This window comes from Vigna angularis, chromosome 7 (genome assembly GCF_016808095.1).
Source record: "Vigna angularis cultivar LongXiaoDou No.4 chromosome 7, ASM1680809v1, whole genome shotgun sequence".
Classification (NCBI taxonomy): Eukaryota; Viridiplantae; Streptophyta; class Magnoliopsida; order Fabales; family Fabaceae; genus Vigna; species Vigna angularis.
In genome coordinates, this window is record NC_068976.1 from 21,225,530 (window position 1) to 21,353,685 (window position 128,156).

The 128,156-nt window shown below is 34.5% G+C and overlaps 11 protein-coding genes, 2 long non-coding RNA genes and 1 pseudogene across 32 annotated transcripts; 4 read left to right on the forward strand and 10 right to left on the reverse strand.

Moving 5' to 3' along the window:
* Window positions 1-34,298: 34,298 nt before the first annotated feature.
* LOC108338488 (polyamine oxidase 2) lies at window positions 34,299-38,709 on the forward strand. The gene is made up of 10 exons (XM_052880415.1): window positions 34,299-34,625; window positions 35,273-35,388; window positions 35,989-36,077; window positions 36,179-36,292; window positions 36,443-36,530; window positions 36,693-36,778; window positions 36,868-36,970; window positions 37,408-37,505; window positions 37,598-38,027; window positions 38,219-38,709. Exons 1-10 carry the CDS (start codon window positions 34,586-34,588, stop codon window positions 38,522-38,524), a joined length of 1,470 nt encoding a protein of 489 aa, XP_052736375.1. The 5' UTR covers window positions 34,299-34,585; the 3' UTR covers window positions 38,525-38,709.
* A 1,436-nt stretch (window positions 38,710-40,145) lies between these two features.
* On the reverse strand, window positions 40,146-43,340 carry LOC108337201 (protein DETOXIFICATION 41). Of its 2 annotated transcripts, XM_017573673.2 has the most exons (8): window positions 42,958-43,340; window positions 42,189-42,733; window positions 41,495-41,581; window positions 41,308-41,364; window positions 40,991-41,229; window positions 40,781-40,899; window positions 40,597-40,683; window positions 40,146-40,491 (listed from the first exon to the last, which is right to left on the reverse strand). In XM_017573673.2, the coding sequence occupies exons 1-8, from the start codon at window positions 43,282-43,284 to the stop codon at window positions 40,417-40,419; spliced, it is 1,536 nt and encodes a 511-aa protein (XP_017429162.1). In that variant the 5' UTR covers window positions 43,285-43,340; the 3' UTR covers window positions 40,146-40,416. The 2 variants fall into 2 exon arrangements, with proteins under 2 accessions (XP_017429162.1, XP_052736306.1); XM_052880346.1 differs by having other exon boundaries at window positions 40,991-41,364.
* Window positions 43,341-44,733: 1,393 nt separating this feature from the next.
* Window positions 44,734-51,742, reverse strand: LOC108338228 (uncharacterized). Its single transcript, XM_017574987.2, has 8 exons — window positions 51,514-51,742; window positions 51,320-51,425; window positions 49,206-51,178; window positions 47,366-48,696; window positions 47,065-47,195; window positions 46,211-46,956; window positions 45,768-45,880; window positions 44,734-45,273 (listed from the first exon to the last, which is right to left on the reverse strand). The coding sequence occupies exons 1-8, from the start codon at window positions 51,577-51,579 to the stop codon at window positions 44,988-44,990; spliced, it is 4,752 nt and encodes a 1,583-aa protein (XP_017430476.1). The 5' UTR covers window positions 51,580-51,742; the 3' UTR covers window positions 44,734-44,987.
* Window positions 51,743-52,659: 917 nt separating this feature from the next.
* On the forward strand, window positions 52,660-55,430 carry LOC108337224 (pentatricopeptide repeat-containing protein At5g16860). Its single transcript, XM_017573704.2, has one exon. The coding sequence runs from the start codon at window positions 52,716-52,718 to the stop codon at window positions 55,275-55,277; it is 2,562 nt and encodes an 853-aa protein (XP_017429193.1). The 5' UTR covers window positions 52,660-52,715; the 3' UTR covers window positions 55,278-55,430.
* Window positions 55,431-57,809: 2,379 nt separating this feature from the next.
* On the reverse strand, window positions 57,810-62,118 carry LOC108337773 (putative pentatricopeptide repeat-containing protein At1g74580). The gene is made up of 3 exons (XM_017574363.2): window positions 59,588-62,118; window positions 59,298-59,481; window positions 57,810-58,034 (listed from the first exon to the last, which is right to left on the reverse strand). The coding sequence occupies exon 1, from the start codon at window positions 61,967-61,969 to the stop codon at window positions 59,663-59,665; it is 2,307 nt and encodes a 768-aa protein (XP_017429852.1). The 5' UTR covers window positions 61,970-62,118; the 3' UTR covers window positions 57,810-58,034; window positions 59,298-59,481; window positions 59,588-59,662.
* A 4,522-nt stretch (window positions 62,119-66,640) lies between these two features.
* On the reverse strand, window positions 66,641-71,297 carry LOC108337774 (pentatricopeptide repeat-containing protein At5g64320, mitochondrial). 6 transcript variants are annotated; one of them, XM_052880803.1, is made up of 5 exons: window positions 68,631-71,297; window positions 68,026-68,199; window positions 67,821-67,910; window positions 67,632-67,688; window positions 66,641-66,893 (listed from the first exon to the last, which is right to left on the reverse strand). In XM_052880803.1, exon 1 carries the CDS (start codon window positions 71,132-71,134, stop codon window positions 68,945-68,947), a length of 2,190 nt encoding a protein of 729 aa, XP_052736763.1. In that variant the 5' UTR covers window positions 71,135-71,297; the 3' UTR covers window positions 66,641-66,893; window positions 67,632-67,688; window positions 67,821-67,910; window positions 68,026-68,199; window positions 68,631-68,944. The 6 variants fall into 6 exon arrangements, with proteins under 6 accessions (XP_052736763.1, XP_052736761.1, XP_017429857.1 ...); XM_052880801.1 differs by having other exon boundaries at window positions 67,632-67,707; XM_017574368.2 differs by having other exon boundaries at window positions 68,022-68,199.
* Window positions 71,298-72,330: 1,033 nt separating this feature from the next.
* On the reverse strand, window positions 72,331-80,507 carry LOC108337772 (auxin response factor 6). 5 transcript variants are annotated; one of them, XM_017574362.2, is made up of 14 exons: window positions 79,875-80,507; window positions 79,161-79,273; window positions 78,235-78,333; window positions 78,078-78,134; window positions 77,843-78,001; window positions 77,673-77,757; window positions 76,937-77,027; window positions 76,423-76,587; window positions 76,224-76,346; window positions 75,218-75,293; window positions 74,932-75,079; window positions 73,666-74,648; window positions 73,128-73,324; window positions 72,331-72,769 (listed from the first exon to the last, which is right to left on the reverse strand). In XM_017574362.2, exons 1-14 carry the CDS (start codon window positions 79,918-79,920, stop codon window positions 72,568-72,570), a joined length of 2,544 nt encoding a protein of 847 aa, XP_017429851.1. In that variant the 5' UTR covers window positions 79,921-80,507; the 3' UTR covers window positions 72,331-72,567. The 5 variants fall into 5 exon arrangements, with proteins under 5 accessions (XP_017429851.1, XP_017429847.1, XP_052736286.1 ...); XM_017574358.2 differs by having other exon boundaries at window positions 73,666-74,792; window positions 79,875-80,506; XM_052880326.1 differs by lacking the exon at window positions 79,875-80,507 and adding an exon at window positions 79,499-79,528 and having other exon boundaries at window positions 73,666-74,792.
* A 15,848-nt stretch (window positions 80,508-96,355) lies between these two features.
* LOC108337856 (non-specific lipid-transfer protein A) lies at window positions 96,356-96,944 on the reverse strand. Its single transcript, XM_017574458.2, has 2 exons — window positions 96,562-96,944; window positions 96,356-96,481 (listed from the first exon to the last, which is right to left on the reverse strand). Exons 1-2 carry the CDS (start codon window positions 96,894-96,896, stop codon window positions 96,472-96,474), a joined length of 345 nt encoding a protein of 114 aa, XP_017429947.1. The 5' UTR covers window positions 96,897-96,944; the 3' UTR covers window positions 96,356-96,471.
* Window positions 96,945-99,480: 2,536 nt separating this feature from the next.
* Window positions 99,481-99,834, reverse strand: LOC108336522 (non-specific lipid-transfer protein A). The gene has a single exon (XM_052880685.1). It carries the CDS (start codon window positions 99,832-99,834, stop codon window positions 99,481-99,483), a length of 354 nt encoding a protein of 117 aa, XP_052736645.1.
* A 2,345-nt stretch (window positions 99,835-102,179) lies between these two features.
* LOC108337809 (uncharacterized) lies at window positions 102,180-104,330 on the reverse strand. The gene is made up of 3 exons (XR_001832940.2): window positions 104,047-104,330; window positions 103,425-103,492; window positions 102,180-102,961 (listed from the first exon to the last, which is right to left on the reverse strand). It is a non-coding gene; the product is annotated as an uncharacterized LOC108337809 (long non-coding RNA).
* A 2,229-nt stretch (window positions 104,331-106,559) lies between these two features.
* Window positions 106,560-107,212, reverse strand: LOC108337752 (non-specific lipid-transfer protein A). Its single transcript, XM_017574335.2, has 2 exons — window positions 106,816-107,212; window positions 106,560-106,720 (listed from the first exon to the last, which is right to left on the reverse strand). Exons 1-2 carry the CDS (start codon window positions 107,163-107,165, stop codon window positions 106,711-106,713), a joined length of 360 nt encoding a protein of 119 aa, XP_017429824.1. The 5' UTR covers window positions 107,166-107,212; the 3' UTR covers window positions 106,560-106,710.
* A 762-nt stretch (window positions 107,213-107,974) lies between these two features.
* Window positions 107,975-111,326, forward strand: LOC108336198 (uncharacterized). 10 transcript variants are annotated; one of them, XR_008250671.1, is made up of 9 exons: window positions 107,975-108,315; window positions 108,688-109,166; window positions 109,249-109,286; window positions 109,592-109,673; window positions 109,747-109,866; window positions 110,017-110,060; window positions 110,169-110,289; window positions 110,841-110,949; window positions 111,070-111,326. It is a non-coding gene; the product is annotated as an uncharacterized LOC108336198 (long non-coding RNA). The 10 variants fall into 10 exon arrangements; XR_008250668.1 differs by having other exon boundaries at window positions 110,189-110,289; XR_008250672.1 differs by having other exon boundaries at window positions 110,189-110,278.
* A 3,911-nt stretch (window positions 111,327-115,237) lies between these two features.
* On the reverse strand, window positions 115,238-115,893 carry LOC108337781 (non-specific lipid-transfer protein A). Its single transcript, XM_017574374.2, has 2 exons — window positions 115,493-115,893; window positions 115,238-115,397 (listed from the first exon to the last, which is right to left on the reverse strand). The coding sequence occupies exons 1-2, from the start codon at window positions 115,840-115,842 to the stop codon at window positions 115,388-115,390; spliced, it is 360 nt and encodes a 119-aa protein (XP_017429863.2). The 5' UTR covers window positions 115,843-115,893; the 3' UTR covers window positions 115,238-115,387.
* A 9,425-nt stretch (window positions 115,894-125,318) lies between these two features.
* Window positions 125,319-128,156, forward strand: part of LOC108336523 (inositol polyphosphate multikinase beta-like) — a 3,294-nt pseudogene continuing 456 nt past the window's right edge.

Sequence of the window (128,156 nt, forward strand, 5' to 3'; positions counted from 1 at the left end):
TTTTCAAGAGTCGTTTTTATGGTTTATTTTTACTAAAGCTTTTGGTAAATTTTAATTACACTGTTGTTTTGTCTTCCGCATATTTACTGTTCTATGTTTTAATTTCCAACACTGCGTAATTTTTCCATTGTCTATTTTTACCGTCTTTTACCGTTCAGTTTTTACCGTCGTTAAAATTTATTTCAACGTTTTTAATTTTGCTTTATTTAATTTCCAGTCCAGTTATTTCTCCATAACCAAAAATACCATCAAAACCCCCCCATTACGTGTTTAATCTGAAACTGAACCACAAATTGGTCCTTGAGAGACGACCTAGGAGTCACTTCCTAGTCTATACTGCATAATTATTAATTGCATATCAAATTTGTATGACGGGTCGCGACAACCCGCATCAAATTTTGGCGCCGTTGCCGAGGACCAATGACGGTTTGGTTTTAGATTCTTGTTGTGTAAATTTTTGTTTTGTTAATATGTGTGTTTTGTGTTTTGTATTCTTGTAGGCGACAACGACACCTTCAGCAAATTTTGGCGGCGTTGTCACTTCAGTCCAGGTTCTTGTTTTAGATTTTTACTGTTTTTGTTTTATTACGTGGTTGTAATATATGTTTATTCTTTTATATTTTTATTGTGTTGTGTTTTGTATTATATCTGTTAATTAAAAAAATATTTAATAAAAAAAAATCTTAAAAAAAAAAAGTTTTTAATTTTGTTCTGTCTTGTTTATGTCTGAATCATGTTTAATTGTGTTGTGTTTTATTTTGTGTTGTGATGTGATGTTCTGTATGTGTGTTGCATGTGCTTTATCTGTTAAATAAAAAAATTTAAAAAAAAATTTTATTATGTTCTGTCTTTTGTGTGCGTGTAACATGTATAAATGTGTTGTGATTTATTTCTTTTGTAATTTTTAGTATTTAGTTTTTATTTGTTTTATTTTTATTTTTCTATGTCTACCTATTCTGGCTATGTGAATACTGCTTATTCTGCCAATTTTTCTAATTATGATTCTGCTACTGCTTGGTACAATGATTATTATTCTGCTGATTTCTATGATGAGAACAATATGTCTCATCCTCAAACTTCTCAGAGCTCCCTTTGGGAGCCGATACCACTTATTGAGGATGGTGATCATTTAGTCCTCACCACTGAACTGATAAATTTGCTGCCCCATTTTCGTGGACTTGCGAATGAATGCCCACATACGCATTTGGAGAACTTCTATGAAATTTGCTGTTTTATGAAACCTCCAAATGTTCCAGATGATCACATTTTCTTGAAAGCATTTCCGCATTCATTACAAGGAGCAGCTAAGGATTGGAAAAACTCTCTTCCTCTAGGATCCGTTACCAATTGGGGATATCTTGAGCATCAATTTCTGAGCAACTTCTCCCTTGTGCAGTATGGTTACAACAACAATCCTGGATGGAATGACACGAGTTTGGGATGGTACGATGCTCCACAGAAATATCAGGAAGCACCATCTCAGGATACTTTTATCCCTCCGCCAATCCCGCAATACGAGAGTCAGCAGTATGATGCTCCTACTCAAATAACTCCTCAGCCTTCTACTTCTGAACCTGCAATGAAGGAGTTATTGGAGCAGAGAACCATGCAGAGCATTCAGTTTAAGCGAGAAATCATGGAGCTGCAACAAAAGACACAAGCTATCATTGAGAGTTCGAATGATCAGATCGGGCAGATGGCCACTCTTGCACCTGAGGAGAATGCTGAATATTTTGAGGATCAGGCAGATACAAGCAGCTATTTCGAACCAGGTAGACCACTTTCATTTTCCACCAACATACCTCAATTTGATTGCTTTGATGATTATGCTATTGAGAGGTATGTTGATAATTATATTGTTGCTGAGCATGATTTTAATTTTCCCTCTATGCATGATGAGAATAATTTTGTGTTATCAGATCCAAATATTTGTTCTCCATGCACTCAACATGAATCTGAACCTGTTATAGATATTGTTTCTACATTTGAAACGGATTCATGTTATGAGGTTGTATCTAAGGCTCAGTATGATGAATTGGGATTGGGTGTTATACCTCTGCATGATATTTCTGTGGAACCATTTTGCACTAACCATATTGCAGGAGGTACATATAAATTTGATCAGCATGCACCCACGCTGGAAGACAAAGGTGCCAGTACATACAACAATTTGAAGATCAAAAGGCACCTACTGAATCTGCTCAGAAACAATATTTGCTGCTTAGATCCGGCGGTGGAGGATATTTCCCTGCTTGATCAGATTTGGAGGATGAAGCAGTTCGTCCTCAACAATTTCATGCTGGATCCTGAAGAGAAGAACATCTCCATACAAATCCAAAATTGGCAACTGCCACCCTGACCAGGGGAGTTTTCTTTTTCTTTCTTCCCCGTTTTCCTACTTTTATTGCATTTGTCCTTTATCTGTTTAGTGTTTTAATTGATGATCTTATGCTTAGAACACGTTTAGGACATTGTAGTTTAAGTGTGGGCTGGGGAGATTCTGCATTTTGTTATGTTTGTTTTTCTATTTTTTTTTTCTTTCTTAGTTTTCAAATTGTTATCCTTAAAAAAAAAACAAAAATTCAAAAAATTGTTTTGCGTATTCCATGATTTTATTTCGACCCTCAATTTCTTATTATTTCATACCAAATTCATTAAAAAAATTTTCACATCAGATTTCAATTTTCCTTATTTCCCTTCACTGTAAATATAATTTCTTCGGTCTTTCATACAGATAATTAATTGAGAATTTTGTTTAGACTAAGAAAGATATCATTCATAAAAGCAAAATTACAGTATAGGTGAATGGAAATTGAACAGATCTGAAATTGAAATTACAGTAGATATATATGAAATTAAAGTTGTCCGGGGGTCGATCATTTCTGATCGTTAATATTACAAGCCAAATAAAAAAAAAGAAAAAAAAACATAAAAAAATAAATGTTCATATTACAGACCTTATTCTGGCCACACTCGGCCAACAAAAACATAATAAATAATAAAAAAAAAACATAAAGCATTAAAATGGAAAGGTGTTGCTGGGTGGAGATCTTAGGGTAAGCTCCGTCGAAGGAGCTCTGGTGCAGAATGTAAGGGGCCTAGGCGGAGGGATTTGTCGTTCATCTCTGTCGTCGTCGATGATGATCGGGACTGGGAACAAATCCAGCAGCCTTGGTGCCCTCATTACCACCCAGCCATATTCTTTCAACAAACAAAAAAAAATCTTGTTAATAATAATTGAAAAAAAAATTTCAATAAATTGAGATCTGATGAGAGTTCTTACCGTACATGTACAGCGGCAGTTGTGAAAAGAGAGTGTCAGTGGGGTCCATCTCTGCTTGCCAGCGCCTGACCCGATTGTCGTGGTTGTTGTTGTGACTTTGGCAAGTGTACCAAATCGTTCAAGTAATAAAACCGGTAAGACTGGATATCGTTTCCCAAGAGACTCGTGTCCTAGACAATCGTATAATCTCTAACTAATTTAGACTAAAGAATGATTCCATGTTTTTGGGATTTTTATGCAATTAAATTAAAGATAACACCTAAATGGTAAAAGTGATCTTTGATTATGCAAACACTTGGAAATGGAAAGATTAGAAATGATATGAATGATATTGTTGGGGGATGATTTCACCTACTTCACTCTTATGTAGAGAAAATCACTTCCTCTTCATTAATTAGCCAATGTCAATCTTCTAATTTACTCAAACCCAATCCCTTGGTAGAGAGAGCCTAGACTTACTTCTTAAACTCCAATCCCTTGGAAAACCTAACAAGTTCATCCGCTTTAAGAATTGAGATTCAAGACAACCAAAGGTCCTAGTTCTATCCCTAGATACAATTTCCTTTAGGTGTTTAATCCAGTTCTAGATTCACCCAATATTTCCCAATATCAAGCAAACCCTAAAATCATAATATGGTTGAATTACTCATACAAGCTTTAAGTAGAGGAATTAAACACTAACAATCAATGAAAGAGGCATATAATCATTCAAAACAACTGTAATTACATAAGAGATCTGTGGTTACATCAATCCCCAACAAGAATGAAACTAGCTCTCCATGAATGGAGAGCTTGAGCTTACAACAATGGTGGAAATGGAAGAAGGAGGAGGACCCAAGGATGAAGAAGGGCTGTTCCCACAACTCCTAGCTCGCCTCTGGACGCTCCAATTGAGAGAAACCATGTCTGGGATGCCAAAGATATCAAAGCCCTTCTAATTTGGGGTTAAATAAACCCAATCTGCCAAATCAGCAGCAGGCGCGCTTGAGACCGCGCTCCAGCGCGCGAAAATAGGAAAAAGGGCGCTCCAGCGCCCTTTTATAGGGGGCGCTCCAGCTAGCTCCACTCCTGGTGCAGAGCCCGCTCCAGCGCCCATGGAAAAAGGGCGCTCCAGCTAACTTTTTCCAGATTCTGGTTCTTCATATTTTTGTTGTTTTTGCTGTTTTCTTGTTTTCTCTGGTTCCAACACTCTTCATTTGATGCAGAGACTTCTTCCAACTAATTAACTTGTATAAATAAAGGGGTTAATGATTAATTTATCTAATTAAAGCTTAAGATGAAACCACTTCTTAAACTAAATGAAAACTAGGATTTACAAGGTAAAAAGGATGAGAAAGAGTTGATATTTTCTCTAATTCAATACTGAATTCATAGTAAAATATGCCACTATCAACTCCCCCAAACTTAGAACCTTGCTTGTCCTCAAGCAAAAGGTATCTGACTGTCAAACAAAACATACTTCAAAGATTACAGCTGGATTCATACTACATTGCTTAACTTGAAACAACTAGAAATGTGTATCATGTTAGTTTTCCACTATGATGCTCACAACATAATCAATCAATCAAATGCCATAGTTTATAAGAGATCAACAGTCATGGCAGGATGCTTTACTAAATTATGTAGAACCAATCCTCACTTAAGATGGTGTTTCACTCTAATGCACTGGTGTATAAGGATGTGTGTCTATCACTCTACTATCAAATTGTCACACAAATCAACTTTGCCATTTGTTTCAACCAAATTAAACACATTCACAAGTAAGTCAACATCACAAGGACTTTCATTGGCTTGTATTGTGGCTGGGCTAAGAAGGAACATGGTTTTTCTGGATAACAAAGCACCTTGAGCTAAGAGATCAAATAATTAAAATCATGAATAAAAGTTCTCTTTTGCTTCACTTAGATTACCACCAATGTCGAACTTACACCCAACTGTTTTTCATTCAGTTCTTTTCCTTCTCTCTTTTTCTTTCTTCCTTTTTGTTACTTTTTTATCTTTCAAATTTTTCTCAATTCATCCTTTCATAACAACTCCCCCAAACTTAAACCATTCTCCTGCAGTACAAATGATTTCTCCATTTAGCTCAAGGTAAGGAAAATAGGGAAATTTCATTTGGGCTTTAAGGTTCAAAAAGAGTCATTTATCAATCAAGGTCGAAAGGTTTTGAATTGGTTTCTTTTGGCAATATGTGGAAGAAGTAGGGGAGCAAGATGGCCTTGATCATGTGCAACTAACAAGAAAATGGTTTATATCAGAGAAACTCAGGCAAAGTCAATTGTGATCAAATATGATAGCATTCACAAGAAAATTCTAAGGCACAACATCTCACAAGGTCAACTCGAGGTTCCACAATAACATCAAGCAACTGCCATGAATAATGATCTCAGTTAAGCATATAGCATTCTCAGACTTTTTCATGAAGGAAGCAATACAATTTGAACTAAATTGATCCATCTCAAGCATCATTTCATATCAAACCATAAGCATTATGAATCAGCATAAGTCTAACAAGCCAGATAACAAAAACAACTTAACTAAAATTGAAAAACAAAAGCTAACTAGCAACCAAAGTAAAAGAAAGCTAAAAAAAAAAAAAAAAAAAAGGTCCTGTGACTCATGATTTGTAGCTCATTGTCAAACTCCTTCATTTTCTGCACCACCTCCCCCAATAAATTGGGTTGGTCCCCAAGCCATGCTACTTGGGTCGCATATTCCTCTGTTGACATCTCTACTTTGTGGCGGCGTTTGTTTTTATTCTCTTGGAGTTGGATGAAGAAGTCATTTCTGCACAAAAGATTGAAAATAAAGTTTGCAAATGTGAGCTCACAATGTATGTATTTGTAACAAACAATCATTAGATCACATGATCATGAGTTCACAAGGTCAAACGCATACTAAATATGCAAGAAAAATCACAAAACACAGCCTGGAGCATGAAAAATTTGAAGCAGAAGAGAAAAATAGAGTTGCTGAAAAATCTGGTCTGGTTGGAAAAAGTTAGCTGGAGCGCCCCTAAGCAGAGGGCGCTGGAGCGCCATACCAGATTGCAGATTTGCAGAATTTCATAACTACACCTACGATTTTTGGAATTTGGCACTTCTTGATGCTCAATTCAGCCCAGATTAACATGTTTTCACTATACAAACTTGATCAACTCCATAAGGATTGAAATTGAGTGCAAGAATGCCAATTTAGGTGCACACTTCCAAAGCTTTCTAATTCTACAACTCAAGGCTTCAAATTTTACACTTTAAACATACCTAAACTCAACATAACCATTCAGAACATACTCAATCACACTAGAACACATAAAAACAGATTGAACAATTCTAAAACACATCAATACACAATAAAACTCAACATTACACTAGTTAACCATTAACAACACATAAACTACAATTGAAACTAACATGCTCTAAAATAACCAAATCAAATCAAAACATTCTAAAGCAAATTCAAACAATCAAAACACACTCAAATAACAAAATCACACATAGAGAAAGGGTTAGAAAGCTGGGTTGCCTCCCAGTAAGCGCTTGTTTAACGTCATTAGCTTGACACCATTAAGCTCAAGTTTGATTTTTGATGTTGGAATGCTTCTTCTTGTCATGACACCAACATCCTCTCAGCAATTTCCTAGTCACCAACTTCACTCTTCTAGAATATGGAGCCTCTATCTCAAGCACTCCATTTATCTTTATGTTCTTGATGACCCATAACCTATTCTTGAATCTCACTGGTTTGCCAGGTTTGGGCTCATCGCTTTCCATCACAGGGTTTTGGTGAGCTAGTTTCTCTTCCTTATCTTCTTCGTCTCCCTTCACTTTTGGAGAGAAGCAATTAAGGCTCCTCTTGACCAACTTGGCAGCTTGCTCTGTTAGACTAGTAACTAATAGAAGTTCATCTGTAGCTTTAAGACTAGTCTCTTTGTATTGATTTTGCTGCTCAACTCCAAAGACGTTGAAAGTCACCTCCTCATCTTGGTCTTTCAATTTCACTATTCCTTCTTCCACATGAATGACAACCTTGGCTGTCTTCATGAAAGGTCTTCCAAGGATGAGTGGTATATCTGCAGATTCCTCCATGTCCATAACTACAAAATCCACCGGGAATTGGAGTTTATCTATTTTGACCACCACATCTTCCACTACACCATATGGGTACTTGATGGATCTATCTGCCAGTTGCAACATCATTCTTGTAGGTTTGACTTCAACACCACCAATCTTATTGAGCATGGATAAAGGTATCAGATTGATGCTAGCTCCCAAGTCAACGAGAGCTCTACCTATATCATGATTTCCAATTGTGCATGGAATGGTGAAACTCCCCGGATCTTTAAATTTGGGAGGAAGGGTTTTCTGCATGATGGCACTACAATTCCCTTGCACTTCAATTGTTTCCTCATCTAAATACTTATTCTTCTTGTTGAGGATTTGCTTCATGTACTTTGCGTAGGCAGGAATTAATTGTAGTGCTTCGGTCAATGGCATGGTAATCTCAAGTTGATCAAATATTTGCTTAAACCAAGCCAATTGTTTCTCCTTCCCTTCAGTAGATGGGATTTTTAGGTAAGGAAGGTGTTTCACAATCTCTTTCTCTTTTTGATTTTTCTCTTTTTCTTTCTTTTTATTCTCTTCTTCTCTTCCAACCATGTCTTCTTCTTCTTCATTTTCTTTCTGATCTTCTTCTTCTGGCTTTTCTTTTTCTTCTTCTTTTCTTCCAACCTCTTTCCCACTTCTTGTGAATATTACATTACAATCTTCCTTGGGGTTGACTTGCGTATTTGCAGTAAATTGTCCACCCTGTTGGTTTGCTAATTGCTTGGCCAATTGACCAACTTGCACTTCCAGATTCTTTATAGATGCATCAGTATTTTTCTGGTTTTGGATGGACTGTTGTATGAACATTTGCAAGGTATCTTCTAGCTTTGAAGTCCGATCATTTTGAGGTTGATAATGTTGAGCAGGTTGATACGGATTTTTACTGCTAGAAGCTTCTTGATATTGTTTCCACCCTTGATTGGAAGAATTAGGGAAATGATTGTTGAAGAAGTGTTGCCGTCCTTGATTTCCCATATAATTGACTTCTTCAGGTTGGGATGTACTAGGACTTTGACAATGGCCGTTGGGGTGGTTATCTCCACAGAAATCACATCTCATTACTTGATGATGTGGTTGAGGTTGAGCTTGCATTGCTTGCATCTGCTGAGGTAGTTTGGCCATATGTTGAGTTAGGAGTTCCATCTGTTGGGCCAGAATCTTATTTTGTGCAAGTAAAGCATCCTGGGCACTCAGTTCATACACTCCTCTCCTCTGTGCTGGATTTCTCCCATGTTGGCTCCGCATGTCAGTGGAAGCCATATTTTCAATCACCGCAATGGCTTCATCAGCAGTTTTAAATAGTACTGAACCACCAAAAGATGCGTCTAGTATCATCTTAGTATGAGGTTGCAAACCATTACAGAAAGTTTGCACTTGCATTTCTAGACTGAATCCATGGCTGGGACACTTTCTCAGTAAGGATTTAAATCTTTCCCAGGTTTCACAAAGTGGTTCATCTACACCTTGTACGAAGGTAGCAATGGAAGCCTTCACCTCTGTGCTCTTTGATGGTGGAAAGAAGCGTGCTAGAAATTTGTATTCTACATCCTCCCAGCTCGTAAGACTTTGATTAGGCTGTGACTGGAGCCAAGCCTTTGCTTTGCCATTCAGTGAGAATGGAAAGAGTCTCATGTACAATGCTTCTTCATCCTCCCCTTACCCATAGTGCCACACAACTCATAAAAGGTGACCAAGTGCGCATGAGGGTCTTCATTGTCCAGGCCAGAGAATTGGTTTGAACTGATGAGCTGGAGTAGAGCAGGCTTCATTTCTGCCAGCTTGTCACTCATAGTGGGTCTCACAATGCTTGAGAAATTCCTCGGGCTTGTGTAGGTTATTGAGTCCCCTATGGTTCTCCTTGGAGGTGGTCCTGCGCCAGCCATCCCGTTCACAGAAGAAGAATCAAAAGATTCTATGATTTGATTGTTGAAAGAAGTTGAGGATTCAAGAGCGGCTTGTGCTGCTAGAGCTTTTCGTTTCCTAGTGTCACTATTGTTCCTTCTAGCTGCTTTCTCAATCTCAAGATCCGCAAGGAGTGGTTCAGATGACACAGTCCTCCTTGTACGGATGTTTCCCTGCATACACTAGAATCACCCAAGCTCGAAGCACAATTTAGCTCAAAAAAATATATAAATGATAAATACAATAAACAGAAAGTTATACACAAAAGATAAAGTCTAAATCGGTTAAAGGTCACACAAAAGTCTAGTTTAACACGGGTCCCCGGCAGCGGCGCCAAAAACTTGTTGTGACTTTGGCAAGTGTACCAAATCGTTCAAGTAATAAAACCGGTAAGACCGGATATCGTTTCCCAAGAGACTCGTGTCCTAGACAATCGTATAATCTCTAACTAATTTAGACTAAAGAATGATTCCATGTTTTTGGGATTTTTATGCAATTAAATTAAAGATAACACCTAAATGGTAAAAGTGATCTTTGATTATGCAAACACTTGGAAATGGAAAGATTAGAAATGATATGAATGATATTGTTGGGGGATGATTTCACCTACTTCACTCTTATGTAGAGAAAATCACTTCCTCTTCATTAATTAGCCAATGTCAATCTTCTAATTTACTCAAACCCAATCCCTTGGTAGAGAGAGCCTAGACTTACTTCTTAAACTCCAATCCCTTGGAAAACCTAACAAGTTCATCCGCTTTAAGAATTGAGATTCAAGACAACCAAAGGTCCTAGTTCTATCCCTAGATACAATTTCCTTTAGGTGTTTAATCCAGTTCTAGATTCACCCAATATTTCCCAATATCAAGCAAACCCTAAAATCATAATATGGTTGAATTACTCATACAAGCTTTAAGTAGAGGAATTAAACACTAACAATCAATGAAAGAGGCATATAATCATTCAAAACAACTGTAATTACATAAGAGATCCGTGGTTACATCAATCCCCAACAAGAATGAAACTAGCTCTCCATGAATGGAGAGCTTGAGCTTACAACAATGGTGGAAATGGAAGAAGGAGGAGGACCCAAGGATGAAGAAGGGCTGTTCCCACAGCTCCTAGCTCGCCTCTGGACGCTCCAATTGAGAGAAACCGTGTCTGGGATGCCAAAGATATCAAAGCCCTTCTAATTTGGGGTTAAATAAACCCAATCTGCCAAATCAGCAGCAGGCGTGCTTGAGACCGCGCTCCAGCGCGCGAAAATAGGAAAAAGGGCGCTCCAGCGCCCTTTTATAGGGGGCGCTCCAGCTAGCTCCAGTCCTGGTGCAGAGCCCGCTCCAGCGCCCATGGAAAAAGGGCGCTCCAGCTAACTTTTTCCAGATTCTGGTTCTTCATATTTTTGCTGTTTTTGCTGTTTTCTTGTTTTCTCTGGTTCCAGCACTCTTCATTTGATGCAAAGACTTCTTCCAACTAATTAACTTGTATAAATAAAGGGGTTAATGATTAATTTATCTAATTAAAGCTTAAGATGAAACCACTTCTTAAACTAAATGAAAACTAGGATTTACAAGGTAAAAAGGATGAGAAAGAGTTGATATTTTCTCTAATTCAATACTGAATTCATAGTAAAATATGCCACTATCAGTTGTTGAACCAGCAGTGCACGTTGTATTCGCTGGCATCTCCGAAGGTCCTTAGTCGAGACGTGATCTCGACGACTTGCGCTCGGCTTGGATGAGTGACCCCATAATTGAAGATGTTGGTCATCATCTTGACCTGATCATCTGTTGGACGCCACCGCTGACTCGTGTATCTCTCGATTTCCATCTCACTCATCATTCCTCTCGATAAATTCTAAATAAAAAAAATATAAAAATAAAAAGAACAAAAACATAAAAAAGAAAAAAAAAACAAAACATAAAAATAAAATAAAAAAAACATAAAAAAAAGCATAAAAAAAATTTGATTCTTAGTTGAGTGTTTTCTTTATTTGTTCTTGTTTCCTTTAAGATTTATTTGTCCTGTCTGTCTTTGATGTTTTTGGGTCTGGTCTCAGATCTGTTTCACGGTCCTTGCAAAGGGGTCCTAAACGGATCTACGTCCAGTTGTCCTTGTCCATGTCATTCATGTTATTAAGTTTCTGTGTTTTAGTTTTTAAGTGGGGTACGTGGCGTTGTTCTACCCGATTGTCTCTGCCATACCTTCAAACGAAGGGAGATTAACGTCTGGTTTCCAGCCGATATACCCCTTAAGTTTTAAGACAATTGTGTTTTATGTGTTTTAAGTGTTTTATGTTTAGAAAAAAATTGAAAAGGAGAAGAAGGAAAGCAGGAAGGCATAACAGCAGAATAAGCAGAATGAAAGGAAAGAAGAAAAATGAAGCAAAGAGACGGCAGGAAAAGTAAAGCAAGCAGAAAGAAAAAGGGATCCAGGTGTAGAGGACTTACCTGGAGTAGTAGGGCTTGCAGAGGCTCCTCGAAGTTCTCAGACTCTTCAGAAGGCGCGGTGGCAGAGGCTCCGCGCAGACTCCAGATGCTCAGAAGAGAGAGGAGGAGAGAGGAGTAGAGAAGAGAGAGGAGCAGTGAGAAGACAGGAGCAGAGAGAGAGTGGGAAGTCAGGAAATGCCACTCAGGCGCTGAGATTGGCCTATTTATAGGCAAATTGTTTCCACTGTAGCAACAGTTCCGGTCGTTGCCACCGAGACTGTTGTCACAGTACCAGTATCCTTTTTCAGAAAAAAAATAATAAAATAAAATAAAAAATTTAGTAATAAAAATTAATTAGCATCTACTGATGGGTGCTAGGTGATTTCGACATCTGCTGATGGCTGTCACTGATAACATCTACTGATGGATGTTACTTAAAATTTCTTCCTATTTCCTAATTTTTTATTGCACTTGTCTATATTATTTGACTGCTCTGAAATTGATAATCTGATGATTGTAACACACTGAGGACATTGTGTTATTTAAGTGTGGTCTACTGGGGAGAAATTCTGATTTTTCTGTTAGTTTCTATTAGTATGTATTTTGTGTGTGAAATTTTTTGTTTTGGTGTGCTAAATTTTTTCTGTTTTAAGTTGTTTTAGTGTGTCTTGAGTACAATAAATTTTACATTTTTCTCTTGATTTCTGGATGATGTCTAAGTTGTAGATTTTTGCTTCACTTACTTAATATTTATAGTTTGTAATCCTTGCTTTTCTCTGCCTGGAAAGATGATTATGTGTTTGAGAGGTTGATTTGATTATGACGAACACCCTGTGTGAGATTTGAGCCACTTTATTTTCTTTCTTGTGTGATATGTATCTTGAATGCTTGCACATATGCCTTGGCTTGATTCTTTTTGATATACTTGATTAATATGCATGTTCAGACGTGATAAAGGCATTTTTGTTCTTGAACCTCCCTAGCAAAATAAGCCTACCTTGTTATTATCCATTGATAACCCCTTTTGAGCCTATATTGTCCCAATTTCTTTGTTTTGAAGCTCATACACTAGCCCTAAGTGAAAAAAACCATAATTACCTTAACCTTAGGGAATTTTGGAGCTTTAGAAGTGTTTTGTGAACAAGTGTGGTCTCCTTGGGGATTCTAGTAAATTGGCGAGTTGGTTCCTCTTCGTGTTTCATTTTTGTAAATATGTTGTGTATTTTGTCTCTTACAATTGAGTTCAAAAAAAAAAACCAAAAAAAAAACTAAAAAAAGAAAACTGAAAAAAAAAATAAAAAATAAAAATAATTTTGTGAATAATGGAGTCGAGAAGAGGATTGAATTAGAGGTTTGGGCGTAATTTCACTGTATTTTCACTTGTTCCCCATAGCTCCTCTATTTTCTTCTGAGTTGTAACTACTTATCCATATTTTATCCTCCCCTGTCCTTAGCTCCATTACAACCCAGAAAAGACCTTTTGATCTGAACATGCATATGTTTTAAGTATTGATAATTAGAGACTTGCCAAGTCTGCTTGTGTTTGCTTTCTTGAGTGCATTGAGTGACATTGATTTACCTTAAACACTTGAGAGAAACACTATAAGTGCATCTGTGAGGTTTTTTTATTTTTAAATAACCTCTTAAGCTTATTAATTATTTTGCTACGTATTGAATTGCTTGGATAATTTCTATAAGTATATGCTTTTCTTGATTACGTGTTGGACATTTTCTATTTCTTTTATCGGTCTAGAATTCTTGAGAACTGTGTAAATTCTGTTTCTTTTCTTGTGAGTTTTTATTTTTCTGTCTGCTGAGTTTTCTGTCACCCTCCCTAAATATCCTTTGAACTATTCCCTAATTTGCGTCTTAATTTTGCCCAGGAGTGCAAAAGACTAAGTGTGGTCTATTTTGATGAATCATTATTTACTTCACTTCACTTAGTTTATTGTACTAGAATTAATCGGGGAATTGTGCTTAATTGTCCAGTATTTTTCTATTTTTCTTAATTGTGTTTAATTCGATCAGAAATTCTTATTTTAATTAATTTGAATTATCTGAGTTGATTATTTGCATTAATAATTGCAGGGAAATATTGGAAATATTTTGGGACAATATGTTGAAGAGAAGCACAAAGAATGAAGTGTTGTTACATTTATTAATTTGGAAAAGGAGCTTCATGGTAACAAATACTTCACGGCCACCAAGCACATAGTAGAATTGAAATGAAATAATGGAGGTGGCCACACTTATTGAGAACTCACGGCCATCACCTTCTTTTGGAAGAAATACATGTTGGTATGCTAATTTATTTTGTGGCCTTGGTGACAAATTTAACAAACAAATGGAGAGTCTTCTTTCTTTTAGTGGGAGACAACATAATAAAAGGTAGGGGCCACTTGTTGAAGGAAGGCTACATGGAGCACATCACACGGCCAAAGTCACACTTCATGTTACATGTTATATTTTATTGAATTGAAAGATGAAGCTTGATTAAAAACAGGGACACCACTTCACGGTTTTCACTCTAAGAAGGCATTTGGCAAGTCAAAAAGGGGCCACTACATGGAGAAGCTCACGTCCAATTTGGCCAGCATCATCTTTTCATCACATTCTTTCTTGGCTGCAACGTGAGAAAACAACCTCAAGGACCCTATGCTCTCTTATTATTTGGAAGATGTCATGCGGTTTTGAAGAAAGGTGTTTATACACTTTTGAAAGTGAATTCTATCACCGTGAGTGGAATGGTTTTGTTCTTTCTTTTAAATGGCTTGCAGTAGGTTACGCACGGCCCCATGGAAAATTAATTTGCACAACATCCAGCATAGCACATGGAGGCTTGGAGAAAATAAAAATGGAGAATGGTTGAGCTGCAGCTACCGAGAGGGAGAGCTGGGACGTGTGCATAAATCAACGTTGCAGCAAGATCTTCATTTGGGAGAAGAAGTAGTTGGTCCACCATGCCACACCTTTCTTTGGTGGAAGAAGAAGCAAAATATGCAGGAGCAGCACCAATCCGCGCCCTCCACCAACAAGCAACTCCAACATCTCACGGTGGTCCAGCAGTGATGCATATCCAACAAGCCTTGGAGCTTCATGATGGAAGAGAATGTTTGGGAGAGCTGCTGGAACGTTTTGAAACAGCACTTAGGTTTCACGGTGGTTGCTGGAAATGAAAGAGAAGGAGCCCACCACAAACTCAATCTCCAACAGCAGAAGAAGCCGTCAGCAAAGAGTGCTTCTCTGGAATGTCCATAGAATTGAAGAAGAAGACAAGACTAAGGGGGCCCAACCTTATTCATGTTTTACAACGTCAAGAGGAAATTCAGGAAATTTGTTGGGAGATAACAACACGGGAAAACTGTTGACGGGAGTAAGACAAAATTATTGGGCTAATAAAAGGGGTAGAGCAGCAGAAGGAAGGTCACGGCCTTGGAGGCCTGGAAGAAGCTCACGACTCTTTCTCTTCCAGTAGCCTTCTCGGTTTTCATTTTCACAGTGCACAAATGTTGTAGAATTTTATTTCTGAAGGGTATGGTTCAGTAGAGGTTTTTATAGTTTGCTATTTCATTTTCATCTGTACCAAACGTTTTATTTCAAGTGTTGAATCTTCGGTGAATTCCTTTTTCGATTACGTGTTTTTATTTTATCTGTTATATTTTACTGTTTAGTATTTTCTGCACCGTTAAATTCTGTCATTGTGTTTTACTGGTCATGGTATTTTCAAGAGTCGTTTTTATGGTTTATTTTTACTAAAGCTTTTGGTAAATTTTAATTACACTGTTGTTTTGTCTTCCGCATATTTACTGTTCTATGTTTTAATTTCCAACACTGCGTAATTTTTCCATTGTCTATTTTTACCGTCTTTTACCGTTCAGTTTTTACCGTCGTTAAAATTTATTTCAACGTTTTTAATTTTGCTTTATTTAATTTCCAGTCCAGTTATTTCTCCATAACCAAAAATACCATCAAAACCCCCCCATTACGTGTTTAATCTGAAACTGAACCACAAATTGGTCCTTGAGAGACGACCTAGGAGTCACTTCCTAGTCTATACTGCATAATTATTAATTGCACATCAAATTTGTATGACGGGTCGCGACAACCCGCATCAAATTTTGGCGTCGTTGCCGAGGACCAATGACGGTTTGGTTTTAGATTCTTGTTGTGTAAATTTTTGTTTTGTTAATATGTGTGTTTTGTGTTTTGTATTCTTGTAGGCGACAACGACACCTTCAGCAAATTTTGGCGGCGTTGTCACTTCAGTCCAGGTTCTTGTTTTAGATTTTTACTGTTTTTGTTTTATTACGTGGTTGTAATATATGTTTATTCTTTTATATTTTTATTGTGTTGTGTTTTGTATTATATCTGTTAATTAAAAAATTATTTAATAAAAAAAAATCTTAAAAAAAAAAAGTTTTTAATTTTGTTCTGTCTTGTTTGTGTCTGAATCATGTTTAATTGTGTTGTGTTTTATTTTGTGTTGTGATGTGATGTTCTGTATGTGTGTTGCATGTGCTTTATCTGTTAAATAAAAAAATTTAAAAAAAAAATTTATTATGTTCTGTCTTTTGTGTGCGTGTAACATGTATAAATGTGTTGTGATTTATTTCTTTTGTAATTTTTAGTATTTAGTTTTTATTTGTTTTATTTTTATTTTTCTATGTCTACCTATTCTGGCTATGTGAATACTGCTTATTCTGCCAATTTTTCTAATTATGATTCTGCTACTGCTTGGTACAATGATTATTATTCTACTGATTTCTATGATGAGAACAATATGTCTCATCCTCAAACTTCTCAGAGCTCCCTTTGGGAGTCGATACCACTTACTGAGGATGGTGATCATTTAGTCCTCACCACTGAACTGATAAATTTGCTGCCCCATTTTCGTGGACTTGCGAATGAATGCCCACATACGCATTTGGAGAACTTCTATGAAATTTGCTGTTTTATGAAACATCCAAATGTTCCAGATGATCACATTTTCTTGAAAGCATTTCCGCATTCATTACAAGGAGCAGCTAAGGATTGGAAAAACTCTCTTCCTCTAGGATCCGTTACCAATTGGGGATATCTTGAGCATCAATTTCTGAGCAACTTCTCCCTTGTGCAGTATGGTTACAACAACAATCCTGGATGGAATGACACGAGTTTGGGATGGTACGATGCTCCACAGAAATATCAGGAAGCACCATCTCAGGATACTTTTATCCCTCCGCCAATCCCGCAATACGAGAGTCAGCAGTATGATGCTCCTACTCAAATAGCTCCTCAGCCTTCTACTTCTGAACCTGCAATGAAGGAGTTATTGGAGCAGAGAACCATGCAGAGCATTCAGTTTAAGCGAGAAATCATGGAGCTGCAACAAAAGACACAAGCTATCATTGAGAGTTCGAATGATCAGATCGGGCAGATGGCCACTCTTGCACCTGAGGAGAATGCTGAATATTTTGAGGATCAGGCAGATACAAGCAGCTATTTCGAACCAGGTAGACCACTTTCATTTTCCACAAACATACCTCAATTTGATTGCTTTGATGATTATGCTATTGAGAGGTATGTTGATAATTATATTGTTGCTGAGCATGATTTTAATTTTCCCTCTATGCATGATGAGAATAATTTTGTGTTATCAGATCCAAATATTTGTTCTCCATGCACTCAACATGAATCTGAACCTGTTATAGATATTGTTTCTACATTTGAAACGGATTCATGTTATGAGGTTGTATCTAAGGCTCAGTATGATGAATTGGAATTGGGATTGGGTGACCGATCAGTAGAACTGAGTGGTCGCCCACCCAGGTTGACATCCTTGGCCGACCACCCTTCTAACCGGACGTCCCGATCGACCCTCACTAGGTCGACTACACGGTTAAGTACTAATGACACATTAAAGCCCTTAATGAATATTAAGGTATGATTGGGCCGTTATCAGGCCCACAAAAGGTAAAAGCCCATTACGATCAGTATAAATAAAGGTTCTAGGTATGATTTTTGGACAGATTGCTTACAATGCAATATACACATGCATTACGGACCACTTGGTCATGTTACTGACTTAAGCGTCAGAGTGCCTTTGACAGGTACCCGACCGCCCGACTTGGAGAACTAGGAGATAACGAATACTACAAGCAAGATTCGAAGATGAGAGAGCCCGTCCGGCCCTTCCCAGCGTGTCCAGCCCTAAACCGGAGGTAATCGTCCGCCCTCCTTCTAGTGCCAGCAACGTCTGCCCGGTCTTCGACAAACTCTTGAGTGTTTTAACAGGATCAGACCAGATCCGACCGAAACATTTGGCGCCCACCGTGGGGCCGAGTGGGTATTCCCCATTGTAAACACAGGGAACCAATGAGCAATGAGGGGCACCTTAAAAGAATGTCAACTTCCACCGTTCAACCCTTTGCACTCGGCTTCATGATAACGGTAATTTTTACCATTATCTTTGAACCAATTCTTGTACCAAATCTACCCTTTTTAAGCTTGAAACATGTTTAATCCTCCCTTTTCATCTAAGTTTGCGAATAAGTCTAGCTTAAGCGTTACATGCAAGTTTTCATCATTAATTCCTCAAATTTGTAGGCGAATTGCAAGCTGTTAGAGAAGTACTGTATTCACCAAGAATGGGAGCAAGAAAAGGATTCAAAAGCAGGATCTGATGGAGCAGGAAAGGAAGTTCACGCCTAAAAGCCCAAGAAGAAGGAAGCAGGATACAATTTCTGCGCAAGCCTCGCGCCTGGGCGCGACCAAAAGGGCGCTTGGGCGCGACCATATGCGCGAGCTTCGCGCCTGGGCGCGACTGAGAAGGGGCGCCCGGGCGCGACCATCTGCTGACATGGAACCCTAGATCTATTTAAAGCATTCTGTAACTGAGGGTGTATCATCTTGGCGGCTGAAGCTTGGAACACCATTTTCGAACCTAAGGGAGCTGGTTTTGGGCAGTGGAAACTCTCCATCCTTCCTCCTTGGATCCCCATTCTTCCATTTTTCTCCATTGTAAGCTCAAGTTCTCCATGACTATGGAGAACTAATTTCCATTTGTTGGGGAATGATGTAGTTACGAAACTTTCATGTAAATGCACTTGAGTTTAATGAATTTAAGCTTCTTTCAACTGATTGTGAGTGTTTAATTTCCTTCTCTTAAAGCTTGTTGTGACTTGATCAACCATAACATGATTCTAAGATTTGCTTGATATTGGAAAGTATTGTGTGGATCTTGAACTGGAATTAACACCTAAGGGAGATTGTATCTAGGAATGGAGCTTGATGCTTTAGTTGTCTTAAACCTCTAATCGTAATGCAGATGAACTTTCTAGGTTACCAAGGAATTGGGACTGAAAGAAGTGAGTCTAGGCTTTTTCTACCAAGGAATTGGGTCTAAGTATAATAGGAAGGCTGACAAACGCAATTAATTGATGAAGTAGTGATGTGCATTTGCATGATAGCGTAGTAATTACAATCATTCTCCAACATCTCATCCATATTGTTTCATTATTCATTAACCATTTTCAATCTTTTAGCCTCTAAGACGTTCATTTTATCACATATATTTGAATTGGAATTTTATTACACTTGAATCCTATCAAAATGATGTATTCTTAGTCTAAGTTAGTTAACTTTTTATACGGTTTTAAAGTATTACACGAGTCTCTTGGGAAACGATATCCGGTCTTACCGGTTTTATTACTTTGAACGATTTGGTACACTTGCCAAAGAGTTAACAAGTTTTTGGCGCCGTTGCCGGGGACTCGGTGTTAGTACTTTACTGTTGTGTAATTCTTAACCAACTTAGGCTTTATTCTTTTTATTCTTTTTACTGTGAATAAATTTGTTTTAGTGATCTTAAAGTTAATCTTGTGCTCTAGTATTGTTGTTTCTAGTGAATGCAGAGAAAAATTCGTACTAGAAGCACACCATCACTTGAACCTCTTCTATTGGATCCTGAAGTGGAAAAGACAGCAAGAAGAAACAATAGCCAAAGAAGGAGAGAAAACAGAACTTCGATAAACATTTCTCCCGCACCTGTAATCTCTGAGCAACCAAACTCTTCCACAGCTAATCAGGAAATGGGGGATATGGGTGATGATATGAATGGCAATGGTGATAGACAAGCAAGGCGCACCTTGGAAGACTACTCTACTTTTGCAGGACCGCTCCACTTTAATAGTATTGCTCGACCACGGGTAAATGCTGTGAACATGGAAATGAAGCCTGCTCTCATCCATCTGGTGCAGAGTAATCAATTCAATGGCCTGTCACACGAGAATCCTTATAATCATTTAGCAACTTTCTTGGAAATTTGCAACACTGTAAAGATCCATCAAGTGCCAGATGAGGCAATAAGGCTCAGTTTATTTCCATTCTCCTTGGGAGGTAATGCGAAGATGTGGCTGAATTCTTTCCCTGAAAATAGCTTCACTACGTGGGAAGATGTTGTGGCAAAATTCCTCAACAAATTCTTTCCACAGTCCAAGGTTAACAAAGGGAAACAGGAGATTTCATCTTTTCAGCAGGATGTCAATGAGACTCTGAGTCAAGCCTGGGACAGATTCAAAGGGCTACTGAGAAAGACACCCACTCATGGGTTTGATGAACCTACCGTTCTCAACATGTTTTTGGGAGGATTGAGATCCCAAACCAAATTGATGTTGGATGCCTCAGCTGGGGGAAATATCCGTTGGAAGACACCAGAAGAAGCTCATGAGCTAATAGAAAACATGGCTGCAAATGACAGTGAATTGCAGAATGAAAGGGCTCAGCAAAAGGGCGTGTTTCAACTACAATCTCAGGATGCTCTATTAGCCCAAAACAAGATAATGACCCAACAGCTTGAAGCGCTCATGAACAAACTCTCTCAGTTGCCAAAAGAACTCCAGAATGTTTCACAAGCCCAACATCAAGGGTGTGAATTGTGTGGTGGAGAACATGCTAATGGTCATTGTGCTATGCAGGTCAATACCCAAGAAGATGTGAACTATATGGGTAATCAAAACCGTAACAATCAATATAATCAAGGATGGAGACCGCACCCAAGCATGGGCCAAGGACAAGCTGGACCTTCAAACAGACCACCTCAACAACAATACCAACCACACCCCTCTCTATCAGATAGGACCTCTAAGTTGGAGGACACTCTTCAACAATTCATGCAAGTATCCATCTCCAACCACAAAAGCACGGAAGCATCCATAAGGAATTTGGAGATACAAGTTGGCCAACTGGCCAAGAAGCTAGAAGAAAAACCTGATAAGAGTTTTGGAGCTATTACTGAAACCAACCCAAAGGAGGAGTGCAAGGCAATCACTACAAGAAGTGGTAAGTTGTTAGTGAGTGGAGAGAAAAAGAATTCAGAAGAGAGTGATGAAAGAAAAGATGAAAATGAGACGAAGAGTGAGAATAGAAAAGAAGAAGAGAATGAGAGAAAAGAAGATGAGAATAGTGTTAGTGGAGAGAAAGAAAAAGAAGAGAAGGATGAAAGAAGAAAAAGAAAAGAAAAAGAAGTTGAGAGGCCCCTTCCCTATCCACAAATATACACAAGAAAGGATAAAGAAAAGCAGTTTGGACGGTTCATGGATATCTTCAAGCAATTGGAGATAAAAATACCATTCTCAGAAGCATTACAACAAATGCCGGCCTATGCAAAATTCATGAAGGAACTCCTCACTAAAAAGAGGAAATACATTGAGGAAGAGACCATTGAAGTTCAAGGTAACTGCAGTGCCATTATCCAGAAGCTCCTCCCTCCTAAATTCAAGGATCCTGGTAGCTTTACCATTCCCTGCACTATAGGTAAGCTAGCTATTGGAAAAGCTTTGATCGATTTGGGTGCAAGCATCAATTTGATGCCTTTCTCTTTATTTGAGAAAATTGGAGAGCTTGAACTCAAACCTACTCGGATGAGTCTACAATTGGCAGACAGATCCATCAAGTATCCACTTGGTGTAGTGGAGGATGTTCTTGTACGAGTAGATAAATTTGTGTTTCCAGTGGATTTCGTTATCATGGAAATGGAGGCGGATGTGGAGGTACCACTCATCCTTGGAAGGCCATTCATGAAGACGGCAAGAGTACTCATCGATGTGGATGATGGTAAGCTCAAGGTGAGGGTGGAAGATGAAGAGGTGAATTTCAATGTTTTTGAAGCAATGTCTCACCCCAGTGACGAGGGAGCTTGCTTTCAAGTTGATGTGCTTGACGAAGCCTGCGTAACGGTAGAAAGGGAGATACATGTGTCTTCCCCGCTGATAAAAACACTCATAGATGCACGTGAATCTCTCAATGAAGAAGAAGAGAAAATGATTGAAGAACGTTTAACAGATTTGGATGTGCTGAAGGAGATCCCATCTAATGAAGTACAGATCGAAGATATAAAGACTGATGTCATGATGGAAGAGAAGAAGCTTGAACTAAAAATTTTACCCTCTCACTTAAAGTATGTTTTTCTAGATGAGGGTAACAACAAGCCGGTGATTATCAGCAGCTCCTTATCATCTGCTGAAGAGAAAAAGTTGATCGAAGTGTTGAAAAGAAACAAAGGAGCTGTAGGATGGTCTATCTCTGATTTAAAGGGGATAAGTCCAACCTATTGCATGCACCGTATTTTTATGGAAGATGATTTTAAACCAGCAACTCAACCTCAAAGAAGGCTAAATCCAGTCATGAAAGAGGAGGTGAGAAAAGAGGTTCTCAAGCTTCTTGAGGCAGGGATCATTTATCCTATCTCTGATAGCACATGGGTAAGTCCTGTGCAAGTGGTCCCGAAGAAGGGCGGCATGACAGTTATATGTAATGAGAAAAATGAGCTTATACCTACACGAACTGTCACTGGTTGGAGAATGTGCATTGACTACCGGAAGTTGAATAAGGCCACAAGAAAAGACCATTTTCCACTCCCCTTTATGTATCAAATGCTGGAGAGATTAGCAGGGCAAGCTTTCTACTGCTTTTTGGACGGTTATTCTGGCTATAATCAAATAGCTGTAGATCCAAAAGATCAAGAAAAGACCGCATTCACGTGCCCCTTCGGTATATTCGCTTATAGAAAGATGCCTTTTGGGCTTTGCAATGCCCCTGCCACCTTTCAAAGATGCATGCAAGCTATATTCTCCGATCTTGTGGAGAAATGTATAGAAGTCTTCATGGACGACTTCTCAGTGTTTGGAAGCTCATTTGACTTATGTCTGGCTAATTTAGAAACGGTGTTGAAGAGATGCATCCAAACCAACCTCATTCTTAACTGGGAGAAATGTCACTTCATGGTAACAGAAGGGATTGTTTTGGGGCATAAAATTTCTTCCAAAGGAATTGAAGTGGACATAGCTAAAGTGGAAGTCATTGAAAAGCTTCCACCACCAACTAATGTGAAAGGAATTCGAAGCTTTCTTGGGCATGCTGGCTTTTATAGAAGATTCATTCAAGATTTCTCTAAGATTGCTAAGCCCTTAAGCAACCTCCTTGTAAAAGATACACCATTTGAACTGAATGAGGAATGCTTGAAGGCATTTGAAGCATTGAAAGCCAAGCTAATTTCCGCTCCGGTGATCATATCTCCTGATTGGAACAAAGATTTTGAATTAATGTGTGATGCTAGTGATTATGCTATTGGTGCAGTGCTTGGACAGAGAAGAGAGAAAGTGTTCCACACAATCTACTATGCAAGCAAGGTCTTAAATGGAGCTCAACTAAAGTATGCAACCACGGAAAAGGAGTTTCTTGCCATAGTGTATGCATTAGAGAAATTCAGACCCTATCTCATAGGTTCAAAGGTGATTATCTACACTGACCATGCTGCTATCAAGTATTTGCTTACCAAGCCTGATTCCAAACCAAGATTGATAAGATGGGTTCTTATGTTACAAGAATTTGATTTGGAGATCAGAGATAAGAAAGGAAGTGAAAATGTCATTGCTGATCATCTCTCAAGACTTGTCAATAATGAAGTTACAACTAAAGAAAGAGAAATCCGTGAAGAGTTTTATGATGAGAATTTGATGATGGTCCAACAAAGGCCCTGGTTTGCTGACATAGCTAATTTCAAAGCTGCGGGGATCCTTCCAGATGATCTTTCATGGCAACAAAAGAAGAAATTCTTAAATGATGCTAAGCAGTTTGTTTGGGATGACCCCTATTTATTCAAACTAGGAGCTGACAATCTCTTGAGGCGGTGTGTTACTGAAGAAGAATCAGCAGGAATCTTGTGGCATTGCCATAATTCACCCTATGGAGGACACTTCAATGGTGAAAGAACAGCTGCCAAAGTCCTCCAATCTGGATTTTACTGGCCTACTATATTCAAGGATGCTTATGCCCAAGCCAAGCGTTGTGATAAATGTCAAAGAGTGGGCACTATCTCAAGAAGGCATGAAATGCCACTACAAAGCATCCTGGAAGTTGAGGTTTTTGATTGCTGGGGTATTGACTTTGTCGGTCCCCTACCTTCATCTTATACTAATGAGTATATTCTGGTTGCAGTAGATTATGTTAGCAAATGGGTGGAAGCAGTAGCATGCCAAAAGAATGATGCAACCACTGTGATTAAATTCTTGAGGAAAAACATATTTTCAAGATTTGGGGTACCAAGAATTCTTATCAGCGACGGAGGATCACATTTCTGCAACTATCAGCTTGAAAAGGTACTAAAAAACTATGAGGTGAAACATAAAGTTGCTTCCCCATATCATCCTCAAACCAATGGGCAAGCGGAAGTATCAAACAGAGAAATCAAGAGGATTCTAGAGAAAACTGTTTCTTCTTCCAGGAAAGATTGGTCATTAAAACTGGATGATGCTCTGTGGGCCTACAGGACTGCAATGAAAACACCTGTTGGGATGACTCCCTTTCAACTAGTCTATGGCAAATCTTGTCATTTACCGGTGGAGATGGAGCACAAAGCTTATTGGGCCCTGAAGTTCTTGAACTTTGATTCTACCTTATCTGCAGAAAAGAGGAAGTTACAATTACAGGAGTTGGAGGAAATGAGATTGACAGCTTATGATAACTCCAAGAATTACAAAGAGAAGGTTAAGTTGTATCATGACAAAAAGCTCTTAAAGAGAGAGTTTCAACCTGGCCAACAAGTTTTACTCTTCAATTCCAGATTCAAGATTCTGCAAGGCAAATTGAAATCAAAGTGGTCTGGACCGTTCATCATAAAGGAGGTAAAGCCTCATGGGGCTATTGAGTTGGTTAACCCTGCAGCAGATGATCCAAACAAAAGTTGGGTGGTAAATGGACAGAGGCTGAAACAGTACCTAGGCGGTGAGATTCAGCGTCTCACAACAATCATTCACCTCTCAGACCCATGAGCATCAGTGTGTCAAGCTAATGACGTTAAACAAGCGCTTACTGGGAGGCAACCCAGCTTTCTAACCTTCTTTCAGTGATTTTTTTTTGTTATTTGTGTGTTGTTGATTGTTATTTGTGTTTTAGCACTTGTTAAAATTTTGTCTGTAAGGAAGTTGTTACTGTTTTGTGTAGCTTGAGTTGTGAATGGTGTGATTGTGTTGTACCTTGTTTTTTTTTTAATTGCTTGTTTTGGAGAATGTTGAAAATTTGTGAAATTGAACACCTTCAAATTGATTCTTCAAGTGAATTTCCCTTATTGAAGATTTAAGCAAACGTGTTTGATAAAAAGAAGGTGTTCTGGGGTGTTTTGAGAGCTAGAGAATGCAAAAATCAGAAAATGGTACTGTGAGTTGAGCCATTCTGCAGTCTGCTGAAATTCTGCAGAATTCACGCCCAAGCCCCCCTGACCAGGCGCGCCCAGGCGCGAGACGTCAGCGTGCTGGTCGCGCCCGGGCGCGAGAAAAGGGGCGCCCGGGCGCGACATGTGCAGGCCCAATTTTTTCTGATTTTAAGTGCACAGGTCTGATGTCCCTCATTTTCAAACCCTAATTTCCAGCCCTCTCTCTCTCGTGCCTACTCTCTCCAAAACCCCAAAACCACCATACCCTTCCATCTAAACCACACAAACTACCACCAATCAACAACATTCCCACTCACCATTGTGAACTCTCTCACTTAGTAAACCTATTCCCAGCTCAACCCATCCACTCAACTTTATCACTTCCATTGTGAACTCTCACACCCACTCATTCTCATCTCCAAAAATCTGTTTTCTTTGGGTAATCAAGGTCAAGCTCTCAACTCTCTCAAGATCCCCAAATTCAAATTCAAATTCAATTCTCCAAATCAAGTAGGTTTTGCTTTCGTTTGCTTCTTTTGAAATTCCTTTGCTTTCTTGTGTTGATTGTTGTTTGAATTAGACTAGGATTATACAATTGAACTGCTTGAATGCATGATTGATGATTGAAAAACTGAAAAAAAACCACCACCATTGAGTTCTGCACTCTGCAGAAACTCGCGCCCAGGCGCCCCTTGCAGGTCGCGCCTGGGCGCGACTGGTTCGGCCAATATTGGCCCATGCATTGATCTTCTGATGTTTTTCCAATTTTCTCTGTTTAATCTCTGTTTAGACTGCTTTGATTTTGTCCTTGTTGTTCATTTGAATTGCTTGTATGTTGGTTTGCTATCTAAAAAGTCCAAAACCCACAAAAATAGGTAAATAAAGAAGGCAAAATTCTGCAGAATTTTTCTGCAGAAGTCGCGCCCGGGCGCCCCTAGCAGGTCGCGCCTGGGCGCGACTGGTTCGGCCAGAATTTGCCAATTGTTGAGCTTTTCATGCGTTTTGTTTATTTTTGTCTTTTGATTTCCTTGTGATTGTTTGTGATTGAGTGTCTTAATTGTTTGTGTATGCTCTTGAGCCATGAATGCACACCCTTTGCACAAACGTTAAATCTCACTTTGATTTTTCTATGTCTCCTCCTCACAATTACAATGCTTGCATGTTTGTGCAGAAATGGCCTCTGTTTCAGGATCCAAAAGAATCAAAACCATAGCAACAAAGAGGCAGAAGCAAAAGAAGCACTCAAAACCTCAAACCTTCCTCTCTCAGAGACACAAGAAAAATTTTGAGGAGTCTCAAAACAGACGGCTCCTTATGGAAAGAGTAGTAGAACAGCTACCTCGGGAGGAACCACAATTTGCCCAAGAGGTGTGGCGTCGACATTGGAGCAATCTTATCTCATTCCCTGAACCGGCTAATATTGATGTAGTCCGGGAATTCTATGCCAATGCTCGCAGCTATTTAGACGAACCACAACCGTTCACAAGTTATGTGCGAGGGAGGCCTGTAGCTTTTGATGCAAATACCATCAACTCTTTCTTGAACACTCAGTGGCCAGGGGGAAATTCAACATGTCATTACTCAGACGCAAACAGATCAAATTTTGCAGGGATAGACTATGAGGAGGTTGAGAGGACCTTGTGCCTCCCCAGAGGACACTTTCATAGAAACAGACAGGGACAACCATTGCATATCAAGCGTTCCTTTCTTACACCTCTCTCCAAATATTGGATGGCATTCATTCATGCCAACATATCTCCGTGCTCCCATATGTCTGACCTCAATGTAAGTAGAGCACTCCTCCTTTTCCTTATATTGCAGGGTAAGCCAATCAATGTGGGAAACATTATTGCACACGAGATCAATGACTGTGCCAATACTGCCCTGAGCAACACTCCACTAGGTCACCCATCTCTGATCACTCACCTATGTGAGATTGCTGGGGTTGATACTTCACTGCCTCCATTTGAGAAACCAAGGAAAACCATTGATCGATCCTATTACCTGCAATACTGCTTAATTGATGAGGACGGTCAGAACATCCCTGCACCCCAGCCACCACGAAGGCATAGGAGAAATCAGCCTGACCCACCTGCACAGCCTGAAGAAGACGGCCCACAAAACCCCTTCAATATGGCCGACCTCAATGCTAAGCTGGAAGCACTACACAGGATGGGCCTTGCTCACGCAGACATGATGCGTCAGGTCTACGCCTCCTCTCACCCAGGTTTCATGACTTCTGAGGAGTATGCTGCAAGAGTAGCTTGGCCTGGGGACCAGACCTCTACTGATGGGGGAGCTGGAACATCTTCTGGAGCTCAAGCAATGGAAGAATCTGAAGAGGAAGATGAGGAGGAACAATCTGAAGAGGAAGAGGAGGAGGAGCAATCTGAAGAAGAAGTGGAGGACACTGAGAGTGATTCTTGAGGAGACAGATGAGACAATGAGACGGGCAACTTTTATCTCTTTCATAAACAATTACTACTTTCATGCTTTAAATTCCGTAGTTAATTTTATTTCAGCACTCATACTTTTGAACTTGGTTGAATGAACATGTTGATGAAAATGTTTCGAACTTGACTTGATTAGAAATCGCTTGTGTTTGCTTTTACTCTGTGAGACTTTGAAATTAGGCTCGAGTTGGGTAGTTTCTTTTCACTGTGGTTACGATCGACTGAATGAATTTCATGCGCTGTTCTTCTTGTGATTAATATGCATGGCATTGTGTTTGAAAACAAATTTGGAACCCTAAGTAACCTAGTGAGATTTTGTGCTCCAGAATGATTGTTGAATGATATCACCTTAGAAGCATAATTGAGTTTTGCCTGATTTTCTCTGAAGTGGATCATTTACTTGTTCAATACACATGATCAAGGTTGTCTTGTTCTCCCTTTGTTGTCTTAAGTTCTTGAACCCAAAGCCTATTGTAACCTTTTGTAGTCCATCCATGAACCTTAAAAAGCAATCCAAAAACAATTTGTAATCCCTCTACCTTAAGCTAATATGAGCATTCAAGTGGGGTACAGGAAAATGGTTCAAGTTTGGGGTATTTGAGGTGACATGTGAATTGACATTAAGGGTCAAAAAAAAAAAAAAAAAAAAAAAAAAAAAAAAAAAAAAAAAACCAAAGCTCCTTCTTAACCTAACCCTTGTAAAGCCTTGAATGTTCTTGTATCTCAATTTTATAGGTAAGTGTGTTCATTGTAAGGGAAATGAAAGGCAAAGTTCAATTGTGTGATGTTTGAGTGAGAGACACACCTCCCCATACATCTATGAGATTGAGTGAAACAGTTTCTTTTCAGAGAAAGGGTTCCATGTTAGTTAAGAAAATACTTTTGTCATGTGTGTTAGTCCCTCATAGAACATAGCTGTTGTTTAAATTCTGTAAGTTTGTGAGTACCACCAGTGAAAGTTTCACCTCTTGTGACAAAAATCTAGTCAACATGATGAGCAAGCATGATTGAATTTTATTCTTGTTTAGTGATGAAGCTTTAGAGTTGTTTGTTTGTTCAAACCAGTTCATTTGTTGGTTTTTTCTGCTTGAGGACAAGCAAGATTTCAAGTTTGGGGTTGTGATAACGGTAATTTTTACCATTATCTTTGAACCAATTCTTGTACCAAATCTACCCTTTTTAAGCTTGAAACATGTTTAATCCTCCCTTTTCATCTAAGTTTGCGAATAAGTCTAGCTTAAGCGTTACATGCAAGTTTTCATCATTAATTCCTCAAATTTGTAGGCGAATTGCAAGCTGTTAGAGAAGTACTGTATTCACCAAGAATGGGAGCAAGAAAAGGATTCAAAAGCAGGATCTGATGGAGCAGGAAAGGAAGTTCACGCCTAAAAGCCCAAGAAGAAGGAAGCAGGATACAATTTCTGCGCAAGCCTCGCGCCTGGGCGCGACCAAAAGGGCGCTTGGGCGCGACCATATGCGCGAGCTCCGCGCCCAGGCGCGACCAAGAGGGCGCCCGGGCGCGACCATCTGCGCGAGCTCCGCGCCTGGGCGCGAGAAAGAGGGCGCCCGGGCGCGACCTTCTGCGAAAGCTTCGCGCCTGGGCGCGACTGAGAAGGGGCGCCCGGGCGCGAACTCTGCTGACATGGAACCCTAGATCTATTTAAAGCATTCTGTAACTGAGGGTGTATCATCTTGGCGGCTGAAGCTTGGAACACCATTTTCGAACCTAAGGGAGCTGGTTTTGGGTAGTGGAAACTCTCCATCCTTCCTCCTTGGATCCCCATTCTTCCATTTTTCTCCATTGTAAGCTCAAGTTCTCCATGACTATGGAGAACTAATTTCCATTTGTTGGGGAATGATGTAGTTACGAAACTTTCATGTAAATGCACTTGAGTTTAATGAATTTAAGCTTCTTTCAACTGATTGTGAGTGTTTAATTTCCTTCTCTTAAAGCTTGTTGTGACTTGATCAACCATAACATGATTCTAAGATTTGCTTGATATTGGAAAGTATTGTGTGGATCTTGAACTGGAATTAACACCTAAGGGAGATTGTATCTAGGAATGGAGCTTGATGCTTTAGTTGTCTTAAACCTCTAATCGTAATGCAGATGAACTTTCTAGGTTACCAAGGAATTGGGACTGAAAGAAGTGAGTCTAGGCTTTTTCTACCAAGGAATTGGGTCTAAGTATAATAGGAAGGCTGACAAACGCAATTAATTGATGAAGTAGTGATGTGCATTTGCATGATAGCGTAGTAATTACAATCATTCTCCAACATCTCATCCATATTGTTTCATTATTCATTAACCATTTTCAATCTTTTAGCCTCTAAGACGTTCATTTTATCACATATATTTGAATTGGAATTTTATTACACTTGAATCCTATCAAAATGATGTATTCTTAGTCTAAGTTAGTTAACTTTTTATACGGTTTTAAAGTATTACACGAGTCTCTTGGGAAACGATATCCGGTCTTACCGGTTTTATTACTTTGAACGATTTGGTACACTTGCCAAAGAGTTAACACTTCATCAACACAACAACTCAGTCTCCATCGTTCGGCCGCGTATCCTCAACCGTTCGGTCGAGACCATTCGGTTTCGCGGCCTCGTTTCCCCAACAATTCGGCTCCCCCGCCTAGCTCGTCCGACTGTTAGGCCTCAGCTTTTATGGGTTTCCATTCGGATTCATCTGCTTGGCCGTGGGGCCAGCAGGCTGGCCATTCGGCCTCAGCTTCCAGCATTCGACATCGATCGTTTTGCCAGTTGGCCTCAACCACTGGGCGTACCGCCTCAGTTCTCGGTCATTCGGCCCCCGAAATCTCGATCGTTCGGCCTCAGAGCCGGCTATTCGACATCGTGCCCCTTGATGGTACTTCACCAAATGTGGCATCAACCGTTCGGCATCCATCCTTCGGTCTCCGGACGTTCGATCTCAACTGGGCCTCCTAAGGCCTAAGCCGTTCGGCCTCAGCGTGTACACCTTAAGGCCTCAGCCGTTCGGGCAAGGCGATTCGGCTTCGCAGCCTCTCCTCTTTAATCATTCGGTGACCAGAGGCCCCACGCATTCGGCCTATAAGGCCTATAAGGGCCTTACTCGCTCGACCTCTCGGCCTAGTACGTTCGGTCATTATGCCCAAGCTCGTGAATGACCTAGTACGTTCGGTCATTACCCAACCTTGGTCTTAGGTAATTCCATAATCTGGCCTTGCAGGCACCTAGCCAAGTTTGGAACCAAATTTTCAAGCTTCGCCGGTATTCAGCCCACAATTCGGCCTCCAAAGGCTTCAACTTGTCGGCCAATTCTAGCCTCAGGGACTCGACCTCCAGAGGCATCTGTCGTTCGGCCATACTAATAAGATATTTGATCGTTCGGCCTCAGGTTCAACCGTTTGGCCTCATAGGTGTTCAGCCATTTGGCCCCGCATACATTCGTCCATTCGGCCTCCCATTAATTTGGCCATTCAGCCTGTCATGCATTCGATTCGGTCGTTCGGCCTCACATGCATTCGGCCATTTGGCCTCCCATGTATTCGTTTCGACCGTTCGGCCTCGCAGGTATTCGGTCGCTCAGCCTCTACTGTTCGGCCTTCTGTGGCCTCAAGCATTCAGGTACTCGGCCGTTCGGCCTCACAAGAGCTTGGTCGTTTGACCACATAGGTACTCAGCCATCAGGCTTCTATTGTCCATCCTTCATGGCGTCAAGTGTTCAGACATTCAACCATTCGGCCAAACAAATTTTGTCTACTAGGATGTTCTTCAAGAACTCCTGGGCCACGGACGGTCATTAACGTCTACTAGGAAGTTCTCCTAGGCCACAGACGGTTATTCTCAGAAGTGCTCTCTAGGAACAATCATTCTCATCCGAGCATCTTCAACTGACCGGTCTACCTTACATGGTATAACCATCTACTTTCTTTAAACTTCAAATTCGACTACATTTTCTTCCTAATACAGGTAACCCGCAATGATTGCACAACTGCATAAACCAAAAGCGAGCTCTCCTTAATCATCCTGCATCAAACATAGACCAAGCCCAAATTGATGAACGAAGTTTCCCTCCTGTCAGCTTGGCCGGACAGTGAACGGCGAGTTCTTTACTGAACCACTACTGCCCAACTCCAGACAAAGCCCAAGCTGATGAACGAAGAGTTCTTTCCGAAGAACCACTATTAGCTTGGCCCGGACGGTGAAGGGGAGTTCTTTCCGAAGAACCACTACCATTCGGCATGACCACAAGCCCAAGCTGATGTGGAGAGTTCTTTCCGGAGAACCACTGTCAGCTTGGCCCGGGCGGTGAACGGAGAGTTCTTTTCGAAGAACCACTACCATCCGGCATGACCACAAGCCCAAGCTGATGAACAAAGAGTTCTTTCCGGAGAACCACTGTCAGCTTGGCCCGGGCGGTGAACGAGGAGTTCTTTCCGAAGAACCACTGCCGTCCGGCGTGACCACAAACCCAAGTATATGCGCGGAACACTGTCACCCGGCCGGGGCGTTCCAAAGGTCCACAACCGATCGACCTCCTGGCCTCAATCTCTCGGCCTCTGCGGCCTCTACTTCCCGGCCTCCCGGGGCCCCAACCGTTCGGTCTCAACGTGGCCTACTAAGGCTTTAGCTGTTCAGTATTAACAGAGCCTCCGGAGGCCTCAACCGTTCGGCCTCAGCCGTTCGTTATGCAAGGGACTAAACCACTCAGCCGTCCATGGTCCCACCGTCCGGCCTCACTCTAATCTTTGACTTCAAAGTCGTCCATGGCCTCATTGTAACTTAGCCAAATTTGGGCAGCATTAATCCGGTTGCCAAATATTCCCTTAAGAACTCGGCCTCCAAAGGCCTCAGTTTTTTGGCCTGTAATAACCAGACACGTTCAAATATGGCCTAACAGGATCTCGGCCGAACGATAAGCCTCTCCATCGTTTGACGACTCAGCCAATCGGCTTCCAAAGGCCTCTACTTCTTGAGTTCCCGAAGGCCCCACCGTTCGGCCAAATCTGGCCTCAGGGATTCGGCCTCTAAAGGCCCCAATTTGTCGGCCTCCGTGGCCCCCACCATTCGATCATATCTTGACCCCCAGGTCCACTGTTAACCGTTCGGCCTCCGTGGCCTCGACTTGGCCTCCAAAGGCCTCCACCTCTCGGCCTTCGAAGGCCTCACCCATTCAACCTCCAAAGGATTCGAGCTCTTGACGACTTATTGGCCTCTCGTCTTGGCCTCCAAGGGCCTCAACCTCTCGGTCTAAATTCTCAGCCTTGAATGGCCTCAACAAGCATGACTGTTTGTCTTCCGTCCACTCACCAACGAGCAGAAAGGACTTAGAAACGAAAGAAACCAGGGATCTCGTCCCTTTTTATGAAAGCCATCTACAAAACCCCTTCGCATAATAAAATTATGCTCGGGTTTGGGGGGCTTATGTACCGTCCGGTCCTCCTGAGACATAGACCGAGCGAGCGGTTAACCCAATGCCACCCACCCAGGTCACAATCATGACCGAGCGTCCAAGCTAACGTTGTCTGAGCTTACACAAACCGAGCGTTCCTCCAAGGTCGCCCGTTCATAAACCGAACGTCCCCATAGGTCGGCCATCAAAGACCGAGCGTCCAATGTGACCGATCAGTAGAACCGAGTGGTCGCCCACCCAGGTTGACATCCCTGGCCGACCACCCTTCTGATCGGACGTCCCGACCGATCCTCACTAGGTCGACTACACGGTTAAGTACTAATGACACATTAAAGCCCTTAATGAAGATTAATGTATGATTGGGCCGTTATCAAGCCCACAAAAGGTAAAAGCCCATTACGATCAGTATAAATAAAGGTTCCAGGTATGATTTTTAGACAGATTGCTTACAATGCAATATACACATGCATTACAGACCACTTGGTCATGTTACTGACTTAAGCGTCGGAATGCCTTTGATAGGTATCCGACCGCCCGACTTGGAGAACTAGGAGATAACGAATATTACAAGCAAGATTCGAAGACGAGAGAGTCCGTCCGCCCCTTCCTAGCGTGTCCAGCCCTAAACCGGAGGTAATCGTTCGTCCTCTTTCTAGTACCAACAACATCCACCCGATCTTCGACAAACTCTTAAGTGTTTTAACATGGTAAAACCAGATCCCACCAAAACATATAATTAATTATAACTATAGTTAATAATAAGATACCAGAAAAAACTGCGAATATTTGATATTGCCATCGGAAAAAGTTGAAGTTTCACGTAGTACTGCTTTACAATTTCTTTTTAAAAATTTTAAAAAATATAATTAACAAATTTTAAAAGATCAAAAAGACGTCACACGTGACGAGAAAGACTTGTTTCAATTTTTTAAAAATAAAACCCAATTAAAAAAACCTAAGAAAGCTAAGAAAAATCTAGAAATCATATTTATGATTAAACCATTAAATTATTATGTTATAAATTTTCTTTTCCTTTTTTCCTTCTCTCTATTTTCTCCCAAACCAAACCCTCACCAACCCTTTCGTTCTTTTCTTCCTCTCGTGGCGATCCGATCCGGCTGAGAGCTCTCCTTTGGCCTCTGCAAAATTAGCTGCATGAGCTGGTTTGGGAAGCTACGCTTATTCGCCAATTTCAATTCCTTTCACTTTATTACTTCTCTCTTAATTTTTACCCTCCATTTCTCACCTCAATCTTCTTTCTCTCTATTCAATTCCAACGCTAAAACCAATTTCCATCGTAATTTCCTCATACCGTCTCATTATGAACTCCCCATTCAAGAGTAATCATCAATTACGCAGAGGTTTCTTAATTCTTCATCGCCATGCTGTTTTTTCAATTATTGTTATGCCTTTGTTTATTTCTCGTGCCTGCAGTTTCAGTATAATTTGATTTCGTTTTGTAGATATAAGTGCATTTTCTTGGCAACTACTTTTACGATACAGTAATCATGTGTCTAACCAAATGCATTTTGTAGAATGAAAGGTTTAACGTTAACCCGTGCATGTGTAGTTTGAACTTTCGAATAGATCTAGGGTTAGGCTGGTAGGGTGGGTCTAGCAATTGAACTTTCAAAAGTTATCTTATATATTTGGAAGAATAAGATTGCACTCTCTTGGAGTCTAGGCGTGGAGATGACTAATGTTTTGGCGAGTTTTACTCTCTCAATTGCAAGGTTTTAAACTGTTGTCTTGGTTGTGGACTGTTTTTCAGACAAAACCTGGGTTAGGTGCTTAGAAAAAAAGATTACGATCGTGATGTTTTTTTTAGTGCTGAATATTGAGTGTGATTTGGAGAGGGAAACAACCTCTGGGGTCTTCCCACCGAATTATAAGTGCAGAAAGTCAAACTGAGCATTGTGTATCTGAGAGTCATTTTTTTTTCTCAAGTTTTGCATCTATTTCTTTGTATCTGCTAAAATGGACTTAGATCCCCTCTCCTTCCTTGTAGACCTTTGCTGTGCAAATGATCACAAACAGCAGGAGAGGTCCCCTTCGGTTATTGTCATAGGAGGTGGCATGGCTGGGATTGCTGCGGCACGGGCGCTTCATGATGCCTCATTTCAGGTATCCAGGCAAATAAAATCTTTAGCTATCTTTCACAGAAAATTTTGAGTTTATTGGACTTGCATGCTACTCTAATACACAGTTATTGATACTTTATTCAAGTTGTGCTGGTGGCTACCTGCATGGCTGCAATGATCCGTATATGAGATTGCAAGTAACTGATTGAATAATGAATACTATTAAAAATTAATTCTTCTGTGTTGAACCTCGTTCTGCATCCTCAAGAAGTTTAAAGTTAATTTTAATCTATTTCACTGGAAAAAAAAAATTTGAACTGTTCTATTGTTGTGTTTGTTATGTTTTGGCTCAATTTAGAGACAACGTCTAGGTAAGGTTGTTTACATGAAAACATTTTATAATAGCTGGTAAACTATCCTGGGTAGTACCAGTTTACTTGGTAAATTTGCTAGTTTAGAATTGGATTGTTTTGTACATTGGTAAAAATAAACCATAGGATTGAAGAAAATTAAAAACTGTAGGAAGTGACAAAAACAAGCGAGCATATATTTAACAAATAAAGAGAGACAACCTCTCCTTTAATTTTTTTAATTTCCCCTCTTGATCATACATACTTTTTAACTTGTTATACTTTTCTGTCAGGTTGTTCTTTTAGAATCTAGGGAAAGACTTGGTGGCCGAATTCACACTGATTACTCATTTGGCTTTCCTGTTGACCTGGGTGCATCATGGTAATACTTACACTCTTTGTTCTCCTTTTTCTTTTCATACATTATCAAGAATGTGGCATTTCTCCCTTTACTAGTATTAAAAGTGGCAGACAATGATTCAGGTTGCATGGAGTTTGCAAGGAGAATCCACTAGCTCCATTGATTGGGAAGCTGGGACTACCCCTTTACCGTACAAGCGAGGATAATTCTGTCCTTTATGACCATGATTTGGAAAGGTAAAGAGTGTATCTTTTTTATGTTTAAATGATAAGATGTCTGTTTCTGCTGTACTTCCACGATTAATTGACTACTGTAGAGTATGCTTCAATTTAACCTCTGCTTATACTGAATAATATACATTGTTGAATACAATCAACTTCTTGCAGCTATGCACTTTTTGATATGGATGGGAATCAAGTTCCCCAGGAGTTGGTAACAAAAATTGGTGAAAAGTTTGAAGTGATTTTACAAGAGGCAAGTATGTTAATATTTCTAATTATATGGTTTATCTGATATATTGAATTTCAATCATCAAAAACACAAATTTTGTGGATTACGTTGCTTTTCTGATTTATTCTGTCAATGATTTCACTTATTATGAGCATCACCTCTAAATATTGATCCTGTCTAATGCAGGCCAACAAAGTAAGAGATGAATTCAGTGAAGACATGTCCATACTTCGTGCACTTAAACTTGTTTTTGAAAGAAAACCAGAATTGAGGTCATTATGGCATATAAAATCCTTTGATCACTGTTATTTATTTTCTTGAAGCTCAAGTAATATATAATTTAACTTTCTCTATTATGCAGGTTGGAAGGGCTTTCCCACAAAGTGCTGCAGTGGTATTTGTGCAGATTGGAGGGCTGGTTTGCTGCAGATGCTGATGCCATATCGCTGAAATGTTGGGATCAGGTAATTTGACAAAACCTGGTTCGAGATGTTTCGGTTCCGTTATAGGCTTATGCCACTGAAATTTGAATTGCACGACAAACCATTGATAGGTGGTGGCCTGAAGTGAATGAGAAACTTTTTCTGTTTCAGATGTCTATTGTAGTTATTGTTATGTGTGTGTGTGTGTATGCTTTTAGTTGGAGAATAAAGTGTTGATTGTAACGTTTCAAACCCACAGTTATGCCCTAAAGGTTTGGGTTTGAGGTTACATTACAAGCTGTGCCATTTATACTTGTTTTTGTTTAGTATATTAGATATTAGATTAAATAATGCATTACGAGATGGATAAGTGGCTTCATATGTGATTCTAGTCCCATGTGCCAGTTAACTGTTAATTACCACTCGCATTAACCTTTTTTGTGTCTGTAACTTATTCTTCCCTTTTTATCTGCCCACAGGAAGTATTGCTACCCGGTGGTCATGGTCTTATGGTCAGGGGTTACCAGCCAGTTATAAATACCCTAGCCAAGGGTCTTGACATTCGCCTTGGACACAGGTATGTATTAGTTTAAGTTGAGTTTTGAAAATCTGTGTCCTCAGTTATGTTCCTTAACTAAATTTAATGGCATCGATAATACATCTTCTCAGGGTAACAAAAATAGTTAGGCAATATAATGAAGTAAAGGTGACAGTGGAAAATGGGAAAACATTTGTTGCAGACGCTGCTATTGTTGCTGTGCCTCTTGGGGTGCTGAAGTCAAAGAGCATACAATTTGAGCCAAAGCTACCAGACTGGAAAGAAGCTGCCATTTCTGATATTGGAGTTGGGATCGAAAATAAAATAATTTTACACTTTAAAAATGTTTTTTGGCCCAATGTGGAATTCTTAGGAGTAGTTGCAGAGACATCATATGGATGCAGCTACTTTCTTAATCTCCACAAGGCTACGGGTCGCCATGTCCTTGTTTACATGCCTGCTGGGCAGCTGGCCAAAGACACTGAGAAAATGTCTGATGAAGCAGCTGCTAATTTTGCTTTCATGCAGCTCAAAAAGATCCTTCCAGATGCTTCTTCACCGGTAACCATAATATTTCTTATGTTTTATATTACCTTTTTGCTATGCAAGAGAAGTAAAAGCTACAACCCATATTTATTTAGGTGGCGGACACTTAAGTGTTGTTCATTTTAGTTCCTGAACTAATATTCTGACAATTGAATTCTGGACTACCTATTGTTGTTTCTGAGATGTAGTTTGTTTCAATTATGCAGATTCAGTATCTTGTGTCTCGATGGGGTACAGATATTAATACGTTAGGTTCGTATAGCTATGATGCAGTTGGAAAACCACATGATCTGTATGAGAGGCTACGGGTTCCTGTAGATAATTTATTCTTTGCGGGGGAAGCAACAAGTATGCTGTATACGGGGTCTGTGCATGGTGCATTCTCTACTGGAATGATGGCTGCTGAGGACTGCAGAATGCGTGTCCTGGAGCGATATGGGGAGCTAGATTTGTTCCAGCCGGGAATGGGAGAGGATGCTTCAGTGATACCACTCCAGATCTCTCGTTTATAATCTCAGGAGGCATTCATTATACACCTCCTTCTGCATCGCTTCTGTTGTCTATGTTGTGTTGAACCCTTGATGTGTATACCTAGACTTTGATAAATTTCATGAATACGCAGAAATGAGTTATTAATTTGGAAAGACATGCGTGTGAACATTTAGTTATAGTTGTAATGCTAACACATTGCTGCTTACTTTACTGTCTTAAAGCTCTATTTTATCGCACAATCATTGAGTAGACCAGTATATTATCAAGTAATTTTCACACCGAACTGATCTAAGGTGTGTTCATTCTGTGGACAATGCTTTAGAAACAAAGGGGGCTCAGTTTTTAAGTCTTTAGAAAATTATTTGGATGTTGAAAATGAGACTAAGGCTATGAAGATAGAGGTTGTGCATGTTCGTTATTGCTGTTTTTTTACTGGAAGTATGACAGAAGCTTTACTGGAAATGTTGTAATTAAAATTAAAATTTGAAATTTACCTTTCTAGAGAACTTATTTTGTAATTTTAAGCTAGAAATTTTCGCATTCCAAAACTTAATCTTTGGACCGAGGTCCAGCTGGAAGTTCATTATGACGTGCTACCTGGTGGAATTTCTAATAATTTTTGTTGGTTTTTCCTTCGGATATGGTTCCAAAAACTGAATTCAGTGGCTTTTAAATTCTATATTCAATTTTTAGTTATAAGAAATTTTTAAATAATTTTTGTTGTAGAAATTAATTGTGATAATCACTACCCACAAGTTATGTGGAATATCTATGTATACCTCGATATGCGTACATGTGAGTATGGGCGCATAGGAGATGACGAAAAACACGAAGTATGGAACTGTGTGGACTTGGTGATGGACGAGAAAATGAATGGTTGAAAGCTCATGTGTTTTTTTTTTTTTTCGATAATGATTACTATTGGCTTGAGAGCTAATAGTTCCAAATGTTGCTGCCATGATCGAAGTAGAAACTCCAGCTAGTTGTAGAGATTGATTATTTCAGCAACATTTATAAAAAAAACATTCCAAAATTTAAAATAGATATACGTAAATTGATTTTAATTTTTAAAAAAACTTCAATTATTGTTTTTGGTTTTTGTTTTATGTTACATTTACTTATCAGTGTTCATATTTCAGAGACAGAAGCAGAAAATTTTCATATTCTAAACCTTTTGAAGAGTAATTTTACATACTAAACATGAAGGTGACCAACAGTAAGGAAATAATTAAAAGAAATGGACAAAATAACATAGGCCATCCAAAACAAGTTTTGTTGTCACAGGCCAATGCTTTATTAATTCTTCAATGGCATCATCAAAATTATTAGGATAATGATGAATAAAATAATATCAATCCAATAATAAAACGGATTCATCCAATTTGAAAAAGTAGTATTTTAAATTAAATCTCACTAATTTTGATTCGATCCATTTAATTGGTTACCAAATAGATTTAAATTAGTTTAGTCTAAGTTCGTTTTTAGAAAAAAAAACATTATCTATAATTTTAGAAAGATTAAAAATGATATTATTTTATCAAGAGAAACCTATACATGTTAGAATTGATATGTTAAATCAAGTCATTTTGGAGAAACATTGTATCAAAATCAATTTTGTAATATTTGTTATCCAAACAAAAGTCAGGTTACAACAAACTCGTGTTTATTTATCATTACTTTCATAAGATCTTGTTGATTGAAGATCAATTCTTGAAACAAAACTGCATGGCATAGTTGTTCTGACGGTGAAATTTGGGTTTTCATTATTACATATTAGATTCTCAAAGTTATGTGAACAGAAAGATAGAGAGAAGAAAGTCCTCAAGAACATTCCTTTGGTACTCCTACACTACATTCCTATGAAGATAAGGTGCATTCCTACCACCAAGCCATGAAGAAAAAAGATGAATGCCTATGAGTCAGGAACCAGTTGATCTAAGGTGTCATTTTCTGCGGATCTTTTGATGCGAACAACAGCCTTTTCAACCTAAAAGGAATTAAAATTCGGTTCAGAAATTCGCAACTTCACATGTGAGAAACAATGATGTGATGTAACATATGTAAGATGTTAGCAGAGTAAAGTTTTGATTACCTCTGCTTGCCAATTTGTTCTGGCAGTCAGAACTATTAGAGTTGCTGTCTGTATAAGAACTCCAAGGATCATTCCCCACCAAATACCCTATAAAATTTACAAATACATTGCATGAAATTTCTTCTTCACAAACTTAACAAGTGAGAGCTGGACAGAATCAGTGACAGAAATGTTCCAAACTTACATCAACTCCTAAAGAAGTTTTAAAGCCAAGAACACATCCAACAGTAAGACCAACAAAATAGTATGAACCCAAGTTTACATAAGCCACTACTGCTTGCCATCCACTTCCAATTGCCACCCCTGAAATTTTTCCAAGAAAAATTAACCATAGGAGGGATAAACCAAAGTTAGTGCTTGTGATTGTGCTTTTTCACTTTTATGGCTTTATTACCTGACAGTATTGGTTGAATGCCATTCAGGAAAACAGAAATGGCAAGCAAGGGAGTCAAATGAGACACAGCCTCAATGACTTCAGTGTCAGAAGTGAAAAGTTTGCTCAAAGTAACACGGAATATCAGAATAATGGAACAGAAAATCACACTAACGAGGATGCTGGTTCCACTCACTACAAAGACAGAAAATTTTGCTATTCTTGGATGGGATGCTCCTAATTCATTGCTGACTCTGATACTGCAATGATGGATCATTTCATTAGCAAGCTTTTGAGAAGGTTTTTGGAATGGAAAAGCACATTGTTTTGTTGCTAACCTGGCTGCTGTACTAAGGCCCAACATGAATTGCATATCCCAGTTCAAATAGTTCATACTGAAACCACATTAAGATAGAGGGTATGATTGTTGATAATAATCTGAGTATAAATCCCATACTGGGTAAAAATGACAAAATTAAAGCACAAAACAAGAAGAAATATTCCAAGACTATGTTTATTGCATACCAAATTGAAATTGAGTCCAGTGAGATTGTGGGATTGGAGAGAAGTCCTGATATAAGCACCAGTCCTTGGCTGTACCATATTTCCAAACTGCATTAAGATGCCTTTTTAGATTAGTAGAACAAATTGATGTAAATTATCATGTGTGTGACTGTGTCTATGCACTATGCAGAATAACACTATGTTGGGATAGAAGTTGCAAGATATTTAGAGAATTTCTTATGTATTAAATAAGGAATGAAGATTTTAATGCTGAGAGTAAAAGTACTTGAGTTTCTTTAACTGAAATCTACACATTAGCTAAATAGTTCATGCACTAACTTCAAAAGGGGTTTCTTCAAAAGTTTCCTTTATGACTATTTTAGAGAAACTAAAAAATATAATAAATTTTCTTGAATTTAAGAAAATATTTATAATCTTTTTGTCACATTCATTTTTATAGCACAATAAATGTATAAAAGTAAAAGTTAAGTGAAAAGTAAGAGTATAAATGATAAAAAAAAAGGTAAGTAGTACAGTCAGTAGAAAAAATATCTTTCAAAAATTCTATAGTACTTTAAAAGTTATAGCCACCTCAATTTTCTTTTTTGTTAGCAATTGTAAATGGTGTATAGAAATTAAGATTCATTTATGTGTAAAAGACTGTATGTAAAAGTAAAAACTGGGGAGAGATTGACATATAGTGATAAAGTCATACCATAACATGACAGCAGAAGCAACTGTGAGCTTGAAATAAGGCCAAATTCCTCTGAAGGCTTTTACACTGAAACCAGTCCATGTTTCCTTGCATGAAGGGCTAAATATGATGTAGAAGCCATTCAACAAGACAAGAAGCCACCAAGAAAAACTGAGACAAAGGGCTGCCCCTAGAAGGCCATAGTCCAAAACATAGACAACTACCCAAGTGAGAAGAATGTGAACAAGGAACACACCAACTGACATATATGCAAGAGGATTCACAATGTTCTGAGCTTGGAGGAACCTCTGCATTGGACAGCTTATAGTAAATGCATAGAGTTGGGGAATGAGTCCCCGGGAAAACACTTGCCCTCTCTCTGCTATGCTCTCTGACTGTCCTATGGCTTTCAGAAAATCCCCAGAAAACCAGTACAGAAATGAAAGAATCACTGCTGCTCCAATGTGTAAGATCACTGCTCTTTGCAATATGATGCTCATTGCTCCAAGCTTTTTTGCCCCATATGCTTGCCCACACACAGTTTGCACTGCACTTGCCATTCCCAACTGTTTAAGCAAAATATATGCAATCATCACAAATATTCAATCAATACTAGTATCATAATACTCTTACTCTGCTATACACTTTGTACAGTTTAAATGACTTAAAACTACACAAACATGAGGATGTTAAGTAAAAAGTAAGAAGAAAACATTCATGAAATTGCATATGATTTTGTACAAGTGAAAGAATATGTTCAAAAGAGTATGTTAAGTAGTAGTGTTCGTACCATAATACCATAAGCAAGACCCTGAATACCAACACTGGCTAGAGATGCCCCAGCAAGCTCTAGAGACCCCAAATGGCCAGTGAACATCAAGGTCACAAAACTAAGCATGTAATTGAAAATGGACACAACAATAGAAGACCCAGAGAGAAGCCATAGGAGCCTTGACTCCCACACAACAAGCTTTGACCACCATTTCAATGCAATAGGCCTATGTTCCAAGAATTCTTCAATGGCCTCAGATGACAAATTTTGAATCTGTGTGTGCGAGTCAAGCCTCACTAGTAAGGGTTGGTGCTCCAAAGTGCCATTGAAGTCCACGGAGCCCATGGTTATTGTGTGCACTTACTGTACAAATCACAACCAGTTTGAGTGCATGGAGTGAGACATCACAAATAAGCAGTTATTTATGCATGTGGAAGAGTGAAATATTTGTTCACCAAAGATTATGCAGCTAACCTTCCAACATGTTGTGTTGCAGTTGTGTCCACGTGCTTGCATATGGTATCTATTTATTTGTACATCAAAAAATGGAATCTTTTTAATGTCACCATTGATAAATAATTAGATGGCTCTCTCCAATGTAGTAATAAAAAAAAAAACAATTTTCTACCCTTTTGAAAGATTGGTAGACTGACACTAGAAAATATGTACAAAAAGTTAACAGAAAATGTGATTTGTTCAAAATGAGAAGAACTGACATTCCGTCATGAAGCAGCTGAAAGTCTTCAATAGACTGTTAGAGTATCAGAAGAACGAAAAAAAAAAGGTGAGAAAGAAAGAAAAGGATAGAAAAAACATTCCATTTTTCTCTTGAAAATGGTATGATAAAAGATACTTTTTAGACTTCCTTCCCACCTCCTATAATTAAATGCAAAGTTTCTTTCTACATATATATATATATATATATATATGTATATGTATGTATATATATGTATGTATATATAAATTTACTAACTTTCAAAATAAATATCTTAAAAAATTATATTTAATATTTTTAATTGATTAATAGTATAAAAACTTTCACTTTAATAAAGTACATTCAATGTGGGCTGTGTTTTGGAGGGGTTTAAGATTTTGTCTTTTTCCTTTAAAAGGAAAAATTAAGTGTATTACAATAATGTTTGTAATGCCAACATGTTAGTGTTGAAAATTTCATTATCATTTGTTGTCATTGCTTTTACCAAAAATAAATATTGTGTTAACACAGTAAGACATTGCAGAATTTATTATTTTAATTCATTAACTTACTTCCATCACTTATGACACAGAAACAAAAACATGTTTAAATTTTAATGTTTTTCTGAAGCATAAGATTTTTTCCTTATTCGTTCTGGATAAAAAAGGTTAAAATATATTTTTATGCTTAATTTTTCAGGTGTTGTTATTTTTTCAAAATCCAGCCATCAATATTTTTTCAAAATCGAGTAAACTTTTTCTAATATGTTAAACTTCTCAATGAATTTTGGGAAGATTAATTTTTTATAGATGTAAATTAGACATCTTTTTTATTGACATGTACGGTAATTATTGTATTTTATGAAATGGAATAGAATGAGTAATTAATTTAAATGACCAGCTCTTTTCAATGAGCCAGGAAACCTATTGTCAAAAGATTAAATTATCATCAGATAAAATACTTCATTTAAAAAAGCATTAAATTTAATAGATTTAAATTGTTTCATCCAACCATCTATGGATCATTGTATTTGATTATCTACATAAATCCATTCCGTTCGATGTTTAACATAAGAATCATCAAGGTGATAAGATTCATGCTTGCAAGAGGTCAACCAGTTTCACTATAAAAGAAATTTACAAGTTTACAGCTCAAAAGATATATGTACAAAATTTCAGAAACAAGCAGAACAACGACATACAAGCCAAGTTGAAGGCTCTCAAAAATATTGAATCAACGCCATCTAATCTTCCATAACCGGTTCATCCATAAAACTTCTCCAAGAGCGTTGTCAATTACATCAATTGGCTCGGAAATCCAATTTCAATTCATGTCAAAACTGCTGATAAAATTTTTACTTGTTATATACATCAAATAGCAATTTCTGTTGATCTTTACTCAGCCCAGAGAACCACTTCCTCAAAATTTCAGTGTTAGATATAGAATAAGCTGAAAGATTGATGTTGGAATGAAAAAGGGTTTCAAAATCAAGAGGAAGAAGACCAAACAGAGCACTGGCAGTGGCAAATTGAAGAAAAAGGTCTGCTTTCATGGAATAGGAGCGAGAAAAATAAGCAAACAAAAAACATCTCAAGTTTCTAACACCTTGATCTTCAAATCCACCAACATCAACTCCATTCCTGAAATTTATAACATTTATCACTTAGAACACAAACAATATTATGTAAAAGCATTCTTTGTTAAAACAAATACGATCAAATAATATTTTAATGTCGAAAATCAAGAGAAATCAAATAATTTGTATCTTGAAGCCTAACATTGTGTATGGACAAGGGATTTTTAAAATTTCAAGAAATTAAAATGCGTGGCAATAGAATTGCTTCTAATAGAATTATCTTAATTTTCTAAATCTTTTGTTTGGATAGAATAATTAAAATATTTTACAAAAAGTGGGATTTAGTGTTCAATTAAAAATCATTACTTCCTTTAGACAACTCTAAATGATCTTAATTGTAAGAGGTTCTGTTTATCTTGATAAGCCATTCATCTATCTTCTCAATTTCTCACTCTTATGAAACATACATATATCCTCTATTCATACAAACATATGTATCATATTATGCATGAATGATTGGTCACAACAACAATATCAAAGCAAAATAGATCAATTTACCTTCCAAGCTGACCTAGAAGAACAATTATACGAATAGCGAAGTTCTCATCCACACATGAGTCGAGTATATGCAGCAGATGAGGAACAAGTTTCATATCAGCCCAGTGCCAGCTCTGTATTAGAAAAAGAAACATCAAATCAGGAGGATTGATTATGATGAAACCACCTAAATAATAATATGAGAAGTCAAGAACAGTATAGCTCTTAACCACGCAAAAAATTGGCCTTGGCAACAAGTCACTTATTTCAGCAAATGATAGTGAATAACATGAATGACACGCATTCAAGAAACATTTTCATTGTCAATTTCACATCGTACTATTAATCAGGATGGCATCAACTCTAAAAGAATTTCACTAATTTCAGGAAGGTAAATTTCTCCATAAATTTAGAACTTGATAAAAAAGAATTTATAAATCAAGGGTCAATAATGAGAATAATACCATTTTATTTGCTACCAGTTCCACAAGTGACAGGACATCACTCAGGCAACAACAGTCGACAGTTTTACGGGCGTCAGGTTGAGGTGCAGAAATCAAGCATTTTTCCGAACAGGGCTTGTCAATTGCACATTGAACAGACATGAATCTAGATTCTGAAGAATGTACTCGTTTTATCTCCTCCAACAGCAAGCTTGCAACTGCATCAATGGATTCGGCACCTTCCAAGAATGGGCATTTAACATCCATACACAATTCAGCATGCAGCTGATTTATTGAAGGAAGACAGGCAGTAGCAACAGATAGGCTCCCATCCTCAAGAAACATAATTAGAGACTTCAAAACTGTCACCGTTAAACCAAAATTATTTTTGTTGAAAAACTTATCTCCACCCAGATAAGAAAAAATATGGAGAATAGTCAACACCATCAGAGAATCCAACTTGCTCGATCGAAGAATATGATAAGAAGCATCACAGATAAATCCAACATAATCCGTTGCAGCACATACTGATGATAATATAATACTTGCTGCCACCAATTGTTCACTCGAAGCTGCATCAGATGATACCTCCTCATTAACACAACTCAGAAAATCATTGGCTCTCAAGTCAGAAGACAGAGTTTCAGCATCTACTCTATTGTTTACTATAACTTTTCCCTCTATAAGAAAATCTTCAATGAGGTGAAGCAGCTCATACAAAGAATAATTCTCTACAAACAGGATTCTCGTCTCTGCATCGGTCATAACTGAGGAAAAAGATGTGAACTTCGTCAAAATTAAATTCAAGTTTAATGAAGAGCAAATAACAGGATATATATATATTAAAAGATTATTTTACTGTTGACCAAATGAACCTGTGCAAATATGTTCATAATAAGATCGCAAGCACTGGAATGATTTCCCATCCAAGAGTCTCCCAAACGTCTTTGTTGTCGTTATGGAAAAATTGAACAGCATAAGTGTTAATAGCACCGAAACCCTCTCCCTGAGAAATTAAAAAGTAATAATAATAAAATTAATATCAACACCACCATTTGTCTACAGTTAAATGAACTGTTTTTTTGTCTCAACAAGGAAAGTAAAATACTGAAGCAAACTATAGAAGGTGTTCAACAGCATTGCCTCATACTATCAAAAACAGAACGAGACACTTACTTCTGTGTGAGCTTTTCTTCCATTTTAAGTGCAGTTAATATGTTACTAAACGCCCAGCTTGTTTGAGTAGACAAATTGCACTGAGCTATACATTTTTTTGTAGCAGTAAGTATCCTTGATATGATATTATTGTCCATAATATTTGAAAAGACGACACAAAATTCAGGAAGCTTATTGTTTAAAGATCCAATTCCATCCTCCACTGGAAAAGCAGTCCTTGAATTTTCTGTGTTCACATGTAAATTACAAGAAACTCCACAATCATCATATTTTTGTGCACTAGAAATTAATTCAACATCAGAGGAAGGTGAAATGAGCAGGTCTGTTCTTGAACTCAACACATTCTCTGGAAGTGATTTATGTTGAGAGGGAATCATCAAAGTATCCTCGTCAAATATTTCATGAAATTCAATTTCAGGAAGAGAGGGAGACAAGGGAAAATCCATTGCTTTTCTATAGCATTCCTCACTGAAAGCATTTTCTAATTCTAATAATTTCATATAATTTTCATCAGGCACCTTATCAATATTAATTAAGGTATCAAAATTATTTGCAACATCACATATTCTCTCCCCACATGCTTGAGTGATTTCTAAAGAATGTGGAGGAGGGCAGGAAGTGTGTCTACAGACATTTGCATCATCATAGACCTCACTGTTGGTCTCTGCTGTTGCTTTTTTCTCGTCCCTGTTAACCCAAGGTATGATGTCCACTTTTTCCCTTCGAGATTTCTTTCTCTTCTTGTGGGCCCTTTTATTATCTTCCTGTACATTATTAGGATTATGAAGCACTGCTTTTCCTCCTAAGCATTCGCCAAGTTTTCTATACAACAAACCATGAAAATCAGAGAGTTTCTCAGATGACAAATTTGCAATATATTCAACTGTATCATGCATTCTTTTCCTCTTCTTGTGGTGCACATCAATAGATTTATCAGATGGGTTGCACATGTTTTGTTTAGCATTAAAGATCTCCTGGGTCAATTGTGCTGAGGCAGTAACTGGAAAAATGCTTGCATCCTGTGAGCCCATCAACTGTCCATCAGAAAAAGATTCTGTACTGGAATTTACAGCAGAACTCTGTAACTTTGTTCGGTTGGATCCTCTAACAAGAGGCTCCAATTTAGAACCAATACCTGTGATAGATTCGGAACAATTTCCACCAGGAGTGAGGTGTGGAGTGCTATTCTTCCTCAATGGATCACTTGCATCCACCGTTGTGCAGCAAGGCTCCAAAACCTCATTATCAAATTGGCCACGCATCGCAGACAAATTTAGCTTGCCAATTTGTCTAATGACATTTGAATTCTGCATGTCTAGTATATTCTCATGCTGCAAAAGTGATCATCCAACAAAGATAAAAATAGTTAAGTCAGGCATATACAAGAAAAACATGGAATAAAAAAGAGAGCCAAGAAAAGAAATTTAAAACAAATCCCAATTATATGAATTCAGACACGTAACCAAGTACATCCGCAACTACTAAACAATTATTTAGTGCTGATACATAATATAACAACACAAATAATTATGTCTTGCTTTAAGAGGATACTGAAAACCCTCATTTCCCTAAGTTAATTAATATGTTAGCACTACTGTTATATGATCATAAAACCAAATATTGCAATAATTTAGGGGACAACCAACCAATAAGCTCATAAACAATTGTCCATAACATAAGTAGTCCAACACTTTAATCTGCATATGAGAGTAGTCCAGTATGAGATCATTGGCTTCAAAAGTTGCATGATTTCAACCAGTAGATGAGATAAAAATTTGGCAAAAAACAAAAACACTCAAACATTACACATAACCGTAAACAATTTGCCACTGAAACCAACCTTTGTTTGTTCACGCTTAGTTCCAGCAACAGGTGAAAAGGATGCATCAAGCATATCAACATGATGTAGAAATTGAATGAAATTGATCTTGAGACGTCCTAATTCATTCCGTAAAATGTCATACCGACTTGCTTCTAACTTATATTTTTGCCTGATATGCTTTGCTCGTAGCTTTTCAAGCTTTAGTTTGTTCTTCAAAAGCTTCATTTTTGTACTTTCAGCTTTAACCTTGCTGTGAGTAGCCATTTCAACAGGCTTTGCCAAGGATGAGAGTTCAAGGATCTTCTGTTTAAAATCCTCAATTGTCTTCTTATCCTCTTCTAACTGCCGAGACATCTGATCAGTAAGACATTTCTCTTTCATGAACTTGTTCCAGTTATCCTCAGCAAGTGCCTTCTGCTCCTCTAGTTTAACCATCTCTGAATCTGCACGCCTTTTTTCCTTGTCGACCTTTTGTTTTTCTACCTCTAACATTTCATTTGCTCTTGCCAACGCTGAATCAGCCTTTCTTTTTTCTGCTAATAGTTTGCTCTTATCAGCTTCAAACTTTTTGGTTGCCTCTTTAAACATAGATATCTCAGACACCAACTTCGTTTTTGCTTCATTAACCTGTTTCTCCAATTGACCAATTTGAGTCCTATACTTCTCTGCCTCAACTCTGGCAATCTCTCCCTTTTCAGCAGCCTTCTTCTTTTCTCCTTCTAGTAACTTGCATGCTGCAGAAGCTTTCTTCCTATCAGAATCAGCCATTCTCTTCTTCTCCTCTACAAGCTCCTTCAATCTACAGATTTCCTTTTCATTTTCAGCAACTTTATTTTTCTCTTCTCCAAGTAGCTTGCAAACTTCATTGTCTTTCTTCCTCTCAGAATCATCCCTTCTCTTCTCTGCCTCGATAAACTCCTTCAATCTACCTATTTCCTTTTCCTTTTCAGCAACCTTATTCCTTTCTTCTCCAAGTAACTTGCAAAGTTCATTGTCTTTCTTCCTCTCAGAATCATCCCTTCTGTTCTCTGCCTTGATAAACTCCTTCAATCCACTAATCTCCTTTTCCTTTTCAGCAACCTTATTTTTCTCTTCCCCAAGTAACTTGCAAACTTCATTGACTTTCTTCCTCTCAGAATCATTCCTTCTCTTCTCTGCCTCAATAAACTCCTTCAATTTACCTATTTCCTTTTCCTTTTCAGCAACCTTGTTCTTTTCTACTTCAAGTAACTTGCAAAGTTCATCATTGTCTTTCTTCCTCTCAGAATCACTTCTCTTCTCTGCCTCGATAAACTCCTTCAATCTACTAATCTCCTTTTCCTTTTCAGAAACCTTATTCTTCTCTTCTCCAAGTAACTTCCAAAGTTCATTGTCTTTCTTCCTCTCAGAATCATCCCTTCTCTTCTCTGCCTCAATAAGCTCCTTCAATCTACTAATCTCCTTTTCCTTTTCAAAAACCTTATTCTTCTCTTCTCCAAGTAACTTCCATACTTCAGCGTCTTTATTCCTCTCAGAATCATCCCTCCTCTTTTCTGCCTCTATAAGCTTCTTCAGTCGACTGATTTCATTTTCCTTTTCAGCAGCCTTCTTCTTCTCTTCTCCTACCAAATTGTAGGCTTCAGCAGCTTTCTTACTCTCAGAACTAGCCCTTCTCTTCTCCACATCTAAAAGCCCTTTCAACCTACCGATTTCATTTTCCTTTTCAGCAGCCTTATTCTTCTCATCTTCTAGCAATTTGCAAGCTTCGGCAGCTTTCTTGCTCTCAGAATCAGCCCTTCCCTTCTCCACCTCTAGCAGCTCTTTCAATCTACCAATTTCCTTTATCCTATCCGTTTGAAAGGTCCCGTTCTCATCCCCACGGCCGCTGAACCCCTGCTGTGTTGTGGGAGTATCAATCTGAGGCTCAAAGCTGGAAGTTTCACTCCCTAAGGGTACCTTAGCAGCAGTAAATTCCCCCAATTTATCCCCTCCTTCAACTTTGGCCCCACATGCTGCAGAGAATAACATCACATCACATCAATACCATATTCAACATTCACTCAAACAAACTAAGCCAATAAAATATGCATACTACGAACATAACCAGATAATGCCTGATACCCCAAATCTTAGAAATATAAAATATTAGTTACCGTTGCTGCTGCGGGACTGGATTTCGTTGATTTTGATTTCCAGAACCTTGACGGCTTGTCGCAGAGCATTGCGCGATTCTTGCACCTTCGAGTATTTCTTCTTCCACTGCGTATAAAAAGAGAAAGAAGATATACGGTTAAAATCTAAAGTGTAGCTATAAAAGTTGGACATGCGTAAAAGGAAGAGGTATTACGTGGTCACAACAGGGATTTGTGGAACCAGATTTTAGTGTCTGATCGCGATTCATTGACAATGTCATATTTGCAATGCAGTGAAATGCAACGAACGACGCTAAGAACCGGTGACGGAGGTGACGGCGGTGACGGAGGTAACGGTTGTGACGGTGGCGAAGTAAACCCTAAACCCCATCACAGTGCTTCAATATTGAATCTGCAGAGTTGAATTCACTCTTATTAGTGTGAATTTTGGGTTGCAATTAAAAATACAAGGAAAAACAAATAATAGAGAAATTCACTTTTAAATCTTAATAATAAAAAATAAACAAAAATACTCATTCATTTTGGCCATCGAACAAAAAATGGATAAAAAAAGCATGTCCTCGAAAATAAATTACAAAATCCATAATTTTAATTCTTCTTTTCTATTTAATAGGTCATACTATTTTGTAAGTCTAATAAAATTAATTTAATATGTTAATTTTAATTTATTTTGTAAAAATGTTATCATAATATTAATTTTTGCTATTGATAGAAATTAAAATCAAGACTGATTGATTATAAATATATTTATAATAACTCACTTTTTTTTCAATTAAGTGAACTATTGTCTAATTAATAAATTAGATATATTTTTAAAAATATAACCGGTGAAATGGTTGTGACTAAATAAAATATCATATTTATAATATGATAACAACGAAATTATATTCTTTGTTTGATATTTGTATTGATTATAATGACTAAAATTTATAAAAGTTATACCAAATATGACGCATTTGAATAAATGTTAATTGTACAATTTTGCAGTAAAGGTGAAAAAAATATCAAATTTAAATTGAAATAAAATACATTAAATACTTTGGGGATGGAAGATAGTTAAAAAGGAAAATTTAATTCAGAATACTTTATATAATTAATTTATTAATTGGCTAAGTAAATATTAATTGATCGATATTTAGCTAGTTTATGAATATTTTTCATTTTTTGGATTATGATGTTATGTATATATATAAAGTAAAATTAAGTAGTGGAAATTGTAATTGAAATTGGTAAATAAAATTTTGGAAAAAGATTCCTCATCATTTTTTTGATAATTTTATTTTATATTAATAAATAATTCATCAAAATGAAAAACTTTAATAGTAAATCATATAATACAGAGAGAAAGTGTTCCTATGTTTGGTTGGATTTTGGTTGAGAAGTCTGTGAGAGATTCATGTGTAAGCAACTGTTGAATACCAAGGTGTTGTTTTCATTGTCACCATTCTCCAACAGCATTCGCTTCTTCTCTTCTGTGGCTTCTTCAACTGCAACCATCACAATCACACCTTCAATCTTGAAACAATGCAACTCTTTAACCCAGGCCAAAGTGTGGCATCAGCAGAGCATCGTGCAGGGCGTTCTGCATTTGGTGACCGACCTAATCGGAGCATACATGACTTGCAATTCCACTGCCGCCGCCATTCAGCTTCTAGAGCGCCTCCCTCCATCGCCGTCTTCCGTTTTCTGGTGGAACCAACTCATAAGGCGCGCCCTTCATCTTGGAACCCCTCGCCAAGTTTTCGCTCTTTTTCTTCGGATGAAGTCACTGGGGTGGACCCCTGACCACTATACCTTCCCTTTTGTCTTCAAAGTTTGTCCCTTTCTCTCCCTCGGTGCTTCCCTACATGCTACCGTCGCACGATCTGGCTTTGCCTCCAATGTGTTCGTTAGCAATGCGCTGGTCTCCATGTATGGAAAGTGCGGAGCCCTCACCCATGCACAACATGTGTTCGATGATTTGTGTCAGCAGGGTGTTCAGGACTTGGTGTCGTGGAATTCTATTGTGTCTGCTTATATGGGGGCGTGCGATTTAAAGACTTCACTTTTGTTGTTTCGTAAAATGACTAGAGTGAATTTGATGTCCCCAGATGTGATCAGCCTTGTTAACGTACTTCCTGCTTGTGGTTCCTTGGCTGCCTTGCTGCATGGCAGAGAGGTTCATGGGTTTGCTATCAGAAGCGGGTTGGTGGATGATGTTTTTGTGGGAAATGCTGTGGTTGATATGTATGCTAAGTGTGGGGAGGTGGAGGAGGCCAATAAGGTTTTCCAGAGGATGGTGTTTAAAGATGTTGTTTCATGGAACGCCATGGTGACTGGCTACTCTCAAGCTGGCAGGTTGGGACATGCTCTTTCTTTGTTTGAGAGGATGCGGGAGGAAGACATTGAGCTAGATGTCGTGACTTGGACGGCTGTTATCACAGGTTATGCGCAGCGAGGACAGGGTTGTGAAGCTTTGGATGTGTTTAGGCAGATGTGCAGTTGTTGTTCTCGTCCGAATGCGGTCACTCTCGTCTCATTGCTTTCAGCTTGTGCCTCTGTTGGGGCATTGCTCCATGGGAAAGAAACTCATTGTTATGCAATCAAATTTATTCTCGGATTAGATGGACCTGATCCTGGGGACGATGATTTGAAGGTGATTAATGGTCTCATTGACATGTATGCTAAATGCCAAAACACAGAGGTGGCTAGAAAAATGTTTGATTCAGTGTCTTCAAAAGATAGAGATGTGGTTACCTGGACTGTGATGATTGGTGGGTATGCCCAACATGGTGATGCCAATCATGCTCTACAGCTTTTCTCCGAAATGTTTTATGAGTCTACAAAGCCTAATGATTTCACTTTATCATGTGCCCTTGTGGCCTGTGCTCGTTTGGCAGCATTGAGGTTTGGAAGGCAAATCCATGCTTATGTGTTGCGCAATTGCTATGGTTCTGTTATGATGTTTGTGGCTAATTGTCTTATAGACATGTATTCCAAATGTGGAGATGTCGATACCGCTCAGATGGTTTTTGACAACATGCCACATAGAAATGCTGTCTCTTGGACGTCTTTAATGACTGGATACGGCATGCATGGGCGCGGTGAAGATGCTGTCCGGGTTTTTGATGAGATGAGGAAAGTGTCTCTGGTGCCTGATGGCATAACTTTTCTTGTTTTGCTTTATGCTTGTAGTCATTCGGGAATGGTGGATCAGGGTATTGATTTCTTTAATAGAATGAGGAAGGAATTTGGGGTAGATCCTGGACCAGAGCATTATGCTTGCATGGTTGATCTGTGGGGCCGCGCTGGTCGGTTAGGAGAAGCTATGAAGCTCATTGATGAAATGCCAATGGAACCAACCCCAGTAGTGTGGGTGGCCTTGCTCAGTGCTTGTCGGTTACATTCGAATGTGGAAGTTGGGGAACTTGCGGCAAAGCGTTTGTCAGAATTGGAATCAGGGAATGATGGATCATACACGTTGCTTTCAAACATATACGCCAATGCCAGTCGCTGGAAAGACGTAGCTAGGATTAGATATATGATGAAACGTAGTGGAATCAAGAAAAGACCGGGTTGCAGCTGGGTGCAAGGAAGGAAAGGCGTTGCAACCTTTTTTGTTGGAGACAGATCTCACTCACAGTCTCAACAGATATATGAAACACTTGCAGACTTGATTCACCGCATTAAAGCCATAGGATATGTTCCTCAGACAAGTTTTGCTCTCCATGATGTTGATGATGAAGAAAAGGGTGATCTGCTTTTTGAACATAGTGAGAAGTTGGCTCTTGCCTATGCCATTCTAACGTTACCGCCGGCTGCACCCATTCGAATAACCAAGAATTTGCGGATCTGTGGTGATTGCCACACTGCCATAACCTACATATCCAAGATTATTGAAAATGAGATCATACTGAGAGATTCAAGTCGCTTCCATCATTTCAGAAAAGGATCCTGCTCATGTAAAGGCTACTGGTGACAACGGAATCAACCCAATCCGTTTAATTTATGACATTTTTGCTACACTAATGAGAAATGTACAATGATCCTTTATGTAATTAGAAGGGAACTATTAGAATCAGCCTAACAGTAGAAAATTTAGTAATTTATATATATTCTTACATTGTAATTTTATCGTCGCCATTACACACAAAAATCTGTTTTTCGAACTTCTTTCCAAGATAATCACAGTAGCCTTTGTGATTTGGATTTTTTGTTTAATAGATGTCAGGGTTGTGTATTGAGATGGAAATTTTGATGTAAAGTGAAATATAAACAATATTAAAAAAAATCAAAGAAACTAATTTTGTTAGAAGGAATATGAAATTCAAGAAAAATTATATAAGAATAAATGGAGAAACACAAAATCAGAACTGATTTCTGTAGTGTAAATGCAATTTGTAAGATTATTTTCATTCCAATAAATATTGCAATTCATTGTCAGGGACTGATAGTGCGTATATCAACGTGAGAAATTATGGATTTTATGTTTTTACGGAGGCATTGCCTCTTAAACCTGACCAGCTATCATTATAATGTGTGTTCCATGAAAAACTTGTGTCAGGTGAGTTGAAAGACTAAAGAACATCGAAGCACATGTAAAAGGGGAAAATACAAAAATTAAAATGAACACTCAAACTAAAAAACTATGCGTAAGGTAAAAAGTACTGCAACTTATATTTCACAACTCCAAAGAAAATCATTGGAAACGTCCTTTATTACCATAATAAATATCAATGAAATTATTTTTTTATCTTTTAGAACTCAAGTTGACGAAAGCTTGTTCGTTGCCCAGTCTGTCAAATACGATGGAAATGACTCCGGTGCGGCGTGCGTATACAAGAAAATGGAGTAACAACTAAGCTCCCAAATATGGATTGCAAGAATTAAATAAGAGATGATAATTAATACTTGCTATAAGCAACTAACCATTACAGAAACAAGGTCACCTATTATAATTTACAGTCATTTGCTGTTGATCTATATGTAGACCTTGCTATAAGCAAGTATAAGCAAATCACTATATCTCAACCATTAATGTGAAGTATAAGATTGCTGGACCAATTCAAACACAAGAAATTTTGTAGCATAGAATTCTGCCACCACAATTTTTCAACTAACATTCCTTACACGGGAGAATGTCCTAGTAGTGAAAATACCCCATTGATGCCATGCCATTTCTGGACCTTCTCAACTCTTGTTGACTCACATAATTGTCACAAGAGTTGCCAGAGGCAGAAAGTTTGTGACCAGGGGCAGAAGTAGAAGGACTAACACCTTTCCCAATTTGCTGCACTTCCAGTGGAGATAGTATTTTATGTGCCACACATTGTTCACAACCCCTGCAAAATTATTAAATGTAACTGCTTCTGTGCAGAATCAGGAATCAGATAAATCTAAATTGAAGTATTAAACTTTCTAGTCAGGAATCAACTCATTCATTGGCTAAATGTTGATCGAAATGGAAACATAACAAATTATGCAATTTTCGTTTGCTATAAATAAATGTCAAACGTCATACGGATAAGGATCTTCAGGAAAAGTAGAAGAGCCAGAGAGGATAATTTGTATATGATTAAGGACTATACACTCAACTTTGTAATGATTCTTAACACAGCTTTCATACTGTTCATACAAAACAAAAAATTAGACCAACCAAGGTTGACTAAAATTTAAATATTACAACAGTAATACTACGTTTAAGACTAGAAATAAATTTGACCAAACAAGCTATAAGAGTTCATCTTGTTAATTTTAAGAGGACAAGGTGTTAGGGGCTAGGGGCTCATCACAAGCACAGAATCCAAGCCAACCAAGTAAGGATGTGACGGTATGCAATAAGACAGAAGTAGAAATAGCACAGCCACCTTATTCATGCATACCCTAATGTAACAAAATTACTGCTTAGAAACCTATGCCCTGCTGCCAATGCTACTCCAATTAATGCTTTGCATGATATAAAGAAAGATCACAGTTTTATCGAATATGCAAGACCATCATCAGAGCAGTGTTTCTTTACCAGTAACTATGTGCAACAGCATAAAGTGGACGTAGAAATGTAGATACACGAACCATAAAAAATTTATATTGAAAACTTCACAACAACAAACCATGAAATGTGTGCAAATTTCCATTCATTATCATGAACATCTCCGGCTATTAGTTCTCGAGCAGGAGGCTGCTGTGAGTAATCCTGAGAAACAAATTAAAGAAACATATAAAAGACAATATCACTAAGTTAATATGACTTCCATGAGGAGGGGAAGACTTTTTCAGCAGCTCTTCGAGGAAAATAAAATCCTCCATGAGTGCTGGGTATCACTTGTAGTAAATGTTTTGCAGGAGTATCGGTTGGTTGCTTGCTGGGATTGCTCAATTCAGCACGCAGAAGATACACCACCTTTTGCTCTTGCTACAAAATCAATAATGTCAACATATGCTACAAAAATTAAAAATAAAAATAGATCAAGGTGGCAAATAATAGAAAAAGTACAGAACTTAGAGGTTGCAGTCACTTTCACATATACTTCTGCTTCAGCATCAGGATGCATGATTTAAAGGTTCGGAGTGCAAGCCCGTTAAAATGTTCCAGATGTACATTTAATCTGAAGTTCTGAACTATTTATGTTATCCTTACGTGCACTTTCACTTTTTCAAGCTAACAGATAAGTTGCCGTAGCAAGTTAGGGTAACTAGGAATATGTGCATCTACTTCCCTGTTGGTTGAAGCGGCAACCTGCAAAATCAGCATCTACATTTGTCAAATGATTTAAAAACAAATATAAATGAAATACACGAGAAGCAATCAGTTATATGGAAATTTTAAATGCAACAATAGTTTAGGAAAGACAGTCATTAGGCTGGAATCCCCTCCTCCTCAGGGGCAAAAATATAAACTAAAATTAATCATGATGATACGCCAAAGAGTTCTCTGTCTGTTTTTCACTCTAACTTTTAGCATAGCAAGTATACAAGAGATTCATACCATGATTATCAGGCTGACCAAGGATCAGATTTTCTATCACTGAAACCATAATGTCAATTTCTATTTAAAATTTAACAAAATGTGGCTATGCTCACTTCAAACTCAAGCAATACCACATCACTAAAGTGGTACCAGCAGCAACAACAGAAAGCCTAAATCAAAAGATTAGGGAAACATATTTGTTTTTTCCTTCACTTAATTAGCCCATCCTGTCTCCTTCCAGGCTGAATGACTAAAACACTAAACCCTGAAGTCTGCTAACATGTAACTTACAGCTTACAATCCCGCTTAGATTATAAGGGTATACTAAATGAGTTCTAATTTTTGTACTTCTGATTTTCATGAGCATTGCAGCTTCCCCAAATATCCTCAAAATGCTACAAAATTAAGAATTGTTCAATAAAACCCAACTTACAGATACAAGCAGAATTACTAACCTGCTCATTGTGACCTTGGGGAAAGTAGACTACTAAATGACTTCCAACAGGAAGTAGAAAAACCAGAGGGCCAGCACATGCATGCCAAGGGTCGGTATTCAAACATTTTTTTCTCTCCTAAAAATCATCTACTATGAATACACATGAAGTAAATCATTTCACACAAGTCAATAGTCTAGTCTACAAGTGGCACATCAGTAATCAGCACATTAGATCCACCGCATATATACCAATGAAAATAACATACCACGATCCGAACTCCAACAACACAAACAAGCAGGCAAACAGAATAACCACACGTATATAGAAACACAACTAAACCTTAGTCACCCAAAACTTAAAAATCATTAACAGGTAAACAGAAAAACCAACCATAAATAGTTTTGACAAACACTTGTTTACCATAATACATGCATGTTTGCTTGTATATTTACTCATGAACTACATTAGGACACTAAAAGTTAGCCTGCAACATGAAAATGAAGAGTGAACATAAGGATAACAACAGTTATTCTTCAATATAGAAAATTCTACACTACACACAGTACATCTCAATCAAAAGTTGAAAGGAGCTTACCTTTCGATATTCAAGAATGACTTGTATTTTAACTTCCATGTTACAAATCAAAAGATAATGCTGCGAAAATTAGCAGCTATCTTTCTCCATTGGTTGTCGAGGACTTGAGTATGTGGATGAGCATCATTACTCCTCATTCTTCAAATGCACTTCTGAATGTAAAATATGGCTTGAAGACTCATATCTGGTAGGTTAGCATTGCGAAATTCAGTATCATAATAGTAGACATCTACTGGAAGCTCCAAATACCTTTGCAAGTTAGAACTGAGCATAGGGTCATGAATGATTACCTTCCAAAGATATTATCCATGGGCAGAGTCATGAATGATCACTTTCAAAAGATATTATCTTCTATCAAAAGCTGGTCACTTGGCCCCTCGATGAAGAGAATTCGCAGTTGGGAGTCTTTTCTTGGGTATCTTTCTATCTCTAATACCATCATGGAGTAGTTCGTAAGTGTGATAAGTTATGTGACCCTTTTTCAACAAATCTTCTACAAGAATCTTAGGCGCCGCTACCACCTTTTTATCAGCTTCAAAAATTGTATTTACAGTATTTGGAATGATGCCCTTTTGTACCATACAGTGGATGATACTAACTGCTTCTGGAACCTTGTCCTTTGCACACAGACAATTTAAAACCCGTCCAAATGTTGTCAATGATGGTGTAAACCCCTTTTCAATATTTTCCAAAAGAAAATTGTATCCTTGAGAAATATTTCCCATTTTGCAAAAGCCATCTATGACAACCCGATAGGTATAGTTGTCTGGGTCACAGCCATTGCCCTTCATCTTAGAGAAGAGCTTCATGGCCATAATCATGTTGAGTTGTTCAGAAAATGCACTGATTATGATGTTATATGTTGCGGTTGTATGGCAAACATCATATTGTTTTTCCATCCTTCTAAATAACCGGTAAGCACCATCCAGATCCCCAATCTTACAGAACCCAGTGATCAATGTGCCAAAACTAACAACATCAGGTTTCAAACCCTTGCTTTTCATTTCCCCAAGCAAATCTACAGCTTCACTTACTTTCTTAGCTTTACAAAGGCTCTCTACAATAATGTTATACGTAACTATGTTTGGAGCACATCCCTTCTCCTCCATAGCCTTGAAAATCTCCATTACTTCTTCAGATTTTGCAGCCTTGCAAAGCCCATTCAGCAAAGTGTTGTATGTGATAACATCGGGAGTCATGCCCAGACTCCACATTCTATTTACTACCTCAGTTGCATTGTCTAACTTCATCTGTTTACAATAGCCATCGATCAAAGTATTATAGGTAAATATGTCCGGGAGGCACCCTTTGGCAATAGCATCATCTACAAGATGAGTAGCATCAGACACACAACCCATCTTGCACAAGCCATTTATAACTAAATTATAAGTCCATATATTGGGTTGACAACCATTTTCCGACATCTCATTCATCAATTGCAAAGCGGGTAAAATAAGACCCTGCTGAGACAACCCTTTAATCAAGGTATTGTAAACAACAACGCTCGGCCTCAAACCTTTTCCCAGTCCATCCTTAAAGACAGCCATGGCTTGATCAGGGTCACCGTCCCGGCAAAACCCATTAATTAGGGAACAATAAGTAAACTCATCAGGTTTAAAACCCCTAAAAATTGCATCCTTCAGCACCCTATTTGCACATTGCACCATCCCCTTCTTGCAGTACCCATCAATAATACTATTATAGGTAAAAGCATCAGGCTCAAATCCATCATTCACCATTTTCCGCAAGTAATCTTCTGCCTCCACAACCCACGAATTCCTACACAGACCACATATCAATATATTATAAGTGACGACATCAAGACTCAATCCCTCCCTCAACACACTATCCAACAACCTAACAGCACGGTCAAGAGCCCCTTCCCTACAAAGCCCTTGAACAAAAATATTAAATGTGAACAAATTGGGACAAACCCCCCTCTTCAAAGCCTTGCCGAGAAGCTTCTCACTTTCAGAAACAAGACCTTTTTTGCAAAGGACATGCAAAAGTTTATTAAACGTGACAACATCGGGGCACAAACACCGCGCAAGCATTTCATCAAACAGAACACTCGCATCAGCATGGTCACCAGAATTATACAGCCCAGCAACGACAGTGCAATAGGCGACAGCATTGAAATCACACCCAAGTTCAGGCATGTTTCGAAGGAGTCTGAGAGCAGCGTGAGGCCTGGAAGTTCTGCAGAAGGACTTGATCCTTACGGTGTAGGTGTACACATCAGATTCCACCCCTCTGTCTCTCATCCTCATGTATACTTTGTGGGCTTGGTCATGGTAACCGTACTCCACCAAAATGTTCATGATGGCGTTGTAGGAGTGAACGGAGGGGTCGCAGTTGTAGAAGTCCATGCGTTCGAAGGTGTCCACTGCTTCCTGAACCTTCCCCTTCCTACCATAGTTTTTCATGGCCTCGATGTACGCGCCTTCCAGAAGCGCGTTGTTGACGTACTCTCTCATTTCCGAAAGCACCTTCTCCATCTCCTCGAACTCGCCGTGATGGCCCAGCTTCTGCACCATGCACTTGTACGTTAGCAGCGTGTGCTTGAAGCCAGACTCCTTTTTCGCCGAGTTGAACATTTCCAGCGCTTTCAGAGGGTCCTTTTGGGCTTTCACCACCGCCGCAACGTGCTTCGGAAGCAGTACACGATTCATCTCAAAATCAACAAGAAGAAGAAGAAGAAGAAGGGTGCCTCTCACATGGATTCAGGATTTCGACGTTTTCAATGTCTATACAGAGAGAGGGTTTGGTTCCACCATTAAAAGCAGAAAACTTTGAGTTTTCTGGTTATTCTGGCTTTGGCTCTGAGAATGGTACGAGAAAGATGATGAAGAAAATATATGGTTTTTAATTTCAAAATAAAAATAATTAATTAAGTTAAAAAAATATTAGAGTTGTATTGTAAATTATTAATTGATTAGCCTTTCTTTAAACTGAAAAAAATCTTATATTTTATGTTTAGGCTTAATACAAAATAATCAAAGTAATTTTGATAAAATTAAGAAGAATCATTTTGAACATAACCAACAAAATTAAGAAACAAATTGGTATTAAACCTATCATTTATAACTTTTGAAAAAATTTGGATTTTTTTTCTTTTATCATAGAAAAATCTAACAATTCAACGTATTACACAACAAATCATAATATTTTAACATCACACATATCAAAACTCAGCATATAACATTATATTTAAATTTAAAACTAATTTTACTTATTTAGAAAACATTTTTAACTCAAAACTGTTCTAAAACTTTAGTTTCATGGGTGTTCTAATTACTTACACCTATCATATTACAAATTTGAACATAGTATTACGATCACGTCAAAATAAATATCAACTTTAAACTATTTCAAGTAATATATATGGATTTTAGAATTATGCATAATATTAAATATTAAATAAAACAAAAATTAAACTTATCTACTTGAGATTCTGATCTCAAAATTATAAAAAGGCAAAAAAGTTCTATACAAAAATGTGTTTATATAAAACAAAACTCAATTAACATCAAATTTATTTATTGTTAAATTTTTTATAAATAAAATGATCAAATGTCATTATTAAAATTATTACCACTTTTAAACTATTTTTAAATCTTTAAATAAACTTTAAAGTTTCGAGTTAAAAAATTAATTAGGAAATAAGAAGAAGAAAAATTACACTAAAAGAGGAAAAAGTAAAAAAATATATATCATTAATTTATTCCATGTGATAAAATAAAATAAATTAATTAATTGAATAATATAATGTTATGAAAACACTTTTATTAAAATTTAAGACATGAGTTTGAATTAAAATTGAAATAAGTTTTACTCTATAAAATTAGAAATATTATTTGAAGTTAAATTTTAATTTATTTAAATAATTAATTATAAAGCATGTAACAAAATTTCACATATCAATTTTAAAAAGGTTAAAGTATAATAATAAAAAATTAAACAGAAATGGAAACTTTGATCGTTACAGAAGTAAAATAATTTTTTTACCTAATTTACAATCTAATAATAATATATTTACTGGTAATACTTAACAACTTGAATTTCATTATAAATAACTAAAATGGAATTGGATGACCATAAAGATATTTAATTTTTATTTTCAATTCTAGATAATGATTAAAAACAAGTATTATGTGTAATGTGATATATCAGTTCTTATATTTTACTTTTTTTACTTGGATCACTAATAACATATTTACTTTTTTATACATTTTTAAATTCGGTACATATACATTAACTTTGTACTCATTCAATTAAATATATGTAAATTTAAGTTTTTCTTTTTAATAAAGTTCAAGTTGTTTTAAAACATTATGTAACATCCCAAAAATACAGTAATAAACCATATAATAGAATTAATTATATTTAATAATATATCAGTTCAGTTTTACACTAAACAACGAGCGCGCATGGCCGAACGACCTTACAAAGAGAGAGAGAGTTACAAAAAATATAAACAAAACATAAGCACAAGTCTGACCGAACGGTTTACAAAAGCCTACTACCGATCGGTCATACATACGAAGATGGGAAAGAGGTGAACGACCTCCTCACTTACAAAAACTACTCTACTGACCGAACGTTTTACTGTTCGGTCTTAACTTCGACTTCTACCAAGTTTTCCTCTTCCAGCGCTTCTTCAAGTAGCTCGTCTCCCTCTGCTCACATCCACACGGATGATCATTGCAATGACAAGGACGGACGTATAACAAGACAACACAAGGAAAACACAAGGTAAGCTTATTTAATTTAATTCAAGTAATAACATACGTTTATCAAATTCAAACACATCAAGTACATTTCAACATACGATTCAAACAAGGCCTACTACTAGACTGACTGTCCGGACGGTATGAATTATGTGTAGCTACTACGTTCGTGCACCCGGGTGATGTAGTAACTGGAATACTCTCATCAGCTGCCACCCGAGGTTAGTTCGTTCCGTCCAAAGTAACCCTAAGGACTAGGACCTCCTGCCGTTCCCACACATGACCTACCCTACTCTACGTGAGCATGAGTACTCACGGAACATCAGGATGAACCGCCAGCTAAGCATTACCACATTCATACTTTACAAATTTCAAGAGTCATACATGAGTCGTTCCTCCCCGGAACGCTCGTTCATTTTTCACAACGTTTCTTACATCTCATAAACTCTTCATCATTTATTATCCATCATTTTACTTTCATCTTTATCATAAATGTTAAGACCATCAAATACCGAACATTCAGTCCTCACTAAGAACGAGGATGAACACTGTGGACAAGACCCAGAAGTCGTCCATTCCAGATCAGAATAAGACCGAGAGAGTTACTATTGGGTTTAGGAATGAACCGAGTACAATCATATACCATATGACGAACGTTATTTATCAAGTGAATCAGTTGAATGAACTGACTCTCGTAAGTTCAAACCAATACTCAAAGAATAAATCAAGTACGGAGGCTCTAGGCCGGATCCCATGATTATAGACACATCAAGACGTTAAAGAACCATATTTAGAATAATTCATATACAGAAACCGAATGCCAGTCAATGACCGAACAAGGTAAGAATATGCTACTGAAATTGAACGAACGTTATTTCATCAAGATTGATTATACCAGGAACGAGTATGAGTGCTTGGTGTAAGACCGAGCACTACTCAGTACAAGCGCTAGGTGTAAGACCGAGCACTACTAAACTTATAATAAAAGGTTTGGTAAATATATTAAGTTACTATTGACGTGGTGTTTACGAACAATAATAATAGACAATTACATATATATATATATATATATATATATATATATATATATATATATATATATATATTGGGTTTATCACATTAGACTCAGGCACAACTATGCTTGGTTGAACGCTCAAACATAGTATTACCACACAAAGGCGCTCGTCCTACACTAGGATTCTCTCCAAATGAAAGGATCCCCTTTTTAACTATGTTCACCAGGAAAACCGAACGGTCAATGACCATTCAGTAACGAACGTACTTTATCATAGTGAAATTTTATATCCAGAATCTATTTACATTCAAACTCATTTTTCTTAACTTATAACTTCATAACTTTATAAAATTCATATCATACTCAATTTGCATACTTCGCACAACTCATATCATACTAATAAATCATATTCCACATAAACAATCATATCAGCATTTATACTTCATATACATTTAATCACTCAGCAACATGTATTCATTTTCAGCGAACGTGCAAACAAGCATATAATTAAATTAGATAAGCTTCCCTTACCTCTAGTGTGAACGTACGTCCTTCAGACTAAAACTCAGTTCGCGGAAATAAGATTTCTTCTACTCTCAACGCTCAATCAAACTCTTCAAACTAAAACAAGTTACAGAAAACCAAGATTGGTTCAGATAAGCTGACCGCATGCAACCAGAGCTTGGCTTGCATGTTCATACGAACGAACAGCTAGGGACGAGAAACTTACCAATTTCAGAATCCAGAACTGTTCGGCTTAAGTAGAAGCTTGGGACGTCGGAAATGCTCCTACGGTGCCTGAATGATGATCGGAGAAGAGGAAGGGTGAGTTTTGGTAGAGAGAAGGGAGAGGTTCTAGAGAGAAGAAGGAGAAATGTAAGATCATATTTTTGGAGAAAAAGAGTGCATGCAGCGAGTGACGCGGATTTCAGAAAAATCAGTTTTGTTTAAAAACGAACGTCCGCTCTCCTGCTGACACCTGCATTCCACTATCTGATTTTCGGATCCTCGTTTCTTGACACCTAGCGTCCGCACAGAGAGTTTTGGGTGCGTTTTAAATGACTGACAGGAGGAGTTTTGGGTGCGCTTTTCCGAGGTCTGACACATTACTTATAATGGATTTAAATATACTTCGATTGGAGGGTAGATTACTTTATATTTATCTGTCTAATGTATAGTTACCATTTTCATTTTTCAAATTTTTTACTATATTTCAATTTTTTTTTTTAAAATTGGTAGGTGGAAAACATTTGTCCATGATTCATAATTAATTATTTAAATAAACTAAATTCAATTGTTAAACAATTTGTTGATATTATTTTTAATTTTATTAAGAAAATTTACTCCATAATTAATTATCTTTCAACTTTAATTTATACTTATCTTTATTAAATTTTAATAAGTGTATTTTAGTCAATTGTTCTTTAATTCAACCATTTTAAATCTTTTACTATCACATCAATCAAGTTAAGTACAAACTTTTATCTAGTTTCTTTCACTTTTGAGTCTCTTCTCCATAATCTTACTAACCTTACTTTCTATACTTTTTCTCTTCCTCTCTTTCCATTTAAATTTCCCTTCTCAATCTAAACAATGTGTAAAATGTTAGATCAATCCATATATAAGTAACTTGCAATATGCAACACCAAATTCTGCCACCATAACTTTTCATCAAACATTCCTTACAAGGAAGAATGTACTATTGAAAAATCCGCCATTGATGCCATGCCATTTCTGGGACTTCCCAATCTTGTTGGCTCACATAATTATCGCAGGAAATGCCAGATGTAGAAAGTTTATGACCTGGGGCAGCAGTACGAGGATTTATGTACCACATTGCTCTCAAACTACCTGTAAAATTGTCAAATGTAAGTGTTTCTGCGCAGAATCAGGAATCAGCCAAGTTCTAAAATTAAGTGCTTATATATTCAAATTTTAGTCAGCATCTTTGATCTAGCCTCTGCTGTTTGGGAAGATATGCATGTAATTGATACTTCTGCATTGACTTCTATTTCGTTAGTCTCAAAGCAATGAAAATGTACTCAAAGTTAATGTGAAATACTGATTGAATCATGTGCGGTTAAATTTAAAGGGGTCCAACTAATACTTTCACTGTTAAAATTGGTGGATCTCACTTCTTATATAATGACCACCCCATGGTTTTGTAATTTCAAATAAATTTCAACTAACGGTAGAGTGTGTGTTCGAAGGAATGTGCTAGAAGGCACTCTTCTCTAGAATATATATATCTACATATGTGTGTGTGTATGTGTGTTTATACGTATATGTATGTATATAGCTAAGTTGTCTTCTCCAGCAGGGTGAACTTTAGCCCCCTAAGTCAACTTCTATCAATAGAAGATAAAGAAAGAAAACCCGAGAACAAGGAAAGAATAGGAGCTACGGAAAGAATCAAGATAAAAAGAAAGCTATCAATATTGATAATCCCCCGAACACGACATACTTGATAGGATAAAACTTCTTTGTTAAACATGGCATGTTTGTTTGTAAAGATAAAAGCAATGAGTACTTTCAAAGAGAAACTGAGATAGTGACAGACAAAAGATAAGGAGATACAGAGGAACTCACAGAGTAGTAGTCCTTCTACCGAGCCCTGATGACTGGTTTGATTGTAACTTTTACTTCCTTTATGTCACGTAGCTAACTTTTATCAGTATAAAATCAAACTAATTATTGATATAGTGGTGTGATATATTACATGGAAGTCCATGTGCTTCATTGTGGAATGTTGTCATTGTTTTAATCAAAACACCTCACCTTCAACATCTGTTGGTGCTTCATTCCTCTCGAAAATCAAATGTCCCAAACTCAAAGTTTTGGTAACAGATTATAGGATTTTTCAGCAGTCTGACCAACACCAACTAGTCAGTTAATTTCTTCTCAAATGAAAGCTTAGCTGAAAATTCCATTTCTTTAAAAAGTTCAAATCAGAAAAACTAGAAGACACAAACAACTCACCTACCACTGTTTTCCCCTCAAATCCAAGCTCGTCTGCACCAGTCATCACACCAACTCAGCGGCTGTGACAGTTCCTTATCCCAGGCCACTTCGCTTTTTCCTTATAATTCAAGCTAGTCCAGGGGAGCAACCAACTACGAACCCTGTGACTTCTTATCCACCCCAACAGGTAGTGTTTCTACAACACAAAACACCAATGCTCAAACCAATTCACCACAAGACCTACTAGCAATACAAGCACAAGCTAGAAACACAAAAAAAAAAAAAAACACTAAACTCAAACTACTGTTAAATCTAAAAGCTAAGTTTCACAATCATATCAATTCAACCAAGTAATCAGAGACGGAGATAAATAAATTGACAACAAACCCGTCTAGTTTTTTAAAGCAAAAAGATCATATCAATCAATCAGAGGGGAGACAGTTCGACATGTGACAGGGGAACAATGGATACTATTGAAAGGGTTGCTTGTAATTGTTTATAGCGTGTCTCTATTTATAATGAAAAATAAATACGATAATAAGAAACACTATCAATAACTAATATTGAGAAATATTTGCTAAGATATTTTCTTATTTGATGTAATCAAATCATATCTTTAACTTATACCTCTTAAAAAGAAGTGGAACCAGCCAAACTACCTCTCTTTCTACTGATACTTCATAAAAAGTGAATGTTTATGCTTCATCTACAGAAAACTTCGATATGTTTGACGAGATAACGCAGAATAGTCTTTCCCCATTATGCACTTGTGCAAACTCCAAAATCCAACCAGCAATATGACTCATAAATATTAAAAACAAGTCACGGTAAAATGCTGGACTCCCAATTTTCCATGAGAGTAGAAAATGGATCAAAATTGAGACATCAGAATGCCAAAAGACAAATCAAATGAAATCAATACTCCATACAATATGTTGGCTTCAAGGAGAAGAAGCTCCAAATTCCACCATGTAATCCTTAGAAAGTCTTGCTCCCCGTGGCATTTTTTTTACAAAATAGTTTATCAGTATTGACCAAGTGATTTCATTGGGAATGAACCCATTATCTACGCCTCTATGTAAAAGCAGACACGCATCATTAAACATATCCTCATGACAGTGTCTACTGATCAGTGTGTTATATGTAATATCATCAGGACAAATTCCTTCACCTTGTAACCTATTAAAAATGTTTAGTGCCTCTTGAACATGACCCATCTTGCAAAGACCATTGATCAGGCAGTTATAACTGACTACATTTGGTGTCAAACCACGATGAATCATATCCCGGAGAAATTTTAAAGCATCATTTACTTTTCCAGTTCTACACAAGGCACTGATCAAAATATTGCAAGTTGTAACAGTTGGAAAAATCCCTTTCCCAAGCATTTCTTCAAACAATCCCAATCCTTTTTCAACTGACCCAGTTCTACACAGAACTTTAATAAGGCCATTATACGTAATACTGTCTAAAGGACACCCTTTAAATAGCATTTCATCGACAAGCTTAAATGCTTGTTGAACTGAATCTCTCATAAGAAGTGCACTAATCAACGTATTGTACGTTACTGTGTTAGCAATGACACCCTCCAAGAACATGTCATGATACAAACTCAAGGCATTTTCCATCTTATCATTCATGCACAGTCCATGTATTAAAGAATTAAATGTATAAATGTCAGGTTTACATCCTTTGGTTGACATTTCGCGAAACAGTTGTAAAGCTTCTTCAATCTTCCCATCCTTTGACAGTGCACCGATCAAGCAATTGTACCCAACTGTAGTCAGACTCAGACCCTTGGTTGACATGCTATTCAAAATTTCAGCCACTTCCTCGAATCTGCCTTGCTTGCAGAAACCATTTATCAATATGGTGTACGTGATCACATTGGGCTCAAAGCCTTTTGCTACCACCTCAGATAAAAATTCAAGGGCCGAAACCAAATACCCTTTCTTGCAAAATCCATCGATCATTATGTTAAACGTGTAGGCATCAGGTTCATAACCCGCAGTTACCATGCTATTGTACAGAAGACCCTTGGCTTCTTCAAACCTTCCACTAGAAACATATCCATTGATTAATGTATTATAGAGCACAGTGTTGGGACTGGGAATTTTGTTCAGTAAGGTCCTTGCTTCATCAACTTGCCCCATTCTGCACAACCCATGCATTAAATATCCATAAGTGAGAGCATCTGCGCTGAAACCTCGAAGAAACATTCGATCAACCAACTTCGCTGCCTCATGAATCCGACCGGCCCTGCAAAGGCCACGGATGACATCATTGAAGGTCTGAACATCAGGCTCACAACACATCAGAAACATGTCCTCCAAAAGCCGCATCGCTTCACTCACTCTATTGTTTTCACAGAGAGCATGAATCAGGGTCTGGTAAATGACAGAATTTGGAACACACCCGTGCTTCGCCAGGTCCCTGAGAAGCGAGCAAGCCGAATCAACTTCATTAACCATACACAAGGCTTTCATGACCACACCAAAGGTATACACGGTGGGAGAAACACCTCTACTCAACATGTCATAGAAAACATTAGGTGCTACCCTGGGACAATTCCCATCAACCAGAATCTGCAACACAACATTATAGGACTTGAAAGTAGGGTCACAGGAATAAACACCCCACATGTCCAACAAAAGCCTAGTTGCCTGGCCAGGCAACCCTGCCTTCCCATAATGCTTCATGATCAAAATAAAGAGTGATTCCTTAAACACAACTCCTTCATCTTTCATTTGCTTCAACAAGTTTTCAACAACTTTGAAGTCCCCAACAGCCCCAAGCTTATCAATTAAGAGACAGTAGACATCAAAGGTGTGGCAATACCCCTTTTGGGCACCAGCCCTTTGAAACAGTTCCATTGAAGTGGGAATGTCAAGAGGAAGCACCAGCAATTTACAAAGCTGAAAAGGGCTAATTGGGGCGAGTGACCTTCTAAGCTGTTTGAGGTCAAAGGGTTTGAGCAATCTCTCCCACTCTGTCTCAGTGTCACTACTCTCACATTCATTATCATACAAATTGCTGCCCGGGGCAGTTGTGCAAAGTGGGAAAAAAGGGATTTTGAAGCGAAGTAGCGAGACCCTACTCACATTGGTTGAGGATTTGAATGTTTTCAACATGAAGGTGAGAGATTGAAGGGGAGAAACTAACCCCAATGGAGCGAGCCACCGCGATCTATAACGATTCTGATGATGCAGTGTTTGTTACGAATCACGGTGAGAGAGATACAAGAGCAGGGTTTGGTTCCTCGTTCAGAAGCAGAAAACATAACCCTCGCGAATTCAAAAGCTATTGTTTTTTATAAATATGTTTTGAAATTTACGGTCAATTTATATTATATTACTCAGTTTTTTTTAATTATTAATTTATTAATATGTATACAAAAACTAAAATTAAATTTAGACATAATAAATTATAAGAAGTAGACAAAAAATAAGTGTGATTAAGAAAATCAATTACATAGATAAAGATTAAAAAAATATGTTCATTTGAGATAGTTGACAAAGAAATTTAAAGTTAAAATAATTTTATAAGAATAAATTAATTTTAAAACTGAAATTAAAGTTATTTTATAAGAATAAAAAAATAAAATTAATTGATTTATATACAAAATTCCTAAAGCATTTTAAATTTTTTAAATAATTTTTTATTTTTTTATCAAATAAAAAACTTCACATTATAACATAAAAAACTTCTTACATATTTTTCTTCCAAATATATCTTATTTATTTTTTAGTTAGTAAGAATGAGAAGCTCAGCTTTTTACTTGACTTTCTTTTGTCTGAAATCCTCTAAAACCACATCCTTAATATATCGAGTTATCAGCCATTCGCTAAAATAAATAGTATTGAGTTTAAATCTCGCTGTGAATTGAAAAAGTACATTTTCTGAAAAAAGTAATCATAGGCAAAAATAGAACCTATTTTACTTAAAAAAAAGTGAATAGAGGGCATAATACACTTAAACTATATTTAAATATTACTTGTAAAAAGAAAATTAAAAAAAAAATCTCAAAAATAAACTTAAAACATCTAATCATAAGTTTTAGTTTTCACCTAGAAAACATATTGCAGTAAAAATCAACTTTTCACAATGAGCATCGTAAATTATTACTTAACCAAAGCTTCAACCGCAAGACCTACGGGAAATTGTATCCGTCAACTCCAAAAATGTCATTTGAAATATTCTTGATTGCATTAATTAATATTGCTTCAATGAAACTATTTGTTCATCAAAATAATTTATCAGAAAGTTTTGAAATCACTTCATAAAAAGTTGTCAGAATGTAAAATGAGGGGAAATGAAACTATTTCGATTGCAAGAACTAAATTAATTACTTGCTATAAGCAACTAACCATTACAGAAACAAGGTCACCTATTATAATTTACAGTCATTTGCTGTTGATCTATATAAAGACCTTGCAAAATCACTACATCTCAACATGAATGTGAAGTATAAGAATGCTGAACCAATCCATACATAAGAAACTCTGTAACATAGAATTCTGCCACCATAATTTTTCAACTAACATTCCTTACACGGGAGAATGTCCTAGTAGTGAAAAGACCCCATTGATGCCATGCCATTTCTGGAACTTCTCAACTCCTGTTGACTTGCATAATTATCACAAGAGTTGCCAGAGGTAGAAAGTTTGTGACCTGGGGCAGAAGTAGAAGGACTGACACCTTTGCCCATTTGCTGCACTTCTAGTGGAGATAGGATTTTTATGTACCACACATTGTTCACAAACTCCCTGCAAAATTATCAAATGTAAATGTTTCTGTGCAGAATCAGGAATCAGCTAAGTCTAAAAATGAAGTGCCCATTTGACTAAGATTGCAGTAGTCTCAGAGCAAAAACCATGTCCTCAAAGTTAATGATAATAAAAATTTGACTACAAGGAACAACAAAAATTACAGAAAAAAAAAATTCAGATCCACAAAATTTAACTTTGCAAATCGTCAACATGTTGAGAAGTGTCAAATATACAAGAAACATCGCTAACTATACCTATAGCACCTACGGCATTGGCATCAATGAAGGACGTAGCAATTCTTAAGATAATATACTATAACTTGTACATAAGTAACAACTGGCATAAAGCAACTTACTGCCAAGGATCATCACCAAGAAGAAGAATATCATTCTCCCGGTCAACAAATACAAGCTGCCAGCCTGATCTCTGAGTCTTAGGGTCCTCTAGTTGGCCTTCAAGGCCAAACATGCGAGCAAGCTCACTACGCAGCTCATCATAGCTGCTGAACTTAGAAATGTCCAGTGACCTGCCAAAGGACCCTGACTTGTGAACCTGTAAAAATTACACCGCATAATATTAGTCCTTGACAATTGACAAGAAGTCTTAAAAAACAAGAGGAAACAAAAATAAAAAATGAGCTACAATATGAAACTTTTCCAACAAAACCATAGACTACTGTTTGTATATACAGGGTTATATATCACTGTAGCGTAGACCCAATTCAACATTGATCATAAATACATTATACAAATATATTTAACTTGTAACTTGAACCAATACTTCAACTGGTAAACTGTTGCTTCATTTTGGTAAATTATATTAAAAAGTGGCTGCATATAAAATATATAAACGCAGGGATACCATCTATAAATAAAAAATACATTAGATATTACCTTAACAAAGGTTCCAGTCGGTGTGTTTGCTTGGTCTACATTTTCAGAAGACTGCAAGAAGCCTGATTCATCCACACAACTTGAAGTTGTCATGTTTGAACTTAAGGGAAAATCAGTGCCTGTGGTACCACCACAATTTGAAGCAGAAAATGGCAATGATAATGAATCATTCACACTGCCCATATTTCTCAGGTTTGACATGCCATTTTGCAGCATAAGAGAAGAGGGATCGATGTTAATCCCAAATAAAAGATTGCTCTGAGGATCAGCAGCACCATGGTATGCAGAATGTTCTCTTCCAGGAAAGGGAGGCAGAACAGCAAGTTCAGACACATTTGATTGTGATGTTCCCAAGTTTTCCACCTGAGGCAACACGCACTGAGCAGAAGCAGAGGGAAGCTGAGGTTCAACTGCCATTTGCTTGGGTAGGATGGATGCAGAAGATATAACGGAATTGGACCCACTCAAGTTAAGTAACTGGGATGTTCCATCATGGGAGAACGTTCCTAGTAGACTCTGGATAGGGGAAACATCAGAACCAGATATATGATTCCTGATAGGTTCAGGAAAACTCTGCTGCTGGCAATGCGTAGCAAGAGCTTGCATGGGAGGAGATTGAGACTGGGTACCTGATGCAAAATTAGACAAGGGAGAGATGACATTTGGTAACTGCTGCTGAACAGGCAAATTTTTAAGTTGTTGATGCTGTTGCCGCTGATCACCATATGGATGGTAGCGATATAACTGCTGTTGCAGAAGTTGTGACTGAGCAGGCACTTGATTTTCTTGAAAATTTTGTAGAAGGGTGCTTTGAGGCTGAGACTGTGGTAATACTTGCCTCTGTACCTCAGAGGTATGAGCACTGGGAACATTTGAAGTCTGCTGAAACTGCAACAGAGGTTGGGAAGATTTTGAGGGATCTATTGTCCTCATTTCCTGGAATGCAGAAGAAGCCATTGCTTGGTATAACTCTGGTTGAAGACCTGGCATAGAAGAGTCAAGTTTAGGTTGCATCCATGGTGTAACACCAAGCCCCTGGAAATTTAAAGATTGCATTCCTTGGTCCCCAAGTCCACCTTGGAGCCACATGAATGGAGAACCAATGCCCATGTCTCCATCTTTGAGACCTGACTTACACAAATGGAAGACGTAAATAAACTAAAATGAAGATGCTGTGTACATCACAAGTCAATAAGATAAAGCATATAGGCAACAGATCCCAGAGAATGACATGAGACAAATTTTATTACCAGAACCACCACATACCATACAAAGAAGGTAGGCCCGTTGGCCAAGGACGCCTCAACCTTAAGGGGAATGGAGATGGATACATTGGGAATGTTGTCAAAGGTTCAATCTCCCACAAGGAAACTCTTGGCTGCCTGTCCCCTGCAGTGGACTCATCCCAGCCAACCTACACCAGTAAACATAAGTTAAGAAAACAGATTATACATCATCTGTAAACACAACCTCGGATATTTCTATAATAGTGCTAAATTGTATCATGACAACAACATATAGTTGCTAGATGAATCAAACAATCATGACAAACCTTCACAGAACGCCAGTGTGAATTTGGCCAGCGGACAGGATCTAAATCACTAATACCAGTTATGGTACCCATGTATCTGGACAATAACATGTTACAGTAAGTATAGGTTCAAATGTTTAAGAAAAAACAAACTTAGAAAAGACTGTTGTTCTGAAGAAAAGCAAATATTGTTGTGGCTAATCATTCAAAGCTTTTGTCTTTTGGAAGGATACATGCATATATTGCCATGGCTAATCACTCAACAAAAACTTTGACCTTTATCGTATGGAAGCACATAATAATGCGTCAACAGTCAGGAACAGGAGTGCACAGCACAGTGTGGCAAGCATCAAATGACATACAGAAAACTACTATTGCAAGAATAATGTCTACAAATCAACAAATCAGTAACATAAAAAGGCAAGATCCGAAATCAAGGAAAGTTAAAGAGAAAAGTGGGCAGTGTTTAATAGGATCAAAAGTCCACAGCACATTTGCAACTGACACAATTGTTTAAGTCAAAGTCCCACATAACGGGGTCCAGCTAATAATTTCACTATTAAAAATGGGGTGGAATCATGAGCAGTTACCAGCAAGGCTAATTGGGAAACTACAGTATTCTGTGAATAGCAGTATATTTGTTTCTTTATTCATTACACAGGAGACTGCACACGTTCATTGATGAACCACAAAAAAAGAACATAAATAAAATCGGGAAAGTAAAATTTTAAGCTAAATTACATCATTGGACTCTAATACTTTGAGAGAATTGAGATATCCCCTATAGTTTCAAAAAATTAGTCCCATGACCCACCACCCTACCATTAGAGGGTTATATGAACCATTTTAAAAATGAAACTTTAATTCCAAACTATCAGAGAAAATTTTGAATTTGTCCATAAAGTACATGGACCCAATAAGTAATTTAGCCAAATAAACTCTCTCGCGTAAGTAGCAGGACAAAAACATAATGCGAACACTATGTTTCACACAGGAGAGGGGAAAATATAGGACAAGAAATACCTACCGACGAACACTTGATTCTTCCGTCTCAAACAGCATCCTAAATCGCATCCCAACAGAAACTCGTGTATGATATACTGCTTTAACATACTTGGCCAAAGGAATGACAAATTCAGATGGGCTTGCCCTATTAAAAAAAGAAAAGCAAGCTCAGTACGATTTTTAGGGTAATAATTCTCATCATTTGCATTAAAGTTACATACCTAGGATTATAGAATATAGTAAAGCGGCTGTTTGTAGCAGCTGCATGAGCTGCAGCAGCAAGAAGACCAATGTGCATGCTATCACTTGACAGAACTGATGATGGCATGATAGTCTGTGGACGATTTGCTCGCCGTATGCCCAAGAGTAATTGATTTTTTTCATTCCTGATAAAAAGAACAGGAAGAATGATTACAATAATATCTTAATAGTTCCTTGTAATAGATTTTGGTCATGTACCCATGATCTATATAAATGCAACTACTGGTGATATTGTTCTACAAGCAGGCTAACAAGATAAACAATTTTTTCAGATTATAAAGCTCCCAAAGACGGACATAATTTTAAAATAATGAGGAAATAATACAAATAAGCATGATTTCTAGTCTAATCTCTCTAATAAGTTCCTTCAGTTTAGAATACATCTATAACGAAAACTGTATACAGGATGGAGGGAGAAAAGACAAGTTGAACCTCCAATTGGATAGTCATTGGAAATATTAGAATTATACGTACCAGATGAAAAGGACTGAATCACCCGCAACAAGCCTCTTGGCACTGACAAAGACACTCCAACCAGTAGTAAGAAGATGCCTTTTGGGCTGACCTGAAAGTGAAGATATAAAGTAGTTAGAAGTGAAAACATTTAAGAAACAATTTAACTAATGTTTATGAGCTAATCATTCCTTGGTTTCACATACACAATTGTCAAATTTGACAAGGAAAAGGATTTTCAGGAGAAGTGGAAGAGCCAGAGAAGATAAGTCGTATATGACCAAGGACTATACACTCAACATTTATAATGATCCTTAACAAAGCCTTCATATTGTTCTTGCTAAATAAAAAATTAGACTGACCAAAGTTGAGTTAAATTTTAATATTACAAAAAGCAATGCTATTTTACAAGTTGTAATGCTAAGTTTAAGACAAGAAACAAATTGGACCAAACAAGCCAAGCAGCGAACCAAATAAGGATGGAATGAGTATGCAGTAAGCCAGAAATAGAAATAGTACAGCTAATTTAGTCATATCATATGCAAATAAATTACTCCTTAGAAACCTATGTCCTGCTTCCAATGCTACTCAGATTATGTTTTGCATAATAAAAAGGAAGATCGCAGATTTGAGTGCATTGAATATGTAATTACATAATAGGTGTTTATTACCAGTAGTGGAACAGCATAAAGTGAACAGAAAAAAGTAGATGTGGAGTCCACAAATAATTTTATACCAAAAGCTTAAAAAAATAAACCTCGAAATATGTGTCTAAACTTCCATTCATTATCATGAAGATCTCTAGCAATTAGTTCTTGAGCAGGAGGCTGCTGTGAGTAATCCTGTTCAAGAAACATATTAGTCACATCAAGAAATGACAAACTAACTACTGAGAATCAAATATATCACAAAGTTAATATGACTTACAAGAGGAGGGAAGACTTTTTCAGCTGCTCTTCGAGGAACAGAAAATCCTCCATGAGTGCTGGTGTCACTTGCAGTTAATGTTTTGCAGAAGTAATTTGTTGGTTGCTTGCTGGGAGTGCCCAATTCAGCAGGCATAAGATACACCTCCTTTTGCTCTTGCTACAAAATTAATAATGTCAAAATATGCTATCAAAATATATATATAAGAAAAAGGTAGAAAATAAGAGAAAAGTACTGGACTTAGAGGTTGCAGAGTCATTTGTGCATATACTTCATCAGTTTCAGCATCCGCCTGCAAGATGCATGCTTTAAAGGTTCAGAGTGCAAGCTGATAAAAATGCGTTCTGAGGTATATTTAACCTGAATTTAAGAACTATAAATGTTATCCTTACATGCATTGTTACATTGTGAAGCTGACAGATAAGTTGCGGTGGCAAGTTAGGGTAATTAGGAATATGTGCATCTACTGCCCTGTTGGTTGAAGCAGCAACCTGTAAAATCAACATCTATATTTGTCAAAAGACTAAAGAAACAGATATAAATGAAATATATGAACGGCAATCAGTTTTTTGTAAATTTTAAATGAAACAATAGTTTGGAACCCCTTCAGCGTCAGGAAAAATTATAAACTGAAATTAATCATGATGATACAACAAAGATTTCTGTATCTGTCGGTCACTCATTTTTAGCATAGAAATTATACTAGAGATTCATACCATAATATTCAGGACAACCAACGTTCAGACTCTTCCAGAACTGAAATCATAAATTCAACAAAGCGGTACTCATGCTAATAAAAAAAACGATGTTCATTTCAAGAATAAAGAATATCACATATGTTACTATGGACTTTGCTTATAAGCTAGAGAAGTAGAAACAACAGAAAGAATAAAATCAAAGGATTAATGAAGCATCTTTTATTTTCTCATCACTTAATTAGCCCGTCCTCCCTCCTTCCAGGCACAATGACTTAAACACTAATTCGTGAAGTCTGCTAACATGTAACTCAGCTTACAGCACTTCATACTTTCATAGTACTGCTGAAAAGTTGAGTCCCCAGTCCTATCAGACCAATTTTATCTTGTCTTAATGTTACAAGCTTGAATCGGCACAAGCATAACTTATTTTACCATACATACACAAGAAACAATAAGTTGACGTCTACTCCACTGACTTCAGAAGATAGATAAAATAGTACAACTACCCTGCTCACTGAGATCGTAGGGACATACTAAGTGAGGTTCTAATTTTCTATACAACTTTTCACAATGTAAAAAATTTAAGGATGGTTCAATAAATCCAACTTAGCATTACTGACCTGCTCACTGTGACCTTGGGGAAAGTAGACTACACGACTTCCAACAGGAGGCAGAGAAACCAGAGGGCCAGCACATGCATGCCAAAGCTCAGAATTCAAACATTTTTTCTCCCCTGCAAAATCAGACTAACATGAGTACACATGAAGTAAATCATTTCACACGAGTCAGAAAGGACCTATAGTCCAGTCTACAAGTGGCATATCAGTAATCAACACATTAAGTCCACTGCATATTTACCAATCAAAAACACCATACCACAATCCAAACTCCAACCGCGCAAACAAACAGGCAAACAGAATAACCACACATAAATAGTAACACAACACAACCTTGTCACCTCAAACTTAAAATCATAAACTGCAAACACCAGCAGACTAAGCACCACCGACACTTAAATTAAATCGACATGACGCTAAGAAGTTGACCCTGACCTGTATATAAATATTAAAAACAAACAAAAACAGACCACGGCAACTTGTTCAACCTCACTCGATGCCATGTAATAATGACAAACAAAACCTACAAGTATTGTACTTCTAGTGTATTCCTGTACTCTCCCCCCAAACCCATGCAAAGACAAAAAGAACCACCCACACAAAAAAACACATAACAAACGTCAAGACAAGAGAAATTCTCAAAAAGTGGGGGACAGCGCAGAACAGCATACAAAACAATTTGCACAAAAACGAAAGAATTAAAGAAGCTACCACTACCTTCTTCCTCCCCCGGTTGATTAAATCCAGAAGAAGAAAGCTTCATGCTTGGAGCTATAACAACAGGTGAGGTTCCAAACTAGTAAAAACCCAAGCACCCGAAGTTGAATAAAATCATCATTATTGTTGTTATTATTATGCACGCAAATTTTGCATGTCCCTTTGAATCAGAAATGGTCCTAAGTCATAGTCCACCCACCCACCCACCAAAAATTAACAGCACCCACAGAACCCCATCATCCGAAGCCACTTCCAATGCAACACCCGAACCTCCTGGTTCTCATAACACGCCCAAATCCAACCCTAATTTGGAAGCTGAAGCTGAAACCCTAGCTCGGCAGATCTCACAGAAAGGAAGGTGAACAGTGGAATTAGAGAGAGTGAAGGAGAGAGGCGAGTGAAGTGAGAGTGACATTCATGTGGATTTCAGTAGAAGAAGCAGAGAATGCGATTTGTGTGTGTGTGAGAGAGAGAGAGATAGAGAAAGCGAAACGAGTAATGGCTATGTTGTTACTCACAACAATAATGCACAGTGACTGGTAATAATTGATCCATGGCTACTATACGAAATGGTAACGACGACGGAAAATACGGAACTTTTCTACTATACGTACATAGATACTCATTGGATACTATCAACCCAGAACTTCCCAAATTTGACCAACTTCTCTTTTTACTACCAAAACATGATTGATTAATTTTTATATTGTTCAGAATATTTTTTAATGACAGAGATAAGAACAAATATTTTCCTTTAATATTCTAAACAAATGTAAGAAAGTTATGTGAAACAAATGTTTTAAACTATAAACATTTATTAAAATTAAAGCAAAGCTGATCTTGAAAAAAAAAACTTTTGAGAAATAGTATAATATTTTCAAAACAAAAGTATTATGAGGTTTTGCAAAAGGATAGAGTGTCATGATTAAAAAATTTAAAAATATTTATGTCTTCATGAATTTCAATTTTTTTCAGTGTATTTTTGTAATCGTTTTTGTCAACTGTACTATTTTTTTTTTACAATTTCGATTCACGGTTGAATTTTTTTACTGTCTCTCACTGATTTTGAGTTTCAATATATAAAAAATCAGTGTATTTAGCAGAAAAACATAACTAAAAGTCCAATAGGGAATTTGAATTCTACGTGAAACAAACGGAATTTATTATTAATATAGATAAAATGCAGATTACTGTAATAAGTCCAATACTAAGAATCTGTTTTATTTATCATAAAAGACAAACAAAATTCATCCATGACAAAATCACCATTTAACCCCATTTAACCTAAATTATATGAAAATAACTCCCAATTAATAGAGATTAGAAAAATTAACAGAGAGAAAGAGAATTCAAAAACACGATGTATATCACACTATGCCCCCACATAATTTTTCAAATATACGATTGTTTTTTTACTGACATGAACTTTTTATAACTATTTCTCTGTTTTTTATCATTGATAATGCTAAATTTTATCATATTTTAAGCATCATTTTAGTAGCAAAATCAACTCCTTCTAACTTATAACTTGTTAAATCCTCTTGTTTTGTCTTGTTTTCTAAATAATTGTGTTTTTGGCTACTTTGATGTACTTTCATCAATAATCCCTTATTTTGTAGCTAAAAATGAGCTTGGAAGAGACTCCAACAATGTATGGAACTGGACCAAGAAGCTAGCACGCATAAATGCCATCAGCAGCGCAAGGACGCTCGTCCTGGAAGCAGATGAGGACGTTCGTCCAGGATGCACAAGCGGACGCTCGTCCAGAAGGCAGAAATGGACGCTCGTCCCTGCCAGGCAGAAAGGACGCTCGTCCCAGCCAGGCAGAAGAGGACGCTCGTCCGGAGAGTAAGCGCAGTGGACGCTCGTTTGGCAGAAGAGCACGCTCGTCCAGCCAGGCAAGACGCTCGTCCAGCAAAGAGAGAATTGGACGTTCGTCCAGATACCAGAAGTGGACGTTCATCCAGCTAGAGAGGACGCTCGTGACGTACGAGAGGACGCTCGTCCAGCGAGCTAATAAGAGGACGCTCGTCCAAGTTAAGAAGACGCTCGTCCCGAAGAGGACGCGCAGTGGACGCTCAGCCAGGCAGAAGTGGACGCTCGTCCAGACAGGCAGCGCTCGTCCACTTTCATTTCCAGAGAGTTTCGCGCCCGGGCGTGAGAAATGGGGCTCCCGGGCGTGACTTTCCAGAGAGTTTCGCGCCCGGTCGCGACTGACAGAGGGCGTCGGGCGCGATTTTTCTGATGTGGCAGAGGTATCTATTTAACCCTAAAATGCGAAGGGAAAAGGGTCTTTGGTTCTTTGGAGGTGCGATTTCACGGCTGGAGCTCATGGAGGGCGTGAGGAGCTTGTGGGAACATCTCCTCCTCTTCCTTTGGGTCTCCTTCTTCTTCCATCTTCCATGTTTGTAAGCTTTAGGGTTCTCCATGGAAATGGAGAACCAAACCCATCTTTGTTGGGATTAGTTGTAGCCTTTGAATCTTGTGTAATTGCTGAATGATTTGATTATATATATGCCTTTTCTATGAATTGCTAGTATTCTTGTTTCCAATCTTAAAGCTTGCATGTAATGGGGACGTTCATGACTTGATTTTGGGGTTTTATGGATTATGGGGACGTAAGATGAAACCCAGAACTGAAATAGGAGTCCTTGTGGGTCATTGATTCTAGGGATGGAAGATGATTCACATGTTGTCTTAGATCCTAGCTCTTTAATGCGGGTTTTGCTTGTTAGATTGCCAAGGGATTGGGGTTTGATAAGGAAAACCTAGGCTCTTTCACCTAAGGGATTATGGCTAGAGTGTTTTAGTGGATTGACTTTAGTAAATTGATAGAGAGGAGATGAAATTGATTTTACACAAGAGTGCATTGGTGAAAACTAACCTTAACAATGTCATTTCATACCATTTCTAGTCTTTTCCATTTTCAAGAGCCTTCAATACCAAAGTCCAACCTTGTAATTATGTATGAATTTATCTTTCTGCACTTGTTTTGTAAATTGATGTTATGTTCTTGAGTCTATATGAGTTGTTAATCCCACAATTCTTTAGTATTACGAGTCTCTTGGGAAAACGATACCCGGTCTTACCGGTTTATTACTTGAACGATTCGGTACGCTTGCCGAAATCGAGCCCAACAAGTTTTTGGCATTAACAAGTTTTTGGCGCCGTTGCCGGGGATTTGGGGATTGAACCCGAGTCCTAGCAACGGGTAACAAGTTTTGGGTCAATCAATCATCTATCACATTATTTACATGATCACTATGTGACTTTGGTGTTAATTATCTCTTCTACCCTTTTATGCATGTTATATTACCTTCGTCATAAGAAACAATTTTGTCCTCAAAGTTGAACAGAGTATATGAATCTTTCATTTCCTCGACATCTTTCCAAATAGCCTTTTCAGGTTCTAAAATGTCCCATTACACTAAGACCTGCGACACTTTCTGATAATTTCTTGTCACTCTATATCTTAATATTGTCCATGGTTGATTTGTAGGGTCGAATTCTGATGTAGTGAGAGCAAAGATACGTACTGTTGTGGTAAATTACCTTGAAACTTCTTGAGCAGAGAAATGTGAAAAACATGATTTATTTTGACTACCTCTTATAGCTTTAATTTATAAGTCATTGAACCAATCTTTTGAATCACCTCAAACGGTCCAAAAAACTTGAGTCCAAGTTTTTGGTGTATAATGCTACAGATTGTTGTATATATGGTTGTAGTTTAACCAAAGCAGTATCTCCTACCTCCAAATCGATATCTCTCCTCCTTTAATCTACTTATTTCATATAATTTTTAGATTTCAGTAAATTTTCCTTCAATTGTAATATAAGTTGATCCTTGATTATCAAAAGTACCGAAATAAAATCCTTAGGATTATGTTCATATTTAACAATTTTAGGAGGAAATCTTACAAACACCGCTTGAAAAGGAGTTATGTCTAAACTGTGATGAAATGAAGTATTATACCAATATTGGGTCCAAGATAGCATATTAGGCTAAGACTTAGGATTCTTATAAACATAACACCTCAAATAAATCTCCAATGTCTTGTTTAGATTCTCCGTTTGCCCATCGAATTGCGAATGATAAGCAGATTCCCTTGACAAGGTAGTTCCTTTCATATTAAGCATATCAAGCATTCATAAGTACCATAGTCAATTCCAGATCTATAAACCAAAACTCTCACAATTTTCCTCGCCCGATGAGACTAACCTTTTGCCTAGCGAATTATGAAGAAAAATGTCTCACACATGCAGGAAAAAGTGGCGCTCAATTATACAAAGCCAACGCTCAGTGCAAATCAATTCGCATTTTTTTAGTCGTTAAACGACACAAACCTGGCACTTAACGGCTTGAAGCTGAAATATTCCTTAACCCTCACTATCAAGCTTGTGCTCAACACCACATCAATGTCACTCAGTGCCATATAAGAAAACAATAACTTCAAAGTTTCAAATTAGGATACTAGGGACCTATTTATATGACCAAATTAATATTATTGGCTTAGTAATGGTTTGAAAACAAGTTTAAGTGTCAGAATAAATATCAATTTGCTCAAATGGCGATATTCTCAATTCCTCAGCTTAACCCCAAGCAGACAATTTCAAACAATACAAAATCAATTCAATGCATGAGATTATTCAGCCATTCAACCATTAATTTTAGACAAGTTAGACATGCAGTTTCACGTTCTTAGAAGATCTTAAGCATACAAATAAGGTATTAAGTTTCCCTTACCTGTTAGAAGCTCAAATTGCTTTATGAAACTTATAACGACTCCCTAACTCAAGGAACTCTATCTTCTCCTACAAACCACATAATCATGATCAGGACATACTATTAGTACCATTGATCAGTAGAGAGTCTTATAAAAGACTTAGATGACACATGTGATAGAACAACACTCACATGCATGGAAAAACTTATAAACTAGGGGAAAAAAACATAAACTAACTTACTTTTTTTAAGAACTGGCTGGATAAACTTGAAAATCTTGCCTTAGTGATCACTTGAGCACTTCCTAATCTTCAAACAAACGAAATACGAGTTAGAAGACTTGGAAAGAGGATAAAGAACTCGTAGATAATAAGTTTTATAATTATATATAATGAAACTTTTTAACTGAAATTTTATTTATATTTTTAAATTTTTAATATTAAAATAAACTAATCTTATTATTTAAAACATTTTATTACTCTATTATATTTTTTAAATTCTTACAAAACTTCTTAAAGAGTGACGAATAAAAGATAAAAAGAAAAAAATTTATATATTGTTACATAATTTTATTTACTCGAATGCTTTGTATAGAAAGGAGAATAATTATTTTGAAAAATTATTTCAGAAAAATTGTAAATATAATAAATATAAATTTATATATTATATATTTTGTTGAATTAATAGTAGTAATGTAACTGAAATTTATTTAATTTAAATGTATATATAATGAGATGAAAATATTGATTATTATTTTATTTTATTTATATTATTATTTTTCGTTAAAATTTAATTAATTTCAATATATGTGTATATGTTTAGGTGTGTACTTTAAAACATGTAACTTTTAATATATATTTTAATTACTGTATATCAAACTATTAATATGCACCCTAAACAAAGGTAAATACAAACTTTTTCAGAATCATAAAAGGAAAACAAAAATATATGGAAACGAATCGGGGTGGGTCCTCATGCTCGGCATGTTCTCTCCCAAAAGATCTATGTGAATTAGTTTTTTTAATATAATAAATTCGAGTATGGTGTTATTTTACATAATCATTTCTTTTTTGTATAATTGAATATTTTACATTATTTTATATGTTAAAGAATCGTTTATATATATATATATATATATATATATATATATATATATATATATATATTTTTATATGTCTTAAAATTTTAGAAAATAACATTTTAGAAATAGTGATGGTTTAAAAATAACTAGACTTAATTATTTTAATATTAAATAATTTTAATATAAATAATTTTGTTATAAATGAATTTTTTTTTTAAAATGCATTATTTATACAAATTACATTTCTATACTTTCTTAGGAATTCTTATTCTCTCTTCTTCTGATCCAAAAACTGTGATGATAAAATTAGTCTTTGCAATGAGTTCTTTAAATTGATCAGATAAAAAAATAAATTGGTTTTCTATTCAACTTTTTTTTATATGTTTTATCTTTTTTTACATACAAGTTTCCTGTGAATACATGTAATATTTAAGTTCTTTATAATATTTCTAATGTTTGTAAAAACAATTAGAAGTTTCTATACATGTGTGACGAATCTTATGAAATATCATGAAATTGGAAGGTTACATTTATCATCTTATATCTAATCTCTATTATTTTAATATACATCAATTCTAAAACTAAAATAGTTTTATTAATTTTATGCTATATCTATACGCTTAAGTAAATTGATGTTTATATGATTGAGCGCGTGATCTTACAAAATAATTTCAATCTAAAAGAAATAAAAAATAATAGTTGAATATTTACATAATCGCACAAATTATCTTATATTCAATACCTTATTAAAAATATATCTTATTCTTAAATAAAAGTCATACAACAATCTAGAATATCAACTACGATTTACAGTATCTAGAATAATTTTTTAATTTTGAATTCGCAGATACCACAATAGAAAATGCGTTTTTTAATTATAAAATTATAAACATATTGCCAGAACCCAATAAAAATACATCCAAAAATCTCAAGTAGTGGGATCCATGTGCTAAGAAGTGAATGAGCGTCTCAGTTAGTAGAGAACAGGTGGCTGCAGGAGAGTGATCGTTCGTTTTGGACGACGGCAGTATTTAAGGCCAAATTTTAAATGTCGTGCCACTTCTCTGCATGTCTTTCTTCTTTCCCACCCTGCTGAAACCATTTTCTCCTTCTTCTCTCTAAAATCTTCTCCTTCTCTCTAAAAAAACCTCACCATTTCTTCTCCCGATCACCTCTCAGGCATCGCTGGAACACTCCCGGCGTCAAGAGCTTCCATTTAAACCGATCGGTTTATGATTCTGAGCCAGTGAGTCTCTTTCTCTTTAGTGCGTTCGTTTAAGTCTTGCATGCAGCCCTCTATTTCTGGTTGTCTGAGTAGATAGTATAATTCTGAGTGTTTCTGATTTTCTGTTCGTCTAGTGCTCCTAAAACGGGAGTGTCGAACGTTAGTTCTTTGGTAGAGGGGAGCTCTATTCTGCTTCGTTGAGCGTTCGGTTACGTATAGAGGTAAGGGAAGCTTATATAATTTGATTTAAATTCTTGTTTGAAGTTGGCATGTTTGCATGATACGTTGTTTGATTATTTGATGAATATAAGATATGTGTTCACTGCTTGTTTGGATGTGTGGATGGATGAATGATGCATGTGGTGAATTGAGTTGAGATAGAAATTGATCGTCAACTGTAATATTTTGAGTAAAGGTGGTAATCTGGTCGAGCGTCCGTCTATATTAGGTTCTCTTATACAAGGAATTACAGTAATAACGAACGTGTTATAATATTAGAATGTAAATATGAGTGATCAGCCTAAGTGTGGTTCTCCTGTAGACTTCCTGAACAATTTAGTTAACATGTCATATACTACTCAAGGTCGTAGACGTTATCGTTCTTTTCATTCAGAATAAGTGGTGGCTCAATTGTATATATATATATTCATTCGTTTTCTGTGAGTTTATTAGCGATCGATCTTGGACCAATCTTTCAGTCTCAGTAGCGCTCGTTCCTGATAAGCACTTGGTCTTGGACCAACGCTCGTCCAATAGTGTTCGATTTTTACAGGGCTCAGTCTTAAACCAAGCGCTGAGTCTTGTTTTCTTTAATATATTATTACTGTGTTTAGAATCAGAGTCTTCATTCAAACTAGATAGCGTTCGTTACTCCATAGTTTCTCATCAGTATTAGTATTTAATGTAAATCAATGTTGGTCTTTAAAAGGTGTTCGGCCTAGAGTCTTAGTACTCGGCCTAGGCTTCGTGACGTCCGGTTGAACTTTTAGGAGTCTGTTTATTGAAGTAGCTGAGTAGCGCTCAGTCTTGTTAGTCTTTAAGAAGCGTTATTCAGTCGTACTTGGACTATGATAAGAGCGTATGATCTTATTTCATTTAAATGTATGGATGATTAAGTATGAGGAAAATTGAGATGTGATGTGTATGAAATAGTGGATTATGAACGAGTATTCCGGGGAGGAATATCTCAGAAAGTGGTTATTGATTGGTAAAGTATGAATGTGGGTAAAGCTTAGCGGGCGTTCATCCTGATATTCCATGATTACTCGTTCTCATGTAGAGAGGAGTAAGTCACGTGTGAGAATGGCAGAAGGTCCTAGTCCATAAGGTTAACTTGGACGGAACGGATCAACCTCGGGTGGCAACTGTTGAGGGTATCGCAGTTACTACATCACCCGGGTGCACGAACGTTGTAGCTACACAGGATTCATACAGTCCGGACAGTCAGAGTCATGTGGTCGTTTTTGCATGCCTTGAATGTATGAATGATTGATTTGAGTGTCGTTGGTTTATTTATGAATGTTGTCTGTTGTTATGGAAGAAATTAAATTACATAAGCTTATCCTGTTTATCATTTTTGTTTGTGTTGTATGTCCTGTCGTCGTCATGTTGCAATGATCATTCGTGTGGATGTGAGTAGAAGGAGAAGAACTGCTGGAAGAAGTGTTGGAAGATGCAACGGAAGTGAAGGTCGAACCTTGAGAGCGTTCGGTCTGGTGTTGGCGTTATCTTTTGTAAAGACCGTGCGGTATTAGTATATTTTTGGTAAACATTTGGTCTGGTAGTAGCTAGCGTTAGTTTTTAAATTCCCTGCTGTTTTGTAAGGTCGTTCGATCGTAATGGTATATAGCTGTGCGTTAAATTGATCTGTAGTATTGTTAACATGTGATTATTCTCTATATGATTTTACATTGTATTTTTGGGATGTTACATGTATATTATAAAATTATAACATTAGGTGGCAAGACAACATTAGTAACCATTCCGTTAACTGTAATATTATTCCATTAAAAAAAGTAAACGTAGAAAAATTTATTTGTTGGATTATGTTATGCCACATTAGCTGTTACACTTATCAACGTTTAATTTCATATGTGAAATAAAAAAAATATAATATCAAACCTTATTTGAAAATATATAAATAAATAAATACACATTTTATTTTAAAAGTAGAATTTGTAAGCTAAATTAGATATAAAATTTGCTTTTTAATATTGAGTATCATATAAATTTAACAGTACTTAGTTTAAAGTTATATGAAAAAGTTAAAACCTAATTAAACTTTACAAAAAAGAGCTCATATCAATTTATATTTTTACGAATAAAAACAAATACTTTCCATGCTCAACGATTGCAAATTTTCCAAACAATAAGTATGAGAAGTTAAATAATTAAAACAACCATTAATTTCAACATGAAAAAGAAAAATGAGATACAAAAGGAACAATTCATACTTTATATTGTTTTGTGGAAGCATTTAGACCACCCTCAAAGAAAAAAAAATCATTAAATATTTGCAACAAGATCATTACATATCAAAACCATTCAATAAAACAGTTAATATTTATATTAATATATTTTTAATTTTTTATTGTTATTATTTCACCTAACTTCATTATAACGTTTACAAATATATTAACAATAAGTGTGAGAAGTTGAAAAACTAAAACAAAATACATTGGTATTTATCTTGTTATGTGGAAGCATTTGAACCACCTTCCAATAAATAAAAAAATATTAAATATTTGTAATAAGATCATTACATATTAAAACGGATGAAACCACTAGTAATAATAACAATAAAAGAATAACAAATGTAACTCATATCATATTATATTATTTTGTGGACCATACTATTAGAAAAAGAAAAAAAAGAAAAAATATTAATAGTGATAAATAATGGTGACGTGATGAAAGGTCAGAATGCAATATGTATGTGGCTATAAAAGTAACATCTTCCTCCTCAGTTTTTCATCCATCCAAAATCAAAACACAAAACAAGAGTAGTGTGAAAATGAAGAAGATGGTGTTTGTGTCATTTTTTACTATACTATTTGTGCTAGTGATTGCAACAGAGCCATCAAATGGCTTAACCTGTGAGCAGGAAAAATCCTTATTGATGCCATGCTTAGATTTTGTGACCAAGAAAACTGTTGAACCTTCAAGTCTTTGCTGCAAAGGATTGAACCAAATAATATCACTGCCACTTGAAGAAATGCTTTCTGCAGGTACTTGTCTTAAGGAAGCAGTCTCTCATATTCCTAACTTAGACAAAGACAGAATCATTAATCTTCCCGAAGCTTGTAAACTCAATCTTCATTCCCATCTCCAACGACTTTGATTGTAATTTGTAAGACTTCTTTTTCCTACTTATATTAATCATTTTCATCATTCATTTCCCTTTCTTCACATTGCTTTTCCTTTCTTTTCTTCTTTCAGAATTCTTCAAGGCTTCAACAGGAAATGGGGTGTTAGAAATGATGGATTATGCTTCCAATTTCCTATTTTTATGAAAAAATAAGATTGTTTCTTGAACCTCTGTCGACAAACATTTATGTTGGAAGTGATCATTAATAGATATGATTTATATATGTTCTTCCTATCTTTTATTATTATTATTATTTCTTTCCATGATGAATTTTTTGTTTAATGTTCGAGATTCATGACCCTAATCCAAAATAAATCCAATGGAAACAAGCTATCATTCTATGTATGAAACCAATTAGGCTTTTTTACATTATATATGTATGGAAGAAAACTTTAATTAAAACTCTATTTTTCTTAGGGCAAATTGGTAAAAACACAGACAAAACCAATTCTCAAATGTTAAAAAACAAGAAGAGTAAGATATACACATATTCAAAACTTTAACAACTTTTCTTGGAGATAAAATCATGCCACACAATCCAAACATTATTCTTTCATTGTATAAAATAAACTAAATTTCGTTTTTATTTTTCTAACTATTGTAACAATACATTCATCGAAGTTCATACGTTTTCTTAGCACTTTTTGAAGTTGTGAATTTGCTTTTTTTTTCTTCATGTGTGGTGGTATGTCTTGTTTCCTTTCAGACAAGGATTTAAAATGTCAATGTCGGTCTTTTTCTTCTTTTAGGTTCATTGTATGTGATCGCATGTCCCGTCTATTCAAAGCATCAAGCTTGCTCTTTTCCTTTTTTAGGTGTTTTGATTGCAGAATATTAAAATTTTAAGGTTTCTTGTTCATCAATGGCTTCTTCCGTTGTTGTCTTTTCTGACCTCCCTTTTGTCACTATTGTGTTTGACTTGTTTATATATGTGTTTTCTTCCGTGACAAAGATGACTTTTGTTAATTTATTTACCTTCGTAGTGACTCTTCAACAATGATTTCTTTATCCATTGGATGTCAATAATGCATTCCTCAACGACTATTTGCAAGAAGAGATTTACATGGAGCAATGTTCCATATTTGTTGCTCAGGGAAGTCTTCTGAGTTGATATTTTGTCTTCTATGTTATTTTTATAAATTATTAACAATTTGGTGTCACTCGATTGCATAAACATATATGTTCACTAGTCTTTTGAGAGTGTTAGATATATTTTCTTTATATTTTATCTTTAGGTAGTTTACTATTATTCTTTATTTGTATTTTGAACTTAACCTATATTTTTTTATATGTATATTGAATACAAAGGAGATTAAGCATATAGGTAAAAATTCAACACTTATTTATGTATATATGTTTAATTTGATAAAATTAAAAATTGGAAAAATAATAAATGTCACAACCGTTATATATTTGAAGACATATAATTCTTTAATATAATTTATTCAATATTATTAAACTATCATTAAATACTTGAAGCAAACCTAAATTCTAACGCTTTCAGAATCATAAAAGCAAAACAAAGATATGGAAACGAATAGGTGGTGGGGTTCTTCAGACTACTTCCCATGTGCTTCACAAGAAGTAAGGGTCGGGTCCATGCCTATACCTATACAAATAAGTGAATTAGTTCGTTGATTTCTATTTTCTTTTTTAAATTTTAAATACACATAGAGGAATAATTGTCATAACTTTTTTTATCTAGATATCATAAATAATATTTTGATTTAATAATGGTCAAATTAAAATTATTAAAGTTTAGAATATAATGAAGTTACAAAATGAATTATTGTCTCAGGAAATAAAATATTATGTACTTTATGTGGCTTTTTTTTTTTTGTATTTTTCATCTCCAGAGAAAATGAAAAATAGAAACCAGTGTAACATATCATTGAATAATGTAAAATTATTAAATAAAACATTATAGATATAATTAATATTCAACCAATAGAAGAGAAAACTTAAAATTACTGTTTTTAATGCTTAACGGTAAACCAATAGTAAGATTATATCCATTCCCATATATATATATATATATATATATATATATATATATATATATATCTATATATATATATATATATATATAGATATATAAAGACATTATATAAAATATTAATTTGAGTGTAAAAACATAATTTTAAGAGTTCTATGGAAAACGTAGCTTTATTTTTAAAATCCTAAATAATTTGTATTTGTTGTTAAGTTGTTGTGCGATATATTTCAGACAATGTGATATGTGATACAAAGTATTCCAATATGAATGACTAAATTGAATTTCAAGCATGAGTTGGTGTGTGTCTTGAATTGGAAAATTGATTTGTTCAAAAGATTTAATTATGCATTAGTTATTTAGAAATTGTTAATATAGGATGATTTGAGAATTGAACTCGTAAACATTGATATTTTGTTGTGTTATTGGTTTGAATAACAAAATTATACACGGTTGGTTTTTGGAATTTTATAGAATAGTTTGAAAATGCTTTGGTTGGTTAAGTGACTTTAGGGTTTTATTTGAAATTGAAAGTGATTTTATGAGTTAAATTAAGGGGAATGTTAGAAATGAAATTATGACTTCTAGGAAGGGATTTCAAGGTCAATGAAGGGATTATATTGCTTGTTATATTATGTTTAGGTGCATAACTATATTTTTCTAAGGAGGTTTGATTATTGATAAATTTAGACCAGTTTTAATATATCATATTTTTGGTGATCGATAAATTTGAACCCATCTAAATATATAGTATTTTAATGACGGATAAATTTGGATCAATATATATAATATTTTGGTGATCTATTAAATTTGGATCGAAATTAATATAACATATCATTTATATCATTTTATAATTTAAGGGTTCTATAATCGGAACATAGCTTCTAGAGTAGGAATATTTGTATAGATGCATATATTTATAATTGTATATGTATCCAAACATTTACATCATAATTAAATGTCAAGAGACTATGAAGAAATGGATACCAATAGCAGATATATCTATTAAGTAATCATTACTTTCAATAAAAACGCCAGTGTGGAACAAGTTGAGAAAACAATCTTTTTATTATTATTTTTCATGATCCAGCATTTTTAATGTCTCATTTCATCCTCAAAACTCTTGCTCAAAGAGAGATCCTGAAAAAAAATGTGAACAAAAATAAAAGAATAATGAGAACTGTGAGTACGTATAAATTAAGAAAAATATAAATAAAAAAGAAATCTTACTTGTTACAGTCGATGTCTTTAGTGAGGGGAAAACCGACATCAACGTTACATAGTTTAGGAAGTTGAACGGCTCTATCTTTGTCAAGATTAGGAAATTCACCGACGGCTGCCGTGAGACATTGACATGCCTCACGAAGTATTTTATTTATATTACATATGAAAATTTTCATATTAAATCTCTAACTTCATATAGTCAAGTTAGTCCTAAGACTCAATACAAAAGTATATTTTTAATTTTTACAATATAATATATATTTATAATGATACAAAAATTAGTTTCACTCTCCCATTATTGCTCTTTAAGATTTTGTATAGGAATCCACTTAATTTTCTATTCACTATTATTATTGGAGGTAAAAATCACATCCACAAAAATGTAAAAGTAAACTTATACTACATAATTTCAACAATAAAAGATTCAACCATTTATTCAAAATATTATTCCATCTTTATAGCATACACAATATATAAAACAATTAATTTTACTTCACAAAAAATTTATCATTCATTCTTAGATTAACAATTCAACAAGAATCACCAAATATCTATATAATACACTCCTCTTGGTTCAATACTCATAAATCATTCATAACATAGACATATATATTTTTTCAGAAGGCCAATGTATTGAGTGATTTAGAGACTCTACACATGTCATGTCTCTCTCGTACCTCTCAGGAGTTGTGGTTATAAGTTTGAAAATCAGAACTCACGATCACAACCAGACCATGACATGATAAATTTCTATATTTGCGATATAAAAACCTCCATTGGCTCTCATCATTAGAAATCATACTCTGTATGTGTGTAATACTAACCGAGCTAGGATAACCTCCACACGAATCACATCTCAATACATTACTTATCATTACTTCATATCAAAGTATTAATCTCATCTATAAGTTAGGACAATTCACAATACCATATAAGGATTCACATAATTTACTCCATCACAATACTTATAACAAAAATTCATCATTTAATTACAATTTTCTTTTTTAAGATTATGAAACAAATATCTTCAACCAAAGATCTCTAGCTTACAATCCCAAGGTTAAAGTAAATAACTATGTGTAAAAAACTATATATAAAAATTTCAGTCTGATCCAAAAATTAACAAAGTAGAAAACAGAGTTTTACTGAGACAATACAAAACAAATATAAACGAAGTGACATTTAGATTTCTAGATTTCTCTAAAAATTGCAAAAATAATTTCTCTAACTACAAACCTCTAATTATGAATCACAACAGTCAAAATACATAATTATGTTTCATGGAATATTTTTCAAAATTTCAGTCTCATCTAAGGGTTAAATAAATGAGAATCTAGGTTTTTCAGAAACAACGTTGTGTTATGGACTATTTATAAAAGTTTCAACTCCATCTAATCGTTAACATGAATGATATAGGATTTTATCGAGATCACACAATATGATATTTAAGATCTCTTTTCATTGACTCACAAGGATTACTCAAAACAGATTTTACTATCACATTTTGTTATCAAGATAATTCATAATTTTAGACTATGAAAATTTTTGCAATATAAATAAATAAGATTTTAAAGTATATAACAAAAATTAGATTTAACTACGATAATTCACACCATACTAATGAAGGGAAAACACATGAAAGTATATCATAAATACGTATTAGACCATATGTATAAGACAATTTCTAACTTTACTTTCTTTACCTGAAAACAACTTGTTCATAATTTTCTCAGTTAATGAAATTGAGCTATCACTAAAATAGAGACTCTACACTCAAAACCGTTTTGTCTAAAAGGCTCCTTAACCCTTTGTTCACTTGAATGGATTTGGGGGAGAGTGATTGAGTGGATTTGAAGATAATTTTTGTTGTTGTTTATTTGAGTGAATTTGAAGGTAAGTGAGAATGAATTTGAAAGCAACGTTTGTGAGAATTAGTGTAGAATTTGATTGATGTGACAGATTCAAAAAATTTACTTCCAAATCAACTCTCACTTGTCTCCAAATTCACTCAAATAAACCACAACAAAATTTATCTTCAAATCCTCTCAAATTCACTCAATCACTCTCCCCCAAATCCATTCAAGTGAACAAAGTCAAGGTTTCCAATGTATCCGTGGTGGGATTAGTTTCAAAAAATATATAGACATGAACAGTTATTGTAAGTGAAAAGAAGGGAAGAATAGGATGGAGTAGGCACGTGAATAAGAAGAAAATATAGTTGTAAAACTTTTGGTTTTTGAATTTCTATTCTTAACTTCCCACTCTATCTTATAAAAATATTATTAGTAGGTTTATTACTGTTTTTTTAGAATACTTGATACTAGAGACAAACAAAAATAAATTAGCATATGATCACGAAATGTTTTACTATTTTCATTTAGAAAACTTGGTACAAAAGGAAAAAACAAAAGAAATTAGTAAGTGGTTAAGGAATTACAATAATTCATGCTTAATTATTGTTATTATTATTTATTTTTTAAATATTAATTCGTTCGTATCACACATCAAAACATTACTACAAGTGTAGAACAATGCTTAGAACATTATTTTTTCCCCTTTTCCTTATTATATTAAATACTAATATATTATAAGGTGTCAATCATGCAATACTTGTCTCATTGTTTTAAATGTTTTGTGTATTTCTTACATATGCTTCAGTAGTATTTCAACATATATATATATATATATATATATATATATATATATATATATATATATATATATATATATATATATATATATATAAAAATGATAGGTTATTTCCATTGGATTAATTTTGGATTAGGCTCATCAATCTCAAACATTAAACACAAATAGTTGATCATAATTAGATGGAAAGAAATGAATAGAAGACAACAACAATATATATATATATAAAGCATATTCATTAATCATTGATTTCAACATAAATGTTTGTTGACAGAAGTTGAAGAAACAATGTTATTCTGTTACAGAAATAGAAAATTCCCAGCATAATCCACAGCTTAATCAAGTCTGAAAAAAAGAAAAGAAAGGAAAAGCAAATGAGAGAAAGATATTAATATGAATTGTATAAGTAAAAAAAGAAGTCTTACTTTTGGCAATCCAAGTCATTGGACATGATTTTGCACTCTTTGCAAAGATTATTGGCTCTGTCTTTGTCTAGGTTAGGAATCTGAGAGCCTTGTTCCCTTAGGCACTTACATGCAGCACGTTTTTCTTCCTTCGTAGGTGATGAAATTATGATCTGTTTCATCCCATCGCAGCAAGAAGTTGAAGGGGCATCAGTTTTCTTTGTTAGATATTCTAAGCATGGCTTCACTAAGGTTTTCTCCTGCTCACAGGTTAAGCCTTTTGATGGCTTTGTGCCAGTAACTGTGAAGACTAACACAATTAGCAGAGTGAAAAATGATACAAAGACGGTCTTCATTTTGACACACAGCTTTATATCTAAGTGATTCAATCTTGTGTTTTGATATTGGATGGATGGAACACTGAGGGAGATGTTGCTTTTATAGCCACATACATGCTGCGTTATGAGTTTTCATCTGGTTACCGTTATTTATGACTATTGATGACTTTTTGTTCTTTTCCTTTTTTTTGGAGTATGGTCCGAAGAATAATATGATGAAGTATGAGTTACATTTTTTTCATCTTTTTTAATTTTTTTTTTCTAATGGCTTTTTTATATGTAATGTTCTTGTTGCGAATATTTAATGATTTTTTTTTCGTTTTCTTGGAAGGTGGTCTAGATGTTCAAACAAAACGCATTATGTTTAAAGGAAACGTATAATAATGAAACATTAAATTAAAATGCTTTTTCTTATTTCAATATTTTTATTTTATTACATTATACTAACAAAAATGTTAATGATATAACTATTTTATTACATTATGTATGTTTAATATGTATGATGATGTTTCATGGATTAATAACATGCTAGAAAGTATGTATGGTAAATATTTTGCAAGAAATTTTTAGAAGTTTCTTGTAATTCAAGTAGTGTATGTATTGGTATATGAATTTTAGATGGGGAGTTATTATGTTGTTTTAATAACCATATAATCTCATGTAAAAGAGGGTGAGATATTTTAAGCATGGTTTCACTAAGGTTTATATGATGAAGTATGAGTTACATTTTGTTCATCTTTTTTAATTTTTTTTTCTAATGGTGTTTTATATGTAATGTTCTTGTTGCGAATATTTAATGATTTTTTTTTTAATTTTCTTGGAAGGTGGTCTAGATGTTCAAACAAAACGCATTCTGTTTCTATCTCTTTTTTGCACTTGACGTTAGAATTTGTGTTTTTCTTAAAAGAATTTTAACTTCTCACTTTTATAGTTAATAAATTATTAAAAGAGAAGATGAAGTAAAGTGAAAATATTATTGTTTTATTGATTTTATCATGTATGATGGATTGATAACATGGTGGTAGAAAATATGTATGTTAAATATTATGCAAGAAATTTCTAGGAAAAGATATTTTGTAATTCAAATAATGTATGTATTGATATATGAATTTTATATTAAGAGTTATTATGTCGTTCTAATAATCATTTAATCTAATATAAAAGAGGGTGAGGTATGTGATGAGAGGAGTAGAAAGTTATTGTTTAGGAACTTTACCTTATCCAAAGATGTTAACACACTAACTTTATGTGGGGTTCAGTGAAATTCAATGACAATATTCTATATAATATTAGAGTCAACCACAAGTGCATAACTTGACAGAGTCTTATATCAATACATGTATACTGATGGTCGAGTTTAGTATGAATAATTGTATGTTTTAGGATGGATTAATATGCGTTATTACAAATGTTGATATTTGTATATTTATTGTATGATTCCTCTTTTTGCACATTAATTTATTCTTTCCTTTGTTTTTTATTGTTTGTGTTCTTTTCTTATTTACAATTATCACCTTAATAGCATGAATAAATAAAAATATTTTAGTTGATCCAATATAAAGTGAGAGTGATGTAGCAATATAAATTAGGATAAAAATCCTTTGTTGGATAATTTTTTCTTTTGAAAAATTTATAGTTTCCGTTCATATAAGTTTTTACACTGAATACATACTCTTATCAATCACTGTAATATAATAGTTGTATAATTATTTTCTTCTGTTTGATGACTATCACTTTAGTAGTTATACAGGTTCTAATATAATTTAAATACTTTTTTAATTTAATAAAATAATGTAAAAAAAAACTAGGAGAAAAACCACACGAGTCCAAAACTAATAGTTATTAAAATTAATGATCTGTTTTTAAATATTAAGGACTTCTTACTTTTCTTCATTGGAGTGTGGTCCACATATATACGTTGCATTTAGTTTTCAGCCGTCTATGCATAACAGTTAAAAAAATAAAAATTAGAATTGCATATATTCAAGTTAAGTTTTGAATGTATTCTTATTTTTCTGGTATACTCATTTTTTATTGTTGAAAATTGTTTGGATTGTATATCTACTAATTTATTTTTCTTGAGAAAAATAAATATTTTAAGTTTCATAAATATATTTTTTTATCGTGATTTGATATGATCTGTCATATTTTTGTATTTTTGTTTATTTTAATAATTTTTAATATAATAATAAACAATTAAAATTCATAATGGTCTTAGTTATTTTGAAGAGTTCATTTCAATAGTTTAATTTTGATTGTTTTGTTTGAGTAGGTGAATCTCAAACATTGAAACCATACATCATAATTAAATGACAAGAGATAATTCTATGAAGAGTATGATATCAAGAACATATATATCTATTAAATATTCATTACTTTCAACAAAAATGCCTCTCTGGAACAACTTGAGAAAACAATCTTATTCTTTTTTCATGAAAAGGAAAGGAAGTTACAAGCATAGTCCAACATTTTCAATGTCTCATTTCATCTCAAAACTCTTGCTTAAAGAGAGATCCTGAAAAAAAAAAATGTGAACAAAAATAAAAGAATGATGAGAACTGAGTATGTATAAATTAAGAAAAATATAAATAAAAAAGAAATCTTACGTGTTACAGTCGATGTCCTTGGTGAGAGGAAAACCGACATCAACGTTACATAGTATAGGAAGTTGAACGGCTCTATCTTTGTCAAGATTAGGAAATTCACCGACGGCTGCCGTAAGACATTGACATGCCTCACGAAGTTCAGGTTTTGTAGGTGCTGAAGCTCTCACACTGCTCACTGCATTACAACAAGCACTTGAAGGACTATCTTGACTGCTCGTCAGAAAAGGTAAGCATGCCAACAATGAAAGTTTTGCCTCCACACAACTGAAAGCATTCACTGGCTTCATGGCTGAAACTGTGAGAAGTAACAAAACTCCCAAACCAAAAACTGATGTTGACACTTTCTTCATTTTCACTCTCTTTCTCTTTCACTCTTGTTTTTATTTCGATTTTGATGGATACAACACTCTCCAAAGTCTTACATTTATACTGCTGTGTGTGACTTATGTTAATGACTTAATTAAACATAAAAAGAAATAATTTAATAAATTTATTATTTTTTTAAAAAATTAATTAAAAATAATACCAAGATCTCTTTAATCTAAATGACTTATGATTTCAAATTTATTGTTAGTATCTTAAGTCTTAACTCATAGGTCCGGCTACATCCACTCTATAAACTTAATATATATATATATATATATATATATATATATATATATAGATATTATCTAAGAGATATTATAAGATAACCATTTTAATAAATGATGTCTTTTTTAAAATAAAATTAATAATTTTCAAGTAAAATTTATTTAAAATATAATTAAATAAAAATAATATAAAGAAGCTAATTTTTTGAAATTATTTTCCAACAAAACTAAAGATGTCTTTTACAAAAATGATGTGATATTATAAAATTATAAGACAAACCTTCTTCTTCTTGTTATTATTATTTTAAAGATGTTCCTTTAAATTAAAATTACGATAACTAAAATTTAGATGTAACACACCAGCATTATTTTAGATAATTAAAATTTTATACAACCCTTCTTCCAAATTTAGATAAGAATCTTACATTAATGACTGGATTAAACATATAAAGAAAAAAAAGTCAATACATGATTTTTTTAACATTGTTTTATGAGGTAAATGATTTTGTTAAAGAAAAAAAATAAATATATAAAGAAAAAATTAATAAATTTATTACCTTTTAAAATTTTTAATTAAAAATAATATCAAGATCTCTTATTTTCAAGATTTCAAACTCATTATTAGTATCTAAACTCGTAACTCATAGTATCTAAACTCGTAACTCATAGGTCCTGATACATCTCCTTAATAAACTTATCATATATATTATCTAATAGTTATTATAAGACAACCTTTTTCATGACAGATGGTTCGTTTAAAATCAAATAACGATTTTTCAAGTAAAATTAAACGAATTTCTAAGTAAAACTTATTTAAAATATAATTAAATAAAAAGAATATAAAAAACCTAATTTTTTGAAATTATTTATCAACAAACTAAGGATGTGTTTTTAAAAAATGATATATTACGGAATGTCTTTAGAGGTTCTTAATGTTTGTTTACGAGAAATTTTAAAGTTCTTTTATTTTATTATTTCAGTTTCCTTTAAAGAAACACAACTTTTGGAGATAAAATAATGCCACACAATCCAAAAAATAATTTCAATATATAAAATAAACTTAATTTCGTTTTTGTTTCTTTAACTATTGTGTTTAGGTATTTTTGGTACGAAAAATTTCAATTGCACAAATTATAGTATATTATATTCCTTTTATTAATTACTATAGTAAAAACACATGCGAGTAACTTATGTATCTTATTTCTTTTTACGAGAACAAAAAATAATAAAATTCTTATTATTATTATTTTAAAAATATTAATTAATTTTTCATTCTTATTACAAGTGAATTTTATTTATTTTGTAGAATTTTTTCTGTTATAAATAGCTATTTTAGACTAAAAAATAGTTGTATTTAAAAAAAATAGTCAAATCAGGAAAAAAATTAAATTTAAAAAAAGTGTCAATTAAGGATAAAATAGTAAACAACTTATTCAATTTAAAAAACTGTTATATAAAAAATAAAATAGAAAACAAGAGACGGACACCAAGAGGAATTCCTTTATATAATAACATTGATATTCTTATTTTTAATATATATATATATATATATATATATATATATATATATATAGTTATAAAAATATTTGTAAATAACTAAAAAAAAGTAGTCAAGAGAATATTATGGATAATTCTTTTATTGTGTAAATGATTTTTTTATTATGGTAGTTATTTGCATTTAAAAAGGTGATTACTTACAATTGAAAAAAAATTGTCCAAAGAATAATTCCTTTATTATGTAAAACTATAAAACTAATTTTATAAAAAATAATTATAAATTTAAATAATTTTTATATTTTTATTATGAATAATTGTTTTGAAAAGTAATTATTTAAAGAATAAAATTGAAAAAAATTGTACATACCAAAGAGAAAATGTAATATCACATTTCAATAGTTTAAATACATTAAGTAAACATCACACATTCAATAAACTATAACAGTTACACAAATAGAAATATATAAAAATGTTTGTATAAGTATAATAATCCAAAACATAACTATAAGTGAAATATATATAGCTTTAATAAAAACTATTTACTTATTTAGATAAGGTTTTTTGAATTACAATACAAAAGAGAACATTAACTATACTAAGCACTAAACACTTGCACCACCATCTTCTAGGGTCTGTTCCACAGAAATCTCATCTCTCTTTGTTGACATCTATCAAGTGATAATTTCAAATCATACAACAAGCACAAATAAACAATAACATGTAAGGGTAAGCAATCGTCGACCTTCGCTTCAACTCTTGAAAGTTTTCCTCACACTTGTCTGTCTAAGCAAACAATTGATCTTTGTGAGTTAGCTATCTTAAAGGCGCCACTATTTTAGAAAATTCTTCTATGAATCTCTTATAGTAGCTAGCTAGACCCACAAAACTTTTTATCTTCGAAACTGACTTAGGTCACTCCCATTGCAACAATACTTCAACTTTGACCGAATCCACACATATCTCTTAAGTTAATATTAAATACCCCAAAAACCAAACCTTTTGTATCCAAAACTCACACTTTGACAACTTGGGGTAAAACTTCTTCTCTCTTAAGATCTCAAATATTGTCTTTAAGTGTTCAACATGATCCTCATGATTTTTGGTGTATATAAGTATGTTGTCTATGAAGACTACCACAAACTTGCCTCACCCAACTACTTTCAAGTTAATTAGTGAGTTCTCTGACTTTGGTCTCGTCCAACAAGTGTATTATCGCCTAACGATTGTCAAGTCAATTACTTCTCTAACTTTGGTCTCGCCCAGCGTATAATCTTGCCCAACGACTACCAATTAGTAACTCTTTGAATTTGACTTCGCTTAATATATTTTCGTCTAGTGAGTTTACATAATTCTACAGAACCTAATTATGCAAATTTGTGTCATTCCAACCCTGCAAATGAGTCCAACCATAACTATAGATGCCAAAACATATCAAATATTAGATTATACACAACTCAATGATTTTATTAATCTCAATTTCAGTTTTAACCATACATCCATACCAAATTTCATAGTACAATGCATGTAAGCCAAATCAATTCAACTCAACCTATCATACAAACCAACCATCATACAATCAACAATTACATGTTATCTATAAATTAAAAACAATGTAATTAGTTTTTCTTTACTTGGAAGACAAACCAAATACTCAAGAATCCTATAAACACTTCTTAACGCACAAAAAGCTCAATCTACCCCTATGAACAACATAAACACGATCAGAATACATCATTAGGACTATTGATCACAAAGACTCTTATAGAATATTCAGACACCACAAGTGAATTGAGATGGTCCATATGCATGGGAAAAACACAAACTAAGAAAAAGGGTAAAAAAAATCAACTTACTCTAATGGAGAAACTAATTGGATGGAAGTGAAGAGCTCTCCTCAAAGATCACCCTAACGGTCTCCAATCTTCAAACAGACGAACGTACAATTAAAAAATTTAGAAAAAAAAGAGGAGAACTCTATAAGAAAAAAAGTTGTAGAGAGATGAGATCTTTTCAAAATAATAAAACTCATTTATAAAAAATATATTTATACTTAAACTATTATTTAAAACACGATTTTCTATATTTTTACAATCATATCATATGAAATTATAACTTTGACTAAATTTATTTGAATTAGACTCATCATCTCTAAAAATAAACACAAATAATTTATCATAATTAGATGGAAATAAATTCTATAAAAAAAATGAATAAAAGATACCAACAACATATATAAAGCATATCAATCATCAATTCCAACATAAATGTTTGTTGAGAGAAGTTCAACAAACAATCTTACCTTTTTACAAAAAATAGCAAATTCAACAAATAACCAACCACCTTTTCTAACACCTTACTGCTTAAGCCTCTGGCTTAAAAATTTTGAAAGAAGAAAAAAAAGGAAAACAATTTGAAGAAAAGCAAATGAATGAAAAACTATTAACATGAACTTATATACATAAAAAAAAGTCTTACTTTTTTGCAATCCTAGTCCTTGGAGAAGGGATAATCCACATTAACTTGAGAGGCTGCTTCTTAAAGACACTTACATGCATAAGTTTTCCTTCCTTTATAAGATATGATTTGGTTCAACTCTTGGCAGCAAGAAATAGGAGGGGCATCAGTTTTCTGGAAAAAAAACCATAAGCATGATGCCATTAAGGATTTTTCTTGCTCACAGATTAAGCCTTTGGATGGCAGCAAGTGTGAAAACTAACACAACTAGTAACTGAAGAATGATACAAACACAATCTTCATTTTGACACATATAGGTTTATCTCAGTGATTTACTCTTGTATTCTGATTTTCGATGAAGGAAACACTAAGGGAGATGTTACATTTATCACTATTAATAACTTCTTGTTCTTATTTATGACCATTAATGACTTCTTGTTTTTTTCCTTTTTCTTGGAGTATTGGTCCAAAAAATAATATGATGAAGTATGAGTTCTATTTTATTCAACTTTTTTTATTTGTTTCAATGGTTTTGATATGTAATCATCTTGTTGTTAATATTTAATGATAATTTTTCTTGGAAGATAATCTAGAAAATAAGTGGTAATAATTTGAATTAAAATAATTTTCTAATTTTATCTTCTCTATAAGAGATCAGAAAAAAATAAGATAACAATGTGCATGATAAAAAAATGTTTTAAAATTATAAAAATTACTATAAAATTTATTAAATAAAAATAGATTATTTTCAAAATAAAAATATATCAAAATTAATTGTTTCACAAAAATATAAAAATGTAAACTATATAATTTTCTCATATTTATTAGTTTAATGAGTTTTAATTATAATATAAAATATAAATATCAATAAAATATTATATCAATTATTTTATTTTATTTTTCATCATTGTATTTTAATTTTAATTATTTTTTCTGTAACAAAAAACATATAAATGAAGTATTAAACTAAAATACTTTATTTTATATATTATTTTAATATTTTATTTTATTAGAATGTAAAGTTATATTAATAAAATAATAATAATATAATTATTTAAAATTTATAATTTTTTTTTATAATTTATATCCATAGGTATTAGTAGTGCTGTCAAAATGTGTTGTAACCTCGAGCCAACCCGGCTCACCATGGGTTTGAGCCGGGTTGAGTTTGAAAAAAATGTAATTTTTTTTATGCGGGTTAGTTTTTAACCTGACTCACTTAGAACCTGTCTCATCTGGGTTGAACCCGTGGTGAGCCGGGTTGGCTCACCAGCCAACCCACCTAATTTAATTTAATAGTTTATTATTTTGTGTTTCAATATTATTAATTAAAACTTTTTTTATTATATTGTAGATGTGGATAAAAAAAAGATGTTTCAAGAGAAAAATACTATAGATTTATCTATTCAAGACTCTAATATTATAAATGGACAAGTGATAAAAAAATTATCAATATTAGAAACTTATTTATTCGCCTTTTGTGCTTGTTTTTTTTAGTATGCTTGGATTGTATGATATTTTTTTATTTTGAATTGTCTTTGGAGTTTAATATCATTTCAGAGTGAAATTTATTTGGATTTGAATTAAAAAAAATTATTTTAAAAAAAACTTATAATTGACCAACCCGTAGTGGGCCGGGTCAAGCCGGGTTACCCATTTTGACAACTCTAGGTATTAGAAAATCATAATTGATTTTATATTTTTATACAATTGATTAATTTATGTTTCTAAACGATTTTAATAAATATAATTGAATTATATATCTTTATTCACAAATATGCTCAATTTAGTGTGGAATGTATTTTGTGTAGAAGTAATCTCGTTTTTATTCATGTTTTTATTTTGTGTTTTCCTTGTATTTGTTACATATCTATGTGCTCCTATAGTAATTCAATAAATACAAACACAACCTTCTAATGTTTGCACTAAGAAATAAAATAAATAAAAATTGGCTTATAAACAAATTTAATTTAAAGAAACGTGAGAAAAAAAATGAAGAAAATGTAAGAGACAGAGTATAGAAAATTTTTAATTTTCCCAAAGCACTTTTTAGTTTTATTTGTAGTATATCACTCTAAGAAGTAATTTAAGAGGGATTAAACACTTCTTATATTATTCTTAATAGACTAATACTATATTAATCTTAATACAATTGTATGTGTTTCATTAATCCTTTATTTATTTTGAACCATTCTTCTATTTTGATTCTTAAAAAATTTACTTTATTATATATATATATATATATGGCATAATAAATTAAATTTTAATTATGTACTTCTTTATTTAATTTATATTTACATTATCAAATTTATGTATTATTTTAAGTTATATTTCTATGATTCAATTTAATTTCAATAACTTAGTGACTCTATTAATTTATATTCATGTCTTCATGTAGTGACGTCTAACTAGTTCCTATGTAGAATGATGTCTTATTTCCATTTGATTGATTTTGGATTAGGCTGATGGATCTCGAACATTAAACACAAATGATTTATCATAATTAGATGGAAAGAAATTTTATATAAAAAAAATAATACCAAAAACATATATAAAATATATTCATCAATGATAAATTCCAACATAAATGTTCATGGACATAAGTTCAACAAACAATCTTATTTTGTTTATAGAAATAACAAATTCCATAAAGCATAATCCACTGCTTTTAGCATCGCCTTCAGCTTAAACAATCCTGAAAGAAGAAAAAGGAAAAGCAATAATGTGAGGAAAAAGCAAATGAATGAAAACTATTAACATGAATTGTATACATAAAAAAAGAAGTCTTACTTTTCGCAATCCAAATCATTGGGTATGAAATTATCGACCTTGATTTTGCACTCTTTGCAAAGATTGTTGGCTCTTTGTTTGCATAGGTTAGGAATTTCAGAGGCTGCTTTCTTAAGGCACTTACATGCAGCTTGTTTTTCTTTCTTTGTAGGTGATGAAGATATGATTTTTTTCAACCCATCGCAGCAAGAAGTTGAAGGGGCATCAGTTTTCTTGGTTAGATAATCCACGCATGGCTGCACTAAGGCTACTTCCTGCTCACAGGTTAAGCTTTTTGATGACTCTTTGCCATCAGTTGTCAACACTGACACAGCCAGGAAAAGGAAAACTGATACAAATACAATCTTCATTTTGACAAACAGGTTTATCTAAGTGGTTTTGCTCTTGTGTTTTGATTTTGGATGGATGGAATGCTCAGGAAAAATGTTATATTTATAGCCACAATGCATAGTGCATTCTGAACTTTCATCATGTCATCGTTATTTATGACTATTAATCACTTTTTGTTTTTTTCCTTTTGCTTGGAGTATGGTCCACAAAATAATTTAATGAAGTAGCAGTTACATTTTCTTCATCAAACTAGTTTGTTTAAATGGTTTTCATACGTAATGATAATGAATTTATTTTTATGTTTTCTTGGAAGGTGGTCTAGATGCTCAAACAAAACAAAATAAAATACTAGTAAAAAAAAAGAGATATTACCAAGCCCATTATGTTTCGATTCATCAGAAACTGAAGCATAATATGGTGCAGTAACATTTTTTGATTGTTAAGGAACCGAAGCAATATAGGATATGGTCCTGGTTGTTTACAGAACCGAGGTCATACACTCTACAAGATGTTGACAATCTAGTCAGCAATCTCATTAAAATCTCTATGCAGGACTTTTGGCCTCGGTTCCCTTCATAACTGAGGCCATACACCCCTATAAGATGCTGATAATCCAGTCAACAATCTCATTAAAATTCCTATGCAGAACTTTCACTACAAAAACAATACATTTTAGGGGAGGTTATCTTCTAGTGGTTTTCAAAACCCCAAGTAATTTCCGGCGGTTTTTAATAAACCGCAGCTATGTTTTTTATTTTTTTATTTTTTAAAACTTATTTTTTAAAACTTATTTTTTAAAACTTATTTTTTATGAATATTTTCTCAGTCCTCTTTCTCCCTTTTCTTGAATCTTCCTTTACATCTCTCAGTTTCCAAACTCATTTTCGCCCACCCTACTTCTTTCCCGCGCCGTTTATCTACGTTTCTTGGATTTCAGTTCGCGTCTTGAAGCCTTCGCGTCTCGAACGTTGTTCTTCACGTTTTTTGCATTTCAAACAAGACGTGGAGTTCTCGCGCAAGGAGCATGGCAAAGGAGGAGGTTTAGGTTCGGTTTTGGTAGAGAGGAAACGCACGTTTCGGTGGCCAGGCGCGACCTCCATCCTTACCGCGCGTGGTGGGTACCACGGCGGTGACGTCTTCACGGCGCGGGGATGGGCTTCGCCAGATAGGGTTCGAATCATGCTCTTTTTTTTTCTGATTCTTGTGATTTGGGGGTTAGGGTTTCGAAGGGGATTTTGAAAATTCGTGTTTTCTATAATTTATGAAAACTGGTGAACTTATCATTCTTTAAACCTAAACTTGTGGAGTGGTAGATCTTGAAAGTAGGCACTCTATGAGTGGCAGGCTTTTTGGACAGTTGGCTGATGATTTTGATGAATGTTCTTCTACTTCTACTCGTTAAGAGGATGGATATTGGATCGATGGAGTATAGCTGTAGATTATTTTACTTACTAAAATGCTTTATGTTTTATTAAATTCTCATATATTAATTTTGTTGTTTGTTCAAGTTGGATTGACTTTAGTCTCTCTTGTTGGTTGTAGGGAGGTACATGTTTCGACCATGGTGTTTGTATGCAAGACCAACAATTGATCACTGGAACATTATGATGATCGAGTTTAATTAAGACAATAAAGATTTTTATCTCAACATGAAACTTTGCTCTGTTATCTTCACATGAAAGGCTTCAGAGGAATGAAAGGATTTACTTTTAGAACATATTTCAATTACAATATATAGGATTCGTACGTACTTCGTTTCTTTGGTAGCACCTTGAATAATATTAAAGTCAACAGTTCTAGACAGATTTGTATTAATGTAAAGTTTCAAACTTACCCCTACTTATGATCTTGGTGTCAAAAGTTGCATCCATAAAGCTATCTTCCCTTCTCTTTTACTTAAATATTTTTAATTCATTTTTTTAATCTCTTATTGATTAGCTCCTTCATCTTCTACCCAGATTAATTATATTATTTTTGTATGCAAGGGCTTTACAGGGAAACTAAAATGAAGTTGGTGCAAGGTGTGCAAACATTTTTGTATGCAAGGGTTATGATAAACAAAGATGTGGTTATGATAAACATTTTTCTGCTTTTTTTTTTCAGGTAACCATTTGCTTTCAGGACGCAAAAGATCATTGTAGGTAGGTGTCATTTCTTTCCTTATTTGAGAATATGATTAAGTCATGTGTTATAATTGATAATCATCTTAGTTATGGTTGAACTGTGATAATGTACTTTGAAAATTGATTGATGTTATATTGTATTAGGCTAGGCTCCTAACTACAGGTGAACTGTAGTAAACTAAAGCTACCGCAGCATATAAAACTGATGAAGTGTCTGCTCTCATATATTCAGTAATCTAGAATATAAAAATAATATTTTTCTTTTCAATTCTGAAATCATTTTTATCTATTGAGAGTAATCATTTTATTTTTTATGGTTATAGCTTTCTTTGAAGTCTGAACCTGAACGTAACCATAACCCAACTAAAAGAAACAACTCCAAATCCATTTCATCTCCACACAAAGGTTCATGACTTCCCCATAGTTTGAAACTGTAGTGTTTTTGATCTAGTTATTCTTACATTCTTAATCATTACAGGAAAGAGGTGGCGAGAAAGAGAAGAAATTGATCATGGAACTTCTGCACAAAGAGTTGGAGGAGGAAATAGCAAGGATTCCCAAGGCTAATCCATACCCTTACACCACCGATTATCTTGTGGTACATAATTTTGTGGATCAACCTTTTTTGTCTTCGTTTGCTAGTTGAAAAATTTGATGAAGTGTACTATGAATATCATTTGCATATCCCACCAAAACCATGATAGTTAGAAATTTGATTAACTGGTTGAATACCCAAATTTATATAAAGGTCCAAATTAATTGGTTGAGCACGATACCACGCCTTACGTATCTGTAAGTTATTTCATTTGCATTCAACTCAGTTTATGCATTGATTGTTAGGATTCTAAAATGCTTTCACGGTAATAGCTCATGGGACATGCTCTTTTTCTTTGATTTCAGTTTCAATTTTTTTCTTGCAGTTTCCATCAACCTTGTTTTCCTTCATTCTCCTGTTGCTTTTTAGTGCTGGTTTGGTATCATTCTGAGAGCAGGAAGCACTTCAACCCCAAGTTTGAAAAATGTTTATTACTGGTTTTTTCTTCTTGTTATATTAATATATGTTTTGGTTTTGAAGACGCTTTGTTCATGTTGCATCTTAGTCTCCCCTGTCCTATTAGAGTTTACTGTTAAATTCTGTTGTTGCCTTGTTAAAGTTAAAAACATAAAAGAAAGATGAATTTTATGCGTGAAAATTTTCCTATAATATTGGAAAGATGTGCAAAAATAGTTATACATAGCCTATTGAAAGAAAAATCATAAAATATAAAATATTTATATAATAAATTATGTTAAATACTAACATTAATCATTTGCAGATTTTTTGTTCCATGAAAACAGAATTATATTTTCTAACTTAGCTTTCTCAAATATGGTACACATTCAATAATTTGTATTATTTAGCAGAGTTCTACCTTTTCAGGTGATTTAGCTTTAACGTAGTAGGTTGAAAAAATCATTGATTTATTCCTGATGAATTATCCTTTTTCATTATTTGATTAGGTAATTTAGAGTTGATAGGTTTCATTTTGATTGGATGAATAAAAGCATATGTTCAAATTTCATTGATTGCAGGGACAACATATTTGGTAGTACTAACGTGTGGTAATGGGCTACCAAGAGTTTCACTTCCCAAAATGGCAAGTCTATGATTTATTGCTAATGAATGCCACTTGGTAAAATGGTAGGTGGTGGTTTAAGTTGCTATTAAATGCAAGGATGAAATGATGTTGAATATATATGATGATTAAGGAAGCAAGTTCATTTTTTAAAATTATTCATTAATTATTATTTTATATTGTAGGTATATGATAGAGGAACCATATCAAATGATGATGAAAATGAAGAACAAGAATGATGATGAAAATGAAGAACAAGAATGATGATGAAAATGAAGAACAAGCATGATAATTATTATTTAGAACATTTTTTGATTTTGATTTGTTATGTAAAAGATGTTTATTTTTAATTTTTAGGATTGAACATATATTAAGTTAAAAAATTAATTGTATTTAAAATTTTAGAGTTTATTTTATATTATAATAATTACTTTTGGTTTTATATTATTCTAGTTTAATATTAAATATATTTTATATTAATCACATTAATCAAATAATTTGAATAATAAAAAAATTAAATTATTTTCATTACCGGCGGTTTCAAAACTTCAACTATATAAATCAAAAAATACCTGCGGTTTTTTACTAACTCACGCAAGTTTTGACAGTTTTTCTGAACCCTATAAGTACTGGCAGTTTCTGTAAAAACCTTCGTTAATAGTGACGGTTTCTGAAAACCCCGTTAATTGCGATGGTTTCTAAAAACCCCCACAAAAAATGTTGGGAATTTTTGTGACGGTAATTTTCCCAGTGATTTTGCCAATCGCGAGAAATGTATTTATCAGGGGTTAAAACCGTCGGTAATACTAAAAAAAAACCCCTAATAAAATTCCTTTTTTTTGTAGTGTTTTGGCCTCGGTTTCTTTCATAACCGAGGTCATAGGTCCCTGCCAAACACTAACATATTTTTATAATATATTATAAAAATATTTGTAAATAACTAAAAAAAAGTAGTTAAGAGAATATTATGGACAATTCGTGTAAATGATTTTTTTGTTATGGTAGTTATTTGCATTTGAAAAGGTGATTACTTAAAATTGAAAAAAAAAAAAACAGTTGTCCAAAGAATAATTCCTTTGTTAGTTATGTGAAACTATAAAACTAATTTTATAAAAAATAATTATAAATTTAAATAATTTTTATAATTTTATTATGAATAATTTTTTTTAAAAATAATTATTTAAAGAATAAAATTGAAAAAATTGTATATATCAAATAGAAAATGTAACATCACATTTCAATAGTTTAAAAACATTAAGAAAACATCACACATTCAATAAACTATGCCAAATAGAAAGTATATAAAAATGTATGTATAGTTATCCCAAAAATAACTATATAAGTCTAATATATATATATATATATATATATATATATATATATATATATATATATATATATATATATATATATATATATGTATCTTTTAGTAAAAACTATTTACTTATTTACATAAGGTTTCTAGAATTACAATCCAAAAGAGAACATTAACTATACTAAGCACTAAACATCAGCACCACCGTCTTCTAGAGTTTGCTCTACAAAAATCTCATCTATCTTTGTTGACACCTATGAGGTGATCATTTCAAATCATACAACAAGCACAAACAAACAATAATGCAAGAAGGGTAAGCACTCGTTAACCTTCGCTTCAACTCTTGAAAGTTTTCCTCACACTTGTTTGCCTAAGCAAACGATTGATCTTTGTGAGTCAGCTGTTTTAAAGGTGCCACTATTTTAGAAAATTCTTCTATGAATATCTTATAGTAGCTAGCTAGACCCACAAAACTTTTTATCTCCGAAATTGACTTAGGTTACTTCCATTGCAACAATGCTTCAACTTTGACCGAATCCACATATATCTCTTAAGCCGATATTTAATGCCTTAAAAACCAAACCTTTTGTATCCAAAACTCACACTTTGACAACTTGGGGTACAACTTCTTCTCTTTTAAGATCTTAAACATTGTCCTTAAGTGTTCAACATGATCCTTACGATTTTTGTTGTATATATATGTTGTTGATGAAGACTACCACAAACTTGCCTCGCTCAACTACTTTCAAGTTAGTGAGTTCTCTGACTTTGGTCTCGCCTAACGAGTGTATTCTCGCCTAACGATTGTCAAGTCAATTAGTTCTCTAACTTTGGTCTCGCCCAACGTATAATCTTGCCTAACGACTATACCAAGTGAGTAACTCTCTGAATTTGACTTCAATAATATATTCTCGTCCAGCGAATTTACATAATTATTCAGAACCTAACTCTGCAGATTTATACCATTCTAGTCCTGCAAATGAGTCCATCCACGATCATAGATGTCAAAACATATCAAATATTAGATTATACACAACTCAATAATTTAATTAATCTCAATTTCAATTTCAACCATACATCCATACCAAATTTCATAGTACAATACATGTAAGCCAAATATCAATAAAATATTAAATTTTATTTGTAGTAAAAATTTAATTTAATTTTACTTTTCATTATTGTATTTTAATTTTAATTTATTTTTTCTGTAATAAAAAACATATAAATGAAGTATTAAACTAAAATACTTTATTTTATGTATTATTTTAATTATTTTATTTTATTACAATGTAAAGTTACTTAATAAAATAATAATAATATAAATATTTAAAATTTATAAGTTTTTTTTATAATTTATATCCATAGGTATTAAAAAATCATAATTGATTTTTTATATTTTTATACAATTGATTGATTTATGTTTTTAAACGATCTTAAAATAAATATAATTGAATTATATATATTTATTCACACATATGCTCGATTTAGTGTGGAATGTATTTTGAGTAAAAGTAATCTCGCGTTTGCATGTTTTTATTTGTGTTTTAGTGTATTTGTTACATATGTGCTTCCATAGTAATTCAATAGATACAAGCACAACCTTTTAATGTTTGCACTTAAAACGTAAAAAATAAAATAAAACAAAATTCGCTTATAAACAAATTTAATTTAAAAAAATGTGAGAAAAAAAATGAAGAAAATGTAAGACAGAAAGAGTATAGAAAATTTTTATTTTCCAAAAGCACTTTTTAGTTTTATTTGTAGTATATCATTCCAATAAGTAATTTAAGAGGGATTAAACACTTCTTATATTACTCTTAATAGACTAATACTATATTAATCTTAATAGAATTATATGTTTTTCATTAATCCTTTATTTATTTTGGACCACATATTCTTCTATTTTTATTCTTAACAAATATACTTTATTATATATATATATATATATATATATATATATATATAATAAAGTAAATTTTAATTATGAATTTCTTTATTAAATTATATATATATATATTATCTAATTTATTTGTATTATTTTAATTTATATTTCTATGATTTAATTTAATTTCAACCACTTAGTGACTCTTTTAATTTATACTCATGTCATCACGTAGCGAAGCCTAACTAGTTTCAAACTGATGTCTTATTTCTATGTGATTGATTTTGGATTGAGGGATACTCCCTCCACCACCACATTTTGTTCGTTGCACTTTTTCATTCCAATTTTGCCTAGTAAATCAACGGATATGAGAGATCTAACGGATCTTGATATTCGTCAACAGAAATCAAGATTCGTTTGACCTTTGAACGAAAATTAATAAACTAAAACAAAAAAAAAACGCGAAGGCTAAACAAATATGCGAGATTTGTTGGGCCTTCATCCGTCGACGAAAATTAAGATCCGTTGAAGGCCGAACGGATCTCCCATATCTGTCACACATTCGCGTTTGGCTTCTTCTACATTTTTCAAATAATAACGCACATATACCGCATTTTGGGGCAAAATCAACCATAAATCACACCCTTCTTCGCGAACCAACCATCTCTAGAGCCAACTCAGTGACAATGGAAGCATCGGAAATGGAGGAGGAAACGGAAATCACAAATAAAAGAAGTATTTGGAGGAGAGAAATAAGAGAGTGAAAGGAAAAAATAAAGTTTATATGAGGGTGTGGGATTGCGACAATAAAATAGGGAAATAGGAAGAGAGAAAGAAGAGAAGTTTCTATGGTATGGAGGTGTGGAGGCTGCGACTGAAGAGTGAAAGGAAGTGAGATTAGATTAAGGTTTTAGATTAAAATAGGTAAAAGTAATAAATAAATATTTAAATAAGGTCAGTTTTGGCAATAGAAAAAGTTGGAGAGATGTAGAGAGTAACTTGTGGTGGCAATAGAAAAAGTTAGAGAGATGTAGAGAGTAACTTGTGGTGGCAGAGTAACCCTCTTTTGGATTAGGCTAGTGGATCTCAAACATTAAACACAAATGATTCATCATAATTAAATGGAAAAAAAAATTGTAAGAAAAAAAGAAGAATATATACCAAAAACATGTATAAAGTATATTTATTAATGATAATTTCCAACATAAATGTTCATGGACATAAGTTCAACAAACAATCTTATTTTGTTTACAGAAATAACAAATTCCATAAAGCATAATCCACTGCTTTTAGCATCGCCTTCAGCTTAAACAATCCTGAAAGAAGAAGAAAAAGGAAAAGCAATGTGAGGAAAAAGAAAATGAATGAAAACTATCAACAAGAATTGTATACATAAAAAAAGAAGTCTTACTTTTCGCAATCCAAATCATTGGGTATGAAATTATCGACCTTGATTTTGCACTCTTTGCAAAGATTGTTGGCTCTTTCTTTGCATAGGTTAGGAATTTCAGAGGCTGCTTTCTTAAGGCACTTACATGCAGCTTGTTTTTCTTTCTTTGTAGGTGATGAAGATATGATTTTTTTCAACCCATCGCAGCAAGAAGTTGAAGGGGCCTCAGTTTTCTTTGTTAGATAATCCACGCATGGCTGCACTAAGGCTACTTCCTGCTCACAGGTTAAGCCTTTTGATGACTCTTTGCCATCAGTTGTCAAGACTGACACAGCCAGGAAAAGGAAAACTGATACAAATACAACCTTCATTTTGACAAACAGGTTTATCTAAGTGATTTTGCTCTTGTGTTTTGATTTTGGATGGATGGAATACTCATGAAAATGTTATATATTTATAGCCACAATGCATAGTGCATTCCTAACTTTCATCACGTCATCATTATTTATGACTATTAATCACTTTTTGTTTTTTTTCCTTTTTCTTGGAGTATGGTCCACAAAATAATTTAATGAAGTATCAGTTACATTTTGTTCATCAAATTAGTTTGTTCAAATGGTTTTGATACGTTATCATGATGAATTTATTTTTATGTTTTCTTGAAAGGTGGTCTAGATGTACAAAGAAAACAAGATAAAGTATGAATTATTAGTTGGAAATTCAAATATGAGTCCAAGTCTCACATTGGATAGAAATGAGAAAATAAAACACTATATAAAGATGAAAGATCCATTAAGGTTTTGGGGAAATAGTGATTTCAATATCTTATATGGTTAGGCTCATATATCATTGATATTGTGTCTCTCCAGTAAACATCCTCCTCCATATAGACCTAATAGCAAAGATGAAATAATATGAAAATAATAACAAAGAAAAGAAATAATTTTTTTAATTATTTGTTAATTCAAATATTAATTATATGTTAATTCAAGTATTAAAAATTATAACTAAAAGAATTTTCTAATTTTATCTTCTATGTAAGAGATGAGAAAAATTAAGATAAGTTTGTAAATAATTTCATTGATGTTCATGATAAAAAAAATTGTTTTAAAAATGATAAAATTTAATAAATAAAAAATTTATTTTCAAAATAAGAATGTATTAAAATTAATTAATTAAAAAAAATAGAAATTTAAACTATATAATTTTATTATATTTATTATTTTATTGACTTCTAATAATATAAAAAATATATATATCAATAAAATATTAAATTAAAATACTTTATTTTATTTAATATTTTAATATTTTTATTTTATTAAAATATAAAAACATACTAAAAAACAGTTAACAATATAATTATTTAAAATTTATAAATGTTCTTTTATAGTTTATATTAGTAACGATCATTCAACATTGATTATAAATTTTTAAATAATTGATTAGTTTATGCTTTTAATATATTGGAATTATATATCTTTCTTTTGACAAATCTCCTCGATATTGTGTGAAAAGAAGGTTTAATAATTTTCGAGTTCTTAATTTTGTTATGAAATCTCAAATAGGTTTTCATTTATTTTTTTTCGATTGGGTTTTTATTTTTTAAAAATTAAAACAATTAGGTCATGCGTTAGTTTTGTACTAATACCATTAAAGGAGGTGTCATATATTAGATCGTAGTTTTTTTAAAATTTTTAATTTTTAATTTTTTTTTACTTATTTTTAATTTTTTTTTAAAATAAAATAAAAATGCAATGAGTCAAACTGATATTGTGTCACGTGACAATGAGAGTGTGACATGACACTGATAATGTCACGTGTCATTGTCAAGCCACGTGTCATTGTCAAGCCACGTGTCATTGTCAAGCCACGTGTCATTGCATCAGTTTCAATTTGGTCTCTCTATTTTTATTGTGTCTCAATTTGATCCGTGTATTTTTATTTTGTCTCAATTTAGTCTTAATTTTAAAAATTAAACAATTTTGTCTCTCCTCAAATTAAAAAAAAATTTAAATTGTATATAAATCTTAACAAATATTTTTATTAAATATTTTGAACAAGATTAAGTTTATTTATATTTATACTTAATTAATTATATAAATGTTAATTATGTTATTTAAATATACCTATAAGAGTTTAAAAAAAAGTGACATAACATGTTGGTATAAATTTTTTGTGGAGAAAGTTTTCATGGAAGATCATGAAAGAAGAAACTACCTTTAATTACCGTTTTCACGAAAAATTTCTCCAATTTTTTATTTAAATAAAAGTGAAATTTCATATCAAATAATTTGTTCAATAAGCTAAATCATTTGGAAAATTCACACCACTATGTTATGTCACCGTTTTCTTTTAACTCTTATAGGTATATTTAAATAACATAATTAACATTTATATAATTAATTAAATAAAAATATAGATAAACTTAATCTTATTAAAAATATTTAATAAAAAACAATTTTTTATAAAAATATTTGTTAAGATTTATATACAAATTAAATTTTGTTTGAATTTGCATAGGGACAAAATTGTTTAATTTTTAAGATTAGGACTAAATTGAGATAAAAATAGAAGGACCAAATTAAGACAAAATAAAAATACAAAGACCAAAATGAGACTAATGCAATGACATGTGGCCTGACAGTGACACATGACACTATCAGTACCATGTCACAATGTCATTACCACGTGGCACAATGTCATTATAAAAAAAATAATTCAAAAAAACCACAAACTGACATGTGACACTTTCTTTAGTGGTGTTAGTACAGAACTAACGACAATGACCTAATTGTTTTTATTTTTCAAAAATAGGAACCCAATTGAGAAAAAAAATAAGTGAAAAACTATTTGAGACTTCTCAATAAAATTAGAGATCTTGAAAATGATTAAATCTGAAAAGAATTATTAATCTATATTGATTTCATCATGTAATAAAGCCTAACTAGTTTCATCTATAAAATGATAGTTTATTTCTATTGGATTTATTTTAGATTAGACTCAAGATTTGCGAACATTAAATACAAGTGGTTCATCATAATTAGATCCAAAGAAATTTCATAAAAAAAATTATGAATCTTTATAATCGATTAATTGATTAATGTTTATGTTTATAACTGATTATAAAAGAAATATAATTGAATTACATATCTTCTCTTCACAAATTGATTTTGAATTTTGATCTAATTTTTGGGTTTCTCATTATATTATGGTGCTTTGAACACATTTTAAATTATGTCGATGTGACATCCGGGCACTGACGAGGGCGGGGAGTGACGCCGGTGCAAGAGGCATGGTGCAGGGGCACAGACAAGGAGCGACTCCTGGCAGCTTCGGGTGGAAGGGGTACATGGAAGAATCGAACATACACCAGAATGAGAGGGATCTGGAGACTGTATAGGTATGTGACTATACAGTTGAAGGATAGCTTAAAGGAATTGATTTGACTACTCATATCACCAAAATGCATTTGCTTTTCGGTAGCCTGACTCATAAGGATACATCTTTTAACTTTTTTTTTGTTATTTTAGTTTATTATATTTATTTTAGATTTTATTTTAATGATGTTTTTTATTTGTATATATTTATGTTTTTGTATTTTTTATTTTACTTGTATATATTTAATAATAATTATTTCATTAAAAAAAATAAAATTAATCTACATATAATTACATAACATGTTATAAAAAAAAGCAAAAAAAAAATTAAATACTCTATAAATAAATTTAAAATACAATAAACTAAAAACTAAAAAAACATAAACCTTGAACGGATGTGGCCACATCCGTTTAACATAATCAATTAAAAAATAATACAATTTAATTAAATTAATAGTAATTATTTCATTAAATAAAATAAAATTAATTTATATATAACTACATAAAAAATTTAAAAAAAAAATTAAATAATATCTATATATTAATTTAAAATACAATAAATTAATAAACTAAAAAAATAAATAAACCTTGAATGGATGTGACCACATCCGTTAATCGGACATGTCATATTCGTTTAGCATAATCAATTAAAAAATAATACAATTTAATTAAATTAATAATAATTATTTCATTAAATAAAATAAAATTAATTTATATATAATTACGTAAAAAATTTTAGAAAATAAATAAATAATATCTATATATTAATTTAAAATACAATAAATTAATAAACTAGAAACTAAAATAAATAAAAAACATAAACCTTGAATGGATGTGGTCACATTCATTAACGGACGTGGCATATCCGTTTAACATAATCAATTAAAAAATAATAAAATTTAATTAAATTAATAATAGTTATTTCATTAAATAAAATAAAATAAATTTATATATAATTACGTAACAAATTTTAAAAAAATTTAATAATATCTATATATTAATTTAAAATACAATAAATTAATAAACTTAAAATTAAAAAAAAAACATAAACCTTGAACAGATGTGGACACATCCGTTAAGAGATATCGAAATTCGTTGAAGAATTTTTTCTTTAACGGATATCAGCATCCGTTAAAGAAAAGAAGTGAGGATGTAGAATTTTTTAAAATATACAAAATAGTTTTGGAATTGTTAAAAATTGTGGTGGTACAGGGAGCAATGTGGTGGGTTAGGGAGTAACCCACCCAATAATATGAATGATACTGGGTTTTACCACGTACATTTGAGAGTTTCTCCCTACACCACCCCAACTTCTTCTTCCACCACCCCCGTTCCCCAATTGTCCTTCAATAAAAATGTATTTACTATGGTTAAAAAATAGTTAAAGACCTTAATGGAACGTGAAGGTCAAACGTATCTTCCATATCCGTTTTGGCATGTTTTCTTCAATCATTTCATACAACAACATATCACTCCACAACACATATAACATATGGAAGGAACAACACAATGGAAGAAACGACGCAGCACAATGGAAGTAATGAAATAATGGAGGGAGGAAATAGAAGTGAGAAGAATAAATAAGAAATAAGAGAGAAAGAAAGTAAGAAGAGAGTGAAAAGAGAGGTTCTCTCTGGGAGTGTAAGGTATGCTAGCGGCGGCAATGGAAAAAAAGGAAGAGAATAAGATTAGAGAGTTTTATATTAAATAAGATAAAAGTAAAAAAAAAAGTTACTTAAGATTAGTTTTGAAAGTGGTGGTAGAAGGAGTAACTCCCCCATACATTTTGATATTTAAGAGTCAATTCATTAACTCACAAAAATTACTTAAAATAAGTTTTAGTATCATATTTTATTATCAAAATAATTGATAACTTTAAACAATGAGAAATTTGTACAAAATAGATAAATAAGATTAAAATATATAACAGAAATCATATTTAAACTATGATAATTCACGTAAAAAAGACATGAAAGTATACATATATTAAATATATCATAAATATGTATCAGACAATATTTCTAACTTTCATTATCTCAAAACAATTTGTTCATAACTTTATGAAATTGAGTTCCCTAAAATAGAGACTCTACATCGAAAACCCTTTTGTCTAAAAGGCTCTTTAAGTTTCCGATATATACGTAGTGGATTAGTTTCTAAAAATAGATAAAAATGAAAGGTGATTGAAAGTGAAAAGAAGGGAAAAATAGGATGGTGTAGGCACGTGAATAAAAAGAAAAACATAGTTGTAAAACTTTTTTGTTCTTTGAATTTCCATTCTCAACTTCCTCTCATAAAATACTATTAGTAGGTGATCACATAATGTTTTACTGTTTTTTTTAGAAAACTTGATACAAGAGAGAAACAAAAATAAATTAGCATATGATCACGAAATGTTTTACTATTTTCATTTAGAAAACTTGATACAAGGAACAAATTATTCATACTAAGGAATTACAATAATTCATGCTTAATTATTCTTATTATTATTTTTCTAAATTATTAATATACTTGTTTCATTGTTTTGAAATATATTTAAAAATAAGAGTAGAAATAAGAGAACTATATTGTTGTGTATTTCTTACATATGCTTCAGTAGTATTGTTATAAGTGAACTTTAAGTCTAACTCAACCCTCCAAAAAACCTCACTTATATATTATAAATTAGCCTTATCTCTAGTCGATATGGAACTTCTAACACACCCAGACATCTTGTGTGTGATAGTAGAAATTGGATGGTCCGATAGCGGCCCGACAACAGGTAGAAACAGAAATGCCCATTTAGAACTCGCTAGGATAGGCTCTAACCATGACTCTAATACCATGTTAGATGTAGACTTTAAGCCTAATTCAACCCCACAAAACCGGTTTGTAAGGTGAGGTTTACACCTCCCATATATATATATATATGTATATATGTATATATATATATATATATATATATATATATATATATATATATATATATATATTGTAAATTAACCTTATCTCTAATTGATATGAAACTCCCAAAGTATTTCAACATACATAAACATAACCTTTTAAAATATGATAAATTTGACTTATAACTTTTTGTTTCATTTAGTAATTTAAGTGGGAGTGACGTTAAACTCTTATTTATTTATAAGATGACATTATATTAATCTTAATAGTATTATATATATTTTTTATTAATCCTTTATTTTGAACAATATATTCTTCTATTTTGATATTTATAAATTTTATTTTATTATATATATATATATATATATATATATATATATATATATATATATATATGTTTGCTAACTTGTATAAGTTTTTTTTCAGTTGGTAGAGTGTACCAAGTTTTAATAGAAAAAAAATTCTTATTCATACAAAAAGACATACTTTAAACAAAAGAATATTTTAATAATTTTCATTTTTAATGTAAAATAAAGGTTTAATGTCTATGTAAGTCCTTATTTTGGCCCATAATCTCGATTAAGTTTCCTTTCTTTTTGTCGTCTCAATTGAGTCCTCATTTTTGTAAAATTGTAACAATTAAAGGTTTGTCGTCAAATTGGACAAATGGTCGTTTAACTGTGCGTTACGTGGCATGGGCAGTGTTTTCACTAATCACACATGGAATTAAAAAAGAGTTTTGTATTAAAAAATGAGGTTAAATCAGCTTTAGGAAAAGGGCATAGTGGGAAAACTCATTACGATTCCCACTTCAGTAATTGGTCTTCCCCTCTCCTTCTCATACACAACCAGAGTGGCGGTGGCGCTTTGGGAGGCGGAGTGTGAAGCTGCGCTTCTCCTCAAGTGAGTCCTGCGCGGTCTCAACGTGGTGTGTCCATGTGACGCGTTGGCCGCGGAAGGCGTTGTGGACGGTGTGGTTCAGGGCGACGGCGAAGGAGATGCGGTTTGAGGAAGGCGAGCGGGAGAGCGTTAGTCGGCGGCACGCGGCACCGGGGGCGTGGTTTGCGACATTGAGGTAGAGGTGCACGTGGCGGTATAGGTCGTTGAGGTCGACGCCTCAGTAGCCGTTGAACTCTGGAATCTCGAAATAGGAATATGGAGAAAGCAGATCTTACAGAGATTCGTATAAGGAATGCATCAATGAGAGAAACTGGGATGGGAGAACGTTTTGGAGCACGGTGAGTAACCCTAACAGAGACCATGATGAATCATTATTTACTCCACTTCACTTAGTTTATTGTACTACAATTAATCGGGAATTGTACTTAATTGTCCAGTATTTTCCTATTTTTCTTAATTGTGCTTAAATTGATCAGAAATTCTTATTTTACTTAATTTGAATTATCTGAGTTATTTATTTACATAATTGATTGTAGGGAAATTGTCGGACAATATTTTGGGACTAAAAGAGAAATTTATGGTTAATCATATTTTATATCTAAATAAGAAACAAAGTGAAAATTTATTTGCAATTTTGCAGACTGAAATGGCTCATGGAAAATGTCCAGCAAGGCATAGAATTTTAGTGGGCTGCCATATTTGTTTTGAAAAAAACCTCACATATTGAATGAAGCTCACGGCAATGTACATTCCTTGTCTGCAATTCATTCCTTCAAATGAAGAATTTTGCAAAAAGAAAATCTATAAGACCAATTGGAATCTAAGTGGGAACCACCAAATAGTATTGTAGAATTTTTCTTTGGCTTAAGAGAAGGAAGCCGTGAAGTTGGATGAAAGAAGGGACCACATTTGTTGAAAAGTCAAGGCCACATAAGAAAATCCAGCAAAGCATTTGGGAAACATCAAAGTATGGAATTGAAATGAAATGATGGAGGGGCACGTGAATGAAGCAAGCACGGCAATACACAAAAATGGGGAATATTCTTCCTCTTTGGAAGTGGAAGCCGCACTGGCTTGGAACGTGATTTCCAATTGGCCATTAAATTGGTAAAACATTTGGAATGAAAACGGGGCAGTGTGGAGATAATGTTTTGAAATAAAATAATAAAGGGGCTGTACACGTGAAAGGAAGAGCTAGCAATTCATTACTTGAATTATTATTGGCTTGCAAACACATCAGAGGTAACATCCATCACTTAAACGTGAATTGAGGAGAAGAGGTGGGGTACTTAGTGTGCACGGATTAAGGAAGGTGAGAGTAATTATCAGCATATTTTATTCAATTATTGGAGAAGAGGAGGAACATCTCACGTCCAAAGATGGAAGTGCTGTTACGGAAAGTGCACAAGCAAACCATGGGTGATCAATTAAGAAGTGCTACCACGGAAGATGAAATAGTGTTGGAGAGAAAGCTGGAACACACTGGAGCACATCACCGTCCAGCAAGTTTGAGAGAAAGCCGTGAGATAACAGCTGTTCCATCTTGGAGAAATGCAGAAGCTCACGGTATTACAGCAGCTGCTGCTGGAAGAAGAAGCAAACCATGAAGGAGTAGCCACCGAGAAGATGTCCAGCAGCTAACATGTGAAAGCGTGAAGAAGCAGCATGCGTACAAGAATGGAGGGTCCCTTGCTGATTCACACGTCCAAGCAACCAGGCAGCAGTAGAAGCTCACGGTCAATGGAGGGAGAAGCATCTTGATCCAGTAGCTTGGTGTGCATGGTGATGAAGGCAACAACTTGGTGCAGGAAGTGGAGAGGAATTCACGGAAGCAAGATATTCACGTGATGGATTGATTGGAAAGAAAGAGTAGTTCACGGACAGAGGAAGCTACAGAAGATTGGAATGATGTGCAAAAGAAGGAGACAAGTTGGCAAAAGGAGAGGCTCACACGGGAGTAGCTTAATTGGGCTATAAAATGGAGCAGCAGAGAAGTAGAATGTATTAGAATTTAGAGTAGATTTTACGAGTGTACTCACGGCCCTGGAAGAGGCTCTCGCCTCTTCCCTTTTCCAGTAGCAGCCCCCTTCAGTTTTTCATTTAGACACTATGCAAAATTTTATTTCAGAAAAAATGTAGTGTATCATTGTAGTTTACTCATTTAATCTGTTCAGTCATTTTATTTTAATGAATTTCATTTTCAAGTGCTTTTATTTTATCTTTTGTATTTTATCGGTTAATATTTTCTGCATCGTTATATTTCCGTCATTGCATTTTATTTTCAAATATCGTTTTTAATCTTTGATAAATCTTATTTGCATTCAAGTGTTTCTATTTTTACCGTCTTTTACCGTTCAGTTTTTACCTTCATTAAATTTATTTCAGTATTTTTAAATTCAGTTGTTTTTAAATTCCAGTTTTAATTTATTTTTCCGCATCAAACAAAAATCACAACCCCCCTACTTCGTGTAAAAATCTAAGACTCAACCGACAAAAATTGGTCCTTGAGAGACGACCTAGGAGTCACTTCCTAGTTATACTGCATTCTTTCTATGCACATCAAATTTGTATGACCGCGACAGTCGTAGCAGACCACATTTGTGATAATATCTTCATTTTTGTGTGATTTAGTGTTTTTCTTTATTGGGGAATTGGGTGGAAAATTGGAAATTCGAAAATGGTTTTGAATGGTGGATAATATATCCGGCCCCCACACCCACCTTCTCCTGCAGGACCTCATCGCCCCCTACACCAAACCCTCCGTCATGGACGTCAAAATCGGCTCCCGAACCTGGCACCTCGGTCACTCCGAAGACTACTGTAAGATCCTTGAAAATATTTGTTAGATACTAGAAAAAAAAAATTAGTGAATAGTAAATTGTGAATAGTAAAAAGTGAATAGGTAAAAAAAAATTATTTTTGGAAAGGATAAGTGTTACACGTAGCTTTGAGATCAGAATTCACCAATTTGCAAATAAAAAATTATTTTTGCAATAGTAAAATGAATAGTAAATTTTTTTACTATAAATAGCCAAGGGGGGAGGCTGGAAATTTACACCAAAATTCTAGAGAAATTGTGAGAGAAGAGAGTTGGAGTAAATTCTAGTTGAAGAGGGGAAATTCTGGAAGTTTCTGGAGAACGGTTTGAGAAGAGGAAACTAAGTCTGGAATAGAGGTAAGGGGAGCTAACTTTGAGTATTTCCCTTTGTATTATCTTGAGTCTTGAATATGCTATATTTTGCTTTTGTCTGATCTTAAATCTTGAATATGGAGTATTTTGTTTCTGTATGATCTTGAATTTAAATGAGAGTATGCTTTTGTGTTGATATCCAAGTGTGATAGTTGTAAAATGTGATGTTGATTATGTTATGTCATTTGTATGTTATTAGTTGTTTATTTTTGTATTTTGGAAGGATTAGAAATTGTCTAACCGGCTCTGCCAGATTCAATTTCTTGTTTCCCCAAACATTTTATTGCTTTCCTTATTTATTTTTATTGTATTTTGGAAGGATTAGAAGTTGTCTAACCGGCTCTGCCAGATTCAACTTCTTGTTTCCCCAAAACTATTTATTGCTTTACTTATTTATTTTATTGCATTTTTGGAAGGATTAGAAGTTGTCTAACCGGCTCTGCCAGATTTCAACTTCTTGTTTTCCCAGACATGTTAATGTTCGTGTTATTTAATTATATTGTATTTTTGGATGGATTAGAAGTTGTCTAACCGGCTCTGCCAGATTCAACTTCTTGTTTCCCCAGACATGTTAATGTTCGTGTTATTTAATTATATTGTATTTTTGGATGGATTAGAAGTTGTCTAACCTGCTCTGCCAGATTCAACTTCTTGTTTCCCCAGAAATTTTATTGTCTTATCTAGTTTTTTATTGCATCTTTGTGGAAGGATGAGAAGTTGTCTAACCGGCTCTGCCAGATTCAACTTCTTGTTTCCCTTGAATTTTTATATTAATATTATTTTGATGGTAAGGGCAACTAATTATTTTTGTATGAATTTATAAATATACGAATGTTGAACTGGTGTTCTCTTGCGAAACTGTTTTATGACTTTTATTATATTGGGTGTTATAACTGAAACTGTTAAATTGTACATGTTGAGATGCGATGAATTTATTGAATGAGTTTGTTGGCTGAAATTGATCTTGTTGGAAGGTCTGGAGTAAGGGTTTTGTAATTGCTTATATATGAGTATTAAATAGATATACAGATACTGTTTGAGGTTGTTGTGAGAGGAAGTAAAAATATTAAAATTAGGCATTTTAGATTTAGAGCATAAGACAACAAGGTAGATAAATTAAATAAATAAATTGATTAATTATTGAGGGCCTCCGTTTGTTGGTAGGATAGAGGAACCTTAAAAACCTGAGTTGGCACATCCCTGATCATAGAGCAGCCCTGGCCTGGTCCAGTCAGTTGTGACTAGTCATATGTGCTGGCGTCGAAGGTGAGTTTGATGCGTTCAGACATCTGGGTCCTCTCCGGTGACCAATTGGAGTAAAGAAAAATTTCTACTAGGATGAAAATAAAATAAAACAAGTTGATTGTAGATGCATAATATTATCATGGTAAAAATTTCATATATATTTTATTTATTATTACATTGAGCCCAGACTTTAATATGTAGTTCCTACGATATGTTGATATATTTTGGTTGATCCATGATCTTTGTTTGGTGAAAATATGTTGAGTCATACTCGTTATGGGAAAAATGAGTTTATGATATGAAGCATAATATATGGTAATATGTTTAATTTATTGATACCAAAACGGGTTATTATGAATTCTTGATTAAAGAATGAACATGATTGAGTTAGGTGGATAAGAGGGTATGAATTGTTGAAATGTTGGAGTGGATATGAGAAATCATTACTTATGAAATGATGTTTACTACCGGGAGTAGTATGTTCGAGTTATACCATGAGAGTTTGGTATGAGCAAAGTAACACCTGAGGTTTATGAAAGCAGGCAGAAAGTAGTCTGACCATAAGGCTTTGACATAAACATATGATTCGTAAGTTATATAGAAGCAGGCAGAGAGGGGTCTGACCATAAGGCTTCAGAAAGTAAGACATAGTATATAAGTGAGGCTTAAGGAAGCAGGCAGAGAGCGGTCTGACCATAAGGCTTCATGAGTAAGCATGGTACACTTGTAAGATTTATGGAAATGGGAAAGATGACTTTGATAATGACGAATTAATGACATCGGAATAATGATATTTTATCAATTGCAGAAATACGTGATTAAAATATTTTTATTACAAGTTTAATGATTTTATGATAAGGTTGGCTTACCCTTATTTGTTTGTACTATGATCATATAACTCATGTTATATGTGATTAGATAATATTGCAGATGCGGTTGAACAAGCTTAGAGATGAGAGAGATGTGGGGAAAACTTTTAGGGATTTTTGTAAAAAGAATAAATTTGTATTGGGAAGATTATGTTGTGTAAAACTTATAAGTTGAAATTTCAATGGTGAAGACTATATTGTTTAAAGTTTGTAAGTTTGGT

What these genes read in the sequence shown, in the direction of transcription:
- LOC108338228 (XM_017574987.2), bottom strand. Translation starts at nt 51,579, where the DNA reads ATGACATTGTCAATGAATCGCGATCAGACACTAAAATCTGGTTCCACA. An exon ending in GAAGAAAAGCTCACACAGAA is followed by an intron (nt 47,196 to 47,365) that starts GTAAGTGTCTCG and finishes TTAATTTCTCAG; the next exon opens with GGAGAGGGTTTCGGTGCTAT. An exon ending in AACTGGTAGCAAATAAAATG is followed by an intron (nt 45,881 to 46,210) that starts GTATTATTCTCA and finishes TTTCTAATACAG; the next exon opens with AGCTGGCACTGGGCTGATAT.
- LOC108338488 (XM_052880415.1), top strand. Translation starts at nt 34,586, where the DNA reads ATGAACTCCCCATTCAAGAGTAATCATCAATTACGCAGAG. An exon ending in TAATCATCAATTACGCAGAG is followed by an intron (nt 34,626 to 35,272) that starts GTTTCTTAATTC and finishes CCTTCCTTGTAG; the next exon opens with ACCTTTGCTGTGCAAATGAT. An exon ending in GTTGACCTGGGTGCATCATG is followed by an intron (nt 36,078 to 36,178) that starts GTAATACTTACA and finishes ACAATGATTCAG; the next exon opens with GTTGCATGGAGTTTGCAAGG.
- LOC108337856 (XM_017574458.2), bottom strand. Translation starts at nt 96,896, where the DNA reads ATGAAGACCGTCTTTGTATCATTTTTCACTCTGCTAATTGTGTTAGTC.
- LOC108337772 (XM_017574358.2), bottom strand. Translation starts at nt 79,920, where the DNA reads ATGAAGCTTTCTTCTTCTGGATTTAATCAACCGGGGGAGGAAGAAG. An exon ending in CTCTGCAACCTCTAAGTCCA is followed by an intron (nt 78,002 to 78,077) that starts GTACTTTTCTCT and finishes TTAATTTTGTAG; the next exon opens with CAAGAGCAAAAGGAGGTGTA. An exon ending in CTTGGTGATGATCCTTGGCA is followed by an intron (nt 72,770 to 73,127) that starts GTAAGTTGCTTT and finishes ATAATTTTGCAG; the next exon opens with GGAGTTTGTGAACAATGTGT.
- LOC108337781 (XM_017574374.2), bottom strand. Translation starts at nt 115,842, where the DNA reads ATGAAGGTTGTATTTGTATCAGTTTTCCTTTTCCTGGCTGTGTCAGTC.
- LOC108337224 (XM_017573704.2), top strand. Translation starts at nt 52,716, where the DNA reads ATGTGTAAGCAACTGTTGAATACCAAGGTGTTGTTTTCATTGTCACCA.
- LOC108337773 (XM_017574363.2), bottom strand. Translation starts at nt 61,969, where the DNA reads ATGAATCGTGTACTGCTTCCGAAGCACGTTGCGGCGGTGGTGAAAGCC.
- LOC108337752 (XM_017574335.2), bottom strand. Translation starts at nt 107,165, where the DNA reads ATGAAGATTGTATTTGTATCAGTTTTCCTTTTCCTGGCTGTGTCAGTG.
- LOC108337201 (XM_052880346.1), bottom strand. Translation starts at nt 43,284, where the DNA reads ATGGGCTCCGTGGACTTCAATGGCACTTTGGAGCACCAACCCTTACTA. An exon ending in GTCTTGCTTATGGTATTATG is followed by an intron (nt 42,734 to 42,957) that starts GTACGAACACTA and finishes TTGCTTAAACAG; the next exon opens with TTGGGAATGGCAAGTGCAGT. An exon ending in GCTTCTGCTGTCATGTTATG is followed by an intron (nt 41,582 to 42,188) that starts GTATGACTTTAT and finishes ATCTTAATGCAG; the next exon opens with TTTGGAAATATGGTACAGCC.
- LOC108336522 (XM_052880685.1), bottom strand. Translation starts at nt 99,834, where the DNA reads ATGAAGAAAGTGTCAACATCAGTTTTTGGTTTGGGAGTTTTGTTACTT.
- LOC108337774 (XM_052880803.1), bottom strand. Translation starts at nt 71,134, where the DNA reads ATGTTGAAAACATTCAAATCCTCAACCAATGTGAGTAGGGTCTCGCTA.